Source organism: Chiroxiphia lanceolata, assembly GCF_009829145.1.
Source record: "Chiroxiphia lanceolata isolate bChiLan1 chromosome W unlocalized genomic scaffold, bChiLan1.pri scaffold_48_arrow_ctg1, whole genome shotgun sequence".
Lineage (NCBI taxonomy): Eukaryota > Metazoa > Chordata > Aves > Passeriformes > Pipridae > Chiroxiphia > Chiroxiphia lanceolata.
The window spans coordinates 275,089-410,230 of NW_022476502.1; the positions used below are offsets into that span (position 1 = coordinate 275,089).

General features: G+C 52.7%; 8 protein-coding genes, 3 long non-coding RNA genes and 1 pseudogene across 15 annotated transcripts in view; 5 read left to right on the top strand and 7 right to left on the bottom strand.

Moving 5' to 3' along the window:
- Positions 1-13: 13 nt before the first annotated feature.
- Positions 14-645, bottom strand: LOC116781495 (zinc finger protein 70-like). Its single transcript, XM_032677166.1, has 2 exons — positions 484-645; positions 14-399 (listed from the first exon to the last, which is right to left on the bottom strand). The coding sequence occupies exons 1-2, from the start codon at positions 521-523 to the stop codon at positions 14-16; spliced, it is 426 nt and encodes a 141-aa protein (XP_032533057.1). The 5' UTR covers positions 524-645.
- A 6,905-nt stretch (positions 646-7,550) lies between these two features.
- LOC116781496 (hydrocephalus-inducing protein homolog) lies at positions 7,551-17,868 on the top strand. The gene is made up of 3 exons (XM_032677167.1): positions 7,551-7,844; positions 16,992-17,126; positions 17,665-17,868. The coding sequence occupies exons 1-3, from the start codon at positions 7,551-7,553 to the stop codon at positions 17,866-17,868; spliced, it is 633 nt and encodes a 210-aa protein (XP_032533058.1).
- Positions 17,869-19,084: 1,216 nt separating this feature from the next.
- On the bottom strand, positions 19,085-23,321 carry LOC116781497 (annotated as a pseudogene).
- A 2,176-nt stretch (positions 23,322-25,497) lies between these two features.
- LOC116781499 (hydrocephalus-inducing protein-like) lies at positions 25,498-39,537 on the bottom strand. Its single transcript, XM_032677168.1, has 11 exons — positions 39,499-39,537; positions 38,798-39,015; positions 37,544-37,611; positions 35,394-35,635; positions 34,468-34,568; positions 33,084-33,219; positions 32,420-32,584; positions 31,391-31,543; positions 29,540-29,772; positions 28,182-28,438; positions 25,498-25,637 (listed from the first exon to the last, which is right to left on the bottom strand). The coding sequence occupies exons 1-11, from the start codon at positions 39,535-39,537 to the stop codon at positions 25,498-25,500; spliced, it is 1,752 nt and encodes a 583-aa protein (XP_032533059.1).
- A 21-nt stretch (positions 39,538-39,558) lies between these two features.
- LOC116781500 (hydrocephalus-inducing protein-like) lies at positions 39,559-61,535 on the bottom strand. The gene is made up of 12 exons (XM_032677169.1): positions 61,352-61,535; positions 59,244-59,346; positions 58,726-58,853; positions 57,559-57,681; positions 56,391-56,510; positions 55,280-55,414; positions 54,543-54,757; positions 45,640-45,764; positions 44,936-45,137; positions 42,680-42,845; positions 41,541-41,640; positions 39,559-39,617 (listed from the first exon to the last, which is right to left on the bottom strand). Exons 3-12 carry the CDS (start codon positions 58,798-58,800, stop codon positions 39,559-39,561), a joined length of 1,320 nt encoding a protein of 439 aa, XP_032533060.1. The 5' UTR covers positions 58,801-58,853; positions 59,244-59,346; positions 61,352-61,535.
- Positions 61,536-69,866: 8,331 nt separating this feature from the next.
- LOC116781501 (hydrocephalus-inducing protein homolog) lies at positions 69,867-78,250 on the bottom strand. Its single transcript, XM_032677170.1, has 12 exons — positions 78,012-78,250; positions 77,193-77,397; positions 76,591-76,823; positions 75,856-76,007; positions 74,906-75,101; positions 74,323-74,431; positions 73,494-73,742; positions 73,037-73,182; positions 72,481-72,702; positions 71,191-71,351; positions 70,875-70,987; positions 69,867-70,285 (listed from the first exon to the last, which is right to left on the bottom strand). Exons 2-12 carry the CDS (start codon positions 77,377-77,379, stop codon positions 70,155-70,157), a joined length of 1,899 nt encoding a protein of 632 aa, XP_032533061.1. The 5' UTR covers positions 77,380-77,397; positions 78,012-78,250; the 3' UTR covers positions 69,867-70,154.
- Positions 78,251-78,321: 71 nt separating this feature from the next.
- LOC116781502 (hydrocephalus-inducing protein homolog) lies at positions 78,322-80,314 on the bottom strand. The gene is made up of 6 exons (XM_032677171.1): positions 80,308-80,314; positions 79,876-80,118; positions 79,234-79,333; positions 78,873-79,041; positions 78,385-78,586; positions 78,322-78,332 (listed from the first exon to the last, which is right to left on the bottom strand). Exons 1-6 carry the CDS (start codon positions 80,312-80,314, stop codon positions 78,322-78,324), a joined length of 732 nt encoding a protein of 243 aa, XP_032533062.1.
- A 1,382-nt stretch (positions 80,315-81,696) lies between these two features.
- Positions 81,697-83,819, top strand: LOC116781487. Its single transcript, XR_004354891.1, has 3 exons — positions 81,697-81,708; positions 83,158-83,161; positions 83,655-83,819. It is a non-coding gene; the product is annotated as an uncharacterized LOC116781487 (long non-coding RNA).
- Positions 83,820-87,231: 3,412 nt separating this feature from the next.
- LOC116781491 lies at positions 87,232-100,671 on the bottom strand. Its single transcript, XR_004354894.1, has 3 exons — positions 100,371-100,671; positions 97,488-97,492; positions 87,232-87,272 (listed from the first exon to the last, which is right to left on the bottom strand). It is a non-coding gene; the product is annotated as an uncharacterized LOC116781491 (long non-coding RNA).
- On the top strand, positions 96,860-97,595 carry LOC116781484. The gene is made up of 3 exons (XR_004354888.1): positions 96,860-96,888; positions 96,976-97,167; positions 97,568-97,595. It is a non-coding gene; the product is annotated as an uncharacterized LOC116781484 (long non-coding RNA).
- Positions 100,672-114,088: 13,417 nt separating the features above from the next.
- LOC116781477 (hydrocephalus-inducing protein homolog) lies at positions 114,089-122,106 on the top strand. Of its 3 annotated transcripts, none has more exons than XR_004354885.1 (12): positions 114,089-114,130; positions 114,218-114,408; positions 114,809-114,958; positions 115,866-116,105; positions 116,379-116,552; positions 117,013-117,180; positions 117,474-117,647; positions 118,744-118,868; positions 119,301-119,433; positions 119,726-119,930; positions 120,377-120,518; positions 121,767-122,106. XR_004354885.1 is itself a non-coding variant. In XM_032677158.1 (9 exons), the coding sequence occupies exons 5-9, from the start codon at positions 116,492-116,494 to the stop codon at positions 119,421-119,423; spliced, it is 651 nt and encodes a 216-aa protein (XP_032533049.1). In that variant the 5' UTR covers positions 114,089-114,130; positions 114,218-114,408; positions 114,809-114,958; positions 115,866-116,105; positions 116,379-116,491; the 3' UTR covers positions 119,424-119,453. The 3 variants fall into 3 exon arrangements, 1 of the variants encoding a protein (XP_032533049.1); XR_004354886.1 differs by having other exon boundaries at positions 117,016-117,180; XM_032677158.1 differs by lacking the exons at positions 119,726-119,930; positions 120,377-120,518; positions 121,767-122,106 and having other exon boundaries at positions 119,301-119,453.
- Positions 122,107-123,927: 1,821 nt separating this feature from the next.
- Positions 123,928-135,142, top strand: part of LOC116781474 (hydrocephalus-inducing protein homolog) — a 14,168-nt gene continuing 2,953 nt past the window's right edge. Inside the window, exons 1-18 of one of the 3 annotated variants that reach the window (XM_032677154.1) lie at positions 123,928-124,045; positions 124,287-124,414; positions 125,679-125,838; positions 125,933-126,105; positions 126,267-126,465; positions 127,098-127,197; positions 127,725-127,824; positions 128,017-128,185; positions 128,468-128,688; positions 129,007-129,061; positions 129,675-129,879; positions 130,249-130,481; positions 131,065-131,216; positions 131,982-132,177; positions 132,669-132,778; positions 133,371-133,627; positions 133,943-134,088; positions 134,429-134,650. In XM_032677154.1, coding sequence (XP_032533045.1) covers positions 124,371-124,414; positions 125,679-125,838; positions 125,933-126,105; positions 126,267-126,465; positions 127,098-127,197; positions 127,725-127,824; positions 128,017-128,185; positions 128,468-128,688; positions 129,007-129,061; positions 129,675-129,879; positions 130,249-130,481; positions 131,065-131,216; positions 131,982-132,177; positions 132,669-132,778; positions 133,371-133,497 — 2,244 coding nt within the window. In that variant the 5' untranslated portion in view covers positions 123,928-124,045; positions 124,287-124,370 and the 3' untranslated portion in view covers positions 133,498-133,627; positions 133,943-134,088; positions 134,429-134,650. Of the gene's footprint in view, positions 124,046-124,286; positions 124,415-125,678; positions 125,839-125,932; positions 126,106-126,266; positions 126,466-127,097; positions 127,198-127,724; positions 127,825-128,016; positions 128,186-128,467; positions 128,689-129,006; positions 129,062-129,674; positions 129,880-130,248; positions 130,482-131,064; positions 131,217-131,981; positions 132,178-132,668; positions 132,779-133,370; positions 133,628-133,942; positions 134,089-134,428; positions 134,651-135,142 lie in introns of those variants that run through there. The other 2 variants (XM_032677155.1, XM_032677156.1) reach the window with 2 other exon arrangements.

Consider the following 135,142-nt stretch of genomic DNA (forward strand, 5'->3'; position numbering starts at 1 on the left):
CATGCCAACAGTTTCAGTTGGGGGGACGGGTCAAGGCAGAGCTCTGGGTGAAGCTCTTCCCACACTCCCCACACTTGTAGGGCCTCTCCCCGGTCTGGATGCGCCGGTGGGTGACGAGGTTGGAGTTCCGGTTGAAGCCCTTCCCGCACTCGGTGCAGCGGAAGGGCCTCTCATCCGTGTGCGTCCGCTGCTGCAGGAGGAGATCTGAGCTGGTGTGAAACCTCTTCCCACATTCCAAGCACTTGTAGGGCCATTCCCCAGTGTGGATCATCTGGTGTTGGCTCAGCTGGGAGCTCTGCCTGAAGCTCTTCCCACATTCTCCACACGTGTAGGGCCGTTCCCCAGTGTGGATGTGATGGTGGCTGAGGAGGTGGGTGCTCTGCCTGAAGCTCTTCCCACATTCCGTACACTTGTAGGGCTCTTCCCCAGTGTGGGTGTGCTGGTGTTGGATCAGGTTGGAGCTTCGGATGAAGCTCTTTCCACATTCCCTACACGTGTAGGGCCGTTCCCCAGTGTGGATCATCTGGTGGCGGATCAGGGTGGAGCTCTGCCTGAAGCTCTTCCCACATTCCCCACATGGGTAGGGCCATTCCCCAGTGTGGATGTGCTGCTGTCGGAGCAGGTGGGAGCTCTGAATGAAGCTCTTCCCACATTCCAAGCACCTGAAGGGCTTCTCCCTGCTGGGAGGCTGCTCAGGGACCACCAGCTCAGAGCTCTGCCTCAAGCTCCGGCCGCCCTCCCGGCACAGGCTGGGTCTTTCCTCCTCAGAGCACCCTGGGCTGGCTTTGGAGCCCCTCCTGCGGGGGCATCTCCAGCCCTTTTCCTCCCCGCTGCCTTCCTGTGCCGTGGAGCCCTTCAAAACGGCCTCTCCCACCAGGCTCTGATGGGGGATTTGTCCTCCGGGCTCTCCGTCCTCAGCTCGGGGCCTGGGCAGGAAGCAAGAAGGACAGGGAGGGGATTTGCCTCCAGCCCACAGGGAAGGCCAAGGACATCCCCCCAACTCCGGCCCCGGCAGGACGGCGGCGGCAGCGGGGTTGTCCTGCAGCCGGGGCCATGCTCGGCTGCCAGAGCCAGCACAGCACCGGCCCAAAGGGCCACTGACTTCCTCCTCACCTGCCTGGGGGGCCCACGGCATCTTCTTCTTCCTCGCAGCCTCCTCCTCCATCCGCCCACGCTTTGGGAAGGACAAATCCTGATGGGGGGGAAACAAGGGCTGAGCGCGTTGGCTTGGGGGTTCCTCCTGCCCAAGTCCATCTCCAGAGCTCATTGGGCATCCTGTGTCCATAAAAACCTCCAAACCACCAAGAATCAGCCCAGAAAAACCCAAACCACCGAGATTCAGGCAAAAATCCCCTCAGAAATAGCGAGAAGACTCCTGCCCCCCTAAACTGCAAAAAAGTCGAGATTCAGCTGAAAAATACTCCAAAATATCTCAAACAATAGCCCAAAAAATGTCTCCCAGAAGTTCCCTCTCTCTAGTCTCTCCCCTCTGGGGTTCAGAGAGTCTCCCCTGTCTGGCATGCTGGGGTCCCACCTAGCGATGCTGGGAGTGGTGGGGGCCCCAAGAGTCCTTTCTCCTCTGATTCTTGCCTTCGAGGTGCCACATTCCCAGACATTCCCCCTCTCCAGGTTCTCCACTTTGTTGTCCTTGGGATCCCAGATGTCCCCACTGTCCAAGGCTTCCCCTTCTCCGAGCCCCCCTCTCCAGGCTCTCGGGGCTCTCGCAGCTTCCCCCTCTCTCTAGGGATCAAGGCATGGGGACACCAAGGTACTCCCATGGCAACCTCACTCCCACTCTCCCCCCTCCCCTTAGCCCCCCTCTGCCAACCCTTTCCACAGCAGAACAGTCGCCCCCCCATCCTGCAGGTGCCCGGGAAGGGGGAACTCGTCCCAAATATCCTGGGGGGAGCAGGGGGGGTCAGGACATACTCGGGCTGCCAGCACAGATTTCCCTGCAAAGCCTGCAGTGAGTCAAGCTCTGCAGAGGAGATTGTGCCCCATGGATGGGATTGCAGAGGCTCCCTCACATCCCCAGCATCAATCAGCAACCAGGAATAGACACAAAAAGCCTCCTCGAAGATTTCGGGTGGAGTGTTCTGGAGGGAGGGAACATTGTCACCCCACCAGGGCGGGGCTGGCAAGTGGGAGGCTGCTCCAGGGCTCTGCAAGAGGCCTCGTGCTCTGCTCGGCCCCAGCACTGCCTGGTACCAACACCCCCGGCTGCCCCCGGCCCTGGGCAGCTCTGTTGCCACAGGCTGTGCCCTCACCGTGGCCCTGCAATGGCCCTGCCTGTCCCTCACCCGTGGCCCTGTCCGTGGCCCTCTCCCTTGGCTCTCTCTCTGCCAGCTGAGTGTGGGGCACACGGGCTGGGGGTCCCTCCCGTGCCCCCCGGGCAGCCGGCGTTGGCTGGGGGGATGTGAGGGCTGGGCCTGCTCAGCACAGCCCCGGCCTCGTGCCCAGCGCCTCTTTCCTGACCCACGCAAGAGCTTCCCGGCCCCCCCAGGGCTCCCCTGCTGCTGCCTCTGCTCCTGGTCCTACCTTTGCTGCTCCCTTGGCTGGGGCAGCGGCTGCAGGTGGGGGATGGCAGCAGCTTCAGCTCCAGGGCACTTCCTGGGGGGAGCTCAGCCCGGGGGGGACGGGCAGGGACCTGATGGGGATGGACAGGGGCCCAGCAGGGACAGCCAGGGTCTGCAGGGGAAGGCACAGGGACAACCTGGCCCCCCACACTGCCAGGGCTGTCTCTGCTCCTCCTTGCAGGCTCCGTGGCCAGGCACAGTTTGTGTTCCTGGGTGCCCACCATCTCAGCACTTGCAGCCGCTCAAATCAGCGCCCGCAGCTCTGCAGCAAAGCCCCAGCTCACCTGGCACACAGGGGATGGACACAGCACCTGCTCGGGGATGGGCAATCACAGCTTCTGTCTCTTCCCCACCACAGGGCTCTCCTTCCTCAGCAGCACCTCTGCCTTGCACTTATTCTCAGCCTCACCTCAGGGACAGCTCTGGGCTCACCTCCGCGCCACTTCTCAGCCTCACCTCAGGGCCTGGGCTCAAGGACAGGAACCTGCAGGGAGGGGACACGAGGTGCAAGCTGAGGGCTGCCTGCTTGCACTGGCCTGGGGGCTTCTTTCTCCTTCTACAACCATCCCAGAACTTAGCCTGCTTTTCTAACACCACACATTTACACACTAGCCTTGGAGATAGATATGGACAGACATCTCTATCACCCTGGGGATAGAGCCTCAAGCATGTGCTGCCATAGGAATGGGAATCAGAGAATCACAGAATCAGCTGGGTTGGAAAAGACCTCTGAGATCATCAAGTCCAACCCTTGATCCAACCCCGCCGTGCTTCCCAGACCATGGCACTGATGCCACATCCACTCTCCCCTTCAACACCTCCAGGGATGGTGACTCCACCCCCTCCCTGCCCAGCCCATTCCAATGCCTGATTACTCTCTTGGGAAAAAATTGCTTCCTAATATCCAACCGAAACCTCCCCTGGCACAGCTCAAGACCCAGCCCTCTTGTCCTACTGCTGCTTCCTGGCACAAGAGCCCCACCCCCACCTGGCTACACCCTCCTGGCAGGGACTTGCAGAGAGTCAGGAGGTCTCCCCTGAGCTTCCTCTTCTCCAGCCTCAACACCCCCAGCTCCCTCAGCCTCTCTTCACAACACTTGTGCTCCACTCCCTTCCCCAGCCTCGCTGCTCTTCTCTGCACCTGCTCCAGCCCCTCCAGGGCCTTCCTCAACTCAGGGGCCCAGAGCTGGACACAGCACTCCAGGGGTGGCCTCACCAGCGCTCAGTCCAGGCCAACAATCCCTTCCCTGCTCCTGCTGCCACACTCTTCCTCAGCCAGGCCACCATCCATTGGCCCTCTTGGCCACCTGGCCACACTCTGCCTCCTCTTCAGCTTCCTGTCCATCCCCCTCCCATCTCCCTTTCTGCCTGCCTGCTCTCCAGACACTCTGGTCCCAGCCCGGGGGGCTGACAGGGCTTCTTGTGGCCAAAGGGCAGGACTGCCAAAGGGCAGGACTCGGCCCTTGGCCTGCTGGAACCTCATCCCCCTGGAATCAGCCCATGGATCCAGCTTGGCCAGGTCCCTCTGCAGAGCCCTCCTGCCTTCCAGCACATCAACACACCCCCAGCTTGGTGTCAGCTGCACATTTGCTGATGAAATGCCTGGTTCTGCAGCAGCTGCAGATGCTCAAGGGGCAGCAGGACCAACCCAGGGGTCTGGGGGGGCCTGGGGGGCTTTGGGGTCTGGGAGGGTCCTGGGGGAGCTGGGGAGGAGCTTTGGGGATTGGGGGTACAAACCAGGACAGACCAGGACAGACCAGTACCTCCTCACTGCTCCCCAGATCTCTCGTGGAGCTGGGTCACGTTGTCATGGGACATCTGAGGACCTCCCCAGTGCCCTCCCAGTACAGCCCAGTGCCCCCAGTACAGCCCACTGTGTTCCTGTCCCAGGGTACCGGGTGATCCCTCTTCGGGGGGTGTTGGAAGGGATTTGAGGGGGGCGGGGGCTGGGGGAGATTTGGGGGGATCTGGAGGGGGTTGGATGGGGATTTGGGGGGTTTTGGGCTGCTTTGTGTGCATTTAGGGGAGTTAAAAGGGGTTCTGGGGGATCAAAAGGATCTGTGGGGGGAGAGGATTAAAGGGAAAATGGGGGCTAAGGGACATTTGCAGGGGTTAAAGGGGCCTGAGGGGGAAGAGGAGGAGCTCCATCATGAGCAGCTGAGTCCTTAGACCCCCCCGGTGTCCCCAGGACCCTCTTGCTGTCCCAGTTCCCCCCTGGACACCCCGAGACCCCCCTGGTGTCTCCAGCGTCCCCAGGGCCTCCTCAGGGCCCAAATTCCACCCTCTGACACCCCCAATTCCACTGTCCCAAACCCCTCCCCACTGTCCCCAAACCCCATCCCTGATGTCCCCAACCCTCCATCTCACCCAAGGAGCCCCCCCGGACCCTCTGACCACAAAAACGTCCCCCCCACACGCTCACAGAAAGGCCAAGGGCATCTGGGGACATGTTGGGGACAGTTGGAGGGCTTTGGGGGGCACTAGGTGATTACTGGGGGATACTGGGACACACTGGGGGGAACCAGAGGGCACTGAGAGGGACTGGGGGGTTCCTGAGGGACACTAGAAGGGCACTGGGAGGGACTGGAGGTGAACTGGGGCACACTGGGGGTCACTGGCAGAGAACTGGGGAGTTACTGGGGAATTACCAGGACACACGGGGGACACTGGCAGGTTACTGGGCCATACTGGGGGTTACTGGGTGCTCACTGAAGGATCACTGGGCCATACTGGGGGGCAGTGGGAGATCACTGGGACACACTGGCTGGTCACTGAGGGGGTTACTGGGCCATACTAAGGGTCACTGGGAGGTTATTGGGATATACTGGGGGCACTGGGATCCCCTTATCTGGATGTGGTATATTTCCGCCCCCCACCCCCCCCCAATTTTGGGGGGCATCCCTAGGACCCCTCCCCTGGGAGCTGGGAGATCCCCTGAACCCCACTGCTGGGCTTTAGGGGACTCCCCAAAATCCCCTCAAAACCCCTGAAATCCCCTCAGAAATCCACCCCTCCACCCGTCGAAACCTCCTCAAAATCCCCTCAGAGATCTCATCCCCCCCCCCCGAACCCCTTAAACTTCCTCAGTGACCCGCAAAACCCATCTGGGATCCAGGAGATCCAGTGGTTCCAGGGCTGTGTGTCCATTCTTCAGGCATCCAGCCCCGGCACAGTCCCCGACCTCAAAGCGCCCCCCTGGATGCCCAAGTGTCCCCTAAATGTCCCCCCCAAAGCTGCCCCATAAGTGCCCCCCAGGATCCCCAAGTGTCCCCCCAGTATCAACTCTTTACTCGTGTTTATTATTTCACTTCCTGGGTGTCTAAAACATTTCTGGCACGGTTTTGCCTTGGGGGAGCTGAACCTCATTGCTGGCAGTGGGGACTTAGCTCACAGCTGAGGAGTGTCTGTTACCAAAGGTGAACCTTATGAGTTTCAGACTGTGGCAAAAAAAGAAGAAAAAATCTTCTTTGCTGTGTGCAGCCAGTTCTGTGAGCAAAGCAGGACCCAGGAGACTGAGCAGAGACAAGATGGGGTTGGGAAATGTGGAGCAAGGTTGTCCACACTGTGTCAGACCTCAAGGGAAAGCTCCAGCCAGTCCAAACCTCCTTAGGAGAGACCCTGGATCAATATCAATCAGAGAAAGCTGCAGTCAACTCTTCTCAAAGGAGAAAAGAAAGAATCTACACCCTTGAAAAGAAGAATGCACGCTTATCAGAACCTCTTTGAAGTATTTCTGCGTATTAAGAAAACTTCCTAATTAACTGCACTAGACTAGAGGAAAATCAAGGCAGAGCTGTGGTTTCTTAGCACTTGATTGATTTTAAGGAGCCCCGTGGCCCCCACGGTGCACTTGGTGCTGAGTCCTTGAACCTCGGGTGAGGTTCTCCTCTGAGAGGAGATTGCACAAACCCTTCCATGAGTCCAAGTCAGAAGAGAAACTCAGTGTGATAGCCAATAAAGACCAAAGAAGAGATAATTTGCTTATCAACTTATATTTGCAACACTGTAACTACAAAGTGTGATATGCATATTGATTATATCATATACATGTACATTCTGCAGGTTTTTGCTAAGTGTTTAATGTATGGGTTTTCTTACAGCTAAAGCTAAAAGAGTTATCTCTACAGCCAGTCATAGTTCATGTATTCTTGGACGAACAGGCGCCTAAAGATTTAAAATTCTACTATATTTACAGCCAAAGCTAAAAGGGTTGTCTCTACAGCCAGTCATAATTCATGTATTCTTGGACGAACAGGCGCCTAAAAATTTAAAGTTCTACTATATTTCATTCTTAGGATAGTAAGGAAGTTTTAGGCCTCTTGACCTTGTGAGGGTCTGTTTTGTTTCTTTATGGGGGTGTAGTTGAGTTTTGCAATCCATTTGTTTTGTTTTGATGTAGTCACCCATTTGTTTCACAAATCACGATTATTTATACATCACACAAACCATAATGTTATGTTACAATTTTGTTATGTTACCTGTAGATCTTAGAAATATATATATATATATAAAATGATACTTAAAGCAATATGAGAGGGAACTAATTACATCAAGAAAAGGACCCGAAAAGAGAACAGAACTATTTCCCAGCGGCAAGCTGGCACATGCGCAGAGGAAGCCGACCACATCAAAAGGATGAAGTGAAGCTAGCCGAGCTTGTCTCCTAGCAACAAGATAACGCATGCGTACAGCTTCTCGGCTACAGAACAGAGCCGGCGCAGAGAGACCTGATGACGTACAACAGAGGAATCAAACAAAAGGAGGGGACTTTAAAAAGATAAGCAGCTACAAACCTGTAAAAGGCAGATTGAAAATTATTGAAGTGTGCCTTGGATGAGCAAGGAAGGCTCATCAAGTCACCCAGCGCTGTTTTGCTCATTTGATTTTTATATAAATCTATAATAAATTTTTTTTTACTACGATATTTAAATCTAGTGCTGATTTTACTTATAACACTCATACACACGGCCCAAGATGGCCGGGGAGCAGGGGCAGCTCCGCACGGCTCCCGGGCGCGCTCCCCGCCGCTCGCTCGGGGGACACCCGTCCGGCGCCCCGGGTGCCGCGCTCGAGGGCCGAGTCGGGCCCGGCACTCTGAGGGCTGCGGGGCTGCGGAGGGCGGCGAGCGGGGCTGCCGAGAGGGGCTGGGACGGGCGGGCAGCAATGGCGCCGAGGCGGGGCCGCCCTTGGCCGCGGGAAGGGCGAGCATGGGAGCAGCGCCCCGTCCTCGGGGCCCCCGGTGCCGGCCAGCGGGCTGCTCTTGGCCAGGTAAGTGGCGGAGTCAACGCGCTCCTCCTTGTCCTTTGTCCTTGGGAGGGAAAACAAAATGTCCTCGGAGCCGGGAGGGGGAGGGGGCGCTGCCTCTCCCTGCCCCCCCTGCCGCCCGTCGCCGCTCGCTGAGGGGACCCGCGGGGAGTGTCGGGGACCCCCGCCCGTGTCCTGCCCGTGGGGGGTGAGGGGGAGCGGCGGGACCGGGGGAGCCCCGGTGCCCGTCGGCGGCTGCGGCGCTGCCGTCCCAGCCCTGCAGCACCCGCGGGGTCCGCACGGCCCGGCCCCGATGCAGCACCGAGGGGGCAGCGGCGGGTTTTGGGTCCCCGGTGCGGCCCCGGGCACAGGGGGGGCTGCAGAGCGGCGGGCGAGGGGGGCATCTGCAAACCAGCCTGGAACTGCAGTGCAGAAACTTGGAAGCTTGAAAAAAACAAAGCTCGGTCATGCCACCTCTGCAGTTTAACGTTGGCAAATACTATGGTTGCGATTTAGACGACACTACGGGAAGAAAAGGTAGTTGCTGAAATATGAGTTACACGATAAGGAAACGGATGAGTTTGTGTGTTACATGGAAAACTTTGAAAAACGTTTCTTGGGTGTCAGGTTTGTTTTTAGTGTTCAGTTTATGCGTTTTTCAGAGACCTCACAGTCATTTCTCTTTCTGGAGCGTTTTTTATCTTCTTTTCGGTGCCTAATAATTTTAGAAGTTGTAGAACACCTTTTGCAAGACTTTCTAAAAATGCAGGTTTAAATGGAATGCCTGACGTTTGTTATGCCTCAGCTGGCATTCAGCAATTACCAGTGTAAGGGCAAAATTGTAATTCTGAATGTATAAAAAGTCGCTGTGGTAGAGCACGAGGTAAATATGAAGAACTTTAGTTTTAGTTGGAGGTTGTGTTTAGCCATATTTGTTGGATTTCTATGGTGTACCCTTGAGCAAGGTTATAAAACTCCGTGCAGGTTTTAAACATTGCAGTTGGAGGTAAATCTACATTATTCAATACTTCCTCTGCAAATGTGAATCTGTCATTGCAACAATATAAGTTTGCCCTTTCTTGGAAATAGAAATACAGGTTTTAGCAACCGCTGGACTTCTCCACCTTTATGCAAAATGTTCTGTCTTTATTTAAGATTTGGATTATGGTGGTTTTCTAACCCAGCAGCAGTTGTGCAGTATAGAACAGGTTCTGGCATACACACTGTGCCCTAAAGAAAGTTCTGGCTTTAGGTGGGTGTCTGCTGGATTTCTCTTTTCTTAAAGATGTTATGGGATTTTTTTTTTGGATAGCTTTGAGTGGTTTCTTTTAACAACTGAAAATAAAATAGCAAGTAACTGTCTCAAAAAATAAACTCCTCTGAATTTGTAATGTGTTTTGTTTAACAGTTCTGCTTTTTTATATTCAAGGTGTAGGAATTGGCATTTATATTTGGATACCTTTTAATTTAGCAGTGAATGTTTTTTAAAATTGTGTCTTTACCGACTGATTCCAGACTTCTTCTTAAGTATGAAGTAGTGGGGATGATAACTATAACTGCTGTAAAATAAAATAACATTTTTGCCTTCACCAAAGGCAAACAAAGTTGGCTAGAGGTAGTGCAGATATAGTGTTCCTTTTGTTAAAGACCCTGGTTTGGGATCTGATGAAAGGTTAAAGAAGCTGAAAGCTTTAAAGCTGTTCTCTAAAGGGCAAAAAAGATGCATTTTTGGGGAAGGTCAAGCAAGGTAGGACTTAAAATTCAGAGAAGCTGATGACAGAAGCCCTTTTGAAATAACTTTGCTGCCCCTTGAGGTTTTATTTAATTTTACCTAGGCTGGTTCTAAAGACTTTAATGTGAAAATAAAGCACAAGGGGTGAGGGGGATTGGGTGCTAAGTTACTCAATAAAACAAGGTTAAATTTGCATTTGGTCTCTAAGTCTTTCAAAATTAAAGGAATGGAAGACAGAAGAGCAGATTGCAGTTAGTCCTGAGAAACACAGATGGTGTGTGTTGTGTGTCAGTCACTGTCATCTCCAGTGTGTTTTATTCCAGCCAAGAATGTCCTTTTATTTTTAGAGTTGAGTTGTAAAGATACAGTTACTGCTCTCATAAGTTTTTCTTGACGTAATAATTACCTAAAGATCAATACATTTCAGGCACGTGACTTGTTCTGCTTTTCTAAAGCAAAATGCTGAAAATTTCCATCTTTTTTTTTTTCTTCAGGTAGAATGCCATGAACAATCCCTTATTGTCTGAGTGGCTTCAGAGGAATGGTTCATGAGTTATTTTCTCAGGTAGGAGTGGCTATAACTTGTGGTAGTATGTTCATTTCCTTGGTTTTTTTTTTCTCTTGAAATTTGCCTTTTTGCTACTGTGCAGATGGAAGAAAAAAAATCTGATTTTTTTATGTGGAGGGGGGATACATTTTGTAAAGTATCTGGACTTTTAGAAAGCTTTTTTTTTTTTTTTTTTTTTTGCAGATGCAGGTAGACTGCCTTCAAATAATGTCATGTTTCTGTGCTACTTCTGTATAAATTTGAGTTTACCCAGGCTATTTGTTAAGGGGCTTGTTCTTTTGATCATCTGTGTATATAGATCCATATGCCTTGTGTTTGGGGAAAAGGGAAGTATTTTCATAGAAATCCATTTCATTCCATGTCCCATTTCAGCAGGGAGAACCTGCATTAAACTTTGATTGGATTTTGTACTTCATGAGTCTGTAGCATTAACGTTTGGGGATGTTGTAGAACTCACATTTGCCAACAGGAACAGCAGTAACAGGAGACTTCAGGTGTTTGTAGAGGAGATTTTTGGGGCCTGTTTCTTGGTTTTGGGAACACAAAGGCTGATGTTGGAAGGTCAGAATATTGTTATTGTAGTGTAGGTCACATTTTTATGAATCTAAAGACACCTTCAGTATTTTCAGCAAGTTTGTCAGTCAAGAACATCAGGACTGCAGGTGAGATCTGTCTGTGCCTTGTTTTCAGACAAACCTGGTTTGTTTTTTCTTTTTTCTTTTCTTTCAAGTCTCTCACTGGATATTGTTCTTCCAAAGATTCAGATGACTGATTGGGTAAAAGTCCTTGAGCAAAATTGTGTACTGTTTGTGCCAGGTATGTTACACTGTGTTGTGGCTTTTTGTTTATGTCCTTTTTTTTTAACTTAGGCTGGAAATTATTTTGTTTTTAAAATAAGCATTAAACTTTTAAGGTGCAGTGTTTTTCCTTGTTGAATTTCTTTTCTTTCAAGCTTAGGACATTTGAAAACTGTCAGTAAGTACTGACTGCAGCAATGTTTGTGTCTCCTGCACCTTTGAAGATTTCTGTGGTCACTCACACACAACTTTAACAACCTGCAGTGACCGTGGGGACCCGTAGTAAAGCCAGACTGTGCTCTGAGAATTGCCATCTCCTGAGGACATTGTCTAACCACACTTCAGAAGTGCTTTTCCTTAGTTCAAGGTATTCATTCATTAGCTAGGGACACTCAGAAGCTTTTCCTTTCCAATCAATTGTTTGTACACTAAACTTCAAACTTCTCTTTTTGGTGTAAATTTGACTCTAAAGCCCAAAGGGTTACGGGGTATCTTGCTCTCCTCCTTGCAGCAGACAAATCAGCTTTCTAATGTTTATAATTTGGTTTTGCACTCTAAGATTCTGCATTTAGAGCCAGAGGAACACGTTTCCTTTGAGCCAGGCTTTCCCCACTGTGTAATTCAGAGCTGGAGAGCTCGTTTGCCTCCCTGAACTGGTTCCTTTTCGCAGCTCCCCGTGCTCAGGTACCTCAGGGCGTGCTCAGGACCTCAAAGCACGAGGGGTCTTCGTGCAGACACCTGGGTCAGGAATCTCAAAACCACTCCTGAGAATTTGCTTATTGTTGCAAACAAAGCTAATTGGCTGTTTGTGATCTAACATTGGAGTTTGTGCCTTAATCTCGCCTTGGAAGTAATCCTCTAAAAGAACCTGGTTACAGCCTCAGAAGGGTCTGTGCCATCTAATTGGTGTAGTCACAGGATACCTTGAAGGCAGAGTGCTCGTCTCAACCAGATATTTTCGTAGTTGGTGTTGTTACTTTGGTGGCAGGAGGAATTAAGCAAGGCGTGTGTCCCCCCCCATTAGGAGAGGTGTGTGGGGGTCGTTTTCGGTGTCGGTAGATGTGAGTCATCCCTCGGGGTGAGGGGTGTAAAGTTTAATTTTGCTGCGTTCCTTTAGAGGATTCCTTGATACATCTGCCAGGTGAATATCCAGCGAAAGGTGCTCCAGGACATTAATGGAAAGTGTTTGGTTTGGACTGTGTTTTGCTGGTTTGGTGTTGGGATTGTTCGCAGTCACAGTTAGGGTATGTTGGTTGTGTTTGTGTAATTACTTACCCTGCACATGTGCTCAACAGAACTGCCCAAAGCAGGCAAGATACCTCGGAACCTTGGCTGAGAACTAGTTAAAGGGTTCATGAAAATTTGAAATTATACCAATCAAGGCATATGTATCACACTCCTCGAGTCTGCTGAACAAGGTCTGAAATTCTTTATGATTCCCCTAAATCTGTCTTTTAGTTTTTAATAAGACCAACATAACCTCCTCAATGTTCTTGCCTTTACTTTGGGTAATGAAACCAAGTCAAAATGAAAGTTGTAACACCAGCCATAAGAACCCTCTCCACTGTAGAGTCCCCTATACCCATTATCCCCTTCATGGTATCCCAAATAATACTGAACCATGGGATCATCATACTGGAGGTGACTGGACTCATACTGGGATCATACTGGGAGCAACCGGGACCAAGCAGGGGGCGAATGGCATCCTCCAGGGAGTGACTGGGAGCAACTGGGGCCACCTTGGAGGCAACTGGGATCCTATTGGGAGTGACTGGGATCATAGTGGGAGTGACCAGCACCATACTGGGATCATAGTGGGAGTGACTGTAAGTGACCAGGATCAGACTGGGAGTGACTGGAACTACACAGGGGGGAACTGGGAGCCAGTGGGGCCAAGCTGGAAGGCAACTGGGAACATCCTTGGAGCAACTGGGATCATGCTGGAAGCAACTGGGAGTAACTGGGAGTGACAGGGTTGCATGCTGGAGGCAACTGGCATAAACTGGGAGTGACTGGGATCATCCTGATGGAAACTGGATCCATCCTGGAGCAAGTGGAAGTAACTGGGTGCAGTGGGTTTCTGTGGCTGGGTTTTGGTAGCAGGGGGGCTACAGGGGTGGCTTCTGTTAGAAGCTGCCAGAAGCTTCCCCTGTCCCGTGGAGCCAATGCCAGTGGCTCCAGGAGGGAATTCCTGCTGCTGGCCAAGGCCGAGCCAGTCAGGAGTGACAGCAACGCCTCTGGGATAACAGATTTAAGAAAAAGAAGGAATTCCAGCCAGGGAGGAGCAGAGTGAGAACATGGGAATAACAGCGTAGACCCCAAGGTCAGGCAGAAGGAGGGGCAGGAGGTGCTCCAGGCACTGGAGCTGAGGCCCTGCAGCCCGTGGGGCAGAGCAGGGTGAGGCAGCTGTGCCCCTGCAGCCCTTGGGGGAGCCTCGGGGTGCAGAGACCCCCCTGCAGCCCCTGGGGGAGCCTCGGGGTGCAGAGACCCCCCTGCAGCCCCTGGGGGAGCCTCGGGGTGCAGAGACCCCCCTGCAGCCCCTGGGGGAGCCCCGGGGTGCAGAGACCCCCCTGCAGCCCCGGGAGAGCCTTGGGGTGCAGAGACCCCCCTGCAGCCCCGGGGGAGCCTCGGGGTGCAGAGACCCCCCTGCAGCCCATGGAGGCTCCCACGCTGGAGCAGGGGGATGCAGGAAGGAGGTTGTGACCCCGTGGCAGGCCCAAGTTGGAGCAGGGTCCTGGCAGGACCTGCAGCCCGTGGAGAGGGAAGCCCAGGCTGGAGCTGGTTTTTCCCAGGTAGGACTCGTGGCCCCACGGGCCAGCAGGTTGGGACTCTTGTTTTGCCCATGAAGGTGATCAGTCACTGACCTCTTCCAGCTCTTATCTCTACTCATGAATCCTTAGCTGGTTTTTTTTTCCCTCCGTCCAGTTGCAGAGGGAGAGTGAGAGAGTGGCTTTAGTGGGTACCTGGTATCTGGCCAGGGTCAACCCACTACAAGAATATAAAAAGAAGTCATTGTTTTGGTCTTGTTCTGATGCAGTTAAGGAGCTGGAAAACCAAGACTGGTGCAGGGAGGTCCAAAGTATCTGGACTTTTAGAAAGCTGCTTTTTTTTTTTTTTTTTTTTGCAGATGCAAGTAGACTGTCTTCAAATAATGTCATGTTTCTGTGCTACTTCTGTATAAATTTGAGTTTACCCAGGCTGCCTGGTTAGAGCAAGTGTGTTCTGCTCTGTACCATTAATTTTCTGATGTTAAATATTTCAGCAGGTCCAGGACTTCCAGGACTGTCCTGGTGGCTGTGATCACAAATGATTCATCAGAGCCACTTGAACAAGAGAAGCCTTTCTGAACAAGGGCATTTCTGAGGCTCTTGCTGGATTTTTGCCTTCCAGCTGACCATCTTTGACTTCAGGGAGGTGGGTCTCAGGCTCAGGAAGAAGCCGGACAGCCCTCAGGAGACAAAGCTGCCCAAGGCTGTCCGGCCCCCAGGCCCGAGTGAGAACTCCAGGTACAAGGCAGCCTTTTCCTGCCCTTTTCCTTGCTGTTTGATGTGACACTTGAAGAGGCTGCGTGCCTTGCCTCCAGCTTATTGAAACCCCTCAGTGTCCAGGTCCTGTTGGTGTTGCAGAGTGCTGCTGGTGGTGGAGTTCCTTCTGCTGGGGCAAAGGCAAAACGTGTTCTCCTGGTGAGATGCTGGAGTCCTGATCTGTGCTAAGCCAACACAAATAATTTCTGCTGAAGCTGGTGGGGTTTGCTGGAGTTCAGCTACCGTGGCGAAGGCACGAGAGCGGGGGAAGGCTGGGGCAGGACACAAGGGCACGAGCTTGCCATTTTCCATTGTCCCACTGAAAGAGCCACCTCTTGCTTTGGTGTTGTCACTGGCAAATGCTGGGGGTCATAGGGTTCCCTGCACAGTGGCGGTGCTGGCCTTTGAAGGCTGAGAGCCTGAGGTAATTACTCCCAATTTAACACAACTCCAGTTGCCCAGCACTGCTGAGAAAAGAGCTGAACCTTATCCTCATCCAGCACTCACCTCATTTGTCCTATTCCTATCTGCTGTGGTACTTTCTTTTTGCCCTTAACCTTCTCTGGTGCTGTTCTCTTCTTACTGGTGTCTAAGCTCTAGAGTCTGGAGTTGTGTGGGCCTCAGTCTCCCTGCCTCAGAGTAAAGGTCACCCAAAAATTGTTTCCTGTGGAGTCTGATGTAAATTCTTGAGTTTCACTTACTGCTTGAGTGCTCAGTGAGTGCCCAGAGCTCTGGGACTCCATTAGCACAGGGCTGTGCTGGAGGTAAGCGCTGTCTGGCATTTTGGAGAAGGAAAGCTGGAGAAACTCCTGCCAAAAGAGCTGCTCAGCTTGAGCCTGCTCGGTGTGGTCCAGCAGCTTTTGATCAGCTCAGAGCAGAGGTGGGTGAGCTACTGTTCCCCCAGTGGCAGCTGGGCAGACCTAGTCACCAAGAGCCTGTCCTTCACTGGGGATCCACAGAGGAGAGTCCTTCACGAACCTTCCTCCCAGCAGCTGAACCTCTCCCTGCTCTCTCTCGCCTCTCCAGTTCTCATCACCTGACCGGAACAAGACCTTGCTTGAGCCTGTCCCATCCGAGCTGGTGTTTCAGAACCGTGTCCTTGGCAAGGTCTGTGAAACGCCCCTGCTTCTGAGGAATAGAGACAAGGTAAGTGCTGGGATGTGGCGCTTTAACACTGTGCTAGAAGAAGAGGAGAGTGGTGTAACCCCCATGGTTTACAGCAGAGCAAGTATCAGCTGTGGCCCATCCAGAATCACCACCTTGGATTTGCAAGATGGTGGGAATTTTCCCGTGCTGAGGATTCTCCCCTGATTTTGGCCGTGCCTTAGTGGCATCTGACATCCAGAGCAATGTGCTCTTGAGGGTTTCCACCTTCACTTGACCAAAGTGTGATTGTTTTGCAATTGTCCACGAAAGCTGAGGAGGAAGAAGTTGAAAAATGTCAGCAATTGTGTTGCACTGTAAAGAGGAAAACTGAGACCTTTTGAATTTCAGTCAAGGAAACAGTTTCTCAAATGACTCTTGTGCCAAGAGCAAGCTGGTGGGAATAGACAGCAGGGAGTCCAAATCACCAGGTTTAGACGTTGTGAGATGTGATTTGGTGCTCAGGGGTTGATACCCGTGTGCTAGCAAATGCCTGTTTGCTGTCCCTGTGCCTGTGTTCCCCTGAGGGCAGAAACTGGCAGCAGGGTGGCTGCAGGAATACCCAGCAGTCTGGCTTGCCTGCACTGGCAGCTGCCTGGCCACAGTCACCAGGCAGCAAGAACCCCTGGAGAACTGAGACTGGCTTTTAATAATGAAATCACACTGTCAGTCGGTGCTGCTCATGTTTCTCCAGGCAGAAAATAACCTTTCAAGCCCAGAGTTGACAGGCACAGCCTGCAGGGCCCTCTGGCTTTCCATCACTCTGGCAAGCTGACTGCTCCCATCTTCTGCACCAGCCTTTCCTGGCAGTGTCTTGTGCTTCTCCCTTGCTTCTTTACAGCCCATTTCAATTCTCTTTGCCATCTCATTGTGTCAGGGCTTGTCTCTTTGTCTTGCTGTGTTCCTCCTTTTCTCTTCAGTTTCCCAGGAAGGCCAAGTGTCTGGTCTCCTCTGCTGGTGTGCCCATAGGACTGTCTCCCCACAGCTGGACTTCCCCACTCCAGCTCAGTCTGTTAGAAGGGAATTTCTTCCTTCCCCCAGGACAATGTGCTGGTTTGCCTTCAGGTAGCACATTCTCCCTCTGGAACAGGGCTGCGTGGCTGTGTGCAAGCAGAAGCAGGCAGATTCTCTGGGCTTGTTGAAATGAGGATGACTTGGTTCAGGTGTTCTATCTCCATACTGCTGGTGCCTGACCTTCCTTCCCAGCACGCACTGCCCTGCTGCCTCTGGCCGAGCTGCTTTGCCCAGGCAGAAGGGATTCAAGTTCACCCTTGTGTGTCCTGTGCTTGTGCCTCCAGACTAAAAGTCCTTTGGGAAAGTGGTCAAGGAAGGCTGTCACCAGGGCACACCCAGGTCTCCTCCTGTTTCCACAAGAGGCAAAATCACCATTTTGTGTCTTTCCTGCAGGTTACTCGGCTGGTGAAGGTCACCATGGACAGCTCACCTTATTTCAAGTTGGTCGGCCCCAATGATGTGTGCCATCAGATCCCACCGGGCTCATTTTGTACTATAAACATCCTTTTCACCCCTGAGGGGAGCAAGGTGAGTTTGGAGGAACGTTCTCTCTAAAGCCAGGGCGTTTGTTGCACACTGGTTATAGCCCAGCCCGTGCTGTGAGGTCGGCTCTGGGCTGGGGGCAGGCAGCCTGGAGCTGGTCACACCTTGGCACGGTGTGGTGCTGCCAGGCCCTGCAGCTGGGCCTAGAGGGCTGTGCTTTCCCTCCATGCCTATTCTTGAATGTTCACAAGGGAAGAGGCAGATGGAACAGTAGGGAAATGACAGGGAGGGGTGTTGATGTTTAGCCATCTTTAGGCTCAGTGGAAGGGATTTAAATATGGAAAATACTAGAGGAACAAAAAGATAATCCAGAGAGCTTTATTCTTTCCCACTGGAATGGAGCAAAAATGATGCTTTTTCACATGCTCTGTTCTCCAGCCTTTATTAGTATGAATTAGTGGTTGTTTTTGGGGTGGGAGAGGTCAATTCATACCCACAAGGCTCATAGAAAACAGCACTTTTTCTTCTACCATGAGGATGGCACTCAATGCCCTCAATGCTGTGCCAGTCTCTTTTCCTGCAGGATCATTTCCACCAACTTGTCTGCAGCAGTGAAAGGGAAAAGGTCTCTGTACCAATCCGGGCCACTGGTGCCCGCCCAGTCTTGGACTTCCCTGACCAGCTGGACTTCTCGTCGTGTCCAGTCAACCACAGCACCCAGAAGACTCTGCTGGTTCACAACACCGGGAACCTGGAAGCCTGTTACAGCCTCAGCACTGAGAGGTAAAGCAGCTCATCTGTCTTGGTGCAAAACACCTTTGGGTGATGGCAGAGTTGGGAAAGAGTATCCCAAAGGAACCAGAGCATCCAAGCTGCTGCACTGCAGCCACAGCTGGAAAGGGGCAGGACGTGTGGGGTCTGCTGTTGCTTGTAGTGTTTTAAGCAGGATGCAAGCCCTGAGCTTTGTCTCTCCCAGATTTCCTGGGGACTGCTGGAACACGTTAGTGGTTGGTCTGCACCCTCCTGAGCACCAACACCTTCTGAAATGGCTGCCTCCCAGTGTCAGCCAAATAAACCCACTGGGCAGAAGCACCTCTCACCTGAGCTATCCTGAAGCACTAAAGCCCTGATTTTTGTGTCTGTCAGGCAAGAGCTGTTTACCTAGTGACAAAGCCAAATTGCTCCGGTTAAATCCCAACTGCACCAACACATTTGCCTGATGATTTCCCTTGTTTCTCTGGTGGGCCAAGCAAACAGTTACCAGCCTGGATGACACTCCAGAATCCCAGACTGCATTGCTGGGGAATACACAGAAACCTCCTGTTCAGCTCCCTTGATGTGCTGCTCTTAATGGCACTTCATTTAGCTGGGGCTGAATCCTTCAGGCTGTAAACAGGACCCTCCTTTTGGGTATTGTGTCCATGTCACTGTATTGCTCCAATTTGGAGTTGCACTCCTTCAGAGTTTTCATTGCTCCTTTTCTTCCAGCAGCTTTCATTGAAATGTGATAAAAGGTGCCCTTTCTTAGGCTAAACCAGGATGTTTACAAGGGGAAAAACCACCCCAACCAACCACACTGCAAATTAAACTCCTTATTCTCTGGTCTTCAAGGAAGACTTTATTCTCCCTCTTGATGTCTCACAGGACAGGGAGTGCCATTCCATTTGCATCTCTTGAATGAGGTTTATAGGGGACTGGAAAAGAGACATTCCTGAGGGTGTCAGTGTCAAGTTGTGCATGCAAATAGCTCTTAGCCCTCTCTGTGCTCTTCCCAAACCATTCTCTGCTGGGATTGCTGGCAGTTGGACCCTTGAGCCTCCACGCAGAGGATGAATGAACAGGCCCAAGCCCTGCTGTGTGCTGCTGATGCTGTTGGTAGTGGCAGAAGATAAGTTGTTTGCTGCAGCTGCTTAAACATTGCCCACATCTTTTTCTTACCAGAAAGCGTGTGATGGGTGATAACATTCTTGCTAAGTCCACCAACTGTTCTGGTTCTGACTTCCCTAAACCTCACATAAACACACGGCCAGCCTGGTGGTGTGGGAACTGCAGCCATGCAAAAGCCTGCAGTGCGGGGTGGTGGTGGCCCTTACCGTGTACACCTGGTTCCCGTACGCCATCACCCCAACCCCGCTCCTCCTGCTGCTCATCGGGGCGATCAGGGACCACTGGTTTGTGGCAGGGTCAAACACTTCAGCTGAGTTGAGGCACTGATCACCATCAAACCCACCACAGATGGACACCTGGAGACAGAGGAAAGTGCCAGGGGAGCAGTTAGACCATTGGTGAGACAGTCTGTTGGAGAGAAAATGAATGGTGTGGCTGGATTTTTGGGGTGTCTTGTTTTGTTTTAGGAGGGGAAGGAGAATGTCATCCTGGGTTTGAAGTAGCAGCACTACAGGGAGCTGAAGCCAGCAGGATTTAGACCCTTAATTTCCCAAGCTGCATGAAGCAGACAGGCCTGGTATTGCACCTTTGGCCAGGAAAAGGGCTGGCGGGCACCAGGTGGGCTGTTGGGGGGCAGCAGCTCCAGAAGAGTTTTCACACTCCTGGTCACATCTCTGCCACACGAGGTAGATGCTGTTTTATATCTGTAGGTCCAGGATTTCATGAATTGTTACAAATTCAGTGAAGGTTTATGTGAACTTTCTTCATGTTGCAGCTCTCCATCCTGTCCCCGTCCGTTTACCTTTCCGTTCAGCGTGGTCGCGTTGGCGTCACTCCTCTGCTCGTGCATGGGAGTGATCAGGGTCCACTGGTTGGTGTCTGGGTCGTAGCACTCCGCTGTGTTGAGCCGTATGTACCCGTCAAACCCTCCCATGGCGTAGATGAAGTTGTCCACGACGGTGATGCTGACGTAGCAGCGCTGCGAGTGCACGGGTGCCACCTGCTGCCACATCTTCTGGAGTGGGTCGAACCGCTTGACGATGTTGAAATAATCCGTGCCATCAAATCCTCCGATGACATAGACGTGGCCTTTCAAACCGAACCTACACCGAGCCGTGGCAGACAACAGGGCTCTCTTGCTCCCACGGGACGTTCAGTCACTTGTCGGTGCGGCCGTCGTAGGTCTCGATGGCGCTGGCGGTGCCGTCCTCGCTCCAGCCCCCGATGGCAAAGAGGATGGCGTAGGGCAGGCGCGGCCGGGTGAGTGGGTTGGCGTTGGCTGAGGAGCTCTGGCCGTACGAGTTCAAGTCATAGATTTCTGACAGGGCACTGATGATGATATCCTTGCACTCAGCACTGTCCTTCATGTACTCGTGGGCTTTGACGTTGTTCATAAAGTAGTCAGATTGTAGGAGTGCCAGTCGAACCTGGAACATGCAAGGAGGAGGTTAGAATACTAATGCTGATGGTTTCCCCCTCGGCAGCCTTTGGGGACAGCTTCAAAGCTGTGCTGCACCCACCTTGCCCAGCAAGCAGGCGATGTACTGCCTCCTGTTCTGCGGGTCGTGAGTGATCCACCTCAGCACAGCCTCGAACACGGCTTCTTCTCGCTTCACGTTGAGCTCGTCCTTCTCAATGATGTGTGCCAGCTCCTCAGCAGAGAGGTCTAGGAACTCCTCGGACACCTGGGACACCTCCTCGAAGTGATGCAGGATGTACGCACAGGCGGCTGCAGTCAGGGCAGTGGTAATAGTGAATCTCCAGATGCCAATGCAGTTCTCAAAGCACAGCCTGGATCTGAGGAACTCGCAGCACAGGTTGACGATGCCCATGACGTTGAACTGGTCTGCTGCAACCAGCAAACTCTCAGCGTTGTCCTCCGTGATCGGTACTGTCCCAGTGTAGGCGTAATTGATGATGAGACCCATCATTTCAGCTGAAACACCAGGGATTTGATAGACCATCTTGCCTGGGCGGTCCCAGTTGGTAAACAGAGTCCTGAAAACACAGTGTTGCTGCATTAAATCCTGTCCTTGGGTCCCCTGTGTTTCCCGAACTCCCAGGGCAAGAGTTTAGGCACTGGCAGGAGCCCTGCTGGGAGGCTCCATAGTTTATTAATTAATGTTTTACTTGCTGGTTGTTTGAAAAAGGAGATACAGCCTCTGGCTGGGGACAGGGAGCACCAGGGCGAGCGGCCCCCATGCTTCCATCCTCATCATGGCTGGGCTTCGCGAACGAAGATTGGGGAAGGCTTTATGCACATTTGTTACAGGCACGTTGGTGACTTATGAGGCCAATACGTGACAGACATATCCGATTGCAAAAGGCACAACCCTGGGGAGGGTTTGGGGCATCCTGGGGGGGCTTTGAGGGAATTTGGGGATCCTGGGGAGGGTTTGGGGGGTCCTGGGGGTGTTTTAGGGGGAATTTTGGGGACCTGGGGACGGTTTGGGTTCATTTTGGGGCTCCCGTGTGAGTTTGGGGGGTTTTGGGGGGAGATTTTGGGTGATTTAGGGGCTCCTAGGTGGGTTTGGGTGGTTTGGGGGGGGGGTTGAGGGGGATTTTGGGGGTCCTCTGTGTTTCGGGGGGTGATTTTGAGGGTCCTGGGTGGGTTTGGGGGGTCCTGAGGGGGCGTTGAGGGGTTTTAGGGAGCCCTGAGGGTGTTTTTAGGGGGAATTTGGGGGGTCCTGAGGGGGCGTTGAGGGGTTTTAGGGAGCCCTGGGGGTGTTTTTAGGGGGAATTTGGGGGTCCTGTGGAGGGTTTGGGGGGTCCTGGAGGCGTTTTTAGGGGAAATTTGGGGGTCCTGGGGGTGTTCTAGGGGGAATTTGGGGGTCCTGGGGAGGGTTTTGGGGGTCCTGGGGGGGCTTTGAAGGGATTTGGGGGATTCTGGGGGTGTTTTAGGGGGAATTTAAGGGGTCCTTGGGAGGGTTTGGGGGGTCCTAGGGGGCTTTGAGGGGTCCTGGAGGTGTTTATAGGGGGAATTTGGGGGTCTTGAGGGGCCTTGAGGGGTTTTTGGGGGGCCCTGAGGGGGGTTGAGGGGTTTTGAGGGTTTGCGGGGGTGCTTTTAGGGGAAATTTGGGGGTCCTGGGTAGGGTTTGGGGGGTCCTGGGGGGCTTTGAGGGGTTTTAGGATGTCCGGGGGAGGCTTTGAGAGGTTTTGGTGGGCCCTGGGGAGGCTTTGAGGGGTTTTTGGGGATCCTGGGGGTGTTTTAGGATGAATTTGGGGGTCCTGGGGAGACTTCGTGGGTTTTTGAGGGGCCCTGGGGGGGGGGTTAGGGGGAATTTGGGGATCCTGGGGAGAGTTTGGGGCATCCTGGGGGGGCTTTGAGGGGTTTTTGGGGGGCCCTGGGGGTGTTCATAGGGGGAATTTGGGGGTCTTGGGGGGGCTTTGAGGGGTTTTCGGGGGTCTTGGGGTGTTGTGCCATGCTTCCACAGGAATCATAATATCACAGAATGGCCTGGGTTGGAGGGGACCTTAAGGATTATCCCATTCCAACCCCTGCCACGGGTAGGAATTCCTTCCACTAGAGCAGGTTGCTCCAAACCCCATCCAACCTGGCCTTGGACACTTCCAGAGATGGGGCAGTCACAGCTTCTCTGGGCAACCTGTGCCAGGACCTCACCTGGCTCACAGGGAGGAATTTTTTCCAAATATCTAATATAAACCTCTGTCAGTGTGACGCCATTCCCCCTTGTCCTGTCACTCCAGGCCCTTGTAAATAAATCCTTGTGTTTCCAGTACTGACCTGAAGTAGACACTGCAACAAGAGAGGATGAGCTTGTGAGCCTTGAATTCCACCCCATCCACGCTTATGATCACATCACAGAATCTCCCTTCCAGGCGGAGCTCGTTGGAGATGGAATTCCTGTCTCTCATCCACTCCATGTTGGAGGATGACTGTCTGGTGGGTGCTGAGCTATCCCCCACGTCGGAGTCAGAGGCAGAGTGGACCTCGCTGACGCGCGTGGAGCACTCTGGTGTTGCCTGCAAACATCCAGCGCTGAACTCACTCGCTGGCTCTGGATTGTGACCCGTGATGACATCACAGCCACAGGGGCGACCCAGGCCCAACATTCCCTGGTTGCCCGGCGCCTTCACTTCCCCTTGGCCCAGGTTATGCTGAACCCCGGGCCTGCACAATGTTAATGGTTGCTTGGAGCAAAATCGTCTGTGTGATCCCCCAGCATAATAATAATTAATAATAATAAATAATCCTCAGTATTATTTTACCAGAGTGTAAAAGTCCCCCAAGGTGGGCACTGACTGCTGCTGAAGTGCCTTGTGCCACCTCACCCAGGAGGAAACTGAGGCACAGCCCAGCTCCTGTCAGTGCTGAAGTCACACACGCTGCCCCTGATTTGTCACTCGAGGTGTGCCAGGGGAGGTTTAGGTTGGATATTGGGAAACTTTTTTCCCCCCAAAGGCTGTCCAGCCCTGGCACAGCTGCCCAGGGCAGCAGCGGTGGCGTCCTCATCCCTGTACAGGTTTAAAAGCCCTGTGGCTCTTGGGGACATGGGTTCGTGGTGGCCTTGGCAGTGCTGGGGGACGGGTCTCTGCGGGCATTTCCCGCACAGGGTTCCGCGACTCCGCGTCCCCGGCGCTGCGGGGCGGTTCAGTGCCGGGCGCCCTTGCGGGCCCGAACGGCCCTGCCGCCGGCTTCTTTATTGGAATCTTTCCTTTCTGTTTCGCCCTCCCCGCTCGCTGCGGCAGAAACGAAACCGCCGGTCCCGCCCCGCGCTGCTGCGGGCGCCGGGCGGAGGCGCAGCCGGGGCGCGGGGGATCCCCTCGCATCCCCTACCCCGAGCACGCCCCGAGTCCCCCCCGGTCCCGCCCCGCGGCTGCACGGCCCGGCGGGAGCGGAGCGGGAGCGATGGTGAGCGGGGTCCGCGGGCCGGGACCCCGGGCTGCGGCAGCGGCGGCCCCGGGGCTGGGCGGGGCAGCGCGGCCAGGAGGGCGCTGGAGGGTCCTCGGTCCCACCGGGGCGGCACCGAGCGGGGTCTCTGCTCTGCCCGCAGGTGCCCGAGCTGGAGAAAGCCACGGTCCGGATCGGGCAGCCCGAGCGCGTGCGGGGGATCATCCGGACCCTCCGGGAGCAGGGGGTGGCCAAACTGCAGGGAAGCCCTGCTTCATCACCACTTGCCCTGGCCGTGGAGCTGCCAGGTGGGCACTGGAGCCCTGTCCCTGCTGACAGCGGCCCCAGGGGGGTTGCCCTCTCCATCCCTCCGTGCCGTGGCCCCTTATCCACGCCGATGCTACCGTAGCCCAGGTGGGGCGGCACGATGAGGTGACGCCGCTCGTTCACGCACGTGCCCTGCAGCCCCCTGTCCATGCCGGTGATCAGCCGCCCGACGCCCACCACACTGGCCACTGTGGCCCCTCGGTCATAGCTGGGGTGAAGGGACAGGCCCGTCAGAGGCGCAAAAAAGGATGAAGCTCCCAAAGCTGCTGAGGGGGGGCAGAGTGGGGGGACAGGGCTGCCCCCTCCCCGAGGTGCAGGTAGCCCACCACAGCCCATGAGCCTCTGTGCTGCAGGCAGAACCCACAGCTCAAAACCACGGATCCTGATGGGCTCAGTCCTGCACTGTTGGGGGGCAGCTGCCCCCTGCAGCACTGGTCAGGGCTCCAGCTTGACCCTGCACCTCCAGAACCCATCAGCTGCCTCCCCAGGTCTCACCCACAGAGCTGGGCTGGAGGCCAGCAGCTCCCAGGCTTCCTGCTGCTTCCAAACCATTTTGCATATGGCACATTGGAGCTTTGTGTAGCAAGGAGGAAAGACAACGTCCCGGCTTCATTTTTAAACTGCAGATTTGTTTTTATTTTTAGATCTTGAAAAACTCTAAGAAGTAAGTGGAGACATCTCAGGTAAATCGAAATCCTTAATCCCCTTGTTTCTGTGTCCCCGGTTCTCCCCCTGCTCATGGTGCTGCAAACCAGGGGCTGCCCAGGCTCAGGTCCCAGCCAGTGTGGACAGAGCAGGAGGGATGCAGTGCCAAGGGACACTGAATGGAGCAAAGCCTCTGGGGTAATGAAAGGTTTCTCCACTGCCACGTCTCAAAGTGCTTTAAGTGTTTTCCTGCCTGTGCAGCACAAGCAGATACATGTTCCTGAGGGCAGAATGTCCCACTTAGGGCCAAATCCTGCCTGTGCCCGGGACAGGCTCCCGCACGGCACTGTAGAGCTGAGGGCATGCCAGGCTCCCCGAGGGGCTGGGGGGGAGCTGGGGGACACGGCAGGGCAGCCGGGCAGGGGCTGGGGGAAGGGGCTGCAGCCTGGGTTGAGGCTTTGCTTGAGGTCAGGCCGCCCCCCCCAGGCTGACACATGTACAGGGCTCCCTGGGTCCATGTACTCACCCCAGCACCCACCAAAAGCCCTTCTTGGGGGGGATCTGGGCACTGTCTGGAGCGGGCAGCTGCCTGCCCTGGCCTGGCTGCCCCTGTCCCGGGGCTGGGGGAGACATGCAGCCAGCACAGAGCCACGGGCGATACCTGGAGTCAAACTTTTTGCCATCTTTAAAGGTCCCATTGTAGTGCTAGCGAATGAAATCCCCCATCTGCGCCTCCCGCAGGCATATTTTGGGGATATAGTATCTGTCTATCACCACGTCTTCCCAGCGCTGGGGCCCCCAGGATGCCCAGGAGGAGGAGGAGGAGGAGGAGGACGAGGCAGCGGCTGCCCGGGGCCATGGCCATGGCGCTGGGGCTGCGGCAGCGGAAGGGCCCGGCGGGGGGAAGGCGGAGAAGGGGGGTCCGGGACGCCCCTTCCCTGCCCGGGACGCCCCTTCCCTTCGCTTTCCCTCCCTTCCCTTCCCCTGCACCCGCCCAGCCCGACCCTCTTGGAATTTCTGTAGACCTGTCCGGCCCCATCGCGCTCCCCCCGCGCTCCCCCTCAGTGCCGGGAACAGACACCGCGGGAGAGAACGATCCACGGCGGGAGGGCTTATTTTTTGTCCCCTCTTTTGTTTTCCCTCGGGTTTTTTTTGTTTTTTTTTCTTTCCCCTCCCCCTCCCCCCGTATTTTTACCCATTCTCCCTCCTCCCCATTGTGATAGTCAAGAGACTAGAGAAATTTAGGTATAAAAGAATTTATTGAAGACAAATAAGCAATAAGGCTAGCCAGGCGACCGGAGGAAACCTCTTGTTCCTGCCGCGGTCCGCAAAGGGAACAGTATGGCAGCACTTTTTATACCCTTTGACAACCACCTCCCCCCTAGTGTCACCTCATTCTTCTATTGGCTCCGATTTCGCGGGCTAAGTCCTGTTTGGTTCCTCTTTTGCAGGCTGGTTCTCCTTTGGTTCCTCTTTTCGCGGGCTATTCCTGTTGCTGAGGGGTGTTAGCCAATAGTTCAGTGGTCAATAGTCTCTATGGCCGTGATGCTGGAATTTTCCACTGAAGGGAACGGTTTCTCAACTCGATCCTCGTGGTCGACCCTCCCCCTGTTTTCTCCGTTTTGCTCCCTACAAATATACTTAGAACAAGCACTTTTAGAACAACAGGAAATAACATGACAATTCATCACTGCGTTGTGGTTTGTTAGTCTGCAGCTCAACAGAGTTTGTGGTTAGCTATTACACAACCTTTAAAACATGGTTCTGACAAAGCACTAAATATAACATTATAACTTCATTAATCTCTCTCCATTTTGATCTGCAAATTTTATTATTTGATTACCTATAACACCGTCTTTTTTTTCTCTCTTTTCTTAACTTTCTCTCTTTTCTCTTTTTTTTTTTTTTTTTTTTTTGCCTGGGCAGTTCCTCCTCCGAAGGAAAAGCTGACGGAGCCTTTGGGGAGCATCTGCACGGCTGCAGGGCCTGGCCCCAGGTCCAAGCGATGCCGCGTCTCCTTCTCTTCCTCCTCCTCTTCTTCCTCTTCCTTCTCCTGCCACTGCCAGGTCATCACACCCAGCCCAGGATGCTGCTGCTCAGTCCCAGCAGTTTGGGAGAGTAAATTGAAGGAATTAAATGCTTTAATAATGTGTCTGCTGCTGGCGGACTGAATGGTAGAAGCACGAAGAATGTGGTCTTAGAGGCAGCGGAGGCCATAACTCATTAAAGAATGCAGGATACATTGACACAAAAGAACAGAAGCATACGTACTCAGGAAAACAGAAGGAACTAAGAGACTAAAATAAGTATATAGAATGAAAGCAAAGGCTGATAAGGAAAGAAGATGAGCTAAAACCCAGGTATCCTTGCCAGATATCAGGAACCTCTGCCAGATGCACTAGGAAATCAGCCAGAATAGCAAAGTTCACGAATGTTTATGATGATGATGATGAAAGCAAGGACAATAGTTCATGAGGCTGAAGAACAGGAACGACCGCTCAAATTCTCCCCAAATTGAAGACCACGCCTCTAACTCCACCTAAACTCCACCTGTTATGAATATTTAAAATGTATGTTGCAATATTATGCATATTCATGTTGTATGATGCAATTGCTTGACAAAAATTGTATAAAAGGACCAGCTGTGAGTTGCTGGAACAAAGCAGTTTGTCCAGAGAGACCTGGCTGCTTCCCGGCGCCGTGAATAAACATACCTCCTGCTTAAAGGCTACAAACTTTGAGCAGTTTCTCCGTCCGTGCCTTTTTGGGGGCATAAAATTGGCATCAGAGGGGACCTGATGGGGAAGGCTCAGCCCTTGGCAGGGACCTCACCTGGACAGTGCTTGTGATGGATGAAAAGACAGAATGGGAGAGATACGTTGCCTGGAGAAGCATAAATGGAATCTAAATGGACTTGTTACTGACTGGACAATTCACCCAGAGGACTGACAGTTTTACCCCAGTTTATTGTTGTGTACTTATGGATTCTTATGCACCGCAGTTTATTGTCAAAATTTATGAATTCTGTTGTACCTTCATATTGTCCCCATTTCTCCCTCAGATTTTCCCTTCGAAAGTTTGTCCCTCCCTTTGTTCTCCTGTTTTCCCGCTCCTCTGCCACTGATTGGTTGTAAGTTACCACAGTGCAGGGAGAGCTACCATTGGCCAGTTCCCTCAGAGACCCAGGGGTTCCACCCATCTTCCCCCTGTCTCCCTATCACATTTCTCCCTGAGCTGTCAATCTCTTGCGCCTCCCCAGTTTGGAATCCGCCCCTCAAACCTAGTTTATTTAACCTCTTGTTCCCCCTGAATAAATGGGCATTGTTACACCGCACCTCAACTGTGTCAGAACCCTGATTGCAGTGCCCGGTCCATTTCCCCATACCCACGCGGACCGCGGCAAGTGCTGGAGAAGCCTTCCAGCACCAGCTCCATAGTCTCGCCTGGCTGCAGATTCATACTCCGTGGCTGCACCTTAAATACGGGGGTGGTGGGTCTCTGGGAAGCGTTTTTGCCCTTGGTGACACCGAGGGCAGGGAGAGGATGACGCTGTCGAAAGGTGCTGAAACCTTCTGTGCCCCAGTACAGCTGCTGGAACTGACACCCCTTGTTTGTCACGTTGAACCGGAAAATGCAGGGAACGAGGCTGGAGGAGAAGCAGAGATGGAAAAGGTCATGGGAGCTGCTATTTCCCTGCAGTCAAGTGCTCTTAGTGAGCAATCTGAAGCGTTAATAGCTTGGAGACCATCCTCATTTCCTGCTCTTAATGTGGACCAGAAACAATGTCTGATGCCCTTCTGATGTCGTTATTGCAAAGAGTAAGAGGTTTATACTGGTAATGTAGTATTTCCACAGCTTCCCTCAGCACGAGGGACTTCCTTCGTCACCATGGGCTTTTTCCCTCACCATCCTGGGCTTCCCTTAATGGATGGAGACTGAAACCATCACTTTGGGAACACTTCACCACCGAGAAGGCTACAAGAAGAGCATCAATGGGATGCCATTGGAATCCATGCAGCGGTGATATTTTCTCTACTTAATCTGTCTCTTTGTCATTCTCTTTCTCTCCCCCTTTCTCTCTTTTTCCCATTTCTTTCTATCTCTCTCTTCCTCGTGTTTACTGTTAAATAAAAACCCTTACTATTGACTTTGGCATACGGTCTCGCTCGCCTCTTAATTCAGGCAGAGGCGTCTATCGACGGAAGGGAACGGACAGAGTGCTCCAGGATCAATGTGATCAGGCAAATGTCGTCTTTATTAGAAGAAAGACAGATTATATAGTGCTCATGACGCTTAGTTTCTTGTTCACACAACATTGGTTACATAAGGAAAACATTCTCTGCTGTCCACTGTTAATTGGACCACAACAGGTGGTCATAGGAGATGAGAACACTTTATTCACCTCGCCAAAACTCCTCCTAGGCATCTGGCATGAATCCACCTTTGTTCTAACTTCAGGTCCTGTAGCCATCTTAGTGGCGCAGTTATTTTTACTATCAGCATTCAGCTATGCCAAGGTAATACACACAGAAATGCAAAGAAATTGTTCACACAATTTCTATCTTACAACAGGCATCTCTCTAATGATTTAAGGAACCTGAGCATAACAACATGTTTCTAAAGGAAGCTCTGGCTTCAAGGAAACAAAGCCAGGGCCTGGAGCACTGTAGAAGATTTAGCCTAAAAGTCTACAGCATAATTGCTCCTTGCTGAGCCAAGAGGAGAGGTAGGAGTTGAGATCTCTTACTTGAACTGGGGTTCCAAATTCAGCTCCGGTGCAAACGGTTTGTCAATGGTAATTGTGGTGCCAGTGCCCACAGCCTGGATGGGGATGACACTGGTAAGGCTGTTCTCAATGAACAGCTTCATGCTGTCTTCAAATCTCCCTGTGTCACCCAGGTTTGCCGTGACAACCACAGGAACCTCAGCCTTGGCAGGGACCACTCCCTCCCTGGGTTCAATACTCCAGCATTTGCCACCCTGTAAGATAAGGCAAACATGCATTTAGGATGGAAACCATGGAGACTTGTGGGGTGTGAGAAAACGAATGACTACAGAGAGGAGGATAAAAAGCGTAAAGCCTTCATTTCCCTAAATCTAAACTACTGTGTCTGGGCAAGAGTAGAGCTTATACAACCTGTATTTTACCCGCCTTGAACCCATTTTAACAGACTTTTAAGTTTTGCCCAACCCAAGGGATGCTCCTCCTCAGGAGAAGGTTATTCCCCCTTCAGTCTTTTCTTGGAGTGTATGCCAAGGGAAGCTACTTTCTCTCTTCTGGCTTCCCCACAGCAGAGCTGGGTTTTCACAAAGGCTCAAGGCAGCAGAAAGCCACGACTGCTCCAATCCCACCACAGCAGCCACACAGCTGGAGGATACTGCTGAGAGCCTGAAGACTAACTCTGCAAAACCGCTTGAGCAAAAGCCCAGCACCAAAGTCCTCGCCCCTGAAGGACCAAAGCCCTGGCTTCCCACTGAGCATCAGCTGCCAAGAGGTGCCCCAGAGCCCTCTGCTTTGGAAAAGTCAGCTCTAAATGCTTATAGCAGGGCAGGAAAACAGGAAGCAGAAAGAAAACTGTCCTGTGGGCATGGCCCAGCCTTCCCAAGCACTCTGGTCTTCTGCTTTCTCATGGACTTCCCTCTGTGGATGGGGTAAGAAAGCTGCAAGCTGCCCTGGGGAGGGAAGCAAGGCCTTCCACTGGGACAGCTGTACAGACACAGCTCGGCAGGTCCTGGCCTGGTATGAGCATGCAAAAACTATCATTTCCACGCCAGCACCACCCATCCGAGGTGGCTTGCTCTCTGCAGGGGTGGAGAGCAGAACTTCATTGTGGAGTTGAAGAAAGCTGCCCTGGAAATCCCTCACTTGGAGGTTCCATTTCCTCCTCAGACACCTGGGAAAGCAGCAAGTGCAAAACTCACCCTCCTCCTCCTTGGCCCAGGAGGCTGAGCCTGGACTCTCCCCCACCGCCTGCTGCTTTATCCACAGACACAACCATGCCCACCGTGTAGGGGTTGGCTTCAACCAGCTCCAGTAGTCCAGCCCACTCAGCACGGAGGAGAACAAATCTCCCCACAATGCTATGGAGGCCACAGGCTCCCTGCAGTTGTATCTGTGTGCAACAGCCCTCCTGCTCTGACCCCCAGGAAGGAGAAACTCCTTTCCCCTCCCTGAGCTTGAGGCCAGACCTCACACCCTGGTCTCTACCATTAACAGCACTTTGGCACAAAGCAAATGTAGATGGTATGAGGAAACCATGGGGAAATCCTTGCCCTCTCAGGAGCAAAGGGCCACTGGTTCCTCTTCATCTCAGAGCTCCAAAAACGTGACTTGCACGGCTAAATACCTTCCCCAAAATAAAGGGAGAACTCGTAACCACAATCCAGACTCGCTTCTGCTCCTACAACTCTGCAAACTGTTTCACTGAAGGTCGTCCCAGCTAAAACCACCTGCAGAGCCAGGCTCCTCTTGCCTCGAATGGAATCTCTTGTCTCCTCTCTCCCACAGGGTGATACAGAAACCTTACATACAAAATCCAAGTCCTGGGCTGCTGCTGACCAGGGAGTTTCCCTGGAAAACAGCCCCACAGACACTTACGATCTCTGCTCTGAAGGCTGCAGGGATGAGACCCTGATTGCACAGCTGGAGAGTTTGGGAAGTCTCCTGCATCGCTTGGATCTCGCCGAAGTTTATCTTATTCACACTTGCGTAGACAAGCGGCGTCTTTCCAGTGCACATTAAATGCATTTGCTGTTCCAGGGAGCAGGTAAGAGAGATTTAAAAAAAACAAACCCACACAACAGGGAAGTTAAGAAAGCTTAAACAGCTCAATCGCACTCAAGTCATTTCTCTAGGGACAGATATGACTCTCCAGCTGGCCTTTTCAGCAAACTTTTGACATCTTCCCCTCCAAATTAAAAAAGATTAATGTCTGGGAAACTTTCAGAAAAACTGTAAACTGTTGGCCCAAAAGTAAAAGCTTTGCAAGAAATCTGTACTTAAAAACAGTCTGACAATTAAACAGCTGGTTATTCTGGTGGGGAGAAACCCTGCTCTTTAAGGGAAGCAGCCTGATAGTTATGAGCAAGTGTTTTGTTAAAAGTCAGGCTCCCCTGCACAGCCTGCACTGCCCGGCCTTCCTGTTGACTGGTTTACGTGCACAACGGCAATGGCCCGGCTGGAGATGTTTGGTGTCACCCAGGGGATTTGGCATCATCATCATTTCCATTTGCTTGAATATAAGTTTAATTCCCTGCAACCACTTTTCAAACATCAGCCTTCCTTTCTGACACAGAAAGCTGAAGGTTCCCAGAAATCCTCCCTCTGTGTTCAGAGAGATGACATTTTAAAAGAGGTGTTTCCACAGTTACCAGCATTTTCAATGGAAGATTAATTAAATAAAATGATCCTCCATTTCAGCTTAGATGAACTGTATGCTCAGATTACCCCCTAGGAGGACTCCACTCTTCCTCTTTTCCAGCATACAGTGCTTATGCCACCAATGCCTTCTGTCCTTGTCCACACCAGCCATATACGACGAGTCCCTGCTTTCCCTGGAAGAATCCCTGTGCACTCCACCCCCCCAGGATGAGCTGCACAAAGGCACACGCCTCCCCTTGCACTCACCAGTGGGGATCTCTCCTTCCCGAACACGGCGATATCCACCAGGATGGAATGAGCACCCACCACCTGGACTTCAGCTGTAATTGGGATCTCCACCATCTTGTGACCCTGGATAATCCCACATGGCTTGGGGCTGGAGTACCACAGAGCAGCGGCCTCTTGGTGTCTCTAGAGGGACAGAATCAAGTGCAACTTCAGAGGCACCTTTGAGGAAACTTTAAACTCCTTCACATCTACCACAATGGCAACTCACACACATTTTTTAAAAATCCCCAGGAAAAAGCTGAAAGGCACAAAAAAAGATGCAAGAATTGTTGGGGCTCAGCATCCGCTGGGGGTCCAACAGCTGCTGCATCCACAGACACCCACTCCTGTGCTGGCAGCCTCCTTGCAGAAGCTTTTCACAACCTTCTAAGAGCTCTCACAAGAAAACACTCCAAACCCTAGAATATAAACTGCTTCCTGAAGAGGTTCAAATGCTTCCTGAAGTTGATATTCAGGCAGGTTCCTATTTAACTGCTTCCTAAAGTTTACATTCAGGTAGAATCCTGTTCTCAGGACATCTTTAAGTCTGAATAGAAACCAGCAAGGTCTTATCCAAAACCCATTTGTCCCTAATAACCCCCTCAATAGTATTTGAGAGGAGGAGGTGGATGAGATGCCAAACCTGAGGGAGAACTCTGTAGCATCCTGGAAGGGGGCTCGGGTTCACAAGGGTCAGCGTCTTCTGGCAAGGGACCTTTGCAGAGCACGGTCCACAGTCGAGGGTGGAGGAGAGCAAACGCAGCTCAGGAACGACACATCTGGGCAAAGAGATGACCCCGAGGGAATGAGAGATACTGAGAGAATGGAGAGCGTTCATCCCGCAGAGCACGGAATGGAGCATAAGACATTTGTCACTGTCCAACAGACGTTTAATACCCCTAAGAGATAAATCACTTTTCATGTCTTTCCACTCAAACACGTCTTGTCAAGGAGGGGCAAACCCTGAGACTTAGCACTGCAGAGGCTGCCAAGTGTCTGGGCAGAGCACGGGCCTTGTCCCACAGCAGCCTCAGCCCCTCCTTTGCCCAAGGAGGCTTGCAAGGACTCCCCCAACAGGCCCAGCGAGCCGTGAGCTCTGGGGGAGCCTTCCCATTGAGGGTCAGTGCTCACCAAGGCTCAAGGAACACAAGACTCCAGTGACTAAGGAAAAAAACTCCCTTCTCTCTCAGGGTGCTGTTGCCCTGCCAGAAAACTCAGCTGTTTGCCCAGTGTTGAGAGCACGAGCCACCACCTGCCCTACGGAGTGGGTGATCATCCTCCCAGTTCCTACAGCTCCCTTGCTGCTGCACCCCACGGGTCCCACGTCTGTCCCCACTGGCTCTTGCGTTACAAAACTGCAGCCCAGGCACTGACTGGACGGCTCGGCCTGGGAGAGGGAATGGCACCAGGGAACTGCATCCCTCTTGTCATTAAACTGACACCCAGGGCAGCACCACAGGAGGGAATTTGGCTGCAGCAACAACAACATCTGCGTTAAGCCTGAGAACTGAGAACGTTAATGCTCAAAAGAGCCAGGGGGAAGCAGGGAAACCTGAGCCCACCTCCACATCAAGGACTACTTTCCCCTCCCACTCCTGCTGTGAACCCCTTTCCCATTGCCATGTGCCCTCGTTAACTGAGCCAGACCCCAGCTCTCAGCAGGCTCCTCAATGTGTCCCAGACCAATGCTGCAGCCTGGTTGGAACCCAGCACAAGCCCACCTCTTGCAGGAAGAAGGACAGGAGGAGCTTGGGAATTTTTTACACCTCAAGCAGCAAAAGCCAGGCCAATAAATAATGTCATTCCTGTTCCCCAGAGAAAAAGGCCCAGGGTCATGCCTGGCTGTGAGCAGGGGTGCTTCTCACCACAGGCTGCTTTCCAAGCACTGCTCTTCTCCTACCTGGCTGGGCAGAACCAGCTTCTTAAGCAAGACTTCTGGAGCTGCAGCCAGCAAACCCTGAGCAAGGCACTGTGCTGGTGGTGGGTGCACAGGGAAGGACAAGTAGCTGCAAGGAGAGCACTGGTACCTGGCTTTGAGGCGCAGAGCCAACACCTCCTTGCCAAAACCATCCACGTCCACCACCATATCACAGTCGTACTGTCCCACGTCACTGGAACACAGCGTGACCTGGTGGAAGAGAAGAGCAGCAAATACTTCCCTTCTCCCAAAAGCTCATTACCCACGTGTGGTCTCCTCCCGTTCTTGTTTCGCAGTAAGGCAAGGGAGGATTTTGCCTTAATTCTTCTGCTGGCCCATGCCTAGAGCACAGTCTCTGGGAGTAACATAAGCCTTCTGGCAATACTGAATTTGTTAAACACACCTTGCAGCTGTCAGGGCATAGGTGGCTAAATTAAAGCATTATACATAATCATGTATAATGAGACTAAAGCTCTACTCACTACTGCCTTCAAATTAGGGGCCCATTTTTCATTTGACTACAATAACATTAATGCAAAGGAAATGTGTTGACTTGGACAGAACGAGTTCAGCTTTTCAGCAGGAAGCTGAGGGCAAGGTGTGCTCCTGCAGATGCTGGGCAGTTCATGGCTGCCGAGTTTTTCTTTCCTCACTGAGGATCCCTGCAGTGACCACAACTCATTCTGCTCCCCAGGAGAGGAGAAACGAGACTGGGAAGAAAAGCAAACTGCTTTATACAGTGGCATCTCTCTAACAGCCACCTTCTGTTCTCATCCTTCCTCTGCCTGTTTTCAGTCAAAGAAGTCACGCTCAAAACCAACACACGAATGGCTTCTGTTGACCATGTGATCTCAGCTTATGGTTTTGGAGACAAAATGGTGCTCCTTCAGGAACACTCCAGGTAACCCAGCTCCCACACCACTGCAGATTCCTCCCTTGCACAGCCTGAGAGCCGGCAGCACTAAAGCCCTCCCACAGCCCAGTGAGGCTTCAGCCCCACCTACTGACCCATGTGTGGTCAGACTCCTCCCATACCCTGATCTCCTGGGATCCCTGGGAAGGGATGGTCCCTGCGCTGGGTGTTATGGTGAATTCCATTGGCTTCTCCTGACATGGAGCCAGTGTGCCTTTTTCCCAGGAGGGGTGAGCGTTGTCTTTCACTTGGTCAAAGCTGGTAAGGCTGGGCTGTCCCTGGCCGTCCTCAGGGATGCGAAGGTGGAAGGTGATGGGCACCACAGAGGTGTTGATCAGGTGGCACGACAAGGTCTGAGGAAAGCCTAGGAAATGACACAAATGGCTGAGTAGGCACCAAGCATCTCGTGATTTCTGGTGTGAATATCCTGGTAGGATGAAACTGCGCTTGGAGTTTAGCTCTTTGTTATCTGAATGACAGCTCATTGAGCAGCTCAGAGAGCAATGAATCGTAACTTGGACACTGGTCTCAGGTTGCTGCCTTGGAAATGCCCACTCTTAGCCCTGCTGAACACCACAAGTTTCTCCCTCTGTAACTGCCCCAAACCAGCACCATCAATTATTTCTGCACACTGATGAGTGTGCATCCAGATCGACCATTTACCCTGAAAACTCAATCCATAAAATTCCCTGTTAATGCTGCCAACACTCCCACCATTTTCAAGATATAAAAGCACTGAGTTGTCATTGGGGAGAACCTTCAGCAAAAGAAAGGGAGGATGGAACATGATGCAAAGCACCCCAATGCAGTTTCTTTAGGCAGGATCCTTAAGGTATCTCCTGGCTTGGGGCAACCACATACAACTCACAGCCCACTTCACTAGAGGCAAACCTGAGGCTTGCTCTGAGATCAGTGATTAGAAACCATGTCTGTCTTATCCGACAAATGGGGACATCACAGCCACACTGCACACTGGCTGTGATTGCTGCCCACAAGAGCTGACACAACCTTAGCTCTGAGACTTGCTTCCCATAACGGAAAGCCGGGATACAGCCCCACCTGGTGGGGATGTCCTGCAGAGCCAGGACACCAGCCCACAGCCTGCTCTGCAGTGGACAGGTGGCTTGGCTGGCCAGCTCCGTGGGGAGGAGACATCTCCCAGGGCCTGCTTACCAAGCGTCACTTGAACCCAGATGGGGAGGAAAGCCAACTGCAGGCACAGCAGGGAGCTTCTCCGTGCCCATCAACAGGGACACTGCCCAGCTCCAGCAGTGACTCCAGCAGGGAGGCAGGAGGGGCACAAAAAGGACAAACACAGGTGTCCCAGTCCGGAATGAGATCAAGGTCACCAGATGCAGACAACAGTCAGCAGCACAGTTAAAAGAAGCAAAGATACAACAGCTGCCTTCAGCTGAGGAGGTCTTAGGAATGAAATCAGAGGAAACAGGATGAATCTCCTCTAACAGAACCATATTTGTGCCTGCTGCCTTTCTCATTGTTTCATTTATTCAAAAGGAAACTAAGAAGGGGCTCAGCAGTGATGGAGGGGAGGAAGCAGCTCAGGAAAGGTAATGAGTTTTTTCTTAAAAAATCCATGAACTGCATGAAAACACAGAGGCAGCCTGGGTGCAGAATGATAACGGCCCTTCAGTCAATCCATGACTGATTTCACATTTAAACTATCCATGACTGATTTCACATTTAAACTGTAGATCATCTCGGTACAAAGCCTTTTGTGAGCCTGAGATGGAGAACTAGAACCAGCATTTCAATGGTGACGCTCTGGATGTTCAGCCAAAAGCTCTGTCAGCAGAGCTGGGCTTCTCCTGGGGAAGAAGAAGAAGCCCACAGCTCCGAGGACACAGGTGCCTGAGGCAGAGCTATTGCTGCGGCATCTGACCTGGTCAGGGATAATGAGGTGCCCTCACACCACTAATTAACATTCCACACTAAAGGTACGTGGCTTAAACTCCCTTCTCCTGCAGTCCCATCCCCTGGGCCCTCCTGGGACGAGGACTTTTACGGTCGTTCTGCTGGCAAGGACTGGGAGATTGGAGCAGAAGAGACTACGAGGGACACCAGAAAATACTGACTTTCTATTCCTTTGGTCCTTTCGGATCTCACGATGGCAAAATGTCACCAGCAGCCCTGGAGTTAACACCCTGCAGGCTGCCATGGAAGGGCACGAGTGACAGATGCTCTTGTGTTCAAGTGCTCCATTTTGGCAAGGCACAGATCCCTCCTGCTGCGTCCAGGCCCAGGGAACACTCACCAAAGGAGACGTCATTGAAGTCGAGGCCACCTGTGCTGAAATGCAGGCTCAGTCCGGTGACGTGGCCCCTGTGAGGACGAGGACAGAGGAGGCAACGGCTTGGTTAAAGGGAACTGCAAAGCCTTTGGCCGTCCTTCCAGCTCAGGTGGGTCAAAGCTGGTGTCAGAGCCCCGTGGGTGTTGAACCAGCCCCGCACCCTGTGCTCAGCACGGCGTCCGTGGGCACAGGAGGCAGCCAACAGCTGCTGATGGGGCTCAGGGCACCACGGCAGGCAGGGCATGCCCCCGAGGTGCTGCTGGCCCCATGGAGGACCCTGTACACACACCCAGAGATGGCTCTGTGCCCTTGCCTTAGGAGAAAGACCGACTCACTACTTTTCTCTGACAAAGTAATAACCTTTTTGTTACGTTTTATCCACTTTCCTGATGTTCTTGGTAAAATGGACTGCAGACTCCTTTTGTTTCTTTACTTCCTTGATTCAGTGCCTCCCAACAGCAGCCCAGACACAGCCACCTCCAAAGCTCCAGAGCTCCCAGCATCAGCTTTCCTGCCTCCACCACATTACCCCACCAGCCCGTGGTTCAGACTAGCTGGGACAAGCCCTCGTGCTGCTGTGGTGCTTTGCCTCTCCTTCATCACCCCTTCTCCCCTTTGCTGGGCAAGGATTATCTTTTGCAATGGCACCAGCCCATGGGATGATGCCCAAGTCCTTGTGACAGTCCCTGCTGCTGCAGAGCTCCCCCTCTCCCACCCCAGTCCTTCCTGCTGTGGAAAGGAGGTCCCAGAGCACTCCCTGCACAGGACTCAGGAGCACAGCCTGTGCCCGTGCACAGGCACGAGGGATGATGTGAGGCTGCTGCTGCCCCTTTGGCACAGATCATTAACAGAGGATTTTAGAACCACTTCTTCTGGCTGCAGAGTCACCCAGGCTGGCCCATCTCCAAAGCCCTGGGGGCCTTGATGGGCGCTCAGAGGGGACATCCCAGACCAGCAGCTGCCCAAAGCTGATGCCTTCCCACTGCCTGCTATGGCCAAGGCGGAGGGAGGTCCCTGGAGGAAGGAGTCACTCCAGCTCCTGGGTACCTGCACTGGGCAGAAGGCATCCCCACACTGAGGGGATGCCAACATCAGAGCCAAGACAAGACCTCGGGCAACATCTTTTTTCTCTGCTCCACCACCAAATGAGGCAGGTGAGAGATGATTACCCAGAGACACCTACAGACATGCCCACCAAGCTCCCAGAGCCTTCCTCACCTGATAGTCAAGGTCACAGGCTTAGGGGATTCCGTCACACTGAAATGGAACTCTTCCTCGAACTCCCCCAGGGTGCTGAAGAAGATCTGGATGGGCAGGATCCCATTGCGTGGAATGATGCCCTGCTGGGGCTGAAAGGTGAAGCAGGAGCCATGGGCTGTGGTTGGAGGGATGAGCTTGAAGGGAGCGTTGATAGCTCCTGTTTTAACCAGGACTGCCTGCAGCAGCAAGAAAGCAAAATGGAAATACATGAGCAACCTTCCTTTCTTACAGAAGGCTGAGTTGCTTTCTAATAAATTATTAACCCCTGGAAAGGCAGAAGATGCCGTGTGCTGCTACGTGGCAGAAGCCAAAACAGTACAACAGGTGCCTTGAGTCTGAGGCTGGAACAGAAGCCTCTGAACACTTCTGCTTTTTGACCCAGTGTTGCTTTCATGTGTTGAGGGGTTGTTTTGCAGAAAGCATCCCAGCTGATCTCCAAGGGAGGTTGCCAAAAAGCAGGAATTGGGGTTTCGTGAACAACAGACAACACCTTTCAGATCCCGGAAAAGGATCCAGATTCTGTGAAATTCCCCAGATTTGACTAGTATGTCAAATATTCCCTGCTCACAACTGCCCAAGTTGCCAGAAATTCCACAGGTCCACCAGGCCCCCCTCTGCCCCAGGAACCATCAGGATCTACCCCAGCCCCTGCTGCTCACCTCATAGTTGTAGGCTTCTCCAACCAAAACTTTCCCCATGTCCAGTTCCTCAGAGTTGAGTTAGAGGCAGGACCCGAGACCTTCCCCTGTGAGGCGCAGGGGCAGCCTGCTCTCACGGCCTGGGGAGAGATTTCCATTTCAGTAGAGTAATTCTTACTCTCTTATCCTGCTTTTTCCAGGCTTCCTCAGTGCCAGTCCCTGACTCTGAGATGGGTGAGACCAGCTCCTGATGCTCCAGGGGAAGAGATGGACCCTTCTCTTCCCTCAGGAGACATGCCTTGGGGCTGGCTTCCAAGTTCTAACCCACCCCTTGGGCTTGTTTCCCGTTTAGCCACCAGTTTGAACCCTGAAAAAGCAATACTGAGTTTAAAACATGATTTCTGCAGTGATAGGACAAGGAGTAATGGGGACAAATTGAAAGAGGGGAAATTTAGGTTAGATATACAAAAGAAATTCTTCCCTGTGGGGGTGGTGAGACCCTGGCACAGGTTGCCCAGGGAAGTTGTGGCTGCCCCGTCCCTGGCAGTGTTCAAGGTCAGGCTGGACAGGGCTTGGAGCAACCCGAGCTAGTGGAAGGTGTCTCTGCCCATGGCAGGGGGGTTTGGGACTAGATGATCTTTAAGGGCCATTCCAACCCCTTATCATTCTATGATTCTGATTTCCTTCCCACGCATTTGGAGGAGCTTTGAAATCTGTTCGGTGAAGGGACAAAGCTCGCAAAGAGTTGGACATTGCTGCCTGGCTTCTAACTAAATTGAGGGGCAGTGGCCCTACAGCACAGGACTTTGTTGCCAAAGTCTTCAGCTTCTGCTGCTTTCTGACACTCAGCATCTTGTTCACAGAATGTCCCCGTGTTTGGTGACTGGCTTGGAACATGATTCTCATCTGACCATGTCAACAAACAGAGATGCACAGTTTCACACATCACAAGGAATGCCTTGGGAGCAACTTTTTAAATCCCTGCTTTCCTTCCACAGCTCTAACAATGGCAGTTGGTGGGCAAGAAGAGAGTTTGTTAGCATGAGCCCTGAGTAATTACTGTAGATGGCATTTGTTGAGTTATCCCTGCACAATTACTGTCTAAATAAAAAGCTGTTTCATGACACTTGTATCCATCAGCTTGGAGCAGGAAGGAAGGCAACAGAGTAAGTAGCTGGGTTAGGGATTGCAGTGCCCTCCAGAACGGGAGCCTGGCTGCTGGAGGACCATGGGCCTCCCACCTCTTTCTGGTAGATGGGCAAACCCAGAGTATTCCCTGGATGGAAACCTGACAGCCATCTCCCACTTTAAGGTGAAAAACACTAAGCAGCACCATGCAGAGACAGAGAGGAAGGACAGGGGAACCTGAACCACGCTGTGCTCTGCGAGTGTTCCCTGCCCTGTGTGGGCACAGCAAAGTCACCACCTCGGGGTGGGGGGCAATGATAACTGCTCCCAGAAAAGGACTTGACACACTCCTGGAAGCTGAGCACAGCAAGCCCAGTGGCCACCACCTGGACACATCTCAGCCTGAGAGCCAAAAGGTGACAATTCCCACGCAGGGAGAGAAGTAGGTGCTGGCCAGGGGTGGTCCTTCTGCAGACAGCCTGAGCTCAGCAGGGCTCAGCCACCTCTGGTCTGCTGTTGTCTGGGCAGTGGGAGGTGATCCGGGCTCAGGGAGCACATTTCTACCTCAGCTCCTACCGCCTGATGATGGATCCATGTCATGAGGAGCCATCCTGGAGGTCAGTGCTCTAGAGGGGATTAGTGCCCGTGCCCTAAAGCTGTTCTGCTGTGTAGCTCTTTGGCCTTTGAGGAAATACTGGCAAACCCATGTCATGAAAGCTTAACCATGCACTGCTTGGATTGTTCTGGGATCAGTGTCCTGAGCCCTGGCCTTGCATGGGAGACCACCAGGAAGCCGCAGGGACAGTGCACATGAGGCAGCACTGCTCTGCTGACCATGGACACTTTCCAGCACTTCCATGGGAACCCAGTGGGCTGGAAGAGTATTTGCACCTCCCCCTCATGTGTGTGGGTGAGAGAAAGAGAAGGAGCCGTACCTGAGATGGAACAGTAGGCCACTTCTCTATAGACTTGGGCTTCTCGGGGTTTAAAGAACACCTTGATCTCAGCTGAACAGTGTGGCCCAACCTCTCCCTCCTAAAACAGAAAGAAACAGCAAACGATTTACCTTCCAATATCACATTTCTTCTTTTCAACCTGTAAGCCTTTACTTAAGAGCAAGGAGTGAACAACACAAAGAGCCCGAGGAAACACTCCAAAACCAGCTCAACACACCACAGGATGCTCTTAATGCTCAGTTGGTCAGCTCCCACTCTGCAATATTCCTACTGCTCTGACACAAGCGCTTGGTCACATCGTGCTGCTGTCAGCTACAGCGGTGTGAAAGTGCTGTTGTGCTGACACTGGTGGCTCTTGGCCTTAGACGGGCTATAGGAGTAACCAAGAAGAGAACACGATCCCCTTCCTTGGAAAGAAAAAACTTAGTTCAACTTATTTTAAAAGAAAGCAGAGGCTGGGATTATTGTAGGGTTTACTCCAAGACGAGGAGGGATTTTGCACTGCGCAGACAGCGGGGATTCTTCATCTCGCACTGTGCCAATACTCATACTCAGGGCTCTGGTTGATGGAAGGACATGGGGGTTTGCTTGCAGAAACAGAAAAAGATTTTCTGTCCCTGCATGCAACAGAACTCAAAAAGTTCATTTCAAAGTCTTGTGTCCAGGCTCCCAGATGACACTGGAAGGCAGACTCAGACATGCTGCAAGTCCTGGTTCCAGGGAGGGCTTGGCATTTCCATGACCTTGGGCTGAATTTGGCCTCCTTTTCGCTTCAGGTCAGTCTGTGAACTGACAGTGTTCCAACACCCTCTGGGAAGCCCCACACATCACGTGTAAGCTGTGCCCCTTCCTACAGTAACCGACCCCTCTGGACACTGCAAGGACACGCACCAAGCTCCCTTGACGTCGAGCCCTTGGCAGCAGAGCTCAGCTTTAGGCAGGTTCCTGCTGCCTGCCAGGAGCCCACAGGGTAGCAATGCTTTTTGCAACAAGCTCTCCAGCCTCGCCAGAAACCCCATATCTTCTCTCGGGGCACATCAAGCCAGCTGAGGTGGGGATCTGCCGAGTGACCTCATTCAGGGAGGGGGAGGAGGAGGAGGTTCTCAGCTATCACTTGCCAAGGGCTCAATGGTGAAAACATCATCTGAGAAGAGCATGGGGTCTGCTTCAATCTTTGCTGTCTCCTTCTCCAACTCGCAGTCGTAAAGCTCAAGCTCCTCATAGCGCTTCATCACAAGAGCCTTTACTATCTCCTGGGGTGGCCGAGACAGATTGAAACACAGCCTGCAGCCACAGGGAGAAACAAAGGCAGCAGGTCATTTAATAAGCCACTGATTTGCAGAGCTGAGGGTAAGTGCAGAAGCAGCAAAGCGCTCAGGGAGGAGCAGCAGCAGCTCCACAGCAAGGAGCTGAGCCCAAGCCACGGGGTCCCAAAGGGCTCAGAGGATCACTTGTTGTTCACTTGCAGGGCAGGTGGTTTTTAATCCACACTTACAAGCTCAGGAGAGGTTTTGAAAGCCAGCAGCCCTCAAGAGAACCTCCTGGCTCAGAGCCACTGCCAAAACTGAGGGAGAACCCACCAGTGACCTCAACTGACTCTTCCTACCACAGAGCTGCTTCGGGGAGGCAAATAAAGATCAAGGAGCCCCCCACTGCCTGCAGGGCTTCCCTGGGAAGGGGAGAAGAAGCTGGCTCTCAGCTGCAGGTTACCAGCATCACTCTTGGCTTCTTCCCTTTTGGACCTGCAGGGATAAGCTAACCCTGTGTGCCCTGTTCCCTACACTGCCTTCCACCAGAGCATCCCAGAGCACTTTGAAAGCCAGTTGAGGAATTCAGGCATGGCATCTCTTCAGTGACATTAAAGGTTTTATATGCATGAAAATAGAGGCCCTGAGAGGGGGACATCTAGTCTTGAACCACCTTCTCTTTTTCCTCCTTTTGGCCTTCTCTGCAGACCCTTGGCACAGTTAATCTCTCCATTACTTGGTAGCTGCAGCAGAAATCATTCTAGTGTTTTAAGATCACAACCAAGAGATGAGAAAGGAACAGCTGCTTCCCAGCTGGCAGATCACTGTTCCCCCTTCAGACTCCAGTCCCCTGGCCGTGAAGAACCTGCAGGTGGCAACTGGGGGGACAAGTAGAAGGCTCCACAGGGAGCAAATTGAGGCAGTGGAGTATAAACAGGACAGCACCCTCACCCAGCCAAATTCAAACACAGTTAGAAAGGAAGTACACACATGGATATTACCAGCTGCACACAGACAGAGCCTTGGGCAAACACTGTCACTGGCACCAAAAATACTGGCTATGGCTGGCTCCCTGCCCCAAAACTACTGGCTATGGCTGGCTCCCTGCCCCAAAACTACTGGCTATGGCTGGCTCCCTGCCCCAAAACTACTGGCTATGGTTGGCTCCCTGCCCCAAAAATACTGGCTATGACTGGCTCCCTGCGGAGCACATTCGGAAATGTTTCTCCAGGGCTGACCTGCAGCGTTGGGCATGAGGAGGGCTCTCAGCCACTTAGATGGCAACCCTCTGCTCAACCTCCATCAACAGACAGTAATTTCCCCATGACATTCCAGAAGGCCCTGATACTTTGCACCCCCACCTTCCACTGCCTTGTGTTATATAACAAGGGAATACCTGCCTGAGTGCAAGAAGCGGAGTCACAAATAGGACGATTGATTTAGGGGGCACTCGCCTTGGAGGACCCCCAGAGTGGACCCCTGACAACCACTGAACTAAGACTTGAGCATGTGGAATGGCAAAACTACTCCCACTCTCGCCTCTCATGCTAATGAGGGACTGTATAGAAGTAACTCACATAAATGGCCAGGAGACAGAGGAGCTAACTAAAAAAATAAACCTTTATTCTAATAAAAGGAAGAGTTCACTCAACAAACCTCAGGGAGGTCTCTCAACTCAGTGGAGGCTGCAGCTTCTTTTATCCCCTTTGCCCGGAGCACAGGTCCCTCCCCATTTCTCCATTGGCTGGGATACTCTGCAGTTACAGGCTTCTCGGCAGGCCTACTGTGTGTCCCCCATTATGTGCTGATTAGGTGGCTCTGGAGGTCACTGACATTGTTCAAGGTGGAGGCCACAGCACTTCAAAAGGGAGGACAGGGCCACATGATCCTCCCGTGCTGCTGGTTGGTCCCCCTGTCTCTGGGCAAACTGCCCCTCTCCCGAACTGACACCTGAACAACCAGCAACTTTGTTGGCTCTTTACTGCGAGCTGTGACTGCCCTGCAAACTTTGCAGGAACACCTACTTGTTCCTAACACCCTAAAGCACTCAAAAGCACAAGCACCCCCTGAGCCCATGTGTTAGTTTTACCCTTGGGCAGTGCATGTCACTGCATCTTTCAGACCAACCTGATCTTCTGTGGATAGTCCTCTGCCTCAGTAGCAAAAGCCTTCCACTGGAATCGGGCTGTGATGTTACTTCTATTGTGGATGGCCGTGGTTCTGTGGCTTGACAGTGTGAGATAAGTCTTGTCAAATTCCAAAGAGTACTTGTCCAGCCCGATGTTGAAGTCCTTAGCTTTTCCAAGAAGCCTGGTGTGGGTACCTTCATCTGGAACAAAGCAAAGAGGAGTCTGTGCTCAGCTCACTCGCTGATGGAATTACAAGGACCAGAGCAAAGCACAGGTAAATCTCATCCCTGTTTGAGGGCTTTATCCACTTTATCAACTCCCTAAACACTAACTAGTTTGCACTTTTCTTTGTGGTAAAGCTGGGGTGGGGCGGTGCTGCTGGAGGGGGAATTCAGGTGGCTGGGACAGTGGGGAGTGCTGGTAGAGGACTGTGGTGGGGGTGCAGGATGGAGAACACCATGCTGGCACCAGGGTCCCCCCAGGGATGGACCAGCACACAGCAACACAGCACATCCAGGACAGGGGCAGACTCAGCCTTGGCCCCTTCTTTGCTCACTTCTGAGCACTGAAACACACGGAAGCTTTGAAAGGAACAGTTCTACAAGTAGTTTGCAGAGCAAGTCTAACGTTACTCTGCTTAGAAAGGGCTCTGCTATTCGGAAGGACGCAGGGTGAGTGCACCGTGCAGTGCCCAGCACTCACCTCTGTCGCAGTGCACTGCCAGGGATGTGGAATGGTGCCCGGTCTCCATTGGGTGATATTCCACTGTCACTTGCTTGGCTTCACCAACATCCAGGGTTCCTGTGGCTGGACTGACAGTGAAAGGGCTGCAAGACCAAGAGAGAGATCAGGACTCTTGGGGAGTTTGGGGATATTTGCAGTCTAGTTCACTTCAGCTGACTTGTGCAAGCGAGGAGCAAAGCAACCACAGTCAGCAGAAGACAGACAGAACACACAGCATCAGAAACAGCTACTGACTCTCTTTGGAGGAGATGCAGCCCTCAGAAAATCCTGTTGGATGAAATGAACTCATCTCCCCCATACTGTGCGTGGAGGCTCAAGGGTCTGACTGCCAGCAATCCCATCAGAGAGTGGTTTGGGAAGAGCACAGAGAGGGTTAAGAGCTATTTGCATACACATCTTGACACTGACTGCCTCAGAAATTTCTCTTTTTCAATCCCCTATAAACCTCCTTCAAGAAATGCAAACGGCAGGGCACTCCCTGTCCTGTGAGATTACAACCTAGGAATCAACAGGGAGAATAAAGTCTTCCTTGAAGACCAGAGAATAAGGAGTTTAATTTGCAGTGTGGTTGGTTGGGGTTGTTTTTCCCCTTGTAAACATCCCGGTTTAGCCCAAGAAAGGGCACCTTTTATCAGCATTTCAATGAAAGCTGCTCGAAGAAAAGGAGCAGTGAAAACTGAATGAGTACAACTCCAAATTGGAGCAATACAGTGACATGGAAACAATACCCAAAAGGAGGGTCCCCTTTACAGCCTGAAGGATTCAATCCCAGCTAAATGAAGTGCCATTAAGAGCAGCACAGCAAGGGAGCTGAACAGGAGGTTTCTGTGTATTCACCAGCCATGCAGTCTGGGATTCTGGAGTGTCATCCAGGCTGGTAACTGTTTGCTTGGCCCACCAGAGAAACAAGGGAAATAATTCGGCAAATGTAGGTGCAGTTTGGATTTAACAGGAGCAATTCGGCTTTGTCACCAGGTAACCAGCTCTTGCCTGACAGACACACAAATCAGTGCTTTAATGCTTTGGGATAGCTCAGGTGAAAGGTGCTTCTGCCCAGTGGCTGCTGGGCTTTGTGCTCTTTGTACAGCCCCACTGAGAAAACAAAAGTTTAGTGCTTTGCTGATGGTTAATTTGTCACCTTAAAAACATCTCCTGGGGAATCTGATGATTATTAGAGAATGCAACACAAAAAAAATAAATAAGAAGAACAACTGGAGCCGTGTGCAAGCTGAACTTTGTTCCTGCCAGTGGTGACAGCTGATGGAATTACTGCCCTTTCTGCTCCTTAAGGAGCTACTGCTGCAATTAGGGGCCTGACCCGGGCCCATTACCACCAGTGAGAACATCACTGCTGGCTAATGGAGAAGCCTTGGGCCAGCAATGTTTTTGTGCTGGGCCTGAGACTTTGGAGAGAGAGGAAGAAAGACAAGTTCCCACCAGCCCCAGAGCTGGATTACTCTCCGTGCTCCTGCATCTGCCCCGATGGGGGTGCCAGGACTGCTGCAGGGCTCTGCTGGGGCTCAGGGGTTCGTTGCCTGGGCTGGGAAAGGCACGGAATTTTTTTCCTGTTCTTTTGCCAGAAATTTTTCCAGAACAGAGAAGCTACTACTTAAGGGGAATCCCTGGTAACTCTTCAACACTACCTTCCCTCCCGTTCCCTTCCTACTCCTGCCCCATGTCTGTATACTCCTGCCCTCAGATGGCTGGATGGAGAATGAGACTCCTGGTGCTGACTTCAGGGGATGCCTGAGAAAGAAGGTGTTTTCCTATTTTCAAATTCTCAGAAGAGGATCCAGCCAAGTTCAGGACTAAGAACTCAAGCGCAAATCAGTCCCTGCATCTCCAACATTTTCACATATTCCCCAAATTGCTCCTGTTTCTTATACACCTGTGCATATGCCTATGGGCAGATGGTAGATCAACAGGTATGAGAGGACCTTGAAGAAAGTTCCCAAGGAAGAATGAATGTCTGTAGCGGCGAGGTCCTTGTATAACAAGGAAATAAGATGCTCCTCGTGCGGTGGTGTGGACAAAGAGACTTTATTTCAAAATTCCCGCTCCTTATATCCCTGTATGCCATGTGACTTCTTCAGCCAATAGAGTTATATGTGACCGCGCATGCCCTCTTGGGCCCACTGCCCTGGCACATCCCTCGTGCCTTCAGAGGCGCATCCTACACATCCCCTCTCTTAATTATATTAAGAAGTCACCAAAACAGTATGAACAGAAATGCAAAAAACAATGCAAACAACAATTTTAACACTTACAACATTATAAAACTACCGAGCTTCGCAGTGATCCCGCACATTGCTTTGCTCAGTTTCTTAACTCTAATGTAAACCTTTTTAAAACCTTCTTATATTCCTATAGGTTAGTGCAACTGGGATGGAAAACTTTATTAACTTAGGGGTCTTATCTTAACTGTGTATAAACTATAACTTTTCTTAATCTGAGGGTTTTTATAACTGGGGAATTCAACTTTATTTAAGAAACAGGGTAATCTTAGCAAACTACAATTTCTTAAAAGCGACCTGTGTGTGGCTGAGGTAATGTCATTTGTGAGGTATTTGTTTTTTATTATTTGATCAGTCAAACACTATTTTCATTCATTCACACATCTCATTCATCGGTGGCCACCGCACACTTGAACACACACGAACACACACACACACACATACATTTCAGAGACTGCTTTGTACCACGTTGGTCATTTCTTAATGTAAACTTGAAACATAACTTTAACTCTTTTCAAACTTCTGCGTTACTCTGGTTCCGGCTGCTGTGGTCACATATTTGAATAGGGTTTTACACACTCGGAAGAAACCTGCTTGAGTTCTTTTTTCTATATCTGCATAGGCATAGCTTTCTCTCCATGGCATAAATCCTAGGAATCTCGTCCGTTGTCCTGAAATCAAATCTTACTATGATTAGTAGCTTAGGAGAAACAAACGCCTGAGGTGTGTGCTGCTTTTCAGACTTGCTTCTTTCAGCACTGTCACAACTCAAAATTTGATAACATACATAGCTTTTTACAGATGTTCTTACAGGTTACACCGGTTCTCCCCCTTTTGTTTAAACTTAGCATGTGTTTCAAAATGTGATTTTCCTTTTGCTGTGTTATGGCTTAGTGTGAAATGCTTGTGACATGAGAATTTTCCTATCTGATAGGAAGTAGCTGTTTATTATTAATGTTAATCTATTTCAGTGTATCAATGTTGCTAAGCAACTAACTTGTGTTTTACACTTTTGTGTTTTGTCTAGTGGATGTAGTGGCAGTTATGTTTTGTGGATGTATATCTATTTGCATGTACATTTCAATATGTCTAATTCAGATATGTATATATCTATTTGCTAGATCTCACTTGCCATTAACCAGCTAGGGTTAATGCTTTCTCTGACACCACATTAGATGATTTCCTGACAGTGTGGGTATACTTTGATGATGCAGTTTTTATTAATTGTTACTTTGAATGGTCTCTTAGAGAACTTGTATTTTGATGTAGTGAATGAGACAATTGCTTGCCTTAAAACTCTGGGTATAGTGTTAAGCATTGCTGCTTTAGCAGCTTCTTAGTTACTGTCAGTTATTGTCTGTGGCGTGTCAGGATGTGATTTTGTATGCACTTGTATAGAATCATACCTTTTGTAACTCACAGGAACCAAACAGAACGCATTTCAAACAACCGGTAAGGGTTAACAATATCTCCAGGAAATTAACTTTCAAGACAGGATATTAACCTTATAGCATAATAAACACAATCATAACATCAGAGTATTGTTCAACAATTTTCCAAGGTAATACGAATGACAATCAGTTCCAGAACTATACAGAAGCTTGGTTCATGACTGTAGTTTTCTTACTGATCAGTGGCAGGATTTATTCAAGTCATTGCAGCATTTTGTGTTTCCTAGATGCATGTGTGAAGGCCCTGAGGCCTTTCACTGGTTCAGTTTTGCATCTGGTGTGACCTCTAAAGGTAAATTGCTGATTTCTGCCACAATCTGTGCTTATGGAGATGAATTAAAATATTACCACTAAGACTTGCCAGGGCATCTTAAGATCCAGCATCCTCAGCAGTCATCCTATCCAAATTGTCTTTCAAAGCTGGAATGTTGGTAAAGGCAGGATCTCCTCTGTCCAGTTTTCTCAGTCGTGCTCTGCCCTAAATGACAAGCTTGCAAACTCTCATTAGCAATTTACACAGATTTAGGTGGTGGTATGACAGAAAAGGCTGTTCTAGAACCAACAGTGGGCTTCTCTCAGTTTGATCCCACTGAAACAAACTGCAATGCTTCATACCTGCTGGAAACAAAAACTAGGCAGATTTGCCTTTCAGAATCTCTGTTGTTCTGTTTGCTTTCTATCACCTTGGTATAATTCTCTAACACTTGGTTTGCCTCTGCAGCTAGCGATTTGTCAGACTTTAGGTTGGAGTTCTCCCTTAGCAACACAAAGAGAGGGTATAGGTCCCCTATGGTTATGCTTAAGACAGGTTTTAAGCAATTGGTAGTTCTCTGAGGTTTCTGCAACTCGTGTAAATACAAATGTTTTTTACCTCGAGCCGTGTCACCTGTGTAGAGTCTTTTTGCTGTGTTCTCCTGTCTCGGGCAAGTCCAGAGTTGTGGTTGTTGGATTCTTCCTGAAACAACCTGAAGATCTGTACCTTGGGCAGTTTTGGTTAAAGTAGCAGGAACAAATAGCAGTTCATTTTTAGTGGCCGTGGTTATTAATGTGTCCTCTACATAATGATGTATTATGGCTGTTTGACTCTTTATCAAGGTATTTTGCATCCCCTGAGGAAGGGCAGCCCAGCAGTGACTTTGCATAGACTGTGCACTGTTTAAAACCATGATGGAAAACAAGGGTTTCTGGGCATCCTCAGGGTGAAGGAGTATGGTAAAGGAATGTTTTTTTGAATCAGTTACCACTCGTGACCAATTTGCTAGAAGCCTTATAGGTAGGGGCAGTCCGGTCTGCAAGGCTTCTGCATGTTTTTTGACTGCGTGTTCTGCTGTTAATCTTGGCAGTGTTTTCCACCTGTCACCTTTCTTTGGGGTATAGGGTACACAGGTACTTTGGGGGCTGGTTATTGGTGCATTGTGGCTTGCCTTAATCTGTTTCCTTTCTTGCACATGAAAAGTAGTACCACAAAGGATTACAGCAAGCAGGGCTCCTACAAGCAGTATAATGCTTGTAGCACATCTTTTGCCTTGCTTATGGCACCTTTGGTACAACTCAGTCATTTCTCTGCTGCTAGGGTGTCTATGGAATGTTGCTATTAGGGGCTTCCAAGGACAACTTTCCTGAAAGTGACCTATTTCTCCACAACTAAAACAACTGGCTGTGTGTCTGACTTCCTTCTGTACTCTTATCTGGGCATCTAAAGCTGCAACTAAAGAGGCAGGTAGCTGCTTCTCGGAGCTAACTCCTTGGTAGGGCTGTACCAGCTCAATAAAGTCACAGTTCTCCCTTGTAGGAGGGCTCTGCAAAGCTCTTTCACTGTTTGCATTTTCTGTTTCAAAAGCCAAATGTTCGTACAGCATCTCTCTGGTTTCATTGTATTCAATTTGCTTGTTTAAAGCAGACTGCAACTGGTCCAAGCATCTTAAATTTAACTCAGTATAACTTTGTAACCCTTTAATGGGGGACAGATAACCGTCTTGATCTGCAGTGAAAATGCTTTCCATAGCTTTTAGGGCTCGCCTGGCTATCTCTCTATGGTACTTTGATTGTACTTCTAAATTGTCATTTGTTTCCCCTTTTAATTGGTGTGCCTTAATGCTCGCCTGTGGATATTTAATATGAACAGAGCAATTTTTCTGAAAATCAGTTAACCAGACTGTATATTGGGTGTCACTGAGAACTAATTTTACCAGTTCTTCCCAGTCATATGTGGTGAAAGGATAGGTGTAACTCAATGCCTCCAAATATTCGAAAATTTTGGTTAAAGACAGACCAGAACCTCTTATCAATTGCCTCAGGTTCTCTGTGGCCCTATGCAGGGCTTGACTCTGAGGGGGCTGGCTTTGGCTGATATCGTCTGGGCATGCCTGATTAACATTCAGGTTTTCCATTCGAATTGCCTTGTCTAGACATTGTTCCCACATGTTGGCTGATTGCTCTCTATTTGCCCCTTTGTTTCCTCCCATTGGAACCATGTTTTGTTCTTTCTCCCCCTCCTTCTCCCCTTCCCCCCATCCCTCCCATTTCTCCCCTTTTGTTTTCCCGGGGTAACCGGTTCCCTGTGGGGGGATGGTGGGTGGTACAGGGGACGAATAGGGGGCGGGGTTGCCTCCCTCTTCGTGTCTGTGGGTGGGACGGGGCTGCGCCTGGGCCGGAAGAGAAAGTTTGGGGCTTGGGCCGTGTGGTGGGGAACATGGCTGCGGCCACACGGGGCCACGTGGTCGCTGGTCATCCGCAGCGAAATGGGGTAGGCACGCTGAATTACCCTCCCAATCGCTGTAACAGAATTGCTTGCTGCGGTTCCATGGGTCAGGAACTGGCATTGCAATTCTGTCCCGTCCCAGCAACTGTGTTCTCCTGGCTCCCGTCCCCGGTATGTTCCCTGAGTTTGTGTTACTATGTTGTGTTGTGCTGCTATCAGCAGTGTGTGCAGGGGTTGGGGTATGGGTTTTTTGTTCTTCCCTGTGCGCCTTGTGCAGGCAGAGTTTATCACCGAGTAAACTGCTTTTATGTTGCAAAAACTGGCAAAAGTTTGTGTCTGTGTTTCGTTTCAATGTATCATGAGGTTTCTATGGAAACAAGTGTCTGTGTTTACCTTATCTACGACCGGCTGGGAACACACGTGTTCTGAGTCTTTTGTAGCAGTTTGGGTACTTTGCAGTCTTTTTCTGCGGGTTTTTCCTCGGCGTCTCTGCGGGGGTCCGGGCTTGATTCGGCTGTGGCGCGGGGGGGAGCGGCGCTGCTCCAACGGCGTGGGGGTCGGCGCTGACGCGACTCGGCGTAGGGCAGGATCGGCAGGCGCGGGCGTCCGCGGCGTGGGCGCTGGCTTCTGCGATGAACGTTGGCGGGCAGGGGGTGGCTGGATCCTCGGGGTGGGCTGCAGCAGCGGCGGCTCTGCGCGGGACGTCCTCGGCGCGCGCGGCTCGCGGGCGCTGCGTGGCGCGGGGCCGGCGGGCGGTCCTAGCGCCGGTCCGGCGGCAACAGGCGGCGAAAAGCGGCAAAAAGTTCTTTGGGGTTTTCGCGGCTTCTGAAAAGTTTTTCCTCTGCTTGGAGGGTCTACACTGTCGTTACAGACAGGCAGGGGCAGCAGCACTCTCGGCGCGGGTCTCTGCCGCGGCGCGGTGGGGCGGCCAGCACACGTGCTTGGCTCGGCCGTTTCCCCGGTACTTTCAAACTACGGCTTTTTTAGTTACTAAAGTCTACAGGCACTAGGTGCCGGGCCAGCGGTGGAGCGGCATGGAGCTTTGCGCTTTCCGCTAAGCAGAAAGGCAATGCGGGGGTCGTGCGGTGGGGCTGAGATGGTACGGGCCGTAGCGGCAGAGCCGCTTTTGCGCACGTGGTCCGGCCGTGGCTCTCGGCAGCGGCAAGCCGCTTTTACCCTGTGACCGATGCACGGGGGACCAACAGGCTTTTCCCTGACGATCCTAAGGTGCTCCGCGGCTCGGGTCTCCGAGCTGCAGGCACCTGGCGCTCAGGGAGCAGTCTTAGGCGTGCGGAATGCCTTTCAGCTGGACTCACCGCTTTGGTGTTGCGTTGGACCCTCTCCGCTCTCTCCGGTTGCCTGCTCTGACCTTTTTGGCTTCTTCTTCAACTTCTTTCTTCTCTTCTTCTCCTGTGCACTATTTCTAATATTTTTCGAGCTCGCTAAACTAATTTCCCGTTTCTCAGACGCCACTGAGACCACGGATTATTGACGTCAAGGTTTTTTGTGGTAAAGACTCCCGTCTCTGCAAAATCGAGACGATCCCGGAATCACCAGCTAATTTCTTGATACAAGACAGATATAATTGCTTAATATAAGCTAAAATGTCCCGTTCGGTGCGTCAGATGTAGCGGCGAGGTCCTTGTATAACAAGGAAATAAGATGCTCCTCGTGCGGTGGTGTGGACAAAGAGACTTTATTTCAAAATTCCCGCTCCTTATATCCCTGTATGCCATGTGACTTCTTCAGCCAATAGAGTTATATGTGACCGCGCATGCCCTCTTGGGCCCACTGCCCTGGTACATCCCTCGTGCCTTCAGAGGCGCATCCTACAAATGTCAGTTTGACAAAAATTTAACCAAGAACAAAATAAATCGAAAAAAAAAGCAGAAACACGGGAACTTCAGAGTATTTTAAAAGAAATGTGAATGAAAGGTGGGGGACACTTAATTAGAATAAAATGCTTCTATTCAAATATTAAATGATCTGCTTGAAAATTTAGACTGGCTTTCAAAGGTTCTTCGTGAAACAGAAGAGATGACCGATGCCCTCAGCTGACAAGGGAAATCAGATCGGCTTTGACTAACAGGAACGGCACGGGCTGTTCACAACACAGTTCACGCTGGGCATCTGATGAGGGGCCCCCTGATGTGCCACACGCTCGAGGCCTCCTGGAGAATGGCTTTATTTGGCTGACAGTGGGAAGCAGCCATTTCAGAAGGTGTTGGTGCTCAGGAGGGTGCAGACCAACTACTAACGTGTTCCAGCAGTCCCCAGGAAATCTGGGAGAGACAAAGCTCAGGGCTTGCATCCTGCTTAAAACACTAGAAGCAACAGCAGGCCCCACACGTCCTGCCCCTTTCCAGCTGTGGCTGCAGTGCAGCAGCTTGGATGCTCTGGTTCCTTTGGGATACTCTTTCCCAACTCTGCCATCACCCAAAGGTGTTTTGCACCAAGACAGATGAGCTGCTTTACCTCTCAGTGCTGAGGCTGTAACAGGCTTCCAGGTTCCCGGTGTTGTGAACCAGCAGAGTCTTCTGGGTGCTGTGGTTGACTGGACACGATGAGAAGTCCAGCTGGTCAGGGAAGTCCAAGACTGGGTGGGCACCAATGGCCCGGATTGGCACAGTGAGCTTTTCCCTTTTGCAGATGCAGACAAGCTCATGGAAATGGTCTTGCAGGAAAAGAGACTGGCAAAGCACAAGGCATTGAGTGCCATCCTCATGGCAGAAGAAAAAGTGCTGTTTTCTATGACCCTTTGTGGGCATGAATTGACCTCTTTCACCCCAAAAATGACCACTAATTCATACTAATAAAGGCTGGAGAACAGAGCACATGAAAAAGCATCATTTTTGCTCCATTCCAATGGGAAAGAATAAAGCTCTCTGGATCATCTTTTTGTTCCTCTAGTATTTTCCATATTTAAATCCCTTCCACTGAACCTAGAGATGGTTAAACATCAACACCCCTCTCTGTCATTTCCCTACTGTTCCATCTGCCTCTTCCCTTGTGAACATTCAAGAATAGGCATGGAGGGAAAGCACAGCCCTCTAGGCCCAGCTGCAGGGCCTGGCAGCACCACACCGTGCCAAGGTGTGACCAGCTCCAGGCTGCCTGCCCCCAGCCCAGAGCCGACCTCACAGCACGGGCTGGGCTATAACCAGTGTGCAACAAACGCCCTGGCTTTAGAGAGAACGTTCCTCCAAACTCACCTTGCTCCCCTCAGGGGTGAAAAGGATGTTTATAGTACAAAATGAGCCCGGTGGGATCTGATGGCACACACCATTGGGGCCGACCAACTTGAAATAAGGTGAGCTGTCCATGGTGACCTTCACCAGCCGAGTAACCTGCAGGAAAGACACAAAATGGTGATTTTGCCTCTTGTGGAAACAGGAGGAGACCTGGGTGTGCCCTGGTGACAGCCTTCCTTGACCACTTTCCCAAAGGACTTTTAACTCTGGAGGTACAAGCACAGGACACACAAGGGTGAACTTGGATCCCTTCTGCCTGGGCAAAGCAGCTCAGCCAGAGGCAGTAGGGCAGTGCCTGCTGGGAAGGAAGGTCAGGCACCAGCAGTATGGAGATAGAACACCTGAACCAAGTCATCCTCATTTCAACAAGCCCAGAGAATCTGCCTGCTTCTGCTTGCACACAGCCACGCAGCCCTGTTCCAGAGGGAGAATGTGCTACCTGAAGGCAAATCAGCACATTGTCCTGGGGGAAGGAAGAAATTCCCTTCTAACAGACTGAGCTGGAGTGGGGAAGTCCAGCTGTGGGGAGACAGTCCTATGGGCACACCAGCAGAGGAGACCAGACACTTGGCCTTCCTGGGAAACTGAAGAGAAAAGGAGGAACACAGCAAGACAAAGAGACAAGCCCCGACACAATGAGATGGCAAAGAGAATTGAAATGGGCTGTAAAGAAGCAAGGGAGAAGCACAAGACACTGTCAGGAAAGGCTGGTGCAGAAGATGGGAGCAGTCAGCTTGCCAGAGTGATGGAAAGCCAGAGGGCCCTGCAGGCTGTGCCTGTCAACTCTGGGCTTGAAAGGTTATTTTCTGCCTGGAGAAACATGAGCAGCACTGACAGTGTGGTTTCATTATTAAAAGCCAATCTCAGCTCTCCAGGGGCTCTTGCTGCCTGGTGATTATGGCCAGGCAGCTGCCAGTGCAGGCAAGCCAGACTGCTGGGTATTCCTGCAGCCACCCTGCTGCCAGTTTCTGCCCTCAGGGGAACACAGGCACAGGGACAGCAAACAGGCATTTGCTAGCACACTCTCCTCTTCTTCTAGCACAGTGTTAAAGGGCCACATCCCAGCACTTACCTTGTCTCTATTCCTCAGAAGCAGGGGCGTTTCACAGACCTTGCCAAGGACACAGTTCTGAAACACCAGCTCGGATGGGACAGGCTCAAGCAAGGTCTTGTTCCGGTCAGGTGATGAGAACTGGAGAGGCGAGAGAGAGCAGGGAGAGGTTCAGCTGCTGGGAGGAAGGTTCGTGAATGACTCTCCTCTGTGGATCCCCAGTGAAGGACAGGCTCTTGGTGACTAGGTCTGCCCAGCTGCCACTGGGGGAACAGTAGCTCACCCACCTCTGCTCTGAGCTGATCAAAAGCTGCTGGACCACACCGAGCAGGCTCAAGCTGAGCAGCTCTTTTGGCAGGAGTTTCTCCAGCTTTCCTTCTCCAAAATGCCAGACAGCGCTTACCTCCAACACAGCCCTGTGCTAATGGGGTCCCAGAGCTCTGGGCACTCACTGAGCACTCAAGCAGTAAGTGAAACTCAAGAATTTACATCAGACTCCATAGGAAACAATCTTTGGATGACCTTTACTCTGAGGCAGGGAGACTGAGGCCCACACAACTCCAGACTCTAGAGCTTAGACACCAGTAAGAAGAGAACAGCACCAGAGAAGGTTAAGGGCAAAAAGAAAGTACCACAGTAGATAGGAATAGGACAAATGAGGCAAATGCTGGATGAGGATAAGGTTCAGCTCTTTTCTCAGCAGTGCTGGGCAACTTGAGTAAGACTGGAGTTGTGTTGAATTGGGAGTAATTACCTCAGGCCCTCAGCCTCCAAAGGCCAGCACCGCCACTGTGCAGGGAATCCTGTGACCCCCAGCATTTGTCAGTGACAACACCAAAGCAAGAGGTGGCTCTTTCAGAGGGACAATGGAAAATGGCAAGCTCGTGCCCTTGTGTCCTGCCCCAGCCTTCCCCCGCTATTGTGGCTTCACCATGGTAGCTAAACTCCAGCAAACCCCACCAGCTTCAGCAGAAAATATTTGTGTTGGCTTAGCACAGATCAGGACTCCAGTATCTCACTAGGAGAAAACGTTTTGCCTTTACCCCAGCAGAAGGAACTCAACCACCAGCAGCAGTTTGGAATAACAACAGGACCTGGACACTGAGGGGTTTCAATAAGCTGGAGGCAAGGCACGCAGCCTCTGCAAGTGTCACATCAAACAGCAAGGAAAAGGGCAGGAAAAGGCTGCCTTGTACCTGGAGTTCTCACTCGGGCCTGGGGGCCAGACAGTCTTGGGCAGCTTTGTCTCCTGAGGGCTGTCCGGCTTCTTCCTGAGCCTGAGACCCACCTCCCTGAAGTCAAAGATGGTCAGCTGGAAGGCAAAAAAAACAGCAAGAGCCTCAGAAATGCCCTTATTCAGAAAGGCTTTTCTTGTTCAAGTGGCTCTGATGAATCATTTGTGATCACAGCCACCAGGACAGTCCTGGAAGTTACCTGCTGAAATATTTAACATCAGAAAACTAATGGTATAGAGCAGAACACACTTGCTCGAACCAGGCGGCTCTGCCTCATTAGCTTCTCCATGATTTGATGTGACACGTGTGGGGATTTCTGCTCTTGGGGCATTTGCGTCCTCTTTACTTTCACTGGATTGAGCCAGTGACCCTGGCAGAGAGTGTCAAACTGCCCTAACTCCATCCCTGCCCAAGGCTCACAACCCCCAGCTTGTGAAGATATCACTGCTGGCTGAGTGTGAGAGAAGCAGAAAAGCAGCATTGTGCCAAGACCGAGGTGCAGAGCAATAGGTCCATAGTTCTCTCTTTGTAATTAGCACGGGTTTTGTCTCTGTCTGGCCTCACAGTCCCATCCACAGAAGAATATAGAGAGATGTCCTTGACAGAGCCTCAGCACTGGGTCACCTCCAGCCAAGTGAGCTCCAGGCAGCAAAGGGGACGTTTGTGGGTGGGAAGGAGGACTTGCCCCAATTCCACTGCTGCCTGCAGGGCTGGATCTGTGCTCCATACAGGAGATGAGACAGAACAACTGGTTAGGAACCTCTTCCAGGGGGGACCAGCCACCTCTCTCAAGGCTTCAGGCAGCGTTTGAGCTGCCCACCACGTGCCCAGGTGCCTGGAGGGCAGGTGTGGTCAGAGAAGCACAGTGACTGTGCCAACCTGACAGAAGGAATTCCTGTGCTTTACATTTGTTTAGCTTGGCTCCAGTGGCACAGCCAGACAAGACTCTGGACTGTCCTTGACGCACCGTGACAGCCCCTGCCAACAGTAGCATGGCCCCAAGAGCTGGGGAGGGGGTCTGTAGCTCCACGGTCCTGTGGACAGCAGGAGGGGCTGGGAGAAGAGGGACACGGGAGGAGTTTCCAGCCTTAACACAGTTCCTGGCCACAGCAGGTACTTACACGCTTGGGCTTCTCAGGCTCTTTCGGCCTTAGAGGACGAGCCAGCACCTCTCTCCTCGGGAATCCAGAATCCATTCTGAAGGATGTTGTGGGTGGATAAGTTGTGGCAGTGACCGTGTCTCAGCTCACCTGGAAGGAGCAACAATGGAATGCTGAAAATCCAGAATCCCATTCCTGGCAGACCCAAAAGATACAGTGGTGCTGAGAATTTTATATTATTTGAAAGTAGCTAAGTGCTTGTTTGGTATAAGTAAGCCAGAATTGTTAGGCTGGAAGTTGGACTTTATTTGAACTATATGGCTACATTGTGTAATTCAAAGATGGATCAGAGTGAAATCTGGAGCTAACATTCTGAACATTAATAATAGTTACAAGAGACAAAGCTGTAGCTTAAATATTACTTGAAAATTATTAGCTAGAGTGGACAGCCCATAGCTGGTGGTATAGGAACTGTAACAACCTCCTCTTCTGCAGGCCAACCAAGCCCAACTCCCTCAGCCACTCCTCACAGGACTTACCTCTAGACTCTGCATCAACTGTGTTCCCCCTCCCTGGACCAAGTCCAGGGAAGGAGAATCTTTACTGCAGTGAAGGTCTCAGAACCAGATACAGTACTTTTGCCTGTTGAGAAACGCAAATGGATTTGATGTGATTATTTCACTGAACTCAAGGGCAACTTTTGATAGCTATCTTTGTATACATATAGATGTTCCCATCTCTGTGCCTGCATGTGTGTGAATTGATCATGGTCTATGTAGGAAGCAACAGAGTGAACCTTGCCATCAAACTTTTCTAGGTCACTGAGGAGACACCATTAAAGGGATGTGAGCCATTAGAAACGCAACATATGGGGGAGCAGGACCACGTCAGACTTTATCCTAGTGGCACTTCTTCTCCAGCATCCTTATCCTACAAGAAGCTATGGGTAAACAATCACCAGCCTGACAACCACCTCTCTCTGTTTGTGTCGTACAAAGTCAGTGTGCAAGAAACTGCAAGAAGAGAAGACAACTCCAGAAAGTGGGTCTCAAGCACTAGAAACACAAGAACGCGACACTGTCTTATGGACACCAGGACATGCTGCAGCAAGAGCTAGGATTTAAAGCTGGAAATTACCATCTAATGGGGAATGGAACATTCAGTGATTCATTACTTGGTCTTGAGAATAACTGGGTTGTGGGAGCCCAAATCCAGCTTTCAGCAAAGGAAAACAAGGCTGAAAACATCTCGTGATTCGAGAAGTTTGGACCCTTGTCCAGAGACCTGTTGATGTGCAAACCGGAGATATAAACCTGGTTCCAAGAAGAATTAAGAAAGGACTTTTTGGGATGATTGTTAAAACTGTGTCTAAATCCCTGTAATCCCTCTATCCCCCATGTAATCCTACTAGAAGAAAAATTAACTATTTGGAAACTGCAGTAAAAACTTGTGTAATTCCCTAATTAACATAGGTTGTCCCCTTCATTAACATGTCCAAGCGCAGATGCCTTTAAAACAGTGTTCTCGTGTTCAATAAACTATTCCAGTTCCCCCATACTGGGATCGTGTCTAGCTTTTATTTTTCAGACTGCCACTCTGGGTTACTTGTGCCAGTTTTCTAACTGCAGTTTCATTTCACTTCAAATGAAGCCTGTCCATCATGCCCACACTGCTGTTCACAGAGGGCTTCTGTGATGGATGAAAAGACAGAATGGGAGAGATATGTTGCCTGGAGAAGCATTAATGGGATCTAAATGGACTTTTTACTTACTGGACAATCCACCCAGCGGACTGACAGTTTTTCCCTAGTTTATTGTTGTGTACTTATGAATTCTTATGCACCCCAGTTTATTGTTAAATTTTATGAATTCTACTGTACCTCCATATTGTCCCTATTTCTCCCTCAGACTTTCCCTCCCAAAGTTGTTTGTCTCCCTGCCCTCCTGTTTTCCCGCTCCTCTGCCACTGATTGGTTGTAAGTTACCACAGTGCAGGGAGAGCTACCATTGGCCAGTTCCCTCAGAGACCCAGGGGTTCCACCCATCTTTCCCCTGTCCCCCTATCACATTTCTCCCTGAGCTGTCAATCTCTTGCGCCTCCCCAGTTTGGAATCCGCCCCTCAAACCTCGTTTATTTAAACCCTTGTACCCCCTGAATAGCAGCTTCCCCTGCCCTCTAGCCCTGGCGTCATGCTGTTCCATAGCCCCACGGTTCCACTTCCATAAAGCCTACAGGGATCTGCCTGCCAGACTCAGGGGGAGGAGCAGAACTGAGAAATCAGCCCCATGTCTCTCCAGGGACAGGACAAAACACAGCTCCAGCCCACCACCGCTGTCCCATGGGTAGAGATCTTCATCTTCCCCACCTCAGACAGCCCCTTACCCAGCCCACAAGTTAAGGGAGGATCTTAATTCCCCCTCTGCTCCAGGCTCAGGGCACAGACAGCTCTGGCCCCTCAGCTTTGTGTTCAGAGCACGAATGGCCTGAGCCTGGGCAGAGGAGCCAGCTGTGCCAGGACACAGCAACTGAGGCCACCTAGGGAAGCAATGAAGAAATATGGCCAGGGCTAGGGAACAGTTCCTGACATGTCTCAGGAAACCCAGGTCTATCACAGCAGGGTGTCAACCTTAACATCATCAAGCTTTACCTTCCAATAAAGGACACGAGTGATCTTCAGAGACAATTCTCTGAAAGGGCTCAGTTGGTGAAGAGCCCGGTCAGTCTTTGCCTGAACTGCAAGACTGAGTTTTCGGAGAGTCAATCTCTCCAAAAATTCGCTTGGCGAAGCGTTGAATGTCGCTGCCTGACAGAGCTCAGGCGGCAGGGAACAGGGTAGGGTGAAAGGGAATCGGGGACTGCGGGTGTCACGGCGCCAGTACCAACGCAACAGTCGCTGTCACAGCGTTCCAGTTGCCAGGCAATGGATGGAAGCTGGATTCCGGGAGCCGTGAGGGGCTGTATGGGGACCGTGAGGGGCTGTGTGGGGGCCATGAGGGGCTGTGTAGGAGCCGTGAGGGGCTGTGTGGGGGCCGTGAGGGGCTGTGTGGGGGCCGTGTGCTCCAGCCTGGCCGGGCACAGCCGGGCCTTTGATCCACAGGGACCCAGCGCCATCTCCCGGCGCTCCGCTCGGTTCGCTCCTGGGCACCTCCACAGACCCAGTTCAGCCCCGGCTGAACGGCGGGATTGGAGCAGCTCCCGGCGGGAGAGGCCCGGGCAAAGTGCTGCATTTCTGCCCAAACACTTGGAGAATCACGGACTCACAGGATGTTAAGGGGTTGGAAGGGACCTCAAAGATCATCTTGTACCACCTCCCTGCCATGGACCTGGTTGCTCAGAGCCCCCTCCAGCCTGGCTTTTGAGAATTGCAGGGCTGGAGCATCCACAACCTCCCCGGGCAACCTGTGCCAGTGTCTCACCACCCTCACAGTAAAGAATTTCTTCCTAGTGTCTAAGCCACATGCCCCCTCTTTCACTTTGTACTCATTACTCCTTGGCCTGTCACTACAGTTCCTGACAAAGAGTCCCTCTCTGGCTTCCCTGCAGGCCCCTCCAGGTACTGGAAGGTGCTACGAGGTCTCTTCTCACAACCTTCTCTTCTGCCTGTCACTGACATGGGTTGTCTTACTCAGCTAAGCTCTGGGACAGTGGCTGATGTTGGGAAGCACCTTGGAAACGGAGCAATGGACAGTGAAGGCTGAACCTTCCAGTCCTAAGGAAAACTGGATTGTAATAATTACTGAGGCAATGGTAGCACTCCCCTCGGGCTAGGGTTCAGGGGAGCAAATGCTCCAAGGCTGTCAGGGGACAACTGATCATTGCCACTCTTGTCCTTCACCCCAGCCTTTAGCCAAGCAACTGGAGTTCCCGGTACAGTCAGTGCTGCTCCCACATTAGCCATGGTGTGATGGTGTGATCAAGGGACACTTCACCACCCCACCTGTAGAGGGCTGGCTAGCAAGATAGGGACATATGGATATAGCTAAAGCTATGGATGAGCTGTTAGAGTATAGAACACGGCCTGTCTAGGCCCGTGAGAAAATCTGAGATAACGAGGTTACAGTGCCCTTGTACGTGTTAGTTGGCTGGTAAACAGGACACTGTGATTAGCAAAACAAAAAGCAACTGAAAACCACCTGTGTCAACAAAGGAAGGGAGTGAGAGAGAGAATTAACATCTAAGTGTCAACAATGTTAGGGAGTAAGGGATGAAGTCAACATTTAAGCAAGAACCAATAATGAGCTTAGCTTTTGCAATATGTATGAGCTAATTATAAAGTGTATATTAAGTTGTTAGTAGTGATCAATAAACGAAGTTTGCTGATTCTCATATTGAGCGTCTCATTCTTCCCTCGTCACGACAAATGGCGCTGAACAAGGGACGATAACGAGTATCCTGCTGGGTTACCCGCGGTCCCCGAAGTCTGAACAGGGGCTAAGTTAAATCTGCATCCCCCAGGGGCTAAGTTAAATCTGTAAGCCCCAAGGGACTAAGTTAAATCTGCAGTCCCCGAAACCTGAACGGGAACTAAGTTAAATCTGCACTCCCCGAAGCCACAGTCTGACGCAGCAGCCGGTCGGTCTTGAAGCAGCACAAGAGGCAAAAGAGCTGGACTCCGTGCCCCAGGCGACCTTACAGAAGGGTCCTGGCTGACAACACCGCCGATGTCTTGTAAAGGGCTGCAAAGCGGCTGAAGATTTATAGGTATGGAAAGACAAGCGGTGCTTTTATTAATCCAGTGCTTTTTATAAAAGCAGGGACTTAAGGGTATAGATTTGAAAAAAGAATTATCAGGATTGCTTGTGGCGGGGGTTGCTAAAGGTTGTTTTGTGGACCCTAATACAGTTTTTGATGAAGGGGACGGATCTCAGTGTAGCATGAGAGCAGTGGAGAAGCTGCCAGGCCGTCCAGACAAGACACCTGAACAGGTGAGCCACTGAGAACAAGTCTATCCTGTTTAAGAAAGAGAAAAATTAGACGAACTGGCTTTGCGACAGATGCTGCTTTCGTGTAAGGGCCAGAGATTTGAAGCGAACGCTGTAACTGCCTTTACTATCTCTACTTGGAAAGAAGTTAGTGATAAGCTCTTTACTGATGACTCTAAGGGAGAAAAAGTTGCTGCTTCCTTACAACTTGGCGATTGTTATCTGGAACAGTAAAAGACATTAAAGCACAGTTTGAGGACATTAGAATGCTACTAGATGCCATCATACAGAGAAATCGTGCAAAAAGGGAGTCGAGCGGAGTTGAAGGGAGCCAGAGCGGGACCAGAGATCACGGAGCGGGGCCGGGGACAACCGAGCAGCCCCGGCAAAATGAACGCGGTGCTAGCGTCTCGGCAGCGCATATCCAGGACGATCGGGGACGACGGCTGCGGCGTGAAAGTACCACTGATGGACCGGGGATGAACTTTACGAACACTGTGACTGAGTTCCACCTTAAGACATTTCCAGCTTTTCATCTGAACTGTGCTGCGGGACTGCGCCGCGCATTTGTGGCTGTGTTCACGGCGCTGGGTGCCTGCGCCGCCGTGCTGAGTGACCCCGGGACGTTGCCGGGCGGCGGGGCAGTGGCGGTGGTCGCGGGGCAGTGGCGGTGGTCACGGCACCGTGCACAGCCCCGGCTCAGAGCGGTGCGCCCGCGCGCGTGCACGCCGGCGACCCCGGGCGCGGCGGGCGGCGGGGGGGGCTCTGCTTCCCCCGCACTGCTGACAGCCATGGTCCCAAGAGGTGTAGGTTCCCCTCCCCTTCTTTACAGCGAATGTTTTTTCCCTAGTGCCGCTCCTCTTCTTAGAGTGGCGAGTTAATGACGGTAGCAAAAGCTTCGGAAGGTGCAGTCGGGGGAGGGGGGGAAGCTGTTTCTCTTTTTTCCTCGTTGCACCGGTCGCCCCCTCTCTGAAACGTGCCTGTTTGCGGTTGTTTTCTCCCTCTCCTATGTTTTTGTCTTTTCTTGAGCAGACCCTGTGGTTGGGTTGGGTTCCTTCTGCTGATTTTCTCTGGGTGAACCTGGCCCCTCCTCCTCCTCCTTCGTCCTTTGGCAATGAGGGGCGTGAGGGGGGCAAAGATGGTAAAACACGGTAAAAAAGGAAAAGGGAAAAACCAACTTAAGATTAACAATACCCCAACTTATAAATCAAATAAGATTGCACTGTTTTTACAGCAATAGGTGTTACGCATGCAGCGTACTCATGGCATTCTCAAACGTTTTCTTCAAAAGCAGAAAGGGAGACTGACGAAAAATCCCTTGAAGTAAGATTAGAAATAACGCAACATCCGTGCTTAGCTTTTTATATATTGCAGAAAGTTGTTAGGAATTTCCTATAGTTTGCCATTTTGCTTCTCTTACATGAAATTTGGCTGTTTCCCCCAGGGGCGGGGTGCGGGTAGAAGTTTGCAGACGGAACGATGAGACAAAAGGGGATATAGTTCTGCCCCCTGCAGAAGTAGTTTTATTGCCTTTATGACAGAATATCATTGCTCTATAAGAAGGGTTGAAAATTTCCAAGATAGTATCCTGTTCTTTCTTGCTGCACTTGTCTTTTACATGGAGAGTTATGCAGGATTTGCAGATTGCTGTTAGTGGCTATGCCATGAATTTCCTTTGAATTATGAAACTGATAAGAAGCGCACAGCCAATGACTACTTGAAAATGTGTGTGTGAATGATGAATGACTGAGGTGGCCACCTAAGAGTGTATGGAAAAAGATTGTGTGAAAGAGAAAAGCTACATGAATGTGTGACTGTGTAAACTTAAAAATACTTTCCGTCCGTGTCGAGATTTTAACAAGGTGTTAAGACTGAAGTTAAATAAGAGATTCTTACAAAATTTGTTATTCTATTACAACCTTGTATGAAATTTATGCAAGTTAAGTCTCAGGTGGAGTTTTTCCACTGCTGTTGTTCCTTAGCTGTGTGAGCTGCGCAGGAGACCACTAGTTTTAGAGCGAGTAAAAACCATAAACCAGCAAACAGTAGTGCAGACTGCAAGGTTAGCAGAGCCCGGAGCAAGGTGCACCACTATGCATCCAGGTGCCCGGGAGCCATTCTTACAAATTCGTGGAAAAACTACAAGACGTTGTAGAGAATCAAGTTTTGTAACAGTTACAGAAGCTGCTAGTTACATAACTAGCTAGAGATAATGCAGGCTTGTGCCGGGGTGGGGTCCTTAGACCATCAAATAATTGCATTTGCATCTGCTATGGCAGTAGTGAGGGTTGTTTTGAGTTTTTCTGTGTTTTCCAGGATTTAAGTCAGGAGTTGTTGATGATTGCTGCCTTGCTTGTTCAGCTCGTTGCAGAGGGGCCCTTGCAGACTGTCAAGGCCATCCTGCGTGCCTTCTCAAAAACATCTGCAGCGTTGTGGATAGTGTGTCTTCAGGCCTCCTGGCTGGAGGCCAGAGCAGACCCAGTTACCTTATCAGTGTGACCAGAGCTGAAGTGTTGTTTTAAAGAGTCCTTATATATTGTCTTCAAACCCCTCCCGTGCAACAGCTGGTAGCAATATTCATTGTAAAACGGCTAGTCTCTCCTCCTTAAAACATACCCTACCCATTGCAGCTGAGTTCTCAGCAAAATAGCCTCACTACTTGTGACTACTACTTGTTTCATACCAGACGTATTGCTTACATAATTTAACTAGTGAATGTTTAGGGTTGTACGAAGGCAACCTGTACTCTTTGTGATGCTCAAAGCTTGCTGTTAATTGTCCAAACAAACAAACTTCTGTAGTCATTCTGTAGTCATTCCAAGAGTTAGGATTGTGATGCTGATTACATTGAACCGTCTCAGAATCCTTTAATTACCCCTGTGTTTGTGATTAAAAAAAAAAAAAAAAAAATCTGTGAAATGAAAATTGTTGCATGATCTCAGAGGGCTTGGTGTAGTCATGGTTAGTCAAGCGTTGTTTGTACTCTAAAGAACTCCCTTACAGAGGATTGTTCCAGCAGGTTTCCTATGCTTCGATCCAGTGCAGCTTCATAGTTTTTCACCTCTTTTAGAGTTTCGAGAAAGGCACACTGTGCTTGGCCAGAGGCCTCCTCTAAACTGATGGTCTTGTGGTCCCTGTGGGAGCTGAGGACAGAGCATAGCATGCAAATGCAGACCTTGTCCTTCTTGCAGTAACACTCCAGCAATTTACTGTGCTGGGGGCATTTCCTCTCAGCCAAAACCTAGGCACCACAGAGCTCCACCAGGACGTAGTTTTTCTGAGTGTTCTTTGTGCTGTGCTTGCTCAGGTGGGCTTGGCACAGAGAGGCCTTGCAAGTCAGGCAAGCCTTCTCGGCCGGATGGAGCTCCTGACAGGATCACCTCTGCTTGCTGCCCCAAATTTTTCTCCTTCTGTTTGCATTGCATTTTCTGCTTTTCCTTCCCTTGATGAACAGAAGTATCCAAAAGGTTCTCCACTATGTTGTGGAGATGGAGGTTGGGCTTCAGCGCCCCGGTGGGGCCTGTGAGGTAAAGGCAGAGTGGGCACTTGGAAGGGCCCAGCTGGCACAAACTGCCTAGCCTGTACACAAAAGAACTGTAGAGCCTGGGTGAAACAGTAGAACAGCATTAAATTGCATTGGAACGGTGGGAGGTGCTGTATAACAGCACGAGGATACTCGCCCAGTCTCGATCAAGTGTTTTTGCATATTAGTGTGGTAAAGATGTTAAGATTCCCCATCACTGGATTGTATTCCCGCAAAATTGGGAACGGCTGTGTAATAAGTTTTCTTCTTTTCATGAGCATGATTGCCAGTGTTAAAACTCTTCACACCATTGATCCTCAGAAAAACATGTGGGTTACTTGGGCAAATCAAACAGGTCAATCTTCCTTTTGTTTGTCTGTAGCATCCGCCTCGGATCCTTTTCGCACTTGTTTATTTGGCATGCCTTTTAATTCAGTGTATGGGTTAAACTTAGTGTTTACTGGTTGGGTTTCATCGTTGTGTGAGAGTGAGTTATTTCTAATGCATCTGCCTGCCTTATAAAGGCTCTCAACACATCTTTGCCCTAAGATCCCCAAGAATTAGATTTAATGGGATCACTGTCTGTACATAACACAAGTGATAACGGAATTCAAACCTGTTTTATGTTGGGATTATTTCAATCTGGGTTAAGTGTTTATCAAAGCCACGACTTGTCCAGCTGTACTAATGTCACTTCACATACTCCAGGGTTTAATTACAAAAATACAGGAGACTATTGTGGTACTAATAATAATGACAATCAAGGCCTTGGGGCATATGGAGCTGAAATAAGGCCTTCCTCTCCGGGCATTTGGGTTAACAACACTGCACGCGCTTTTCCACCAGGTGTGTTTCTTATTTGTGGTGACACAGTAGCAACTAGTCCTATAGACTCGTAGCTTCAATCTATTTTTGGTTCTATGTCTGAATGGGTTTTAAGTTTTGTTGAAGAAGGCCTACGATGGTTATTGACAATTGTTGTAATTTTAGTAATAGTTCGTGTTGCTTTTTCTTGTATTGTTAAACGTGTAAGTGCTATGACAGAGAAAGTATTGTTGGCCTCAAATAAAAACGGGGGTATTGTAGAGGGCTGGCTAGCAAGACAGAGACATATGGATATAGCTAAAGCTATGGATGAGCTGATAGAGTATAGAACACGGCCTGTCTAGGCCCGTGAGAAGATCTGAGATAACGAGGTTACAGTGCCCTTGTACGTGTTAGTTGGCTGGTAAACAGGACACTGTGATTAGCAAAACAAAAAGCAACTGAAAGCCACCTGTGTCAACAAAGGAAGAGAGTGAGAGAGAGAATTAACATCTAAGTGTCAACAATGTTAGGGAGTAAGGGATGAAGTCAACATTTAAGCAAGAACCAATAATGAGCTTAGCTTTTGCAATATGTATGAGCTAATTATAAAGTGTATATTAAGTTGTTAGTAGTGATCAATAAACGAAGTTTGCTGATTCTCATATTGAGCGTCTCATTCTTCCCTCGTCACGACACCCACCCATTACACAAAGGCCAAGGAATGGGAATTCCTAAGAGAGCAGAGCAGCCTACAGAGGAATGGGGGTGATGTCTGATCACACTGCTTTCCTGGAGATGACCGAGCCCCAGCTCCCAACCAAGCACCACACAGACACCTGCTCACTGCCCTCCTGTGGATGTGGGAGAGAACTGGAAGAGTAACAGTGCCAAAACTTATGGATTGAGACACAGTTTATTAGGTAGTGTATGGATGAGGTAGAGATGGGTGTTGGGGCTTGAAGAGTAGCTGGGGAGGTCTCTGCTGAAGGCTGGGAAACCATGAGCAGGAGAAGCCATGACACAAATGGTGTCACTCTAGTTTTGCTGACCGCACCTTCTTGGGTTTGCTGCTCCGGGTTTCACCTTTTTGCAGTGATGTAAAGAGTTTCAGATCAGCCTTCGGCTCACAGCCTTTCCCCATCACCAACACCCGTGGGCTCTTCTGAGATGGCTTCAGGTTATGAACTCTAGGAAGAAAGGGACTGGTATTAGCCAGATGAACATTTCCAGCCAGCCAGCTGCTCGCCTGTCTCCTCACAGAGCACACAGTGTCACATCCTCTCTCCATGCAAGCAGTGAGCAGCAAATGAAACAGAACTGCACTCCCTGCCACAGAGGCAGCAGAGGTGGAAGGGCAAAAACAGAACCAGTTATGGGCCTGGGGACCAACTGCAGCACATGGGGTTCCAGGTAGAGAAGGAAGCTGTGCTTGTCCCATAAGGAAGCAGAGCTGGGGACTGGCTGGCCCTTTGGCAGCCGTTCTGGATCTCTCATTCTGGATTTTGCAGCCCTCCAGGAGCTTAGTGTTTCATACAGTGTCTTTTCCCATTGTCTCCACACAGATCCATAGACATCTCCACAGACATCTGGCCTTGGCCAGATGATCATCCTTCTGTGCTCTTGGATGTTGTGTGATCCTGCTGCCTATCTGGGGCTGGCTGTCCCCAGGGTTGCACGCTCACCACCCCAGTCAGAGGGACTGAAGGGAGGCTGTCAGAGGATGGAGCAGGCTCTGCTTGGTGCTGCCCATCAATAGGAAAAGAGGCAATGGGCAGAACCTGATGCAAAACACCTTCCCACCTGAACGTGGGGAAGAACTTCTTTCCTGTGCAGGTGGCAGGTTGTCCAGAGAGGGTGTGGAGTCTCCCTCACTGGAGGTATTCCAGAACCCTCTGGACACAATCCTGTGCCATGTTCTCTGGAATGACCCTGCTTGAGCAGGAAGGGTGCACCAGATGGCCCATCCTGTGATACCCACCAGAAGCATGGATTGGAAAGCACCTGGACATTTCCTACCTGCACAGCATTTCGGCCTTAAATTCCCCCAGACGCATCGGGCAGAATTTCACGCGGAAAGTCTGATTTTTGCCAGCAGGGATGGTACCGCACTGGGGCTCGATGGAGAACAGCGGTGGGTCATTGATGTCATCCGGATACAATTCCAGGGAGGAACTAATGTTCCTCGAAGAACAGCTCAGCTACCTTGAACGGTGCCGACTTGGGGGCTGGGTTGACTGGGACCGAGTTGACTCGAGCGGCGATGCCCAGTGCACCCGACTTGGATGATGCCTGAACCAGTGATCCACAGCATCAGAGGACAAGAAATAACCTGCAGGAGGGAAAAGAACATTTTTCAAAGACAAAATTCTTTGTTCCCAACAACTCTGCCTCCTGCTGCAGGTGGATAGAAGAGAACTGGGATGCACTTGGAGCACCTCTGGCCAAGTACTTTCAGCAGGAGACAGAGCGGCTGGGAGCAGGGTCTCTGCCTGCAGCACACACTCCCGTGCCGGGGCAGGAGGCTTGGTTTTAGACAATGACTTTGCATTTGCCCTGGAGTGGGGAACTGCATACAGGCAGCGGCTGCAGGGCAGTTCACTTGTTCCACCCTTGTTTTTCCCAGTCTCAGAGACTTCCCAAAGAGGTGCCCTGATGTCCCCCTTCCCAGTCCTAAGACCCAGCATGTGGCTCTCCTCGGAGCCCGGTTCAGCTCCTGTGCAGAGCACAAGTGGCAGAGCAAGAACAGGAGGGGCTAAAAGGCAGAGAGGGGGTAAGGAGAAAACTCTCCAGCTGCAGCTGGGAAGTGGACAGGGATGAAAAAGCAATTAATGTTTTGGGGTGAAGTGGCAGGGTCTTCTCCCCAGGCCATCAGCTACCAACTGAAATGACCCAGGCACCACCCAGAGTCAATGACTTACCCATCAGAATGGACGAGAACGGCTTCTCAGAACTCTTTGATGGCTTTTTCTCCTCCAGATTCTCCTGCCAGCAGTATTTCAGGGCTACATTCCCTGTACTGGACATCTGGAAACTGAAAAACAAGGAGGAGGAATAAAAAGCAAGTACTGAAGTAACACTGTATGGTGAGCTCCTGGTACCACCTTCTGCTGAGGAACGTCTTCTTCTCCCGGCACCTCTGCCACGTTCAGAACTGCCGCCCTGGGTGGCCCAAACAAAGTATTTCAAAGTCTGCAAGTTTAGGAGGAAAGGGCCAACACGGTGCCCAGCACTCACGTGCTTATCTCTGTCTGAAAGAACTCAGTCTGCTTCAGTTGAACCTCGACTGTGTCCAGTTTGTACTTGGCATAGTCAATCTGAGCACTGAGGACAAGCTCAACCTCGTGGATGCTCTTCTCAAGGACGGTGTGAGGTGGTTCCAGGACTGCCTTGACCACCTGCAGGCAGAGGAGGGAAGAATCACTGAGCAGAACCCAGAAAGCCAGGCTGAGCTGAGAAATCCTTTGACCTCCAAACTCAGCTGCATAGAAAGGACATTCAGGTTTATTTCCCTGGAAAGATGACAAAATTGGACTGGTGTACTACGGTATTGGTTTCTCTCCACTGATCAAAGCAGTCACCACCATAGCTATTAATACACCTCTGGGGATTATGGCCAGCTGTCAGTTCCTGTGCTTCAACCCTGTAGAGCCTCTGACCTTTTCCCTGGTCCCCTATAAATCCAGCAGGTCTCAAAGTTAGGATTAAGTTCCCCTCCTGGAGTCCTGTGGATGGAGAAGCCCAGGACTGACTAGTCCTAGAAAGAACTTCTTCCTTCTTGTCTTAGGAGAAAGTGCTCTCCAGATGGCACATGTGGGGTGGGAGCTGGCTGTGGGCATTTTGGGATGCAGATGATCTCACTGGGAAAGTCTCCAGCTGCTGATGCTCTGATGGGGAAGTTGGGTTTACAGGACTTACGAAGTTCTCAGAAAGAACCTTCACCAAGACAAGTGTGTTTGGCAATAACGATAGAAAAAGCAAGACTTTCTGGAGATGATGCTTCTCCAGACTCCTGCACAGTGCCTGGGCTACTCCATAATGAGATATCCCCCACAATACAGAGGCCACAACCAAAATCTCTGGTGTCGGTGTAGGCAGAGCTCGGAGCTCACCGGTGTACGCACAAGAACACTTGTGCTGCTCTCCCCTTCAGAACAAGAGACAGAATGCAGTGGAATTCACTCCTTGTGGGTGACAAGGCACCAAATCATGAAGAGATTTTAACACTGTCAAATGGGATAAAATCAAACGTGACCTCCCATTCAACACGGGCTGCTGGCTTGTTGCTCAGACCAGCAGTTTGCATGTGGATAAAGGTCTCTTGCCCAAAGGCTTCCCCCTGTGGTGTGAGCCCACCTGCTCACTGCGCATCCGCCTCTCCCCTAAAAGGCACTGCTGGTGAACCTCCCTGCTGGAGTCAATGCCCAGGGGAGGCAGGAGCTGCTCTGCCAGCAGTACTGGTGCTCTGCTGCTGTCAGCAGGTCCTTTTGCAGAAGCTTGGTTAGCTTTTGCTGCTGTGCTTCTTACCCTCCGCTTCGAAGGCCAGCGGGCTCCTGGTAATCTCTCGGTGGTATCCTCCCACTTCTCAGTGTACATTCCATCGTCCCAGTTGTACACCTCTTCTCGTGGCAGCTGGTATTTGATCTTGGCCACCTTACAGTTCACAGAGTGCCTTCTGATGGTGACCGGGACTTTGGATTTCAAGGTCACTCTGATATCCTTGGCACAGCCAGGCTGGAGGTGTCCCACCTAGGGAGAACCAGAAAGTCAAGACCAAACTGGAATCACTGGCAAGGGCAGCACTGACAGCAAAAGGGACTGATATGGCGAGCAGTTGTGCTGGGAATCTGCACCTCAGTGAGGATTTATGTGAGATTTGATAAAGCAAAGTATCAACAGGAGGTACCACCTCCCATAACATGGAGCCTTTTCTGCTGGGCTGACAGCCCTGTCCCAGCAAAGACAGGGATTGCATCTCCTGCATGGCACTGGAATGGGCTCTCACTGGTGACTCCCTGCCAGCTCCCAGGAACACCGGGAAAGGGCTTGAGCAACTGGGAAAGGCAGGGCTGACCCAGCTCACCTTGGGGGAGAACTGGAATGGGGTGTCTGCCAGCAACCACTCAAACCGCATCACCTCCTCCTTGCTGCGGTTGGTGACTGTGAAGGTCTTGTCGCAGAGCTCCCTGACTGCACAATCCCCAAACTCTATGTGATTCGCTCTGACAGCTGTGAAGAAGGAGAGCAAGAGATCTCAGCATGCAGTGAGGTCCATCCGCCCCCCTCACGTGCAGAGACACGTGTATGTTCAGCTCTTCCTTGCTCCAAGCCTCCCTCCCTCTGGGAGGTCCCCAAGCCTGTGGCTGTGCCTGTGCCCAGTGACAAGCAGCACAGCACACACTGCTCTGTGTGCATGGCTGGCAAGCTCACAGGCCCCCCAAGTCCAGTGGGTGACAGCCCAGCCCTGGCTAGAGAGAGGACACGCATGATCAGACATTTTCCTCTTCCTCGCTCTACCTTGGCAGCCTCTCCTCTCTTACCCGTAATGATGTCGTCCTCCAGATTGCCCTCAGCATTGCTCCCCTGGTTGTCTTCTGCTAGGTTATCAAGGGTGAAGTCATCGTCGTAGCCTTCACCCACCAGCTCTATGTTGATCTCATTGTTGCCTGACAGTGGCACACGGATCTTCCCTTCCAGACGTTGGGTCAGGGTGGGTTTGAAAAACACGTCAAACTCTGCTGATTGCCCGTGTTCCAGGAGCAGGTAAGGCTTCTGGGGATGCTTCTTGGCTGCACGGCAATGGGAATCAGAGTTAAGTGATAGAGCTGTACAGAGGAAATATTTCCCGGGGTTATAGGAGAAGTAAGAGGTTGGAATCAGTTGCTTCTAAGCACAGGTTCTCCCACCAGTGGTTCCAGACCCTCTTCCTGTGTTCACAGGACTATGCCACCATCACACATATCACCACTTAAGCGGCTTAACCTCAGGTTAACGCCCAGCCCTCATTCCATCTGCTTCCAGCCAGCTCCTGCCATACGGAAGGCTGAGCCAAGGACTGGTTTTGGATTCTGCTGGCTGGCTTGTGCTCTCAAGGGCTGCCTCCCTTCAGGCTGGTACCTTCCCACACGCGGCAAAGACCTCAGTCAGTCCACTGAGGTGGTGATAGTCCCCCACAGCTCAACCCACCGTGTCTCGAAGAACAGAAAAACTTCCTACAACTTGCTAGGAGGAAACCCTGCAAGGAGGCCACAAGAAAAGCTCGGGGAACAGAGAGACCAAGGAAACATGTGGCTGCTGCTTAGACAAGCCAAGAACAGGGCACACCTTTTCCCTCTGTGAATGATCATGCTGCATGGTTAATGAATTTACCTTTCCCAGTGGAGTCCTCTTCCTTGTCTGCAGTGTGGAAGGCACGGAGTGCGGACTGTGTGCTTTTTAGGAAGAAAACTCCCTTGTCATCCATGATATGAACTGTAAATTGAGAAAAGGGAACATGGAGCACAATGACATTGGTGTAAGTAGAGGCTGGCACGGGGGTTGAGCCCGTACGGCCGCTGGTCCAGCACGGGGAAGCCAGACCACCTCCCCACTTCAAACACAGCGCCCAGCACAAAGGTTAAGTGAAGTCACACAGGGGAAAAAGGGTGTTCAGAAGCATAAGGATAAACAGGACAGACAGTCACGAGTAGAATGTAATTAAACCATAACTAAGTTTAAATAAAATGGAGTCAACCAGTATCAAATGCAATCTCATGGAACTGGGACATCACACACGCCCACATGAGAACAAAATGTGAGCTGGGAGACAGGGGGAAAAACACCCCACCACCTTTCTTGTGTTGTGTTCAACTAAAGAGGAAAGACTGGACAGAAAATCACATTTTTTGGGACCTTTGCTCCATGGGACAAGCACCCGTTCCCAGCCTAGAGCATTCCCCGAGCAGGTCCTTACCTTTGTGGGTATGATGCCATCGTTACGAAGGACCAGGGGGAGTGTCTGGGAATCCCCCAGCAGGAGCCTCCTGAAGCGCAGCACAGCGTTTCCTCTCTTGCTCCGAAGGCCCGGGCACTCGACTGTCACCTGAGGCACGTGCCCCTCTCCACTGACAGTGAAGGTCAGCTGTTGGGGTTTCGTCTTCACGGAGCTGCTGGAGAGGCACAGAAACCATTTCAGCCAGAGCCTTCCAGAACAACAGTTCTAAATAATTTCCCTCATTTGAATCGTGCCGTACAGCAGATAAATAATGAGGCACCAGATGAGACGTGGCAAATGCTCTGGCTGCAGTGATAGGAGACATATGCAACAAGCAAAAGCACACCATGAAAACAGAACAAAGGCAAGAAGGGAAAACCAAATCAACACCACCGTCAGTAAAGATTATTTCCAAGGATACTACAAAAGGAACTGCTTGTTAGGGCAGAAAGCTGACTTCCCTGTTCCAATTCAGCCACTAAAGGCTTGGGGAAGGGCAGGTCAGAGCCCCAGTACACAGGTCCCAGGGAGAGGAACTGGGCTTCTCTTTGATAAGAGCTCCAATCACTCCCCTGATTAAAAAATAGCTTAATGCATGCAGGGATCACTTCCTTTTACAGAAATAAGGAGGAAATCTTGACTTGCTGGCACAGAAACTGCTTCATCTAGGCCTTTGTCCTTGGAAAGTCCCAGCTCAGCTGTTGTACTTCTCAGTAACTTCCAGCTGGCTACCTAAGGCCCCCTCTTCAGAGTCCCTCACACAGGTTGAAGTATCCTCCTCATTTTTCTGCTCTGCTCTGCCAAACAGTTACTGCCTCCTGGATCATCTCATGCCAAGTATTCTGCCTAAGGGTACTGAAAGCATTAGAGGCACCAAGAGGAGAGGCAGCTACCAGAACGGTTCCCCCAATACTTCACAGGGTCACTACCTTTTTGGGCTAACAAGGGAAGCTGTGAAAGTGCACTGGTAGTCCTCCTTTTGTTCTGGAGTGAAGGTCACTGTAGCAAAGGCGTGGGATAAACCAGGAATCCTCATCTCAACAGGATCCAACTTGAAGATGTTGCTGATGAGGCTGTGAGGCTTGGGGGGAACCCACAGTGCAGTGTTAGTGTCACATCTTTCAATGTGACCCAGTACGTTCCTAGATGCATCCCTGGGAACAGCCCCAGACAGCCTGTCTTGCTTCATGCTTCCCTGGGCAGGCTCCCTCCATCCCAGGGGATGCTGACCTTGCGTCAATGCCCAGGCATACAAAAGCTTGCTTTGAGGGCTGGGCAGCCACCCCAGCACATGTGAGAGGTTGGGATGGCATGGAAACACCTGCAAATAACCCCGGACTGGCCTTTCAAGAGAAGGAAAAGCCAGGAAATGCTCTGCTTTGAGCTCTGCCCCATCCGTCTGTAACAGCCCCTCTCTGATTGTGCTTTCGAGAGATGTTCAGAAGGATTCCCACCAAAGACCCAGAAGCGTGAGCCAAAATTTGCTTGAGAGATGTGGAATTCAATGCAAATGCCCCCCTGGCATTGCTGCTCTGCCCTGCAGTTCGACCTGCACTGAGCTGGACTGGTCCAGCTGGGCCAGAGAACGCAATGACTCTGGAGAACAAGGCAGGCTCTCACATGGCCTTTAGAGAGCAGCGCTCACCTTGGCCTCTTGTTCTTACCTCTCCAGGCATGGCTTTGATGGAGAGGACCACGTCACATGGGACACTGCTGCCATTAGAGTTCTTGAAGCGAGCCGTGGCCTGTTGCCCCACCTGAACTTTGGTGAAGATGAATTTGTTATCATCTCTGATGAACACACCGTTACCTTGCACCGACTGTAACGTCTGGCGGAGATTGACGTTGCTGTGGATCGGGTACTGCTCAAAGATGGACGTGACGTCTTCAACAAGCGCTGCAGAGAGACCAGAGGAAGGGCTGAGGCTGGAGAATCTCTTTTTTGAATTTATTTGGACCCAGTTGACCTCTCAGAAGGTTTGATAAGCCCTTTCTGTCCAGGTGACTGCAAAACCCAGCCTTGGATGAGAAAGCTCAGTCAGTGAGGATGGAGCTCAGTCAACCTCAGTCTTAAAGGGCATTGCTTTCCTTTTATGGTTCCACACATCCCTTCCAGCCTCTCCCCACTGGTGGACTTGAAAAGGACTGCAGCCTCTGAGGATTTTAAGGTGGGACTTCAGGACCAGGGTGCCTCTCTATCCAAGTAGCAAGTTTAGGTGCTGATCAGCAGCAGGACTGCCCATGGCAACCTGTGGACAGCACGCACCTGGGATGCAGGACTCGGCAGTCAGGGTAAAGGGAATGCCGAGGGGATTGTCCTTGGGGTCTCTGTTGCTGATGTCAATGTACAGCTGCTCCTCACCTTTCCCCTCTGCTCCTGCGTTGCAATCCACTGTGATCTTCCGCTGGCCCCAAGGACTGACGGAGCCGGAGCAAGGGGACACCGTGAACATGCCTACAGTGAGCTGAGCCTGCAGAAAGAGCGCCAGGACAGGCTGATGCCAAACAGCCGTACCCTGAACACCCCCAGCAAGGAGGATGCCATGCCTTGGCCTCCAACTGGGCCCGAGCACCCAGTGGCAGTGCAGGGAAGGATGACTCCACGGCCCAAAGGCAGCCCCGGGATGAGATGAACAAGCCAGGAGGAGCTGCAAGTCTGTCCCGAGTGGCAGAGAGAAAGGAGTTGGGGTGAAAAGAATGAAGGTGGTAGTTGGGATCCTTCAACCTCCAGGGGTACAGGAGAGCAGAAAGGACTGAGAGAAATGATGGGAGAGAGAGAGGGGACTGGGAGGAAGAAAAAGCAAAGTTGTCAATGTTCTATGGATTGGGAGTTCAGATGGGGACACTTTGCTCCTGTGGTGTTCACAGATCTGTGCTGGCTAGCAGCCACCAAACACAGGACCTGCTCCCCTCTCTTGACCCCACAACTGCAGGTCAGAGCCAGAGCATGGGACTGTCAGTGGCACTGAACAGATAATGGACTCTCCATCCCGCAGACCTTGTCCTACCCCCAGCCTGGGCACAGCTGCATCCTCCCCCCATCCCCTGCAGCAGCACACGCTGGGCAGGAGCAGGAGCCACCCACCTGCGTCGAGTGCTTTCTTTCCCTGACCGAGGGGACAGATTCCTCTTGCTGTGAACTGAGAGGAGAAAGCAGAGATGTGTCATGCTGAGCTCCCCTGCCTTTGTCTGAGGCCAAAGCTGGCCTTCCTCCCCATGCAGGAAAGCCTTCCTGCTCCCGATGGCCCCCGGAGAGCTGCCTGCAGCACCCATTGCTGCAGCTCCTGGACAGAGCAGCTCTGTCACCAGCTTTGGCCCACACATGGGGATACTGAGGTGTTGTTTTCCTCCCTCTTCCCAAGCCAGCAATCCAAATGGACAATAACCCAGGTCTGTCACACACCAGCTGTGTGGTGGTGCCTCCTCAGACAGAAAGGCTGGGGCAGGTCTTCTCTTACCTTTGCGGATGAGGACTTTGAAGTTAAGAGCACCTTTGTTCACAATTAAGACGTGGCTCTTCTTGGTGCCCTTAACCACGGCACCGAAGTCGATGGGCGAGGCAGGCTCGATGCTGTACTTGCTGTACACGGCTCTTGCCGACACCCTCACTGGGATGGTGGCAACGGTCTCGCCTCCTTGACCCGATTTGAGATCAATGACCTGCAACCAGAGGAGGGGCTGGTAAACACAGCAGAGAGGCCAGCCTCTACCCCTGTCCCCTGACCCCAGCCCAGGTCTCCAGCAGCTCACCCTCCCTTTTTAAAGGCCTCTTCTTAGAGCCAGATTTCCAGCTCTCTTACAAAGCCTCCCAAATGGTTTTGGAAGTCTTTGTTTGGGTGTGTAGGAGAGAGGATGCCTCAGCTAAAGCCTGCTTTGCACAAGACACCTCTCCTGCTTATGCTCCCAAGACACACTGTGCTAACACAGCTGGGCCCAGGCAGCTCACCTGGCAGAGCAGGATGGGTTTGCTCTCGAGAAACACTTCAGTCGTGGGGTGGAAGAGGACCTCAACTTTCACAGGTGGCCGGGAGGCTTTCAGCACAGCCCTCTGCGGCCGGACAGTGAAGGGAGATTCCAAGTCGCCCCTCTTGGCACTTCCAGTGGTCAGCTTGAAACTGTGGAGAAAGGGAAAGAATGAAGACCTCTGCAGCTGAAAGTACAGGTGCTACCAGCACAGCCAGGACTCTGCATAGGACCAGAAAAAAAAGAAAAGGGAACAGCACGGGAACAGGTTCTAGCCATGGACAGAGGGAGAACGCAGGCCTGGGAGCCTGAGGGAAAGCTCAGCACCAGGCAGCTGGACTCACCTGTACTCAATGTCATATAAGCCTTTGTTCTGCAGACTCAGGACTTGCTTCTTATGATCCAGGACATTAATGGTTCCAAATTCCAAGCTGCCATCTGGACCTGCAGAAAACCCGCAGAGCGAGGTAAGAAATGGTGAATATTTGTGAACTGCTGCTGAGCACACCCGGTCACAAGCTACACAGTTGGAGTTCTTAGATGGCACAAAACCCTCTTCAGCAAGTGTCCCTTCTCGGAAGTGTTCGCTAACTACTTGGCTGCCCTTTCTCTTCTTACTCCAGTATCTGCAGGGTAGAAGCCGAGGAGCTTGGCTTCCATTTCCTTGCTTCCAAGCACAAATCCAGCTACTTTATGTTCTGTGCTGAGCCTTTGGGACTTGCCAACTGCCTGTCCAGATGACTGTTGTTTCAAAGCACCAAATGCAATCTGCACACGAAGCTGCACATTTCCAAGTTCAGACGGGAGAGACTCAAGGCTGTTGGTGCCCTGACAGCGCTTTACTTCACACAGCTTGCAAGGTCTGTGCTTTATGGATCTGTGCCACCCTTGCCTGCTATGCCATCCCCTCCCAAGGGCTTTGGTTGCCCACCTGCCAAGGTAGTAAAATGCATCTGGACTGTGTTGTCTGGGAGGCATCCACTGACCTTCAGGCGTGTTGATGCTCAGATTAACATCGTCGACCTCCACAGAGACTTTGATGGTTTCAGCCTGAACAATGCCCAGGATGTTTTCTGTCTCTGAAACCTGAGGCAGCAAGAAACAAACACTGCTTAGACCATTCTTTTGGAAGACAGCCTCTAAGTCCTTGTCTCTGCCAGCTGCTTCCCCCACGGCCTCCCTGGCTTGACAAGTGTTTGTGGACTCCCAAGTTTTCTTAACCTGTTCATCTCACAGGCTGCCCCGGCAGGATTCCGCTGCAGTAGGAAACCTTATCAGCCCAATTCTGCACTCCCACAGCAGGGAAAAGTGCTGCTAAAGCACCCTTGAGAGGGCCAGGGCTGTAAACACAACCACAAGAAATATGAGGTGTCCCAGAGCAGGTGGCATTGACAATTAGCGCCCTCCTCTTCAATCACCTTGCATGCTTACTGAAATGCAGCCTCTAAACCACAGGGAACAAACTCCCAGAAAGGGTCCAGAGTGAATGCCGGTCTGTACAACCAAACAACAGCCTTCAAGCCTGCACAACAGCAAGGTGGATGTGGTACAGGCTCCGGATGCAGAGCCTGGGCACCCGGCCAACCCAGCGCAGAGGCAGAAGTTGGGACCACAGCACCCCTGTGTCTGTCAGGTGCAGCTCTTCCTGCCTCTGTCCCTAAGAGCACATGGTGGCTTGCTCTGCTCTGCTCTGCCAGGAAGGCCCAAGTCCCTCTCACCACCAGTCGGATCACCTTATTCGTGATGCTCCTTTGCTGATTCTGAGAAGTGCAAGGTAGCTGTGATTGCAGTCCAGGCCAAGAGCCCCAGGCTGTGAGGCTCTCCCTGGAAGAGGAGGGACAGTGCTGCCCAGGGATAGCCTCACAACTTGGAGCTCTTGGTCTCAGCTTCAACCACAGGCACCTCGCTGTCCCTCCTCTTCCTTCTCCTCTCATGGTCAGAAAACACTGGCACTGGGCCCGAGTCCAGAGTCTGCTTTTGTGCCCTTGGCCTCACGGGTCACAGTGGCCACTGCACCGAGGTCTCCTCCAGGAGCTCCTACACTGTCTCTACAAAAGAAGCGAGAGGTTTCTTCAACAGAGGGGCAGCAGGGGGCCTAGGGCCCCCCCTCCTGCCCCTGACCCTGTCTCTGTCCCCCTTATCCTTCTTTGTCCAGTCCACTGCAGTCTCCTCCAAACGCTCCTTTGCTGATTCTGAGAAGCGCCAGGTGGCAGGTCCTGGGGGGTCACTGGGGTCCTGGTGAGAACTGAGGGGAAATGGGGGTCCCAGGGGATTGGGGGGAGCCCAGGTGGGTGCAGGGGGTGTCCCAGAGGGGTCACTGGGGATCCTGGGGGGGTCCTGAGGGGTCAATGGGGGTCTGGGGGGGGAGTGGGTTGGGATGTCTGGGAGGAAACTGAGGAGGAGGATGGGGTCCTGGGGGGTCAATGGGGATCGGGGGAGGTTAATGGGTGTCCCAGAGGGGGGCACCCAAAACCCCCTTTTTTACAGCTTTTCCCTCCCTGCCTTCACTGCCCTCCTTGACTGCACTGCCAGCCCTGCCTGCACTGCCCTCCCTGCCTGCGCTGCCCTCCCTGCCTGCGCTGCTGGGGGGGAGCGCTGGAACATTTCTGAGGGGGAGCTCGAGCTGAGGGGTCCCTATAGGGCCCAGGGACTGCCCTTATGGGGTTGAAGGGTCCCTATGGGGCACAGGGACTGTCTCTGCAAGGCCAATGGATCCCTATAGGGCCCAGGAGCCCTATAGGTCCCTATGGGTCAAGAGGTCCCTAAAGGGCCCAGGACCATCCCTATAGAGCCAAAGGGTCCCTATAGGGCCCAGAACTGTCCCTGTGGGGCCAAGGGGTCTCTATGGGGTGAAAGGCAACCCCTCCCCCCTACTTTGGGGGTCCCTCCCCTTATTTTGGGGTCCCCTCCCAGCCGGGCTCTGGGCCCTCCCCCTTTATTTTAGGGTCCCCCAATTCAGGGTCCCCCTTTTTGGGCTCCTCCCCCCACACCTTTTTGGGGTGACAGCCCCAGTTTATGACACCCTCCCCTTTTGTTTGGGGGGTCCCCATCCCCCATTTCTCCCCCCTACCCCCCAGTTTGGGGTCTCTCCCACCCATTTTGGGTCTCAGGTCCCATTTTTGGGGTCTCCTCCCTCCTTTTGGGGGGTCTCAGGCTCCATTTTTGGGGTCCTCCTCCTATTTGGGGTCTCCTCCCCCATTTTTGGGTCTCAGGCCTCATTTTGGGGTCCCCCATTTTGGGTTCTCCCCCCATTTTGGGTGTCCCTCCCCATTTTAGGGGCTTTCCACCCCATTTTGGGGTCACCCCCCATTTTGGGGTTCTGTCGCGACGAGGGAAGAATGAGACGCTCAATATGAGAATCAGCAAACTTCGTTTATTGATCACTACTAACAGCTTAATATACACTTTATAATTAGCTCATACTATTGCAAAAGCTAAGCTCCCCATTGGTTCTGCTTAAATGTTGACCTTATCCCTTACTCCCTAACATTGTTTGACACTTAGATGTTTTAATCTCTCTCTCACTCTCTTCCTTGTTGACACAGGTGGCTTTCAGTTGCTTTTTGTTTTGCTAATCACAGTGTCCTGTTTACCAGCCAACTAACACGTACAAGGGCACTGTAACCTCGTTATCTCAGATCTTCTCACGGGGCCTAGACAGGACCGTGTTCTATACCTATCAGCTCATCCACAGCTTAAGCTATATCCATATGTCTCTGTCTTGCTAGCCAGCCCTCTACGGGTTCCCCCCCATTTTTGAGTCTTTCCCCTTTGGAAGACTTCCACCCCATTTTAGGGTCCCCTCCCCCATTTTGGGGATTCCACCCCATTTTGGGCCCCCCCTTCACTTTATTCCCCTCCTCCCCCATTTTTTCCCCCCTATTTTTGGGTCCTCCTCCCCCATTTTGGTTACCCTCACCCCATTTTGGGGGCTTTCCACCCCATTTTACCCCCCCCCCCCCGATTTCAGGGTCCCCCCTATATTTCGGGGTCTCCCCCCCATGTTGGAGTCCCCCCCATTTTGGGAACCCTCCCCCATTTTGGGGGATTTCTACCCCATTTTGAGGTCCCCCCCTTTATCCCCCCCTCCCATTTCTTCCCCCCATTTCTGGGTCCCCCCTCCCAGTTTGGGGGTCCCCCCCATTTCGGGTCCCAACCCCCCATTTTGGGGATGTCTCCATTTCCGGGGCGTCTCACACATCGGGGGGACACACACCCCAAATTTACTGCACGGACACCACGGCACAACATGGTGGGGGCAGGAGAAGGGGGGTGAGCGGGGGGTAGGAAACTCCAAAATCTCCCCCCAACCCTCCCTCAACCCCCCCTTTACAACACGAACCCACCCCAGCCCGGGGGGGAGGGAGGCAGGGGGTGTTTTGGGGGGTCCGGTGACCCCCGACCCCCCCAGGTGAGGGTGATGAAGGCCGAGGCCTTTTCCTTCGGCTGCTTTTCTCCCTCAGCACATCCTGGGTAACAAGTGCTGGGCTTGCACCGCCTGTGCCAGGGGTAGAACCATCCCCATAAGGTCACTTGATCTGATCTGTCACAAACGCCGCGAAAACGTGCAACAAAAGCGTTCTCACAGCAGTGACTGTCCCCCTGGACTCAGCACTGGGGAGGCCACACGTCAAGTTCTGCGGCCAGTTCTGGACCCCTCAGTTTAGGAAGGACATTGAGGTGCTGCAACAGGTCCAGAGAGGTGACTGGGATCATACTGGGAGCAACTAGGACCCCACTGGGGGTGACTGGGAGTGGCTGTGAGCAACTGGGATCATGCTGGAAGCTACTGGGAGCAATTGGGAGTGAGTGGGACAACACTGGGGGCAACTGGGCTGTAGTGGGAGAGACCAGGAGTGACTGGGAGCATACTGGGAAGTGACTGGGAGCATGCTGAGGTCAACTGGGACATACTGGGAGAAACCGGGAGTGACAGGGATCATACTGGGAGCTACTGGAGTCATAGTAGGGGTGAAGGGGAGCAACTGGAACCACGCTGCAGCAACTGGGATCATACTGGGAAAAGGTGGACCCGTGCTGGGCTCATCCTGGGATCATATTGGGGGTGACTGGACTCATACTGGGATCATACTGGAAGCAACTTGGACCATAAAGGGGGCAACTGGGAGTGACTGGATCTGCAGTGGGGTAACTGGGATTGACTGGGACCATGCTGGGGGAGGACTGGGATCATACTTGGATTGACAGGGTCTAGGCTGGAGGCAACTGGGAGCAACTGGGACCATGCAGGGGGAACTGGGATCATACCAGGATCCCCACAGCCCCTCAAGCACCCCCTAAACCCACTCAGAGCCCATCCAGGACCCCCCCCAACCCCTTTTCTGGGGGACTTCTCTGGGCACTGGTGGTGCTGGGAGCCCCCCTGGCTGCAGGCAAGGAGCTCTCGGGTGAGTGGGGGGTGGGAAGAGGGCGGTCAGTGGGAAAAGGAGTCACTGGACTCCAGGGGTTGCCTCAGCATCGGGGGTTCATTCGGGGTGGAAGCAGCAGCTGAAGTTCTTCCCGCAATCGGGGTTTCCTTTACCAGTGGGTCCGTTGGTGTGAGGTCAAGGTAGAGCTCTGGGTGAAGCTCTTCCCACACTCCTCACAGTTGTAGGGCCGTTCCCCGCTGTGGATGCGCTGGTGTCGGATCAGGTTGGAGCTGTCACTGAAGCTCTTCCCACAATCATTACACATGTAGGGCTGTTCCCCAGTGTGGATGCGCTGGTGTCAGATCAGGTGGGAGCTCTGGTTGAAGCTCTTCTCACATTCCCCACACATGAAGGGACGTGCCCCAGTGTGGAGGTGCTGGTGTCGGATGAGGCTGGAGCTCTTCCTGAAGCTCTTCCCACATTCCACGCACCTGAAGGGCTTCTCCCTTCTAGGAGGCTGCTGAGGCTCCACCAGGTCAGAGCTCCCCCTCAAGCTCCGGTTACCTTCCTGGCACAGGTTGGGTCTTTTCTCCTCAGAGCACCCTGGGCTGGCTTTGGAGCCCCTCCTGTGGGGGGATCTCCGGCCCTTTTCCTCCCCGCTGCCTTCCTGCGCCGTGGAGCCCTTCAAAACGGCCTCTCCCACCAGGCTCTGCCGGGGGGATTTGTCCTCCAGGCTCTCCCTCCTCAGCTCGGGGCCTGGGGCAGGAAGCAAGAAGGACAGGGAGGGGATTTGCCTCTGGCCCACAGGGAAGGCCAAGGACATCCCCCCACCTCCAGCCCCGGCAGGACGGCCGCGGCAGCAGGGTTGTCCTCGGCTGCCAGAGCCACCACAACACTGGCCCAAAGGGCCACTGACTTCCTCCTCACCTGCCTGGGGGGCCCACGGCGTCTTCCTCTTCCTCGCAGCCTCCTCCTCCATCCGCCCAAGCTTTGGGAAGGACAGATCCTGATGGGGGGGAAAACAAGAGCTGAGCGTGTTGACTTGGGGGTTCCTCCTGCCCAAGTCTCACTTGGTATCCTGTGTCCATAAAAACCTCCAAACCACCAAGATTCAGCCCAGAAAAACCCAAACCACCAAGATTCAAGCAAAAAACCCCCTCAGAAATAGAAGACCCCCACCCCCATACCATAACTGTGATTGCTAACAATCCCAACACCAAAACAGCAAAACATAGTCCAGACCAAACGCTTTCCATGAAAGTCCTGGAGCACCTTTCTCAGGATAATCACCTCCAAGAGAAAATGCAGGGATGATCCACCTTGCACTCGTTTTATGTTTCTTGTTAGAAGCATCCTTTGCTCTCCAGGTAAGTGCATTTAAGGGACCACTAAGTACCACTGGTACAGCTCCAACTGTAGGCAATTCCACTAGTGCTGGTTGTCCAGAAAGGAGGGAGGGATGTTGGTTACCTTTAGGTTTTGGTGCAGTTGGTATCCTGATACAACCCTTTTGGGATTATATCACTGGAGGGACTGTGGACAGGGTGGTTTTCCACAAAAAATATTCACTCCTCACCCTAGAAAGTTACCACCTAAAACTATGTTACCAAATAAGAATTGGGAGGGTCCAAAAGAAATGTCCGTCTTTGTCAAGGTCTCCCACTTGCCCCCAGCAAATGCGTGCCGGGCAGCGTTTGTTCTAAGTGTCCTCACGTGTCTAGGTGGGAGCGGGAGGATGGCGGAAGTGGCCGCTGCTTTAAGGCTTTTGGTCTAAGTGTCCCCGCGTGTCTCGGCGGGGTGGCAGTGGAAGCAGCCAGCAGTTTGAGGTTTTGGTTCTAAGTGTCCCCGCATGTCTCAGCGGGAGCGGGGTGATGGCGGAAGTGGCCGCCACTTTCAGGCTTTGGTTCTAAGTTTTCTCGCGTGTCTCGGTGGGAAGGGATGACGGGCAGAAACGGCTGCGCTTTAAGGCTTTGGTCTAAGTGTCCTTGCGTGTCCAGACGGGAGGGGGGTGACGGCAGAAGCGACCGCCGCTTTAAGGTTGTGGTCTAAGTGTCCCCGTGTGTCCTCGGTCGGGGCGGGTGGCGGTGGAAGCGGCCACCAGTTTGAAGATTTTTTGTTTTAAGTGTCCTCACGTGTCCAGACGGGAGTGGGCTGATGGCGGAAGTGGCCGCTGCTCTAAGGCTTTGGCTCTAAGTGTTCTAATTCCCCCCACTCACCTCCTTCCCTCTCAGCTCCCCTTCCTCTCCTTCCTCCTTCTCGGGCCCCTGCACCGCCGTCGGGGGTTCATTTTGGACTCAAAACCCCCTGTGTTGGGTGGTCTCAGGCTCAAAAATCACTTTTTTGGGGTTTTTGGGGGATTTTGGGGGATTTGGACCCACCGTGGGGCTCGAGAGGGGGGCGGTTCCAGCCCTTCTTCAGCAGCTCCAGCTGTTCATTTCAATACATTTCAGTAATTTTAGCAGAGTTCCTGGCCTCGTCCACCTGCCCCAAAGAAAGGGGAGCTTCAAAATTTTAGAGGAGTTGGGGGGGCGACCCCAATTTTTGGGGGAGTTTCCTCAAGTTTTTGGGGGGATTTCGGGGGATCCCATCCCCCGCCCGCCCCTCCAGATATCTGGTTATCTTTGTTATCTGTTCTCTTTTTTATCTGTTCTCTTTGTTATCTGGTTTGATCTGGTAACTGACTTTGTTACCCAGTCCCTCCCAGTGCTCCCAGTCCCTCCCAGTGGCTCCTCTCACGGCAACTTCTAGATTGGCTGCATCAACCAGTCCGTTGCTGGCGGGACTGGTTTCGCCTTTGGGATGTCCTCGATGCTCCCTGGCTGCTGTTGCACCTCCCAGCCCTTGGTGATCTCACGTGGCTCCTGTCACGGCGACTTCTGGACCGGCCGGATGGATTTGGGGTCTGATGCTGTTGGCGGGAGCGATTTTGCGTGCGGGATGTCCTCGAGGTTTCCTGGCTGTGGCTGTTCCTGCCAGCACTCGGTGCTCTGCCACGGCTCCTGTCATGGGCACTTCTGGACCGGTCGGATGGATTTGGGGTCCGACGTGGCAGGCGGGAGCGGTTTCGCCTGCGGGATGTCCCTGATGGTCTCTGCCTGGGCCTGCGCCTCCCAGGACTTGGTGCTGGCACACGGCTCCTGTCCTGGGGACTTCTGGACTGTAGGTGTGGAATTTGGGCCCGATGTTGCCGGCGGGGGTGGTTTTGCCGTCGGTCAGGCCCCCGACTGAAAATTGAGTTTTTGCTATGCTTACCCTGTTTCTTAATAAAGTTTGAAATCCCCAGTTATTGAAAAACCCTCAGGTTAATAAAAGTTATAGTTTACACATGGTTGGGCTAAGGCCCTAAGTTAATAAAGTAATTCTCCAAGTTGCACTACCCTATAGGACTATAAGAAGTTTTAAAAAAGGTTTACAATAGAAGTATAAGAAGCCAAGCAAGCAGTGTGCTGGGTTACTGCGAGTTTGACAGTTTACAATGTTCTGAATGTTTTGCGCTGTTGTTTACACTGTTGTTTTGCACTGTTTTTGTGACTTCTTTAGATAACTAAGAGAGGGGATATGTAGGAAGCATGTCTGATGGCACAGGGGATGTGCCAGGGCAGTGGCATAGATAGATGTTGTAATCACCTGAATATGCATTTAATCACAGCTGAAGATTGTATAAAAATGTTGATTTTGTGTGAAGTCTTCGAGCAAGTTTGTCCAGCGCGAGCTGCCTTGCTCCCAGCGTTGAATAAACAAATCCCTTGCTGCTTAAAGATAAAAAGTCTCTGAGCAGTTTCTCGGACCGATTTTTCGGATTCACAGGGGAGACTTTGTGGGGTTTTGAGGGGTCCTGATGGGGGGGGGGTTAGGGGAAATTTGGGGGTCCTGGGGAGTTTGGGGCAACCTGGGGGGGCTTTGAGGGGGAATTTGGGGGTCTTGGGGGGTTTGAGGGTTTTGAGGGTTCCGGGGGGTGTTTTTAGGGGGAATTTGGGGGTCTTGGGGGTATGGGGGGTCCGAGGGGGCTTTGAGAGGTTTTGGGGGGCCCTGGAGGGGCTTTGAGGGTTTTAGGGGTTTTGGATGTGCTCTTGCATGAATTTGGGGGTCTTGGGGGGCTTTGAGGAAGAATTTGGGGGTCCTGGGGTGTTTTAGGGGGAACTGGGGTTCTGGGGAGGCTTTGAGGGGTTTTGGGGGTCCTGGGGTGTTTTCAGGGGGAATTGGGGGTCCTGGGGAGAGTTCGGGGTATCCTGGGGAGGCTTTGAGGGGGAATTTGGGAGGCGCTGGGGTGTTTGAGGGGCAATTTAGGGGTCCTGGGGTGTTTCAGGGGGAATTGGGGGGTCCTGGGGAGGGTTTGGGGGGTCCTGGGGAAGCTTTGAGAGGTTTTGGTGGGTCCGGGGGAGGCTTTGAGGGGTTTTTGGGGATCCTGGGGGTGTTTTAGGATGAATTTGGGGGTCCTGGGGAGACTTTGTGGGGTTTTTGAGGAGTCCTGGGGGGGCGGTTAGGGGGAATTTGGGGATCCTGGGGAGAGTTTGGGGCATCCTGGGGGGGCTTTGAGGGGTTTTTGGGGGGCCCTGGGGGTGTTTAGGGGGAATTTGGGGTCCTGGGGGGCTTTGAGGGGTTTTGGGGGGTCTCGGGGAGGTTTGAGGGGTTTTGAGGGTTCCCGGGGGTGTTTTAAGGGGAATTTGGGGGTCTTGGGGAGGGTTTGGGTTCATTTTGGGGCTCCCATGTGAGTTTGCGGGGTTTTGGGGGGATCTTGCGTGATTTTGGGGCTCCCGGGTGGGTTGGGCGGTTTTGGGGGGCGTTTGAGGGGGATTTTGGGGGTCCTCTCTGTTTCGGGGGGTGATTTTGAGGGTCCCGGTGGGTTTGGGGGGTCCTGAGGGGGCGTTGAGGGGTTTTAGGGAGCCCTGGGGTGCCACAGCTCGCGGGGGTAATGGGAGTGGGGACACGGCACTGCAATCAGGTTCAGGACACAGTTGAGGTGAGGGAAGCAATGTCAACTGTATTAAGGGTAACAGTGACTTAAATAGGGTAGGTTCAAGGGGTGGACTCAGGCTGAGGGAGGAGTAAAAGACAGGCAGCTCAGGGGACAGTGATTGGGGGAACAGGGAAAGATGGGTGGCAACTTTGGGTTTCTAGGGGAAAGGGCCAATGGGAGCTCTCTCTGCACTGCAGCAAACTGTGGCCAATCAGATGCAGAGGAGCGGGAGAGCAGGGGAGAACAAAGGAGTAAACAAGTTTTGGCGGGAAAACTGTGAGGGGAGAAGAGGCCAATATGGAGAGTATAAAATTTTTAACAACAAACTGGGGTACAACTTTACAACAACATAACAATAAACTGGGGAAAACTGGGGTAAAACTGTCTGTCCAGTGAATGTCTAATCTGGTGTAAGAGTGTCCATTTCAGCAGTGTAGTGTCTATTCAGGGATCATAAATCTTTCTCCAGGCTTGGTATTTTTCCCATTCTGAATCCTCTCCTCCAACACTGGGGGTGTTTTTAGGGGGAATTTGGGGGTCCTGTGGAGGGTTTCGGGGGTCCTGGGGGCGTTTTTAGGGGAAATTTGGGGGTCCTGGGGGTGTTTGAGGGGGAATTTGGGGGTCCTGGGGGTGTTTTAGGGGAATTTGGGGGTCCTGGGGAGGGTTTGGGGTCCGGGGGGGGGCTTTGAAGGGATTTGGGGGTGTTTTAGGGGGAATTTGGGGGTCCTGGGGGGCTTTGAGGGGTTTTAGGATGTCCTGGGGAGGCTTTAGAGGTTTTGGTGGGCCCTGGTGAAACAGGAGGTTAGGCCCAAAAGAGTTAACTAAGAACTTTGGGCCTGCTAACAAGCTACCAACATCCCAGACGATCTGTGCTCGTTGTGTTCTACTTCCTGGGCCAAAGGTTCAGGGAATAGTACAAGAACATGTCATAGGCCTAGAAGCAAGGAATTAGAAATACAGCAGGATCAGGTAGACATTTGAATAGGAGAAATAGGCCTGGAGCCAGGGCTTCTTCCAAGCTTCAGTGAGCGGGTCAAGAACAATGGAAGAGAAAGAAGGTCAAGCTGAGGAAGATGAGTTGAAGCCCCCCCACCAAAATTGAGGGCCAAGAGAAGCACCGCCCCAAGCCCCGCCTGAGCTCCACCTGTACTCCGCCTATTATTAATATGCATAGATAGATGTTGTAATCACCTGAATATGCATTTAATCACAGCTGAAGATTGTATAAAAATGCTGATTTTGTGTGAAGCCTTCGAGCAAGTTTGTCCAGCGCAAGCTGGCTTGCTCCCAACGTTGAATAAACAAATCCCTTGCTGCTTAAAGATAAAACGTCTCTGAGCAGTTTCTCGGACCGATTTTTCGGATTCACTGGGGAGGCCCAGCCCTTCCAAGCAGCTCTGGGACAAGGAGGAGGCCCTGAGGCTGCTGCTGCTGGGGCTGCTCTGCTCTTTCAGAGCTGCTGCATCTGTGGCCAGAGAGGGGCCACCATCTCCTACTGCCAAAACAGACTGTGACGGCAAGGAGTACCCACAGGGTATGTGCACCTTTGCCCTCTCTGGAAGCTCTGGTGTCCTGTTTGTGCTTTGCAAAGACCAAAGCTGTTTGCCTGGCATCTGACAAACTGCTTTTGACTTTCCCTCGTGGAAAGTAACACTGACCAGCCGTGGTCAGGCTGGATGCTCAGGGAATAGGTGTTTTCCACGAGTTTGGTGCTGTGTGGCCCCCTACTGGTTTCCTCCGGGAAGGAAAGCTGGTGGGAAAATCTGCTTTCTCAGACCTCTGTGGCCTGAGGCAGTGAGCACCTTGGTGAAGGGCTCCTAGTCCCACCTCCACAGTGCTGGTGGAGGCACTTTCACAGCCCTTTGGCCCCTCTGCTTTGGGATGGGTCCTCTCTGCAAGCAGAGAAACTGCTCTCTGCTCCTTGCTGCTTTCTCTGTATTCCCACTGGTCAGTGGCATGGAGGCAGGATGAGATTAGGATGCTTCTGGCTGGTGTTTGAGGAATAGGCCCCTCCAGCTACGGTTGTACTTCGCTCCAGGCCACGGCTGCTCTTCTGCACCCATTTCCACGCTCAATGACTCGATCCCCCCTCCCCTCCTGCAGGTTTTTGATGTCCAACTGGTGTCCGGTGTGCTGCAGCCGGGCAAGAGCCAGCAGGTACTGTCACCTTCTTTGCCACGCCAACATCATCGCCCATGTCACGGCGCTGTGCCAGGTGGAGGGAGGCCCAACCTACAGGGTGGAGCTGAGGGGGGAGACTTCGGTCCTCACCTACCACCTGAGTGTCGCGAGATCGACTGCGGGCTGCAGGTACCACCCCCTTCTCCTGCAGAGCTGCTGCCTTGGGACCATCACCAGCAGGTTGCTGCCCAGCCCGGCCCAGGGCTCTCTCCCCTTCCCAACTCCTTTGTTGGCTCTGGGCTTGGAAGTACAACCTTGGGGGGGTATGTCTGGCCTCCAGACTGCTTTGCAATGGCCGTCTCCAGCCCCTCCAAAACGCTGGGAATTCCTTCTCTTCAGGGTACCTAATGCTGCCTCCTGTGAGCAAGCAGGATCCCAGTGGGGGATGTCCAGAGGGAACATGTCCCTGAGACTCCCTCTGCTGATCCACTCCTAAAGCCTGAGCTCCAACGAGATTCTCTTGTTTAATGCTCTTGCTTAATCCACAAAAGGTTGGCCTTCCAGTCACTGCAGTTGGAGAAATGTCCCAGAATAATTCCCACTTCCTACTTCTCATTAAAAGTCCACAGGTTTTTCCAGCTGCTGTCCCTGTCTTGGTGTCCCATCTGTCTCCCTTTTTGCTGGTGTGTTGCTTGCCAATACTTGCATGCAGGAGCCTTTCTTCTGGAATGCCTCGATGCCACCTCCTTTGTTCTCCTGCTGTTGGTGACCCCTCAGAGTGCAGAGGGCCCGTGTCCCCTGCTTCATTTCTTACTGGCCCTCCCATGGTTGTTCCGCCCCTCTGTGTGCTGCCAGAATTCTGTTTCCTGGCAGGTCCCTGTGCCTGGGGTTTCCCCACGTTCCCAAGTGCCGTAGCTTGTTCCCGTCCCTGCTCCTTGCGGTGTGTCTGCTTTCAACCCCATGAAAGAGGAAGGGGATTCCCAGCAGCAGGCCTGCGTCTGTAACTTCCCACTCCTCTGTCCTCTCTTCAGCTCTTTAACAAGTCACCAGAACCAAGGTCACCCTGCGAACGATGGGAAGGTCGGATTCGCCTACGTGGTACAGAGCCCCAGCTCTGGCACTGCAGACAAGCCTCTGCCTGGTGTGCTCGTGGTCCTGCCCAACACAGTAGTGGCACAATGACTGACCCCAGCCCTGTGTCAGGTGGCCAAGGAGAGGGTTAAAGAGAAAAAGGGGGGAAAACAAAACCAAACCCAGCCATGGGAGACAGGGCTGTAAGCAATTGCTGCTGGGGGCAGAGAAGGTCAAGCAAGTGCCATCCTGACAGACTGCCCCGTGGCCTTGGCTGGCAAGTGGCTCTGCCATCCCAGGGTAGCCACTGGCGGGAGGCACGAGCACTTTGGTCACTCCTTGGCCCCCGACTGCTGAGCTCTGTGGCTGTGCAGGCACTGAGGCTCTTCTGAGGGTCGCCTTACCCCAGCTGTGGGATCAGACAGGACTAAGCAGCACTTACATATTCCTTGCTTGGGCTGGAAGCTCCTCTGCCAGAAAGTGTCGCAACCCCTGTGCTGGTCCTTCCCTCCCTCCAGCTGTGCAGCTCTGGAGCAGCTTTGTGGGGCAGTGAGGGGGCCAGGGAGGAGTGGGGCTGGAGCATCCCCACCACTGTCCCAGCTTCTCAGTGCTACCTGGATGTCTTTGAGGTGAAGCAGTGTTCCTGTCTTTGTCCCTCTTTGCCATGGGAAGAGGAAGCCGATTGGCTTCCCATTTCTTCCTGCCTGTCTCCTACAAGGGGTGACAGGAGTGCTGGCCCTGCTGAGAGCGTGGGCACTTCACTCCTCTTCCCCAGTGGTGGCAAAAGAGCTTTTACCTGTTCAGCCTGGCTCTCGCTGGCACAGGGCAAACCCCGTTAGCAGCAGAGCCGTGCTCACGCTGAGCACAGGGCAGGCTCTGCTGGGGGTGCAGCCTTAGGAGCCCTGGGAAGGACCCACTGCACCCTCTGCACCCTCGCCTTGGAGGCTCGAGCTTTTGGGCATGAGGAAGTTAGAAGGTGATGTGGTCTGACATTTTTTCCAGAGAGAAACTGTCTTCTCTTCTCAGCCTGTCTGTGGCCTGAGCCTTCCTCCATCACACCCTCTTTGATGCATTGCCTCCCTCTTCTCCTGTCCCTTGCAGGCTTCCATTGAACCTGGCAAGGAGCAAGTGCTGAAGCTCTATTACCTGCCAGGAATGCCAGGAGTCTTCTGCAGGAGTTCCAGGTTCAAGTGGGTCACCTGAAACTGGCAGAAATCTCCCTGAAAGGAGAGGTGGTCTTTGCCGGGATCTGTCTGGACCTGCCCTGGAGCATCAAAGGTGAGCACTGCCCGTCTGCTCCCCAGCAAAGTCCCCACTGGGTTTTCCCGTAATGCCCAGAGGGCAGCTCACACCCATCTCCACCAAGCCTGGAGGTTTGCAGGGCTGCCAGACCAAAAACTCACCCCCTCTGGTTGCTTCTGAGTCTCGAGCAGACAAGCACATGTAGGCTTTGTCCAGTAACCATCTTGCAGCTATTGCCAGCACTTCTGTCAGAGGTCTGGAAAGATGGCTAGACAGAAGAGCTTGGGAAAGCTGTAAGAGAGACTGGCAGGGCTTTGGCAGGGGTTGGATTTACATGACACTGCAGGGGATGAGATGCTCCTCTGTGGGGAGGAGGATGGGTGGGAGTGAACATGAGGATTCAGAGATGAGCAAGCAGCATCCACTTTCCCAGAGATGGCTTTCCATTGATGGGTTGTTTCTGAGAGAGACCAGCATTTGGGGGAGTGGGACTTCTCAGCTTCAGTGGCATTGGCACTGCACTCATGCTTCTATTTGTGAATGTTTTCTTCCTTCAGGAAGTGAAAAATACGAGAGTCTATTGAAACAGGCAAAAGAAAAGCTGAAAAAAGTCAAGCAGGACAAGAAAACACGTGTTTGGAGGAAGGCATTGTGGTAGGAACAGCTGCAGTCCCATTTGGCACGTGCCACCCTCCCCATGTCACTTGAGGCCCTGGCACCCCACAACACCCCACAACAGCTTCTCAGTGCCCTGCTGGCACTTGGAGCACCTCCCTGCCCACACCTGACACAACATCCATCAGCTCAGCGTTGCCCCACCTCTGGTCGTGGTCTCTCCTGGAGATGTACCAAGCTTCCTGGCTACTCCCCTTGCTGGGGAGTTTGTTGCTCCCAAATCAAGCCCTAGCAAGTTACAGACCTTAGGAACAGCAGCCTGACTGTGGCCCTGGGACTGTGCTGGCAGTGCTCAACTCAAAGGCAGCAGCTTGATTGGGGTTCCCTTTCTAGGCAGCTTTTGTCCAAGCTGCTTGGCACTGTTGGGGACCTGAAGCTCTGGAAGGTTGCTGGCTTGTCTGTCTGACCAGATCAGCTTTCTAGCAGTGGGTGGGAAGGCACAGATGCTGCAGTTATTTCCCTGGAGAGAAGGTCCTGGCTAGGAGGAGCAGAATGTGTCACGGACACTGAGCAGCCAGACAGGAGGACCCCATTCCCCCTCTCAACAAGAGCAGAGTGGGATCCTCTTTTCAGATGCAAGCCTGGGCCTTGGGAAGGGCCTTTGCTAACCAGCCACTGCCTTCCCTTCCCTCAGGCAAACACTTGGCTGAGGACGGAGATGGAGCAGATGCTGATAAAGGAGAATGCTGCTGGAGCTGCAGCCGGTCCTCATCTCCCGCCCCCAGAGGACACTGTCTTTGACAGAGCATTCCTCAGAAGCTTGTCAAGTGAGTAGGGACTCCTGTTCCCTCTCTGCAGGTGCCCTGAGGGTAACACCTAGCAGTGTCCCCTGCTCCCGAGAGCTCCTTGTGCATGCAGAGCTGGGAACAGTGGGCACTTCAGATTGGGTCTGATCCAGTAGCTGTGGCAGCAATAGCTCTTGAGCAGCTGACTGTCCTCCCTTCCCCAGTGCCGTGCTGAGCTTTGGAGCTCTCAGCTCCCCACAGGTGCAAGGTCCTGTTCTTAGAGCTGAGAGGGCCCAGGGCAGAAACCATCAAGCCCTTCCAGACAGCACAGACACTGTCCCTGCTGACCAGCTCTGAAAGAGAACTCCAAGCTGTTCTCTTGGTTCTGACTGACAGAGCCCCCTAAGCAAAAGGTGCTTTGATGCTGGTGGGCTGGCAGGCTTGTCTGGGTAACTTGGTCCTTCCCTTTGCTCCTTCATGATGCTGCCTGGACATGGGAGGCTCCAGTTTCAGGAAGAAGATGCTTTGCAAAACAGATCCTTCATGTGACCTGGTTGCAGAGCAATGAAGTTTTCCTGTGCAAATCTTATTCCAAGGCTCGGAAGCAATTTCAGGCTTGGGCTGTGCATCAGGAGAAGTGTTTTCACTGAGACCACTGGAGGTCCAGTGGATTACCTACACTAGCTTTTTGTAGCAGAGGAGCTGTGACCAGAGTCCATTGAAAACTAATTTTATTTTGGGTCCCATTGGAAGCTGATGAAACCTAGGACCTGCACTCCCCATAACTTCCCAAAGTCTTTGCCAGGTGGTCAGGCCTTGGGTTTTGTAGGTTTGAGTTGAGTTTTTACAACAGTGAGTACAGAAATATCCACTTTATTTGAATCTTCCATCCACCTGAACGTGTGGCCATGCTGTTGTTTAAGGACTGTCCTTACTTCTCCTTCCAGAGTTGAGCTGCCCGAGTACATCCTGGACATGGGCACTGTTGTTCAGGGTTACAGTAAAAGCTGCACTGTGAAGATCACCAACACCTGGAGGACCCAGTACCGTCCGGGCCGATGAACGTGCCCTGGTGACACAGGTAACCAGTGCTGGAGAGGCTTCCCGTGGGCTGCAAGGAGCTGTCTCAGACAGATTGGCTTAAGCCACTGCACATGGGAGGTTTTTTGAGCTTCTTCCTCCCAGTGGCCCTGCTGGGAGCTTCAGGCCAGAATTCTCCTGGCCAGCCGTGCCCAGGGGACCTGGCCTGCCTGGGGTTGCCCTGACGCTTCCCTGCAGGGGCCTGATGGGCTGATTACCCACCTCACCTGCCAGCATCTTCTGCCTTTGGTTCCCATTGGCATCAAGTTTCTTTGGGCACTCTGGGAATGTTGCAAACAGACGAGATCTGTTGTGTTGGGAAAGTGCTTTGTCTGGAGTTCACACTCTCACAGCTCTTGTGTTCAGTCTCTATTGATGAAACAGCCTGTTTGATCCTCTGGTGGATCAAAGGTAGGCTTCCAAAAGAGGCCTGGAGGCAAATCTGCACTTCCATCACAGAGTGGCTCGCTGTGTCTGAGGGCTGCCCAGGTGTCTCCTCTAAGTTTCTGTCCCGGGAACAGCACAGCGTGGGGTTTTTCCCAGGGCTCCCAGCAGGGCTCTCGTATGGTCTTAACGTGCTTATGACACATTTCGTGTTGCTTGTGTATCTCAGCTGCTTTGTTTTCATCTGTTCAAGGTTTCAGCATATACCTGGAGCCCGTGGAGTTCCTGATCGACGGCGCCAGCAAACGGTTCCAAGTGAAATTTGCAAGTGCCAACCTGCCCATGATAAAGGTGGATGTACTCCTGCCCATCAAGGTACTGCAGCTTTTGGGGCAGGCAGCAGGCTGGGCACAGCAGCACGTGTCACCTGGACTCTCAGCTGAACTCTCTGTCCTTCTCCAGGTAGAGAAAGGCCCCACGCTGCACATCCACCTCCGTGCCACTGTGATTCAGCTGCTGCTCAGCCTCTCCAGGAACAGACTCCAGTTCCCCCATGTCCAGGTTGGGCAGTGCTGGAGTGAAACAGTCCGGCTTTACAACCGGTTCAGCGCCCCTCGTGAATGGTTCCTCACTGTCAACAAACCTTCCAAGAAGGTAAAGCACAGGGAAATGTAACACGCAACGTTGGGTTTTCTTTGCACCTCCTGCCTTTTCTGTGCCTGTGGCTGCCTGAGCACTGGGGCTACAGCGTGTTTGAGGAAGCTTTTGAGGGTCCAGATCAAGGCTGCTTTGCCTGGACCTGGTTCCATTGACTGATGCTTTGCTTCTCTGCCATCCTCACCCATTCCTCCTCCTCCTCCTCTGAGGACAGGACGGTGGCTCCCCATCTGCTTGCCCTGCCTGCAGGTTGTCCTTCCAGTTCTAGACCGTGGGGTCCACGCTGGGTTTGCTGTGGGTGCTCTCAGCACCGGGACAGGATCTCAGAGCACTCTAGGAACCGAGGCTCTGTCCTCTCAGACCGAGGAGACCTCACACGACTGGTTTCTGTGCTCAGGTGGACAAACGTTTGACACCGGCTGTGCGTCAGAAGAGCTCCAGGCTGTGAAGGATGATTCCCGTTCTTTCAGTGGAAGGCCCGGGAGGGAACCCTCTATGGTAGAGAGTGATGTGACCTGCAGATCCAGTTTTCACCCCTGGAAGAGGTGAGATTGGCAGCTGTCGCCGCAGGAGCTCTGTCAGGGCAGGGTGGTAAGGAGGGCCCGACGCAGGGAGTGGCAGATGAGCTCTTCCTCCACGGGCAGCTTTCTGGAAGCCCTGCACTCACTGGGCTTTGGGAAGGACAGATCCTGATGGGAGGAAAACAAGGGCTGAGCGTGTTGACTTGGGGGTTCCTCCTGCCCAAATCCATCTCTAGAACTCACTGGGTATCCTGTGTCCATAAAAACCTCCAAAACACCAAGATTCAGCCCAGAAAAACCCAAACCACCAAGATTCAGGCAAAAAACCCCCTCAGAAATAGCAAGAAGACCCCCACCCCCATACCATAACTGTGATTGCTAACAATCCCAACACCAAAACAGCAAAACATAGTCCAGACCAAACGCTTTCCATGAAAGTCCTGGAGCACCTTTCTCAGGATAATCACCTCCAAGAGAAAATGCAGGGATGATCCACCTTGCACTCGTTTTACGTTTCTTGTTAGAAGCATCCTTTGCTCTCCAGGTGAGTGCATTTAAGGGACCACTAAGTACCACTGGTACAGCTCCAACTGTAGGCAATTCCACTAGTGCTGGTTGTCCAGAAAGGAGGGAGGGATGTTGGTTACCTTTAGGTTTTGGTGCAGTTGGTATCCTGATACAACCCTTTTGGGATTATATCATTGGAGGGACTGTGGACAGGGTGGTTTTCCACAAAAAATATTCACTCCTCACCCTAGAAAGTTACCACCTAAAACTATGTTACCAAATAAGAATTGGGAGGGTCCAAAAGAAATGTCTGTCTTTGTCAAGGTCTCCCACTTGCCCCCAGCAAATGCGTGCCGGGCAGCGTTTGTTCTAAGTGTCCTCACGTGTCTAGGCGGGAGCGGGAGGATGGCGGAAGTGGCCGCTGCTTTAAGGCTTTTGGTCTAAGTGTCCCCGCGTGTCTCGGCGGGGTGGCAGTGGAAGCAGCCAGCAGTTTGAGGTTTTGGTTCTAAGTGTCCCCGCATGTCTCAGCGGGAGCGGGGTGACAGCGGAAGTGGCCGCCACTTTCAGGCTTTGGTTCTAAGTTTTCTTGCGTGTCTCGGTGGGAAGGGATGACGGCAGAAACGGCTGCCGCTTTAAGGCTTTTGGTCTAAGTGTCCTCGCGTGTCCAGACGGGAGGGGGGTGACGGCAGAAACGACTGCCGCTTTAAGGCTTGTGGTCTAAGTGTCCCCGTGTGTCTTGGCGGGGCGGGGTGGCGGTGGAAGTGGCCACCAGTTCAAGATTTTTGTTTTAAGTGTCCTCACGTGTCCAGACGGGAGCGGGCTGATGGCGGAAGTGGCCGCTGCTCTAAGGCTTTGGCTCTAAGTGTTCTAATTCCCCCCACTCACCTCCTTCCCTCTCAGCTCCCCATCCTCTTCTTCCTCCTTCTCGGGCCCCTGCACCGCCGTCAGGGGTTCATTTTGGACTCAAAACCCCCTGTTTTGGGTGGTCTCAGGCTCAAAAATCACTTGTTTGGGGTTTTTGGGGGGATTTTGGGGGGATTTGGACCCACCTGTAGGAAGCATATCTGATGGCACAGGTGATGTGCCAGGGCAGTGGGCCCGAGAGAGCATGCGCAGGTCACATATAACTCTATTGGTTGAAGAAGTCACATGGTAAACAGGGATATAAGGAGCGGGAATTTTGAAATAAAGCCTCTTTGTCCACACCACCACGAGGAGCATCATTATTCCTTGTTATACAAGGGCCTCGCTGTCACACCCACCATGGGGCTCGAGGGGGGGGTGGTTCCAGCCCTTCTTCAGCAGCTCCAGTTGTTCATTTCAATACATTTCAGTAATTTTAGCAGAGTCCCTGGCCTCGTCCACCTGCCCCAAAGAAAGGGGAGCTTCAAAATTTTAGAGGAGTTGGGGGGGGCGACCCCAATTTTTGGGGGAGTTTCCTCAAGTTTTTGGGGGGATTTCGGGGGATCCCATCCCCCGCCCGCCCCTCCAGATATCTGGTTATCTTTGTTATCTGTTCTCTTTTTTATCTGTTCTCTTTGTTATCTGGTTTGATCTGGTAACTGACTTTGTTACCCAGTCCCTCCCAGTGCTCCCAGTCCCTCCCAGTGGCTCCTCTCACGGCAACTTCTAGATTGGCTGCATCAACCAGTCCCGTTGCTGGCGGGACTGGTTTCGCCTTTGGGATGTCCTCGATGCTCCCTGGCTGCTGTTGCACCTCCCAGCCCTTGGTGATCTCACGTGGCTCCTGTCACGGCGACTTCTGGACCGGCCGGATGGATTTGGGGTCTGATGCTGTTGGCGGGAGCGATTTTGCGTGCGGGATGTCCTCGAGGTTTCCTGGCTGTGGCTGTTCCTGCCAGCACTCGGTGCTCTGCACGGCTTCCTGTCATGGGCACTTCTGGACCGGTCGGATGGATTTGGGGTCCGACGTGGCAGGCGGGAGCGGTTGCGCCTGCGGGATGTCCCTGATGGTCTCTGCCTGTGCCTGCGCCTCCCAGGACTTGGTGCTGGTACACGGCTCCTGTCCTGGGGACTTCTGGACTGTAGGTGTGGAATTTGGGCCCGACGTTGCCGGCGGGGGTGGTTTTGCCGTCGGTCAGGCCCCCGACTGCTGGAGCAGCTGCTGTCCTCAGTTTCTGGGAAGCTGCTGTGGGATGACCCCGATGTTACCTGACTGTCAGGGCTGGAGCTGCTCGTCTCCTGTGAGGGAGATTGTACAGACTGCTCCCATGTTGCCTGTTGGTTGGTATGGAGGTTGCTGGTCTCTGGTGCTGAAGAGCCAGGAGATGGCAGCTGGGCGCTGGGGCTGGGGCTGACGGTCTCCAGTGCTGGAGAACTGGGAGACAGCCCTGGTAGCACCAGGCTGCCTGTGTTGGGGCTGATGGTCTCAGGTTCCCTGGAGCTGTCAGAAGGCTCCAGTCCTGACTGTCTGGCCACGCTGACACCAGCAAGCCCCGAGTCATCTTGGGAAGCTGTGAGGGGAAGCAGGAATGTCAAGGCCAACCCAGACCTGGGGCAGGATGGGCCAGAGTAGTGCATCCAGCCCTCCTGGAGCAGAAGGCTCCACCAAACCCACCCTGGGCACCCACTGCCAGGCCCAGTGGCACCTGACCCAGGGTCACCAGAGTGCTTTCCTTGTTACCTCCCCTGAGACCAGCACAGCCATCACATTCCCAGCTGGTTATGCTGTCCCTCAGGCCAGAGCAGTGTCTGAGTGCCCTCAGCAGCACAGGAGGAGCACCAGAGCAATTCCCAGGGCCTGGGGAAGCAAATGGGTTCATGGAGGTGAGGACAAAGTGTCCAAAGCATGGGATTATCTGGCTGAGCTCTTCTCCTGGGTCCTTCTGCTTCAAGCCCTGCAGAGCCCCGGGGTGCAGCTTTGGCAACTTACTCCTCTTCCTCTGCCTCCTGCCTGCCTCCTGGACAAAGGCACTCACTGGCATCACAGTGCCTGTGTCTCTCTCCGAACTCGGCAAAAGCATTAATGTCCTCCCGTGGTGGTGGTCTGATGGGAAAAGGGAAACTGATGAGCTCCCTCTGCCCCGGCATCGGGCAGGTGCAGGGTGTCCCTGCTCTTCCCCCTGTGCTGCAACCACAGCCACCTCGCTGTCCCTCCTCTTCCTTCTCCTCTCGTGCTCAGAAAACACTGGCACTGGGCCCGAGCCCAGAGTCCGCTTTTGTGCCCTTGGCCTCACGGGTCACAGTGGCCACTGCACCGAGGTCTCCTCCAGGAGCTCCTACACTGTCTCTGCAAAAGAAGCGAGAGGCTTCTTCAACAGAGGGGCAGCAGGGGGCCTAGGGCCCCCCTCCTGCCCCTGACTCCTGTCTCTGTCCCCCTTGTCCTCCTTTTGTCCAGTCCACTGCAGTCTCCTCCAAACGCTCCTTTGCTGATTCTGAGAAGCGCCAGGTGGCTGTGCTTGCAGCCCAGGCCAAGAGCCCCAAGCCGGGAGGCTCTCCCTGGGCAGCGCTGTCCCTCCTCTTCCTTCTCCTCTTGTGCTCAGAAAACACTGGCACTTCTGCGGTGCCTGCCCTACCTGCTCACCTCCTACCTTCTTCTCTTTGGGTTGCAGCCTCATGCTGGGAGGGTCCAAAAGAAACGTCTGTCTTTGTCAAGGTCTCCCGCTTCCCCCCAGCAAATGCGTGTCGGGCAGCGTTTGTTCTAAGTGTCCTCACGTGTCTAGGCGGGAGCGGGAGGACGGCGGAAGTGGCCGCTGCTTTAAGGCTTTTGGTCTAAGTGTCCCCGCGTGTCTCGGCGGGGTGGCAGTGGAAGCAGCCAGCAGTTTGAGGTTTTGGTTCTAAGTGTCCCCGCATGTCTCAGCGGGAGCGGGGTGACGGCGGAAGTGGCCGCCACTTTCAGGCTTTGGTTCTAAGTTTTCTTGCGTGTCTCGGTGGGAAGGGATGACGGCAGAAACGGCTGCCGCTTTAAGGCTTTTGGTCTAAGTGTCCTCGCGTGTCCAGACGGGAGGGGGGTGACGGCAGAAGCGACCGCCGCTTTAAGGCTTGTGGTCTAAGTGTCCCCGTGTGTCTCGGCGGGGCGGGGTGGCGGTGGAAGCGGCCACCAGTTTGAGATTTTTGTTTTAAGTGTCCTCACGTGTCCAGACGGGAGCGGGCTGATGGCGGAAGTGGCCGCTGCTCTAAGGCTTTGGCTCTAAGTGTTCTAATTCCCCCCACTCACCTCCTTCCCTCTCAGCTCCCCTTCCTCTCCTTCCTCCTTCTCGGGCCCCTGCACCGCCGCCGGGGGTTCATTTTGGACTCAAAACCCCCTGTTTTGGGTGGTCTCAGGCTCAAAAATCACTTTTTTGGGGTTTTTGGGGGGATTTTGGGGGGATTTGGACCCACCTGTAGGAAGCATATCTGATGGCACAGGTGATGTGCCAGGGCAGTGGGCCCGAGAGAGCATGCGCAGGTCACATATAACTCTATTGGTTGAAGAAGTCACATGGTAAACAGGGATATAAGGAGCGGGAATTTTGAAATAAAGCCTCTTTGTCCACACCACCACGAGGAGCATCATTATTCCTTGTTATACAAGGGCCTCGCCGTCACACCCACCACGGGGCTCGAGGGGGCGGCGGTTCCAGCCCTTCTTCAGCAGCTCCAGCTGTTCATTTCAATACATTTCAGTAATTTTAGCAGAGTCCCTGGCCTCGTCCACCTGCCCCAAAGAAAGGGGAGCTTCAAAATTTTAGAGGAGTTGGGGGGGCGACCCCAATTTTGGGGGAGTTTCCTCAAGTTTTTGGGGGGATTTCGGGGGATCCCATCCCCCGCCCGCCCCTCCAGATATCTGGTATCTTTGTTATCTGTTCTCTTTTTATCTGTTCTCTTTGTTATCTGGTTTGATCTGGTAACTGACTTTGTTACCCAGTCCCTCCCAGTGCTCCCAGTCCCTCCCAGTGGCTCCTCTCACGGCAACTTCTAGATTGGCTGCATCAACCAGTCCCGTTGCTGGCGGGACTGGTTTCGCCTTTGGGATGTCCTCGATGCTCCCTGGCTGCTGTTGCACCTCCCAGCCCTTGGTGATCTCACGTGGCTCCTGTCACGGCGACTTCTGGACCGGCCGGATGGATTTGGGGTCTGATGCTGTTGGCGGGAGCGATTTTGCGTGCGGGATGTCCTTGAGGTTTCCTGGCTGTGGCTGTTCCTGCCAGCACTCGGTGCTCTGCCACGGCTCCTGTCATGGGCACTTCTGGACCGGTCGGATGGATTTGGGGTCCGACGTGGCAGGCGGGAGCGGTTGCGCCTGCGGGATGTCCCTGATGGTCTCTGCCTGTGCCTGCGCCTCCCAGGACTTGGTGCTGGCACACGGCTCCTGTCCTGGGGACTTCTGGACTGTAGGTGTGGAATTTGGGCCCGACGTTGCCGGCGGGGGTGGTTTTGCCGTCAGTCAGGCCCCCGACTGAAAATTGAGTTTTTGCTATGCTTACCCTGTTTCTTAATAAAGTTTGAAATCCCCAGTTATTGAAAAACCCTCAGGTTAATAAAAGTTATAGTTTACACACGGTTGGGCTAAGGCCCTAAGTTAATAAAGTAATTCTCCAAGTTGCACTACCCTATAGGACTATAAGAAGTTTTAAAAAAGGTTTACAATAGAAGTATAAGAAGCCAAGCAAGCAGTGTGCTGGGTTACTGCGAGTTTGACAGTTTACAATGTTCTGAATGTTTTGCACTGTTGTTTACACTGTTGTTTTGCACTGTTTTTGTGACTTCTTTAGATAACTAAGAGAGGGGATATGTAGGAAGCATGTCTGATGGCACAGGGGATGTGCCAGGGCAGTGGCATAGATAGATGTTGTAATCACCTGAATATGCATTTAATCACAGCTGAAGATTGTATAAAAATGCTGATTTTGTGTGAAGCCTTCGAGCAAGTTTGTCCAGCGCGAGCTGCCTTGCTCCCAGCGTTGAATAAACAAATCCCTTGCTGCTTAAAGATAAAAAGTCTCTGAGCAGTTTCTCGGACCGATTTTTCGGATTCACAGGGGAGACTTTGTGGGGTTTTGAGGGTCCTGGGGGTGTTTTAGGATGAATTTGGGGGTCCTGGGGAGACTTTGTGGGGTTTTGAGGGGTCCTGATGGGGGGGGGTTAGGGGGAATTTGGGGGTCCTGGGGAGAGTTCGGAGCAACCTGGGGGGCTTTGAGGGGGAATTTGGAGGTCTTGGGGGGGTTTGAGGGGTTTTGAGGGTTCCCGGGGGTGTTTTTAGGGGAATTTGGGGGTCCTGGGGAGGGTCTGGGGGGTCCGGGGGGGGGCTTTGAGAGGTTTTCGATGTGTTCTTGGATGAATCTGGGGGTCTTGGGGGGGGCTTTGAGGAAGAATTTGGGGGTCCTGGGGGTGTTTTAGGGGGAACTGGGGGGTTCTGGGGAGGCTTTGAGGGGTTTTGGGGGGTCCTGGGGGGGGGATAGGGGGAATTTGGGGGGTCCTGGGGAGAGTTCGGGGCATCCTGGGGAGGCTTTGAGGGGGAATTTGGTAGGCGCTGGGGGTGTTTGAGGGGCAATTTGGGGGTCCTGGGGAGGGTTTGGGGTATCCTAGGGGGGCTTTGAGGAATTTGGGGGATCCTGGGGAGGGTCTGGGGGGTCCTGGGGGTGTTTTAGGAGGAATTTGGGGGTCTTGGTGTGGCTTTGAGGGGTTTTGGGGGGGTTGGGGGGGGCTTTGAGGGTTTTTTGGGGGTGCCCAGGGGTGTTTTTAGGGGGAATTTGGGGGTCCTGGGGAGGATTTGGGTCCATTTTGGGGCTCCCATGTGAGTTTGGGGGGTTTTGGGGGGAGATTTTGGGGCTCCCGGCTGGGTTTGGGGGGTCCTGAGGGGGCGTTGAGGGGTTTTAGGGAGCCCTGGGGGTGTTTTTAGGGGGAATTTGGGGGTCCTGGGGGTGTTTAGGGGCAATTTGGGGGTCCTGGGGGGCTTTGAAGGGATTTGCGGGATTCTGGGGGTGTTTTAGGGGGAATTTGGGGGTCCTGGGGAGGCTTTGAGGGGTTTTAGGATGTCCTGGGGAGGCTTTGAGAGGTTTTGGTGGGCCCTGGGGAGGCTTTGAGGGGTTTCTGGGGATCCTGGGGGTGTTTTAGGGGGAATGTGGGGGTCCTGGGGAGACTTTGTGGGGTTTTGAGGGGTCCTGGGGGGGGGTTAGGGGGAATTTGGGGGTACTGGGGAGAGTTTGGGGCATCCTGGGGGGGCTTTGAGGGGGAATTTGGGAGGCGCTTGGGGTGTTTTAGGGGGAATTTGGGGGTTTGGGGGGGGCTTTGAGGGGTTTTTGGGGGTCTTGGGGCGGTTTGAGGGGTTTTGAGGGTTCCCGGGGGTGTTTTTAGGGGGAATTTGGGGGTCCTGGGGATGGTTTGGGGGGTCCTGCGGGGGCTTTGAGAGGTTTTGGGGGGGCCCTGGGGGGGCTTTGAGGGGTTTTTGGGGGTTTTGGATGTGTTCTTGGATGAATTTGGGGGTCTTGCGGGGGCTTTGAGGAGGAATTTGGGGGTCCTGGGGGTGTTATAGGGGGAACTGGGGGGTCCTGGGGAGGCTTTGAGGGGTTTTGGGGGGTCCTGGGGGTGTTTTTAGGGGGAATTGGGGGGTCCTGGGGAGGGTTTGGGGGGTCCGGGGGGGGCTTTTAGGGGAAATTTGAGGATTCTGGGGGTGTTTTAGGGGGGCTTTGAGGGGTTTTAGGATGTCCTGGGGAGGCTTTGAGAGGTTTTGGTGGGCCCTGGGGAGGCTTTGAGGGGTTTTTGGGGATCCTGGGGGTGTTTTAGGATGAATTTGGGGGTCCTGGGGAGACTTTGTGGGGTTTTTGAGGAGTCTTGGGGGGGCGGTTAGGGGGAATTTGGGGGTCCTGGGGGGGCTTTGAGGGATTTTGGGGGGTCTTGGGGAGGTTTGAGAGGTTTTGAGGGTTCCCGGGGGTGTTTTAAGGGGAATTTGGGGGTCTTGGGGAGGGTTTGGGTTCATTTTGGGGCTCCCATGTGAGTTTGCGGGGTTTTGGGGGGAGATCTTGCGTGATTTTGGGGCTCCCGGGTGGGTTTGGGCGGTTTTGGGGGGTGTTTGAGGGGGATTTTGGGGGTCCTCTCTGTTTCGGGGGGGGTGATTTTGAGGGTCCCGTGTGGGTTTGGGGGGTCCTGAGGGGGCGTTGAGGGGTTTTAGGGAGCCCTGGGGTGCCACGGCTCGCGGGGGTAATGGGAGTGGGGACACGGCACTGCAATCAGGTTCAGGACACAGTTGAGGTGAGGGAAGCAATGTCAACTGTATTAAGGGTAACAGTGACTTAAATAGGGTAGGTTCAAGGGGTGGACTCAGGCTGAGGGAGGAGTAAAAGACAGGCAGCTCAGGGGAAGCAGTGATTGGGGGAACAGGGAAAGATGGGTGGCAACTTTGGGTTTCTAGGGGAAAGGGCCAATGGGAGCTCTCTCTGCACTGCAGCAAACTGTGGCCAATCAGATGCAGAGGAGCGGGAGAGCAGGGGAGAACAAAGGAGTAAACAAGTTTTGGCGGGAAAACTGTGAGGGGAGAAGAGGCCAATATGGAGAGTATAAAATTTTTAACAACAAACTGGGGTACAACTTTACAACAACATAACAATAAACTGGGGAAAACTGGGGTAAAACTGCCTGTCCAGTGAATGTCTAATCTGGTGTAAGAGTGTCCATTTCAGCAGTGTAGTGTCTATTCAGGGATCATAAATCTTTCTCCAGGCTTGGTATTTTTCCCATTCTGAATCCTCTCCTCCAACACTGGGGGGTTTTTTAGGGGGAATTTGGGGGTCCTGGGGAGGGTTTCGGGGGTCCCGGGGGCGTTTTTTAGGGGAAATTTGGGGGTCCTGGGGGTGTTTGAGGGGGAATTTGGGGGTCCTGGGGGTGTTTTAGGGGGAATTTGGGGGTCCTGGGGAGGGTTTGGGGGTCCGGGGGGGGCTTTGAAGGGATTTGGGGGTGTTTTAGGGGGAATTTGGGGGTCCTGGGGGGCTTTGAGGGGTTTTAGGATGTCCTGGGGAGGCTTTAGAGGTTTTGGTGGGCCCTGGTGAAACAGGAGGTTAGGCCCAAAAGAGTTAACTAAGAACTTTGGGCCTGCTAACAAGCTACCAACATCCCAGACGATCTGTGCTCGTTGTGTTCTACTTCCTGGGCCAAAGGTTCAGGGAATAGTACAAGAACATGTCATAGGCCTAGAAGCAAGGAATTAGAAATACAGCAGGATCAGGTAGACATTTGAATAGGAGAAATAGGCCTGGAGCCAGGGCTTCTTCCAAGCTTCAGTGAGCGGGTCAAGAACAATGGAAGAGAAAGAAGGTCAAGCTGAGGAAGATGAGTTGAAGCCCCCAGACCCACCAAAATTGAGGGCCAAGAGAAGCACCGCCCCAAGCCCCGCCTGAGCTCCACCTGTACTCCGCCTATTATTAATATGCATAGATAGATGTTGTAATCACCTGAATATACATTTAATCACAGCTGAAGATTGTATAAAAATGCTGATTTTGTGTGAAGCCTTCGAGCAAGTTTGTCCAGCGCAAGCTGGCTTGCTCCCAACGTTGAATAAACAAATCCCTTGCTGCTTAAAGATAAAACGTCTCTGAGCAGTTTCTCGGACCGATTTTTCGGATTCACTGGGGAGGCCCAGCCCTTCCAAGCAGCTCTGGGACAAGGAGGAGGCCCTGAGGCTGCTGCTGCTGGGGCTGCTCTGCTCTTTTCAGAGCTGCTGCATCTGTGGCCAGAGAGGGGCCACCATCTCCTACTGCCAAACAGACTGTGACGGCAAGGAGTACCCAACAGGGTATGTGCACCTTTGCCCTCTTCTGGAAGCTCTGGTGTCCTGTTTGTGCTTTGCAAAGACCAAAGCTGTTTGCCTGGCATCTGACAAACTGCTTTTGACTTTCCCTTGTGGAAATAACACTGACCAGCCGTGGTCAGGCTGGATGCTCAGGGAATAGGTGTTTTCCACGAGTTTGGTGCTGTTGTGGCCCCCCTACTGGTTTCCTCCGGGAAGGAAAGCTGGTGGGAAAATCTGCTTTCTCAGACCTCTGTGGCCTGAGGCAGTGAGCACCTTGGTGAAGGGCTCCTAGTCCCACCTCCACAGTGCTGGTGGAGGCACTTTCACAGCCCTTTGGCCCCTCTGCTTTGGGATGGGTCCTCTCTGCAAGCAGAGAAACTGCTCTCTGCTCCTTGCTGCTTTCTCTGTATTCCCACTGGTCAGTGGCATGGAGGCAGGATGAGATTAGGATGCTTCTGGCTGGTGTTTGAGGAATAGGCCCCTCCAGCTACGGTTGTACTTCGCTCCAGGCCACGGCTGCTCTTCTGCACCCATTTCCACGCTCAATGACTCGATCCCCCCTCCCCTCCTGCAGGTTTTTGATGTCCAACTGGTGTCCGGTGTGCTGCAGCCGGGCAAGAGCCAGCAGGTACCTGTCACCTTCTTTGGCCACGCCAACATCATCGCCCATGTCACGGCGCTGTGCCAGGTGGAGGGAGGCCCAACCTACGAGGTGGAGCTGAGGGGGGAGATTTCGGTCCTCACCTACCACCTGAGTGTCGACGAGATCGACTGCGGGCTGCAGGTACCACCCCCTTCTCCTGGCAGAGCTGCTGCCTTGGGACCATCACCAGCAGGTTGCTGCCCAGCCCGGCCCAGGGCTCTCTCCCCTTCCCAACTCCTTTGTTGGCTCTGGGGCTTGGAAGTACAACCTTGGAGGGGTATGTCTGGCCTCCAGACTGCTTTGCAATGGCCGTCTCCATCCCCCTCCAAAACGCTGGGAATTCCTTCTCTTCAGGGTACCTAATGCTGCCTCCTGGAGCAAGCAGGATCCCAGTGGGGATGTCCAGAGGGACATGTCCCTGAGACATCCCTCTGCTGATCCACTCCTAAAGCCTGAGCTCCAACGAGATGCTCTTGTTTAATGCTCTTGCTTAATCCACAAAATAACCCGGTTGACCTTCCAGTCACTGCAGTTGGAGAGAATGTCCCAGAATAATTCCCACTTTCCTACTTCTCAGTTAAAAGTCCACAGGTTTTTCCAGCTGCTGTCCCTGTCTTGGTGTCCCATCTGTCTCCCTTTTTGCTGGTGTGTTGCTTGCCAATACTTACATGCAGGAGCCTTTTCTTCTGGAATGCCTCGATGCCACCTCCTTTGTTTCTCCTGGCTGTTGGTGACCCCTCAGAGTGCAGAGGGCCCGTGTCCCCTGCTTCATTTCTTACTGGCCCTCCCATGGTTGTTCCTGCCCCTCTGTGTGCTGCCAGAATTCTGTTCCTGTGCAGGTCCCTGTGCCTGGGGTTTCCCCACGTTCCCAAGTGCCCGTAGCTTGTTCCCGGTCCCTGCTCCTGCGGTGTGTCTGCTTTCAACCCCATGAAAGAGGAAGGGGATTCCCAGCAGCAGGCCTGCATCTGTAACTTCCCACTCCTCTGTCCTCTCTTCAGCTCTTTAACAAAGTCACCAGAACCAAGGTCACCCTGCGGAACGATGGGAAGGTCGGATTCGCCTACGTGGTACAGAGCCCCAGCTCTGGCACTGCAGACAAGCCTCTGCCTGGTGTGCTCGTGGTCCTGCCCAACACAGTGAGTGGCACAATTGACTGACCCCAGCCCTGTGTCAGGTGGCCAAGGAGAGGGTTAAAGAGAAAAAAGGGGGGAAAACAAAACCAAACCCAGCCATGGGAGACAGGGCTGTAAGCAATTGCTGCTGGGGGCAGAGAAGGTCAAGCAAGTGCCATCCTGACAGACTGCCCCGTGGCCTTGGCTGGCAAGTGGCTCTGCCATCCCAGGGTAGCCACTGGCGGGAGGCACGAGCACTTTGGTCACTCCTTGGCCCCCGACTGCTGAGCTCTGTGGCTGTGCTGGCACTGAGGCTCTTCTGAGGGTCGCCTTACCCCAGCTGTGGGATCAGACAGGACTAAGCAGCACTTACATATTCCTTGCTTGGGCTGGAAGCTCCTCTGCCAGAAAGTGTCGCAACCCCTGTGCTGGTCCTTCCCTCCCTCCAGCTGTGCAGCTCTGGAGCAGCTTTGTGGGGCAGTGAGGGGGCCAGGGAGGAGTGGGGCTGGAGCATCCCACCACTGTCCCAGCTTCTCAGTGCTACCTGGATGTCTTTGAGGTGAAGCAGTGTTCCTGTCTTTGTCCCTCTTTGCCATGGGAAGAGGAAGCCGATTGGCTTTCCCATTTCTTCCTGCCTGTCTCCTACAAGGGGTGACAGGAGTTGCTGGCCCTGCTGAGAGCGTGGGCACTTCACTCCTCTTCCCCAGTGGTGGCAAAAGAGCTTTTACCTGTTCAGCCTGGCTCTCGCTGGCACAGGGCAAACCCCGTTAGCAGCAGAGCCGTGCTCACGCTGAGCACAGGGCAGGCTCTGCTGGGGGTGCAGCCTTAGGAGCCCTGGGAAGGACCCACTGCACCCTCTGCACCCTCGCCTTGGAGGCTCGAGCTTTTGGGCATGAGGAAGTTAGAAGGTGATGTGGTCTGACATTCTTTTCCAGAGAGAAACTGTCTTCTCTTCTCAGCCTGTCTGTGGCCTGAGCCTTCCTCCATCACACCCTCTTTGATGCATTGCCTCCCTCTTCTCCTGTCCCTTGCAGGCTTCCATTGAACCTGGCAAGGAGCAAGTGCTGAAGCTCTATTACCTGCCAGGAATGCCAGGAGTCTTCTGCAGGATGTTCCAGGTTCAAGTGGGTCACCTGAAACTGGCAGAAATCTCCCTGAAAGGAGAGGTGGTCTTTGCCGGGATCTGTCTGGACCTGCCCTGGAGCATCAAAGGTGAGCACTGCCCGTCTGCTCCCCAGCAAAGTCCCCACTGGGCATTTCCCGGCCGTAATGCCCAGAGGGCAGCTCACACCCATCTCCACCAAGCCTGGAGGTTGCAGGGCTGCCAGACCAAAACTCACCCCTCTGGTTGCTTCTGAGTCTCGAGCAGACAAGCACATGTAGGCTTTGTCCAAGTAACCATCTTGCAGCTATTGCCAGCACTTCTGTCAGAGGTCTGGAAAGATGGCTAGACAGAAGAGCTTGGGAAAGCTGTAAGAGAGACTGGCAGGGCTTTTGGCAGGGTTGGATTTACATGACACTGCAGGGGATGAGATGCTCCTCTGTGGGGAGGAGGATGGGTGGGAGTGAACATGAGGATTCAGAGATGAGCAGCAGCATCCACTTTCCAGAGATGGCTTTCCATTGATGGGTTGTTTCTGAGAGAGACCAGCATTTGGGGGAGTGGGACTTCTCAGCTTCAGTGGCATTGGCACTGCACTCATGCTTCTATTTGTGAATGTTTTCTTCCTTCAGGAAGTGAAAAATACGAGAGTCTATTGAAACAGGCAAAAGAAAAGCTGAAAAAAGTCAAGCAGGACAAGAAAACACGTGTTTGGAGGAAGGCTCGAATCAGGAAGCGACCCTGGCATTGTGGTAGGAACAGCTGCAGTCCCATTTGGCACGTGCCACCCTCCCCATGTCACTTGAGGCCCTGGCACCCCACAACACCCCACAACAGCTTCTCAGTGCCCTGCTGGCACTTGGCACCTCCCTGCCCACACCTGACCACAAACATCCATCAGCTCAGCGTTGCCCCACCTCTGGTCGTGGTCTCTCCTGGAGATGTACCAAGCTTCCTGGCTACTCCCCTTGCTGGGGAGTTTGTTGCTCCCAAATCAAGCCCTAGCAAGTTTACAGACCTTAGGAACAGCAGCCTGACTGTGCCCTGGGACTGTGCTGGCAGTGCTCAACTCCAAGAGGCAGCAGCTTGATTGGGGTTCCCTTTTCTAGGCAGCTTTTGTCCAAGCTGCTTTGGCACTGGTTGGGGACCTGAAGCTCTGGAAGGTTGCTGGCTTGTCTGTCTGACCAGATCAGCTTTTCTAGCAGTGGGTGGGAAGGCACAGATGCTGCAGTTATTTCCCTGGAGAGAAGGTCCTGGCTAGGAGAGCAGAATGTGTCACGGACACTGAGCAGCCAGACAGGAGGACCCCATTCCCCCTCTCAACAAGAGCAGAGTGGGATCCTCTTTCAGATGCAAGCCTGGGCCTTGGGAAGGGCCTTTGCTAACCAGCCACTGCCTTCCCTTCCCTCAGGCAAACACTTGGCTGAGGATGGAGATGGAGCAGATGCTGATAAAGGAGAATGCTCTGGAGCTGCAGCCGGTCCTCATCTCCCGCCCCCCAGAGGACACTGTCTTTGACAAGAGCATTCCTCAGAAGCTTGTCAAGTGAGTAGGGACTCCTGTTCCCTCTCTGCAGGTGCCCTGAGGGTAACACCTAGCAGTGTCCCCTGCTCCCGAGAGCTCCTTGTGCATGCAGAGCTGGGAACAGTGGGCACTTCAGATTGGGTCTGATCCCAGTAGCTGTGGCAGCAATAGCTCGTGAGCAGCTGACTGTCCTCCCTTCCCCAGTGCCGCGCTGAGCTTTGGAGCTGCTCAGCTCCCCACAGGTGCAAGGTCCTGTTCTTAGAGCTGAGAGGGCCCAGGGCAGACCATCAAGCCCTTCCAGACAGCACAGACACTGTCCCTGCTGACCAGCTCTGAAAGAGAACTCCAAGCTGTTCTCTTGGTTCTGACTGACAGAGCCCCCTAAGCAAAAGGTGGCTTTGATGCTGGTGGGCTGGCAGGGCTTGTCTGGGTAACTTGGTCCTTCCCTTTGCTCCTTCATGATGCTGCCTGGACATGGGAGGCTCCAGTTCAGGAAGAAGATGCTTTGCAAAACAGATCCTTCATGTGACCTGGTTGCAGAGCAATGAAGTTTTCCTGTGCAAATCTTATTCCAAGGCTCGGAAGCAATTTCAGGCTTGGGCTGTGCATCAGGAGAAGTGTTTTCACTGAGACCACTGGAGGTCCAGTGGATTTACCTACACTAGCTTTTTGTAGCAGAGGAGCTGTGACCAGAGTCCATTGAAAACTAATTTTATTTTTGGGTCCCATTGGAAGCTGATGAAACCTAGGACCTGCACTCCCCATAACTTCCCAAAGTCTTTGCCAGGTGGTCAGGCCTTGGGTTTTGTAGGTTTGAGTTGAGTTTTTACAACAGTGAGTACAGAAATATCCACTTTATTTGAATCTTCCATCCACCTGAACGTGTGGCCATGCTGTTGTTTAAGGACTGTCCTTACTTCTCCTTCCAGAGTTGAGCTGCCCGAGTACATCCTGGACATGGGCACTGTTGTTCAGGGTTACAGTAAAAGCTGCACTGTGAAGATCACCAACACCTGGAGGGACCCAGTAGCCGTCCGGGCCGATGAACGTGCCCTGGGTGACACAGGTAACCAGTGCTGGAGAGGCTTCCCGTGGGCTGCAAGGAGCTGTCTCAGACAGATTGGCTTAAGCCACTGCACATGGGGAGGTTTTTTGAGCTTCTTCCTCCCAGTGGCCCTGCTGGGAGCTTCAGGGCCAGAATTCTCCTGGCCAGCCGTGCCCAGGGACCTGGCCTGCCTGGGGTTGCCCTGACGCTTCCCTGCAGGGGCCTGATGGGCTGATTACCCACCTCACCTGCCAGCATCTTCTGCCTTTGGTTCCCATTGGCATCAAGTTTCTTTGGGCACTCTGGGAATGTTGCAAACAGACGAGATCTGTTGTGGTTGGAAAGTGCTTTGTCTGGAGTTCACACTCTCACAGCTCTTGTGTTCAGTCTCTATTGATGAAACAGCCTGTTTGATCCTCTGGTGGATCAAAGTAGGCTTCCAAAAGAGGCCTGGAGGCAAATCTGCACTTCCATCACAGAGTGGCTCGCTGTGTCTGAGGGCTGCCCAGGTGTCTCCTCTAAGTTTCTGTCCCGGGAACAGCACAGCGTGGGGTTTTTCCCAGGGCTCCCAGCAGGGCTCTCGTATGGTCTTAACGTGCTTATGACACATTTCGTGTTGCTTGTGTATCTCAGCTGCTTTGTTTTCATCTGTTCAAGGTTTCAGCATATACCTGGAGCCCGTGGAGTTCCTGATCTACGGCGCCAGCAAACGGTTCCAAGTGAAATTTGCAAGTGCCAACCTGCCCATGAGAAAGGTGGATGTACTCCTGCCCATCAAGGTACTGCAGCTTTTGGGGCAGGCAGCAGGCTGGGCACAGCAGCACGTGTCACCTGGACTCTCAGCTGAACTCTCTGTCCTTCTCCAGGTAGAGAAAGGCCCCACGCTGCACATCCACCTCCGTGCCACTGTGATTCAGCTGCTGCTCAGCCTCTCCAGGAACAGACTCCAGTTCCCCCATGTCCAGGTTGGGCAGTGCTGGAGTGAAACAGTCCGGCTTTACAACCGGTTCAGCGCCCCTGTGAATGGTTCCTCACTGTCAACAAACCTTCCAAGAAGGTAAAGCACAGGGAAATGTAACACGCAACGTTGGGTTTTCTTTGCACCTCCTGCCTTTTCTGTGCCTGTGGCTGCCTGAGCACTGGGGCTACAGCGTGTTTGAGGAAGCTTTTGAGGGTCCAGATCAAGGCTGCTTTGCCTGGACCTGGTTCCATTGACTGATGCTTTGCTTCTCTGCCATCCTCACCCATTCCTCCTCCTCCTCCTCTGAGGACAGGACGGTGGCTCCCCATCTGCTTGCCCTGCCTGCAGGTTGTCCTTCCAGTTCTAGACCGTGGGGTCCACGCTGGGTTTGCTGTGGGTGCTCTCAGCACCGGGACAGGATCTCAGAGCACTCTAGGAACCGAGGCTCTGTCCTCTCAGACCGAGGAGACCTCACACGACTGGTTTCTGTGCTCAGGTGGACAAACGTTTGACACCGGCTGTGCGTCAGAAGGAGCTCCAGGCTGTGAAGGATGATTCCCGTGTCTTTCAGTGGAAGGCCCGGGAGGGAACCCTCTATGGTAGAGAGTGATGTGACCTGCAGATCCAGTTTTCACCCCTGGAAGAGGTGAGATTGGCAGCTGTCGCCGCAGGAGCTCTGTCAGGGCAGGGTGGTAAGGAGAGCCCGACGCAGGGAGTGGCAGATGAGCTCTTCCTCCACGGGCAGCTTTCTGGAAGCCCTGCACTCACTGGGCCTCAGTTTCCCCTGCAGCACACCCTTCTGAGAGGCGCCTTGAAATCCCCAAAGGGAACATCGGGGCACTGTGCCGTGGCTGCCTCTCTGCCCATGGGGGAAATCTGCCTGATTCCCCTCATCCTCCCCCTTGCCTGATTGTATTTGCAGCCTGCGACACTGGGTGCAGAGCAGCTGGCACAGTCACAGGGCATCAACCTGGAAGGGCCAACCCAACGCTGGCTCATCCTGCTGCTGGCACCAACAGACAAAACAACCACCAGACACCTTCTGGGACTTGGAAACTGACAGGGTGTAACAGGATGGACACAAGTGCTTCCTTGCCCAAGAACAGTCCCAGGGATCTTTTCATTGCTCGAGAGATGTAACCAACCATCTTGTGTCAGGCTTTGACCAGAACCAAACACTGAGCAGAGAAGACGACCTTTATTTCTAGCCAGCCAGAGCTCATCTGCCTCTCTCATGGAGCTGGTGTTTGCCTGACGCAGCAGTGCCAGGACGGAGGGCCTTTCTCGGGTGCTCCTCCATGACTAGGGGAGAACATCTGATAATCCGTTTTACATCCATTTCATACCCAGATACCCAGTTACACTGCACACCAGGATTTGTCCCAGTTACTCAGAGCCAAGGACACAGATGCTGTAGCCCCTACCATAAGTAAAGATCTGGGTTTCCATTCCCCCTGGAGGGACTGATAAACACCCCTGACCTTTGGGCAAGGCTTGTATTTGGGGTCCTGTGACCTAGGACTTCATGGACAAGTTTTCGGCACTTTTTTCAGAAGTCCTACAAAACCGAGCTGAAGATCAACATTTGTGGGAACAGCCAGCTGCTCGTGCTGCACATCTCAGGACAGGGTCTGGAGCCACAACTGGAGTTCAGCCCCGCAGAGATCAAGCTGGGAGCGGTGCTGCCGTGCAGCCCTGAGCTGGAGAGGACAGTGGTGGTGAAGAACCCCTGCGAGTTCCCCACTGAATTTTACTCCCTGGAGTTTGATGAGGAGTACCGTGAGGAGGAGAAGGTGAGAGGGAAGGTCTGGTCCCCATGTGCGTGCTCCCCAAGCTCTGCAGCACTCCAGCCTTCCCAGGCTTGTGCCAGGGAGATGGAGGCAATCCCCAGGGCAAAGCCCAGTGGCACTTGGAGGTGAGCCATCCCTGCTGGCAGTCTGTGGAGGGGCTTGGATAGCCTGTGTTGTTGGGAGGAAGGAAGGAGGGAGAAGATGGGCTGAGTCTGTTGGTATGATGGAGGTTGATAAAGGAATCTTGTGGATGGTTTCTCTTCCCCACACACACAGATCCTGCGGACGCTGCAGGAGTTTGGAGACCGGATGGCCGTGGTGATGCCTCCACGCGCTGTGGGTGAGAAGCTGCCCCCAGAGGTGCTGGAATATATGAAAAATGGAAGAAGATGGAGGCTCTGGGTCGAGAGATTATGTCCAAGCGCAAGGAAGAATCAGGGCAGGACAATGGTAAGGCTTTGGCATTGGCTGTTCTGACTGTGGACATAGCAGAGAGCCCAGCCCACGCACCCTGAGCTCTCCATCACCTTGTTCTCCATACAAAGCCCATGCTTTTAGCAGCCATCTGATCTCCTGCCTGGTGGAGGAATTCCTGGGTGAAGGGCTGTGGCATCCTCTGCCAACCTGGAGTGTAGCCAAAGCCAGCTCCTATCTGCCTGCCACAGACTGGGGAAATATTCAGGATATCCCCTTGCGTCCCTTAGCCACAAAGAGTAGCATCAGATGAGCTCTTCAGCCAGTAGGACCAGGTCTAATATCACTGGCTCTTTTATATTCGCTCCTTCCCAGCAACAAAAGCACAAGCTCACATTGCTTTCAGCCATCTCCTTTCCTGGGATCTGAGGGGATGGGGAGGATGATCAGGATCCAAGGTAGGCAGGAGGCTGACTTTTCTACTGGTTCTGCACAGCAGCGCTACAAGAGAGCATCAGGTTGTTGAAGGACATGGTGGATGAGTGTGACAGGCCCATCCGTCAGGCCGTCAGGCGCTACCTCGACACCAATCCCGTTTTAGAAGAGCTCAAAGCCCAAATGCCCAGAGGGATTGCCATCATCATCTATGGGACACCCCGGACAGGTACGGGAGCCACAGCCCTGGGCTGCAAGGAGAGGGGGAAGCAGGAGAAATGCATCCTAGTGGACCGTGGTGCCTGAGACAAAGTCCTCAGCTGAATATGAGGTGGAGATGATCCACCTGGGGCTGGAGTTCAGTGCTCATAACCGTGCTCAAGCTGCCTCCCTCGTGGTCTCCCCCTAGAAGGGCACTTGCTTTCCCACCGTCCTTGAAACCCGTTTGTGAGTTTTCCAGAGCCTGTCCCTGAAAATGCCTCATGTGCAGGTGTCACCAAACAGTCTTCCTCTCTCTCTCAGGAAAGTCAAGCGCGGCAGCCGCCCTGTCCAAGTATTACGGTGCCACCTGCTTGTCCCTGGACGAGGTGGTGACAAAAGCCATGTCGGACGAGCGCAGCTCGGCGGGGCGCCGGGCCCGGGAGCTGTGCGTCGAGGCTGCCCGTCAGCGAAGAGCCATGAGGGAACAGATGCCGGGTAAGGAGAAACGCTGCACCCAGAGCATGCTTAGGAAACCACCACAACCATCCACTTCTGCTTGCTCAGAGAAATGGTTTGGCAGCCCTCGGGTCTCTTAGGGAACATGGGTGCTGTGCATCTCTGGCTAGTTTGAAAACAGAAAGCTTGATTTGAAGGGCTCCGACAGGGGCGCTTTAACTGCCATTCTTGGCACGTATTCCTTTTTCTGGAGGTGGTGAAGCACACCTGTCTCTTTCTCTGAATTTTTTATATTTCCTCAAAGCTGAATCCAGCTTGCTCCTCACGGGCAGCAGGCAGAACCATTGCCCACCTTCAGAAGGAAAAAGCCCTCTGAAGTGGCTCATTAAGCACAAGACAACTATGAGTGTGGCTTTGCAAACGTGAGAGGAAGGGAAGAATAAGCTCCTAGAGGAGTTTCCAATGAGAAACATGCTGTAGATGACCTCTTTTCTCCAGAGATTTTCCTATGCCCACTGTTGGGTCACGCAGCTCGTGCACGCTGTGCTGTTCTCCAAATCAGACTGGAGACTTTCAGGAAACTTACTGGGCAGTTGGTACCCTGAGCTCTGCAGGGTGAGGGCAGACCTACTCAGTGTGGGGAGAAGTTTTGCACTGCTCCGCTTTGAACCTGGTTGGGTTCAGAGCTGGTGGAAGGAAGAAGGGTGTGGATCCCAGCTGGAGTTTTCCCACACGGAGGATTTAGCTCCAGCAGAGAGATGGGTGATGCAGCTGGGGCAGGGCTGCATGTTACAGTCTCCATGTGAAAATGCAGGATGGGTGCAAGGTATGGAAACAATGGTCCTGGAGGGCGAATCTTTGGCTTCATCCGTAGGGGAACTACTGTGCTAGCAGTGTCACCTGTGTACGTGTTTGTTAGGAGGGGCCTAGAGCTGGCTTTAAAATTCAGTCTGGGCTGGTGTGCTGTCCTGCTGATAAGCAGGGAAGGAGCTGCTTCAGGGAAGCAGTGCTGCTAGTGCCCAGCAGGCTGGGGGACAAGTGCCATGTCCCTTCCAGGGGCAAGGCTGTGCCCATTGGGGTGGAAGGTGCCTGCTTGCTCCTCACAACCCTGTTGAGCCATCTGTCCCCTCTGCAGGTAAAAAGGGTACTGAGGCCAAGAAAACTGAGCCCAGCCCTGGGGACAAAGCCAACCAGAAGACCCTGAGTGCTGGACACCATAGCGCTTCATCAACCAAGGATAAGGCATCTGACAAACCCCAGGCAAGATTTTCAGTGCCCTCCAAGGTGAAACATCATCTGCACTGTTGCCGTTGAGATGGGAAGGGGCTGCTTACAGTGGAGGCTCCGTGTCACCAAGGGCCTGGTGCAGGGTCTATAGTGCCAAGAGCCAGCTGGGCATGGCTTGGGGCGGGAATGTGCTCTGGCAGAAAAGCACCATTGGTTCTTAATGGTGTGTTGGCAAAGTGTATTCCTGGCTGACTTGGCTGCAGGCGGCGAGCAAAGCTGTGGGAGGCTGTGCCGGGGCCTTGCAAGCTTGGGTCTCTGCTGGCCAAGGGACGGGCCCTCCAGGGCCTGCACTGCAGGGTTGCCCTTGTCTCCGCTAGCGAGGAAGCCCAGATGCGAGCCCAGCACTGGGAACTGTCCAGGGCTTTCTGCAGGGGTTTATTTTCCGTACCCTGTTCCACATTGCAGATGGCAGCCGTTTCCTGCGCCACAGCGACTGACCATCCTCACCAGGACGGGGAGAAAGGAGAAAAAGAGGAAGTGTTGGAGCTGTGTGCTGCCCGAGGAATTGCTGGTGGAAATCATCTCTGAACGGCTGCAGGTACGTGGCGTGGGGGAAACGGAGACGTTCCTGCTCCAGAGAGACAGGCAGTGAGGTACAGCTCGGAGAGGAGGAGGAGGAGGTCTGTGCCTGCTGCTGGAGGATCCTGTGCCGCATGCAGGGATCCTTGGGGGAAGGTGCAGATGCCCTAAGTTGACAGATCCAAGCTGGTCGTAGCTAATGCACTGGGAATGACAGCGGCTGGTGTCCTGAGACATCTGCATTTCTGACCCGCTGCGAGCCCAACGTGTGCGATGGCTGACTCGCTGTTCCTGTTTGTCTCTCCTGGCAGCTGAGTGACTGCTACAAGGGAGTGGTGTTTGATGGCCTGGAGACCCTCTTTGCGAGCAGCCTGGCATCTTCTCTCCTGTGCGTGCTCAAAGCTGTCAGCAATCGCCCTCATATCCGCGTTGTGAACATCTTCCAGGATTCTGAGTTTTGGAAAGGCAGGCAGATAGCTGCAAGAGAGAGGAGGGCAGCTAAAAAACAGCAGAAAGGTGAGATATCTCCACCCCTCTCAAATCTCTCTCAAGCCCTCAACCTTAGCTGTGTGTATCTGGGTTTGCAGCAGAGCTTGTAAGAAATCTTTTTATTGATCCTTCTGCCTCAGTGTAGCCAGCACTCAGCTCACAGCTTCTTTACATACAGCAGAGCTGAGGCTGTAAGACTCACCTTAATCTCCATCATTAAAGCTTGGGTGCAAGTGCAAGCTGGCGTGGCTCAGTGACCAGCCCCCAGCCAGCTGTCCACAGCCGTGGTGCACCTGAGCCAGGCCACAGTTTGGGGGGCTGTCTGAATTTTGGAGCAGGGATGTGAGCTCCGCAGTGTCTCCTGGCAGAGTGAGAGGCTGGGTCAGGAAAGAGCTGTGAATCCTCGCAGCTGACCCGGAGCCCCAAGCTCTGCTTGCAGTCACTGATGGCTTCTCTTGTGGTCTGTGCTGAAGCACGGGAGAAGGAAGAAGCTGCCCGGAGAGAGGAAGAACGTCTCTGGGATGTGGATGTGGATGAGTACGAAGCCCTCTCTGAGAAGCAGAAAGCTCTGCTTGATTACAAAATAGAACAAATCAAGCGTGAGTGGAAGGAGAGGTAAGGAAGCCTCCCCTGGGTTACTCCTCAGGGTAGTGTCCCTGGAGGGTTTCTCTGCTCCAAGGACCTTGGTTGAGCTCAGAGGAGTTCAAGAGCAAAGGCCAGAAGCAGCACAAGGATGGCCAGGTCCAGGTCCCCGGTTCCCAAGAGAGGAAGGACTTTCCTCTGTTGAGATGAGAACATCTTCTCTCCCTTTTAGCCGTGAGCCCTCTGGCTTAGACATGGCCTGCGGGGAGCTGGGCTCTGGGCTTGCCTTGCCACTGCCCACGGAAGTGTCTCGAAGTGCGTGATGTTGGTTCTCATCTTCTTCATCATCCTCCTTCTTCACCAAACCCACAGGATTGTGGTGTGGGCCCGTGTGGGACACAGCTGAGCTGGCTTGCTTTCACCCCAGTCCTGCTCTAGACGAAGTCCTTGCAATGCTGATGTGCCAGGGCTTTCCTTAGGGTGGAGCACCATCCATAAAAGCTTAGGCTGCCCTTCAGCTGCAGCAGCAGGTGAACCCGGGAGAAACTCTGGCCCAGCAAGGCAGCCCAGCTCAGGAGGACACACAGGAAGAGGGTGGAGCTGGGAGGGGAAGCTGCTTAAAGCGAGCCTGTGTTTCAGCACTTCTCTCAGCCCAGGCTGATGTTTGTTGTACTGGGAGGAGATGGCCAGGACTGCTTCAAATCAGTTCCCAGGACAGACAGCACAAGTGTGCTCTGGTCACAGCTGTGTTCCAGCAGGAAACCTGGTGATTCAGAGCCTGATTTGCAGGAGGGGACTTCCTGCAGCCTTTGCTTTTTGATTGCTATGGTTATTCTCATTAATGAGCAGGCACAGCCCAGGGAGAAGGGGGCTGAAGGAGCCAAGTATGCATTGGAGGAGGGATAAGTAGGTGTTAGCAATTCATGGGCAGGTCTAAACTGGGAAACCAAGAGAGGGGGGGCTTCAGTCATCCCTGCAGAGAGATGGTGGATGAGCCTTTGGCAGCGTGCTGGAGGTGTCCGGGTGAACCTCAGGGGAGAAGGTGCACAGTTGATACCTTCTGATGGCAAGGTTTAGGTTTGGCCGGCCCAGGAGGTCACCTCTAAACCTTCCTCACTTGGGATATTCCCAAGCTCTCTGGGTTGAGGAAGGTCCACGGAGATGGTCTGACAGTTCTACCTGGCCTCAGGGTCAAGGAGTGAAGGGCGGAGCCAGCTGGGATTACAGTGAGCCCAGGTTTCTGGTGGTGACTCTCGGGGGTGTTTTCTCTTTGGCTTGCAGAAGGGAGCTGGAGCAGCTGGCTCGAGAGCATAAGGAAAGCAAAAAGGTGTCATCACGAGCCTCAGAGAAGCAAGATAAGCTGCAGAAGAAGAAGAATGGCCGCTCGGTGAAGTTTAAGGTACCCGCAAAAGAGCAGCAGGGGGAAACCAAAAAACCAGAGGTCCAGAGGAAGAGCAAAAAAACCAGCAGCCAAAAAACAGCAGCAGGAAACCAAAAGCCAAGTGGTTCCCAGCAAGCCCAAAAAAACATCAGCAAAACAACAGCAACAAGAAACCAAAATCCCAGAGGTGCTGAGTAAGCAGGACAGGATCTTGGACCTGAGGTTTAAGATCTATTAGTCTTCGCAGAACAGGATCAGATGTATTCTGTCATCCTGGGACAGGGTTCAGGGTATCATGAACCAAGTGCAAGACAAGTCCCAGTCTTCCCCTAAACACAAAGATGAGAAGAAGAGCAGTAAGTCTCTAGAGAAGCCCAAGAAGAATCCTCTGAAAAAACATGGCAGCCACAAGAGTCTTCAGCAGGAAGGGGAAGTTGCAGAAGGCTCAGTTGGAAGCCAGGGGGCCGGAGTGCCCTGCTTGGACTTCCACGTCATGCGTCATGAGAAGGTGTTTAGGAGGATCCTGAAGAGCAAGAAGCTGCCACCAGCAAAGCAGGTAAAAGCCTGCAAGGTTCAGATGCTGAACTTGCCATGGTCTGGGACCCTGGAACAGTGTGTCCCCCAGGTGATAACAACACAGAGCCTTGTCAAGGCCACGATGATGTTCCACAATAGCTCTGCAGTATCTCTGTGGATGGGGAGGTTCTCAGCCTCCCTCAGATGTGTGGAAAGTGGGAGTGCTCTGTGTCCAAGCATTCCATCTGTTCAGAGAGTTTCTCAGTCTGGAAATCATTAAAAATGGTCCCAGGGCAGGGCAGCTCCCAGGCATTGTTCTCTTCAGCTGAGTCACTTGGGAGAGGTTTCTCTCTTGGTCCCACTGTAGGTCCTGCCTCTGCTCTGGAGCCTGCTGACCCATGGGACATAAAAAAGAGCTTGTACTCCGTGTAAATCAAAAACTCCACTGCCAAAAGCTCATGGCCTTTAGGGAAGGAGTGTGAGGATGAAGGTGTCAGGAGTATAAAAAGGCTTTTCTCTTTGGTTTTAGATCCTGTACTATCTGGGACTGGGACCTCCCATTCCCCCTGGCTCTCTTTTCTCCATGGCTCCCTGCCCAGAGGAGGACAGAGTCCCCACAGCAACAGAAGACCTCAGACACTTCATCCTTGTTGAACCTGAGGGTGCTGCTGCAGAAGATGATGTGGTGGGTACTCCTTTTGTGCCTTCAGTGAAGGTGCCAGGGCAGGGCACAGGTTGGATGGAAAAGGGTCACCGTGGAGGGGCAGTGAAGACGTGATGGGGCCCCATGTCTGCAGGCATCCTTTCCACCAGGGATGAGAGAAAAGAGACAGCTCTGCTGGAGACACAGAGCAGTTCTGTAAGACAACAGGAAAAAAATCACTTAAACCCATCAACCCAAGGGTCCTCGGTGGGGAGAGGGTCCTGGGTAAGGAGGGGTGTCCGAGGCAAGACAAAGGCCAATAAGGAAGACCAAGTCCATGGGCAGTGGTGATTATTTATTCTCTCTCCTGTTGGCTAACAAACCCCATTCTGCTTTCCAGGAGGAGGGTGTCTCAGGGCAGGTCTCACCTCTCTCTCCCTTTTCTCTCTCCCCTTATGCCAAGGCCCCAGAGGCAGAGGCACAGGACCGCTTGAAGGAGGGGAAAGCCACGAGTAGACACAAGTCTAGCAAGGAAAAGCCAAACTCCCCCCCGAGCCCAAAAAGTCCCCGGGATCACTCCTCAGAAACACCCAAAAGTTCACCTGAGCCAACAAAAAGCCGACTGCAGAGTGACTCAACCCTTGAGAGACCTGCCAGGTGAGCTGCAGGGGAGGAGGTGATCCCTGTGCTTCACGCTCATCTTGCCAAACAAGGTCCGTCGTCCTCAGCTCCGCAGCGACCCTCTGCCAGTGCCTGCATGGGATGGCGAGTGCACAGCCCTCCTCCTTGTCTTGTTTGCCCCTTAGCAATGTCTGAAGCTTCCCTTTTAACTGCCAGGCTGAGAAGGTTCCAGTGGATCGTTCCTGCCCACGCTGAGGTGGAACTGAAGATCCGCTTCAGCCCCACAGTGCCAGGGCAGTTTGACCAGCTGATGAACTTTGAGATCCTGGGGTCAAAGCGCCCGTACCAGTTGCCCTGCAGTGCCACTGCCCTGTACCCCAGCATCAGCCAGAACCCACGGTAAGGCTGGGCCACAGGAGCATCCCACACTGCTCCCCCTGACCTGGGAGCCAGGGCTGCCCCTTGTGACCTCCTGGCTGGGGCAGATGGTGCTGCCTGAGTCACCCAGCATCCCTTCCTCTGCTGGGAGCTGGGAGGCTGAACTGGTACCTCAGCCACCAAGAAGGGTGATGGCTTTCGGACTAGATTTCCTACTTGCAGCATCTCAGAGCTCCTCATTCCCCGTTTTTTCTCTGCCCAGGCTGGTGTTTCCTCGCTGGAGGAAGAGCAAGGAGAAGGAGGACATCATCTCCAAGGAATATGTCATGAGCACAAAGCAGTGCTCATGACGAGCTTTGGACCGCTGCTTTGTGGCAAGTCAAGAGAGTGGTATGTGCTCCCTGCTCCCAAGTGAGCATCCCTGTGTGCTACCTGTACAGACCGAGATGTCGGGAGGGGATCTCCAGGGCCTTGTGCTCTCCTGGACACACTTGCAGACACACTGTCCCAGTGGCACAATGCAGGGCAGTCCCGGGCAGAGACCTGGCAGACACATGGGCTTGAGGGAGCCCAGATGTGTGAGCGTGAGCAGATAACAGGCAAATGAGCCTTGGAGGAGCTGCTTTGCCAACCTGGTGGGTGCCCTGGTGTCCAGAGCCACCAGAGCTGCTACTGCCAACCCGAGGGTGACTTGGGGCAACCTGTGTCCCCTCCACATCTCAGCTCCACTCCTTAGGAAATGAAGTTTATGGTGCTTTTTCAAGTACTTTGAGCTCTACAGGTAGACTAAACGAGCAAGTATTCTCTAGATGGTTTTGTAAACCTTTCATTAATCTCTAATAGTAGTGAGGTTTTGTGATTTGACGTGCCAATATGTGGGAGTCAGAGGGGAACCTACAGCAGGAATTACATTTTCCCGAGATTCCATTGCATCCGCAGTGCTGGAAAAAGTCTACCTAAAAATACTGTCATTGTAGCTGTTGGCATATTTCTGTTTTTAATGTCACTCTTCTTTTTATTTTTTAATAATATTTGAAGTTAAGTTCCTGTCTCCATGGGAGCTCTGGAAGGCCAGGCTGATGGATGGTCTGGGATTTCTGTTTGCCTCTTTAGCCCTTTCACTCCAAATTCAGTTGCACACCTCAGGGAAGGGTCATTTGTTATCTTTCACATTCGCCTTGGGAACTGATGCTTTTGATTTCTTTCCCTCAGACTTTTGAGCTAACCCAGGGTAGTCTGATGACTTTCCTAAAAGAGATAAGCAAAACACTTTTGCAAACATCTTTTCCAAAGCCTTTCTCTATCCTCTGCAGGGAAGGCACCCCAAGTTAGAAGGGGAAAGAACCCTTGTGCCTGGTGTATTGTTGTTTTTCCAGGCACTTTTGAATTTATATTGTGTGAAACACTCTTGAAATGGCCTGTGCATTGTCACGCTTCTGGGATGCAGGCACCAGGTATAGGGGCAGGCATCAAAGCCAGGCAAGGATGAGCACACAGACCGTGCCTCGTGCCCCTGACAGGGATCCTTTTTCTTCCCCTGCTTGTTAGACCGTGGTCTTCCAGTGCCACCTCCTGCTGCCAGCACACGGTGCTTTCCTCCGTGGGTGGTGAGGGCAACAGTCTCCTCTGCAGCCTTTTCCCCTTCTCTGGGCAGGTACAAGGCACAGAACTGCCCCGGCAACAGCGAAAAGTTAACCATCCTCAACGACTCCCCCATGGAGGCAGAGGTGCATTTCTCCTTTGAGAACGACAGCAAAGGAGAGACGTTCCTTTTGGACCCTCCCAGCATGAGGCTGCAGCCCAAAGAGAAGAAGGTAGGAGGCGAGCAGGTAGGGCAGGCACCGCTGAGTGCCGTTCCTCCTGCTCACGGAGGGCTCTTTGTATTTCTGTTTGTGGGGACGGATTCAGAAGCTGAGTGTTTGGGCGTACCCAACTTCCACTGGCCTCCTGGAAGACAGTCTCATCTGCTGGATCAAGGACAACCCGGAGCCAGTGATCTTCCGACTGTGCTGCGAAGGGGTGCAGGTGAAGCTGAGGGTCAGCCCCCAAGAGCTGCATTTCAACAAACTGCTTCTGCACAGGTCAGTCATCCCACGGCTGAGGGCACTCCAAGGCTCATGACAAAGAGAAGAGGTTTGACTCTGGTTCCAGAGGCTCAGATGGAGCTGCTTCAAGCCACATTCAGTGGCCAGGCTGGTGTGATCACCGAGCACTGACGCTGAGTGTCTTCCTGTCTCTGCAGGACTGACACCCAGACCCTGGTCCTGAGAAATGACAGCCCACTGCCCATGGCATGGCACCTCAGTGGGCTGGACGACCTTGGAGATGACTTCTCTGCATCACAAGGCAGGGGCATCATTGGCCCCAGCACAGACTTTGAGGTGAAGCTGGATTTCAAGGCCGAGAAGACTGGCATCACAAATAAGATGATCCGACTGGAGGTGAGAGGGACTTGGGCCTTCCTGGCAGAGCAGGGCAGAGCAAGCAGCCGTGTGCTCTTAGGGACAGAGTCAGGAAGAGCTGCACCTGACAGACACAGGGGTGCTGTGGTCCCAACTTCTGCCTCTGCGCTGGGTTGGCCGGGTGCCCAGGCTCTGCATCCGGAGCCTGTACCACAGCTTCCTTGCTGCTCTGCAGGCTTGAAGGCTGCTGTTTGGTTGTACAGACCAGCATTCGCTCTGGACCCTTTCTGGGAGTTTGTTCCCTGTGGTTTAGAGGCTGCATTTCAGTAAGCATGCGAGGTGATTGAAGAGGAGGGCGCTAATTGTCAATGCCACCTGCTCTGGGACACCTCGCATTTCTTGTGGTTGTGTTTACAGCCCTGGCCCTCTCAAGGGTGCTTTAGCAGCACCATTCCCTGCTGTGGGAGTGCAGAATTGGGCTGATAAGGTTCTTTACTGCAGCAGAATCCCGCCGGGGCAGCCTGTGAGATGAACAGGTTAAGAAAACTTGGGAGTCCACAAACACTTGTCAAGCCAGGGAGGTCGTGGGGGAAGCAGCTGGCAGAGACAAGGACTTAGAGGCTGTCTTCCAAAAGAATGGTCTAAGCAGTGTTTGTTTCTTGCTGCCTCAGGTTTCAGAGACAGAAAACATCCTGGGCATTGTTCAGGCTGAAACCATCAAAGTCTCTGTGGAGGTCTACGATGTTAATCTGAGCATCAACATGCCTGAAGGTCAGTGGATGCCTCCCGACAACACAGTCCAGATGCATTTTACTACCTTGGCAGGTGGGCAACCAAAGCCCTTGGGAGGGGATGACATAGCAGGCAAGGGTGGCACAGATCCATAAAGCACAGACCTTGCAAGCTGTGTGAAGTAAAGCACTGTCAGGGCACCAACAGCCTTGAGTCTCTCCCGTCTGAACTTGGAATGTGCAGCTTCGTGTGCAGATTGCATTTGGTGCTTTGAAACAACAGTCATCTGAACAGGCAGTTGGCTCAGCAGAGCACATAAAGTAGCTGGATTTGTGCTTGGAAGCAAGGAAATGGAAGCCAAGCTCCTCGGCTTCTACCCTGCAGATACTGGAGTGAGAAGAGAAAGGGCAGCCAAGTAGCTAGAGAACACTTCCAAGAAGGGACACTTGCTGAAGAGGGTTTTGTGCCATCTAAGAACTCCAACTGTGTAGCTTGTGAGCTAGTGTGCTCTGCAGCAGCTCACAAATATTCACCATTTCTTACCTCGCTCTGCGGGTTTTCTGCAGGTCCAGATGGCAGCTTGGAATTTAGAACCATTAATGTCCTGGATCATAAGAAGCAAGTCCTGAGTCTGCAGAACAAAGGCTTATATGACATTGAGTACAGGTGAGTCCAGCTGCCTGGTGCTGAGCTTTCCCTCAGGCTCCCAGGCCTGCATTCTCCCTCTGTCCATGGCTAGAACCTGTTCCCGTACTGCTCCCTTTTCTTTTTTTTCTGGTCCTATGCAGAGTCCTGGCTGTGCTGGTGGCACCTGTACTTTCAACTGCAGAGGTCTTCATTCTTTCCCTTTCTCCACAGTTTCAAGCTGACCACTGGAAGTGCCAAGAGGGGCGACTTGGAATCTCCCTTCACTGTCCGGCCGCAGAGGGCTGTGCTGAAAGCCTCCCGGCCACCTGTGAAAGTTGAGGTCCTCTTCCACCCCATGACTGAAGTGTTTCTCGAGAGCAAACCCATCCTGCTCTGCCAGGTGAGCTGCCTGGGCCCAGCTGTGTTAGCACAGTGTGTCTTGGGAGCATAAGCAGGAGAGGTGTCTTGTGCAAAGCAGGCTTTAGCTGGGGCATCCTCTCTCCTACACACCCAGAGACTTCCAAAACCATTTGGGAGGCTTTGTAAGAGAGCTGGAAATCTGGCTCTAAGAAGAGGCCTTTAAAAAGGGAGGGTGAGCTGCTGGAGACCTGGGCTGGGGTCAGGGGACAGGGGTAGAGGCTGGCCTCTCTGCTGTGTTTACCAGCCCCTCCTCTGGTTGCAGGTCATTGATCTCAAATCGGGTCAAGGAGGTGAGACCGTTACCACCATCCCAGTGAGGGTGTCGGCGAGAGCTGTGTACAGCAAGTACAGCATCGAGCCTGCCTCGCCCATCGACTTCGGTGCCATGGTTAAGGGCACCAAGAAGAGCCATGTCTTAATTGTGGAGAACAAAGGTGCTCTTAACTTCAAATTCCTCATCCACCGAGCACCTCCACTGCAAAGGTAAGAGAAGACCTACCCCAGCCTTTCTGTCTGAGGAGGCACCACCACACAGCTGGTGTGTGACAGACCTGGGTTATTGTCCATTTGGGTCGCTGGCTTGGGAAGAGGGAGGAAAACAACACCTCAGTATCCCCATGTGTGGGCCAAAGCTGGTGACAGAGCTGCTCTGTCCAGGAGCTGCAGCAATGGGTGCTGCAGGCAGCTCTCCGGGGGCCATCGGGAGCAGGAAGGCTTTCCTGCATGGGGAGGAAGGCCAGCTTTGGCCTCAGACAAAGGCAGGGGAGCTCAGCATGACACATCTCTGCTTTCTCCTCTCAGTTCACAGCAAGAGGAATCTGTCCCCTCGGTCAGGGAAAGAAAGCACTTGACGCAGGTGGGTGGCTCCTGCTCCTGCCCAGCGTGTGCTGCTGCAGGGGATGGGGGAGGATGCAGCTGTGCCCAGGCTGGGGGTAGGACAAGGTCTGCGGGATGGAGAGTCCATTATCTGTTCAGTGCCACTGACAGTCCCATGCTCTGGCTCTGACCTGCAGTTGTGGGGTCAAGAGAGGGGAGCAGGTCCTGTGTTTGGTGGCTGCTAGCCAGCACAGATCTGTGAACACCACAGGAGCAAAGTGTCCCCATCTGAACTCCCAATCCATAGAACATTGACAGCTTTGCTTTTTCTTCCTCCCAGTCCCCTCTCTCTCTCCCATCATTTCTCTCAGTCCTTTCTGCTCTCCTGTACCCCTGGAGGTTGAAGGATCCCAACTACCACCTTCATTCTTTTCACCCCAACTCCTTTCTCTCTGCCACTCGGGACAGACTTGCAGCTCCTCCTGGCTTGTTCATCTCATCCCGGGGCTGCCTTTGGGCCGTGGAGTCATCCTTCCCTGCGCTGCCACTGGGTGCTCGGGCCCAGCTGGAGGCCAAGGCATGGCATCCTCCTTGCTGGGGGTGTTCAGGGTACGGCTGTTTGGCATCAGCCTGTCCTGGCGCTCTTTCTGCAGGCTCAGCTCACTGTAGGCATGTTCACGGTGTCCCCTTGCTCCGGCTCCGTCAGTCCTTGGGGCCAGCGGAAGATCACAGTGGATTGCAACGCAGGAGCAGAGGGGAAAGGTGAGGAGCAGCTGTACATTGACATCAGCAACAGAGACCCCAAGGACAATCCCCTCGGCATTCCCTTTACCCTGACTGCCGAGTCCTGCTTCCCAGGTACGTGCTGTCCACAGGTTGCCATGGGCAGTCCTGCTGCTGATCAGCACCTAAACTTGCTACTTGGATAGAGAGGCACCCTGGTCCTGAAGTCCCACCTTAAAATCCTCAGAGGCTGCAGTCCTTTTCAAGTCCACCAGTGGGGAGAGGCTGGGAGGGATGTGTGGAAGCATAAAAGGAAAGCAGTGCCCTTTAAGACTGAGGTTGACTGAGCTCCATCCTCACTGACTGAGCTCTCTCATCCAAGGCTGGGTTTTGCAGTCACCTGGACAGAAAGGGCTTATCAAACCTTCTGAGAGGCCAACTGGGTCCAAGTAAATTCAGAAAAGAGATTCTCCAGCCTCAGCCCTTCCTCTAGTCTCTCTGCAGCGCTTGTTGAAGACGTCACGTCCATCTTTGAGCAGTACCCAATCCACAGCAACGTCAATCTCCGCCAGACATTACAGTCGGTGCAAGGCAACGGTGTGTTCATCAGAGATGATAACAAATTCATCTTCACCAAAGTTCAGGTTGGGCAACGGGCCACGGTTCACTTCAAGATCTCTAATGGCAGCAGTGTCCCATGTGACGTGGTCCTCTCCATCAAAGCCATGCCTGGAGAGGTAAGAACAAGAGGCCAAGGTGAGCACTGCTCTCTAAAGGCCATGTGAGAGCCTGCCTTGTTCTCCAGAGTCATTGCGTTCTCTGGCCCAGCTGGACCAGTCCAGCTCAGTGCAGGTCAAACTGCAGGGCAGAGCAGCAATGCCAGAGGGGCATTTGCATTGAATTCCACATCTCTCAAGCAAATTTTGGCTCACGCTTCCGGGTCTTTGGTGGGAATCCTTCCGAACATCTCTCGAAAGCACACTCAGAGAGGGGCTGTTACAGACCAATGGGGTAGAGCTCAAAGCAGAGCATTTCCTGGCTTTTCCTTCTCTTGAAAGGCCAGTCCGGGGTTATTTGCAGGGGTTTCCATGCCATCCCAACCTCTCACGTGTGCTGGGGTGGCTGCCCAGCCCTTAAAGCAAGCTTTTGAATGCCTGGGCATTAGCGCAAGGTCAGCATCCCCTGGGATGGAGGGAGCCTGCCCAGGGAAGCATGAAGCAAGACAGGCTGTCTGGGGCTGTTCCCAGGGATGCATCTAGGAATGTACTGGGTCACATTGAAAGATGTGACATTAACACTGCACTGTGGGTTCCCCCCAAGCCTCACAACCTCATCAGCAACATCTTCAAGCTGGATCCTGTTGAGATGAGGATTCCTGGTTTATCCCACGCCTTTGCTACAGTGACCTTCACTCCAGAACAAAAGGAGGACTACCAGTGTACTTTCACAGCTTCCGTTGTTATCCCAAAAAGGTAGTGACCCTGTGAAGTATTGGGGGGACCGTTCTGGTAGCTACCTCTTCTCTTGGTACCTCTAATGCTTTCAGTACCCTTAGGCAGAATACTTGGCATGAGATGATCCAGGAGGCAGTAACTGTTAGGCAGAGCAGAGCAGAAAAATGAGGAGGATACTTCAGGCTGTGTGAGGGACTCTGAAGAGAGGGCCTCGGGTAGCCGACTGGAAGTTACTGAGAAGTGCAACAGCTGAGCTGGGACTTTCCGAAGACAAAGGCCTAGATGAAGCAGTTTCTGTGCCAGCAAGTCAAGATTTCCTCCTTATTTCTGTAAAAGGAAGTGATCCTTGTGTGGTTTCCAGGCATACATTAAGCTATTTTTTAATCAGGGGAGTGATTGGAGCTCTTATCAAAGAAGCCTGGTTCCTCTCCCTGGCACCTGTGTACTGGGGCTCTGACTTGCCCTTCCCCAAACCTTTAGTGGCTGAATTGGAACAGGGAAGTCAGCTTTCTGCCCTAACAAGCAATTCCTTCTTTAGGATCCTTGGAAATAATCTTTACTGACGGTGGTGTTGATTTGGTTTTCCCTTCTTGCTTTTGTACTGTTCTCATGGTGTGCTTTTGCTTGTTGCATATGTCTCCTATCACTGCAGCCAGAGCATTTACCACGTCTCATCTGGTGCCTCATTATTTATCTGCTGTACGGCACGATTCAAATGAGGGAAATTATTTAGAACTGTTATTCTGGAAGGCTCTGGTTGAAATGGTTTCTGTGTCTCTCCAGCAGCTCCGTGAAGACGAAACCCCAACAGCTGACCTTCACTGTCAGTGGAGAGGGGCACGTGCCTCAGGTGACAGTCGAGTGCCCGGGCCTTCGGAGTAAGAGGGGAAACCCTGTGCTGCGCTTCAGGAGGCTCCTGCTGGGGGATTCACAGACACTCCCCCTGGTCCTTCGTAACAATGGCATCGTACCCACCCAGGTAAGGACCTGCTTGGGGAATGCTCTGGGTTGGGAACAAGTGCTTGTCCTGTGGAGGAAAGGTCCCAAAAACTGTGATTTTCTGTCCAGTCTTTCCTCGTCAGTTGAACACAAGACAAGAAAGGTGGTGGGGTGTTTTTCCCCCCATCTCCCAGCTCACATTTTGTTCTCATGTGGGCGTGTGTGACGTCCCAGTTCCATGAGATTGCATTTGATACTGGTTGACTCCATTTTATTTAAACTTAGTTGTCGTTTCGTTACATTCTGCTCGTGACTGACTGTCCTGTTTGACTCTATGTCAGTTCTATCCATATGCTTCTGAACACCCTTTTTTCCCTGTGTGACTTCACTTAACCTTTGTGCTGGGCGCTGTGTTTGAGGTGGGGAGGTGGTCTGGGTTCCCCATGCTGGACCAGCGGCCGTACAGGCTCAACCCCTGTGCCAGCCTCTACTCACACCAATGTCATTGTGGTCCGTGTTCCCTTTTCTCAGTTTACAGTTCATATCATGGATGACAAGGGAGTTTTCTTCCTGAAAAGCACACAGTCCACAACTCCATGCCTTCCACACTGCAGACATGGAAAAGGACTCCACTGGGAAAGGTAAATTCATTAACTGTGCAGCGTGATCACTCACAGAGGGAAAAGGTGTGCCCTGCTCTTGTCTTGTCTAAGCAGCAGCCACGTTGGACATAGTTTCTTTCCTAGACCTCTCTGTCCCCCGAGCTTTTCTTGTGGCCTCCTTGCAGGGTTTCCTCCTAGCAAGTTGTAGAAAGTTTTTCTGTTCTTCGAGACACGGTGGGTTGAGCTGTGGGGGACTATCACCACCTCAGTGGACTGACTGAGGTCTTTGCTGCGTGTGGGAAGGTACCAGCCTGAAGGTAGGCAGCCCTTGAGCGCACAAGCCAGCCAGCAGAAGCCAAAACCACTCCTTGGCTCAACCATCCGTATGGCAGGAGCTGGCTGGAAGCAGATGGAATGAGGGCTGGGCGTTAACCTGAGGTTAAGCTGCTTAAGTGGTGATATGTGTGATGGTGACATGCTCTTGTGAACACAGGAAGAGGGTCTGGAACCACTGGTGGGAGAACCTGTGCTTAGAAGCAACTGATTCCAACCTCTTACTTCTCCTATAACCCCGGGAAATATTTCCTCTGTACAGCTCCATCACTTAACTCTGATTCCCATTGCCGTGCAGCCAAGAAGCATCCCCAGAAGCCTTACATGCTCCTGGAACATGGGCAATCAGCAGAGTTTCATGTGTTTTTCAAACCCACCCTGACCCAACGTCTGGAAGGGAAGATCCGTATGCCAGTGTCGGGTAACAGTGAGATCGACATAGAGCTGGTGGGTGAAGGCCACAATGATGACGTCACCCTTGATAACCTCTCTGGACTAGCAGAAGACAGCCAGGAGAGCAATGCTGAGGGCAATCTGGAGACGACATCATTGAGGGTAAGAGAGGAGAGGCTGCCAAGGTAGAGCGAGGAAGAGGAAAATGTCTGATCATGCGTGTCCTCTCTCTAGCCAGGGCTGGGCTGTCACCCACTGGACTTGGGGGACCTGTGAGCTTGCCTGCCGTGCACACAGAGTAGTGTGTGCTGTGCTGCTTGTCACTGGGCACAGGCACAGCCACAGGCTTGGGGACCTCCCAGAGGGAGGGAGGGAGGCTTGGGGCAAGGAAGAGCTGAACATACACTTGTCTCTGCACGTGAGGGGGGCGGATGGACCTCACTGCATGCTGAGATCTCTTACTCTCCTTCTTCACAGCTGTCAGAGCGAATCACATAGAGTTTGGGGATTGTGCAGTCAGGGAGCTCTGCGACAAGACCTTCACAGTCACCAACCGCAGCAAGGAGGAGGTGATGCGGTTTGAGTGGCTGCTGGCAGATGCCCCGTTCCAGTTCTCCCCCAAGGTGAACTGGGTCAACCGTGCCTCTCCCAGTTGCTCAGGCCCTTTCCTGGTGTTCCTGGGAGCTGGCAGGGAGTCACCACATACCAGTGAGAGCCCGTTCCAGTGCCATGCAGGAGATGCAATCCCTCTCTTTGCTGGGGCAGGGCTGTCAGCCCAGCAGAAAAGGCTCCACGTTATGGGAGGTGGCACCTTCTGTTCATATTTGGTCTATCAAATCTCACATAAATCCTCATTGAGGTGCTGATTCCCAGCACAGCTGCTCGTCGTATCAGTCCCTTTTGCTGTCAGTGCTGCCCTTGCCAGTGATTCCAGTTTGGTCTTGACTTTCTGGTTCTCCCTAGGTGGAACACCTCCAGCCTGGCTGTGCCAAGAATATCAGAGTGACCTTGAAATCCAAGGTCCCAGTCACCGTCAAAAGGCACTCTGTGAACTGTAAGGTGGCCAAGATCAAATACCAGCTGCCACCAGAGGAGGTTTAGGACTGGGATGACAGAATGCGCACTGAGAAGTGGGAGGATACCACCGAGAGACTCCCGGGAGCCCGCTGGCCTTTGAAGCGGAGGGTAAGAAGCACAGCAGCAAAAACTCACCGAGCTGCTGCAAAAGGACCTGCCGACAGCAGCAGAGAACCAGCGCTGCTGGCATTGGCTCCAGCAGGGAGGTTCACCAGCAGTGCCTTTTAGGGAGAGGCGGATGCGCAGTGGGCTCACACCACAGGGGGAAACCTTTGGGCAAGAGACCTTTATCCACATGCAAACTGCCGGTCTGTGCCACGAGCCGAGTGTTGCAACCCGTGTTGAGTGGGAGGTCACGTTTGATTTTATCCCATTTGACTGTGTTAAAATCTCTTCATCTGATTTGGTGCCTTGTCACCCACAAGGAGTGAATTCCACTGCATTCTGTCTTTTGTTCTGAAGGGGAGAGCAGCACAAGTGTTCTTGTGCGTACACCGGTGAGCTCCGAGCTCTGCCTACACCGACACCAGAGATTTTGGTTGTGGCCTCTGTATTGTGGGGGATATCTCATTATGGAGCAGCCCAGGCCTTGTGTGATAG

Excerpts from the sequence above, each read along its gene's own strand:
- LOC116781495 (XM_032677166.1), bottom strand. The coding sequence starts at position 523 with ATGATCCACACTGGGGAACGGCCCTACACGTGTAGGGAAT. Across the intron at positions 400-483 it reads GCCCTACACGTGTAGGGAAT|GTGGGAAGAGCTTCAGGCAG; the intron begins GTGGAAAGAGCT and ends AGTGTACGGAAT.
- LOC116781496 (XM_032677167.1), top strand. The coding sequence starts at position 7,551 with ATGGCCGGGGAGCAGGGGCAGCTCCGCACGGCTCCCGGGCGCGCTCCC. Across the intron at positions 7,845-16,991 it reads AGCGGGCTGCTCTTGGCCAG|GTTACTCGGCTGGTGAAGGT; the intron begins GTAAGTGGCGGA and ends TCTTTCCTGCAG. Across the intron at positions 17,127-17,664 it reads TCACCCCTGAGGGGAGCAAG|GATCATTTCCACCAACTTGT; the intron begins GTGAGTTTGGAG and ends CTTTTCCTGCAG.
- LOC116781499 (XM_032677168.1), bottom strand. The coding sequence starts at position 39,537 with ATGGGGAAAGTTTTGGTTGGAGAAGCCTACAACTATGAG. Across the intron at positions 39,016-39,498 it reads GAGAAGCCTACAACTATGAG|GCAGTCCTGGTTAAAACAGG; the intron begins GTGAGCAGCAGG and ends TTGCTGCTGCAG. Across the intron at positions 25,638-28,181 it reads CAGCACTTGCCGCGGTCCGC|CCGCTGCCTCGTCCTCCTCC; the intron begins GTGGGTATGGGG and ends GGCCCCGGGCAG.
- LOC116781500 (XM_032677169.1), bottom strand. The coding sequence starts at position 58,800 with ATGGATTCTGGATTCCCGAGGAGAGAGGTGCTGGCTCGTCCTCTAAGG. Across the intron at positions 57,682-58,725 it reads AGCCTGAGAAGCCCAAGCGT|CTGACCATCTTTGACTTCAG; the intron begins GTAAGTACCTGC and ends TTTGCCTTCCAG. Across the intron at positions 45,138-45,639 it reads GGCAGTGCACTGCGACAGAG|ATGAAGGTACCCACACCAGG; the intron begins GTGAGTGCTGGG and ends GCTTTGTTCCAG.
- LOC116781501 (XM_032677170.1), bottom strand. The coding sequence starts at position 77,379 with ATGTTCACGGTGTCCCCTTGCTCCGGCTCCGTCAGTCCTTGGGGCCAG. Across the intron at positions 75,102-75,855 it reads TCCCTTGTTAGCCCAAAAAG|CAGCTCCGTGAAGACGAAAC; the intron begins GTAGTGACCCTG and ends GTGCCTCTCCAG. Across the intron at positions 70,286-70,874 it reads GTTCTCGTCCATTCTGATGG|GTTATTTCTTGTCCTCTGAT; the intron begins GTAAGTCATTGA and ends TCCCTCCTGCAG.
- LOC116781502 (XM_032677171.1), bottom strand. Across the intron at positions 79,334-79,875 it reads GAGCATCAACACGCCTGAAG|GTCCAGATGGCAGCTTGGAA; the intron begins GTCAGTGGATGC and ends GGTTTTCTGCAG. Across the intron at positions 79,042-79,233 it reads TTATATGACATTGAGTACAG|TTTCAAGCTGACCACTGGAA; the intron begins GTGAGTCCAGCT and ends CTTTCTCCACAG.
- LOC116781477 (XM_032677158.1), top strand. The coding sequence starts at position 116,492 with ATGGAGGCTCTGGGTCGAGAGATTATGTCCAAGCGCAAGGAAGAATCA. Across the intron at positions 117,181-117,473 it reads CTATGGGACACCCCGGACAG|GAAAGTCAAGCGCGGCAGCC; the intron begins GTACGGGAGCCA and ends TCTCTCTCTCAG. Across the intron at positions 117,648-118,743 it reads CATGAGGGAACAGATGCCGG|GTAAAAAGGGTACTGAGGCC; the intron begins GTAAGGAGAAAC and ends TCCCCTCTGCAG.